We start from the raw sequence: 144179 nt of genomic DNA on the forward strand, positions 1-144179 counted from the left end.
GCTGGGATTACAGGCATGCGCCACCATGCCCAGCTGAGTATACCATGTTTAAATTCACTATGAGCTTTAAATTTGTTCTTGAAGAAATAGAAATCTTTAAAATAATGCTAAATATATGACTGTATGGTTTAAGAATCTTAAAACATTCCTTCAGTTTACCTGGGAAACAAGGTGTGTGTGTGTGTGTGTGTGTGTGTGTGTGTGTGTGTGTGTATTGCTATAAATTTCTCATTTCAATTGCTACTTCTTTGTATCCCCAGGGGAAAAAAATAGACACTATATGTTTGTTCTAGAAGTAAATAATAGTAAAAATAAAAATATTAGGAAAATTATATATATTTGTAAAACAGTGAAATTATAGGAGAAAATGATGGTGATATGGAAATATTTAACTATGTTTTGTGGCGTCCCTTAGGAAACAGAGAGTGAAATTCTGCTAAGAAAATATATGATATTTTTTAATATGTGTTATTTTAAAAAAGAACTACCCATGGAGACCAACTTCCCTTCCCTTCCTATTAGGAACTTGAATTCAATCTCTTCCTTAACAAATTCTGCTTTATAGTTGAAATCCTAGCAACATGTACATCTTTGTAATTTATGCACAATCATTTCTCTTAATCTAGTCATTTCCCTGTAGAGTACTGCCTTTGTTCACGAATTTGTTCCACAATTCTGAGGAATATAGATGCACTCATGTTTGTGTGGGGTAGAGGGCTGCAGCTGGTTCATCAACCAACGTAGAGTTCATCAATAGAAGCAACATTTTGCCCAGAGCTTCTGTTCTAGTATTTAATTATTTACAAACAGAAGCATTACTGTATTTTCCAGAGGCTTCTATTTTTCTCCCTCTCCTATTGCTTCACCATGTCCCTGGATCCCATTCCTTCTTGCTTAGCCTCAATCAAGGTGGAAGAGTGATGCGTGGTGTCAGAACCCTCCAAAGTCTTCTGTGAGCCTATGACCACTGTGAAATGCAAACAAGAGGAGGTGTCTGCTGCCATCATTCAGCGTAATTTCAGATGTTATCTTTTAAAGCAAAGATTAAAAAATATATCAAGTAAATATAACAAAGAGAGAATAGAATCAAAGGGAGAACTGACTTACCTATAAAAGATGACGTGGTTATCGACACATTAAATGGGAATTCCACCCCAGAAAAAAACAGGTGGAAGTTCCTCTACCACCTCCCCTCCTTCTTAGGACAACACCAGGCAAGGAAAAATTTGAAAAAGACAAGCCAGGAAGAGAAAGCAAAGTGAAAGAGGTCAGAGAAAAAATCAATGAATCTTATTAATTCCAAAAGATCATGCCACAAGTTCTTCCAGGAAAATCTGCCTTATTCCTAAATATTATGACTACCACTTAATTTGTCATGGAAACTTGAACTATTCTGAGGATGAAAAGATACAAATTTCATAATTGCACCAGGAAAACAGGTGTAAATAAGAACAATTTTGGCAAGCACAAATATATAATTATCCTAGTGATAGATTAATTACTTTCAAGGAGAACATTCTTCTTATTCTAATATAAAGTCTAATGTGACAGTTAACTCTAATATTCAACTTGAATAAAAAAGCCCTAGCTGATTGGTTCAGCATAATTCTGGGTGTACAGAGGATAGACTGACACAGAAGGAAGACCCACTCTTGGTTGGTGTGGGTGGCACCAACCAATCAGCCTGTGAGTTGGGTGGAATTTAAAAAGGAAAGAGGAAGGCAGTCTTACTTTTGCTTCTTTGGACGAGCTCCAGCTGCTGTCATCATCTTTGAATATCTGTCTCCAGGCTTTCAGCACAAACTCTTCAGCTTTCTAGGGTTGACTCTTCAGCCTTCCAACATACAATAAGGTAGCATAAACATTATCATTCAAAAAGGTAAAAATAGGGGAATACAAAAGAATGAGATCAAAGCAAGACCAAAATCCAGCAGAGCAAACATTAAATTCCATTCTTTTATGTCCAGCACCTGGAGCAATCTGTGGCACTCTTTGAACTCTAAAGGGCTTGGGAAGCCCTGCCTCTCTAGCATTCCCAGTGGTGGTTGCAGACTTCATGGCCTTTCCATGGCTGGCTTTGGTCATAAGAATGTCCTCAGATGTCCCACATTCCTGATTTTTCCAACATCGTGGGTCTCCACTGCACTTTGGCTTCTCCCTCACAGCTACACCCACCTCCCTCTGAGGACAAGCACACCTGGCCTCCCACACCTTCCTCTGAAATCTAGGTGGAAGCCTCCCTGACCCCACGGCTTTGCATTCTGTATACACCTAAAACCAGCATGACATGCATGATGCTAAGGTTTTGTGCCAGCTGGAGCAGTAGCTGACTTTTTTTTTTGCTGATGATTGGAGAGACCTCTGGGTGTCTGGATGAGCACGGTGAACTGAATCCTGGGGTATCAATTCTCACTGCCTAGGCTGCTGCCATTGTGGAGTATGGTGCCCTGGGAGTCTCTTCTCAAAGCAAAGTCTTTCACCTTCGCGGTATGAACTGGCAAAAGGAGGAGGAGGCTTGTTTCCTCACATTCTCTCAAGGCATTCTTTCCTATTGTTCTGTTCCAAAGCAATTGGCTTCTTTCTAGTGTTAAGCTTCTGCTTCTTCATATTTATGGCCTCAACCGGAGTTTCCTTTTGGGTCAAGCTCAAAACTTTTAAAATCATTTAGCCATGCCATCCACTTTTGATCCTTAACAAAAGTCTGACTAAAATCTCCCAATAATACCTATGCCACCACTTCAATATCAGGCTTCTCTAAAATTTCTTCTGCCAAATTAATTAGTGTTCCATCCTTAATCTCAGTCTCCTGCAAAGCTTGAGGACATGGGCAAAATGTAAACACATTTTCTGCAACAGCGTGGCACGCATGGCCTGAAATCCAACTGCCAGTGTAGTACTTCTTCCCAATAGAAACCTCTTGAGTCTGATCTTTACCAGCTGCATTTCTGTCAGCCTTCTAGTGAGTTCTGAACTGAATCTCCCATCAAGCTCAGCTTACAGCATTCTAGGACTACTCCAAACAGCATCTCCGGACCTTTCCAAACTCCTCCCTTAAGCTGGTTCCAAAGGCCTCTGATCCATGTGGTCAGGTTGTGTCACAGCAAAGACCACACTTTTCTGGGGCCCAACTCTGATACAATGCCTAACAATCAAAGCTTTTCCTGTAAGGTTATGGTGTAGGAGGCTTGCCTACGGTATGGCAGTCAGGAAGCAGCGAGTGGGATCAAGAGAGGAAGAGCGGAGATAGGCCCTTTCAAGCCACATCTCCAGTGACGAAATGCCTTCAATCAGGCTTCATTTCTCAAATCATGCTTGGCCCTAAACTCATCAGTAGACAATCACACCCCCACTATCCAATCATCTCCCAAAAGCCTTACCTGTGATCTTATGAGTTTTTGGTGTGCACCTAGATATAAATCATGACATCCAGTAAATTGTTCTTGTTTCTTTTTTGTTTACTCATTACACCCCAGGAAAATGAAATATTTTTGTCCTTGATAAGTTTTCAAACAATAAGCTTAGTTTGCAAGTTCCAGGTTTTCCTTCCTTCTTTGGGACTTGGTCTTTCAGCTGGGAGCTTGCAATCTTCACTGCTCTGAATGAATTCAGGAGCACAGTATTAAGGTGGCTCACAGCTTTTATAACCGACTAAATTTTTCTAAATGTAAGAATCTAGAAGTTGATCTTGTCTTTACACTATCAGAAAATTGGTTCTCCATTTGCCTTTTTTTTTCTTCATCATATTTCTCAATTAATTCAGACAATAAGTAGAGAAATGCAGTTCTCTAGGACTCCAAGAGCTACCAGGGTTTTTATATTTTATTACTCTAACTCTATCATTACACACATCTAGCTATTTTGATAATTTGAGAATTATTTGATATAGAGGACTATAATTTTGATTATGCCCAAAGCAGGCTGTGAAGAGTTAACCCCACAATTGACTTGTTTATTGAAGTGAGTCTGGCTGAAACCTACGTGCTGCAGTCAGAGTAACTTGCATCCAAATTCGGTTCTCACAACTAAAACCTTCAGAGTAAGACAATGTTCTAATTACCACTACATATTTTGTCTATTCTGTTCCTAATTTGAGAATGGTTTGTCTTGTCCTATCTTAGCCTTGTTTACATTCATTTCCATAGAAACAACATATTGCCTTTACCCCAATTTACCAGTAAAAAAGTCAGTGCCTAGGACTGCCCCGGGCCTTTGTTGGTTGCACTGGCATTGGTCATCCTGGCTGACCCGCTTTCTCTCTTAATTCTGTCTCTTAATTTATTCTTTTCCTCAGGTCTCTTTTGCGCACTGGGTGGGTGGGTACTGGAACCTGATTACAGGAGAGCTACTCTAACAATCTGATCTATATCTTTAGAATATGAAAATGTATGTATTAACTTCTCATTTGTAGTAGGATTCTGGCACATTGTAGACAAGTTATTAAGAAATAATTATTTAATGGGTAAACAAATATCTGATTCTTCCACACAAACCTAGGCTCTATTTGTGGTGAGTTTATGTCATAACGTATTTAAACTAAAGACTTTCATATGTGAAAAATATCTGCCATAAGGTACACAAAATATGAAATGCTTTATATATGTATAATTTAATACATATAACAAAATATGCATTATTATTCTCAATCTTGAATAGGAAAGTAGGTTTAGGGAGAAATATACCTATGCTAATGCTGATAAGTGGTGCTTGACTTTACGAATTTGGTCCAAGACTGCTTCCAAAGTCTCTGTTTTTTGTTTTTGTTTTTTTTGTTTGTTTGTTTTGTTTTTAACCATGTCATCCTGCTACAACAATGTCTTTGCTCAGGTTCAAGCTTAAAAATTTCCATTTCACTCTTGCATGCAAATCAGTCTGAGATTCCCCTTTAATTTTGAGGTGGAATTATTTTTAGCTTCATTTGTAGGGAGGGATGAGTTACAGAGGAGGCCCACCTGCCTCATTATTTTTCAAAAGAGATTATGAAATAAAGAGTATGAGTGGCAGAGGTGGCAAAGAAAAACTTCTGACATTTAAGAACATACAAAATGTCACTGCCAACTTTTCTGTTTTGAAAAGTGTAATATGAAGAGGTGATTCTGAATTATCTCAAAGGAGTAGTAGTGAATATGTTGATTGACCTAGAGGAGCCCATGCCATTGCATTTTAAAAAATCTCATGTGAAATAATTGAAAGCTTCCATACTTGGATATAGCTGTACATCATTATATCTTCACCATATATGATTTCTTTCTTATATCATAGTTGTACACTGCTCCTATTTAGCAAATTCCTAAATATAACTTTCTATGATTCATTTAACATATTTTACTTCCTGTTAAACATCATGATGCAAGAAAATAATTTTAATAGCGCCTAAAAAGATTTAGTATGTTAAAAAATAACATCAATGTTAAGTCAAAGTAATGCTAAAAATAGACAGACAATCCTACAGAAATGTAGAGACAAAAACAACACATTTTGAACAGAAAAAGGGAGAGTCATTATTGAGGAAATAGAATTTTGAAATAAATTAAAGGACATAGAAAGACTGTTATTGGCCCTAAGAAGGGCATGGTTGCATAAAACAGTATAAGAGTGGACCAGTGTGACTGGGCCAGTATTTTTCTGTAGTCTTAGAGAAGATGAAAAATGTGTAAAAGTAATTTGGATTCAAATATAGAACTTTGATGCTATACTAAAGAGCACAACAGTTTCGTGGGAACTACTCAGTAGAAGAATCAGTAGAAGGTGATGAGCATTGTAATCAATCTCTTCTTAATGTGGCTTCTCACAGTCCATAGTCTATGCCTTGGGGATTAACTTAAACTAATTCTAAGACTTTCCATATTTAATGCACTACAATAACATCATGTAGTAAGAAGTGTAAAAAGAAAAAAAAAGGTGACATGTTTTGTTTCAGTTAGTTGTTGCTGCTTACAAAATGCCTCAACATTAGCAGCTTACAAAAATGACTTTGTTTTCTTTTAGGCTCTGTGCCTGTAACTTTTTCATTCTTGTGGTTGAAGTGTGAGAACAGGGGCTAGCAAGCAGCCTCTGGATGCTGTTCTGGTGTGCTAGAACAACTGACTTTCTCACTTTTCTTGCAGCAGATCTTCTCTCTGTTTACATGGTCTCTCCATCCATATTCTCACAGATAGCTATTCTCTAGAGACCTGTGTCACTCAGTGGCTCAGTGTTTTCTGGAGAGTTCTTCCAGTTTTTCCTAAGGGATAAGCTGCATGCTGTCACCCATCAATTGCAGTGCATTATCTTAGCTAAAGCACTCAGAGGGAAAGTTCAGATTAAATACAAAAGGGACTTCCCAAGAGCATGGGCATTAGGAGAAGTGGTTCATTGGTGAAAAATTTTGGAGATTATCTATAATAAAATGGCACCATTCTAGAGAATATTTGAAATTTTGTTCCACAAAAATAATGACTAATTACTCCACAAGTAGAATTAGTCCTTGTTCTTTCTCTGCTTTGCCCACGTCCTGCCTGGTAGGAGGATATCTGCTTTCTTTTGTCCTCTGTGGTCTTGTCTCAGTGAAGGTAGAGAGATATCTTTTATTTGTTTTTATCTTTATTGTATATTAGTACATTTTAGGTATACAATACAGTTACATTCATCATTGGGATCTTGTACCCTTACCTCACTTATCTTGATTCTTATTTTCCCCATTCCCCAGCCTTCCCTTCAGCCGCTCCATCCTTCCCTGTTTACAAAAAACATTGTTTCTATGATTTTCCTTTTCACATATTTTTTCTTTTACCTTTTTACCTTTCACCTACCCCTCCCACTTCCTCTACACTTTTAGACCTTTTCTTCCTATTACACATATCAATTATACATTTTGATCCTTATTTATACTTTAATTTTTTTCATTGAGTTTATTGGTACTTTTTAAGTATACAGTATAGTTACATTTATCTTTGGGATCTTGTACCTATACATGACAGATCTGTGCTCTCATTTTTTCCCCAAGTATTTTTTTTTTGTTGTCATTGTTGTTGTTTTTTTGAGACGGGGTCTCACTATGTAGTTGAGACTGACCTGGAACTCACTATGTAGCCCAGGTTGGTCTCGAACTCACAGTGATCCTCCTGCCTCAGCCTCCTGAGTGCTGGAATTACAGGCATGCACCATTATGCCTAGCTTTCCCCAAGTATTACTTATCCATAAAGAATGCAAAACTAGAATCATTCACAGGAAAATGGAAACAATTTGAGGCCATACTCTTATCTACACTTTTAATTTTTTACATCAGAGAAATTTTTCGGTATGTACATGTGTGATTTACTAATTTCACTTAGAACTGAAAGCACATGTTTACACCACAACTTGGGCATGAATGTTCATAACAGCATAGTTCATAATAGCTAAAAAATGGATGAATGGATGAATAATATGTAACACATCCACACAATGGAATATTATACCACCATAAATGCACTGTAACTGAATCTTAAAAGCTATCATGCTAATACAAAGAAGCCAGATACCAAAGGACACATGCTATACAATTCCATACATATGAAATATCCAGGATTGAGCATCATGATTCACATCTGTAATCCCAGACTGGAGGCTTGGTGTGATTTTGAGGCCAGCCAGGACTATATAGTGAGTTCAGTTCAAGTACAGCCTAGATTATACAGCAAGACCTGGTCTCAAAAAAAAGAAAAGAAAAGAAAAAGAAAGGCAGGAAGGAAGGAAGGAAGGGAGGAAGGAAGGGAAAAAGAAGAAAAAGAAGCATCCAGGATAGGCAAATCCATAGTGATAAAAAGTAGATCCTGGATGCCAGGAGCTCAGAAGAGGGGCATCTGGAGTGACCATTAAAGGGTGTAGGGTTTTGGGTGGGAGAAATTAAAATGAAAATGGTTGTATAATTTTATAAATAAACTAAAAACCACTGGATTACAAAAAAAAAAAGAGTATGGCCTCAATATGCATCTACTTAGCTATAAATATCTCTAGTTTCTTGTTCTTCTTGGCTGAGTAATATTCCATTTAATAAAAAAAGCACACTTTTTTATCCAATTTCCAGTTGATGGGCAATTAGGCTGTTTCCAAATTTTACCTATTACAAACTGTGCAGCTGTAAATATGGGTGAGCATATATTGCTGTGGTATGATTCTTTTAATTCTTTTGGGAAGATACCGAGCAGAGGAATAGATGGGTCAAATGGAACTTCTAATCTATTGTTGTAGCTGATTGTATCACTTGGGCTAGTGTTGTGAATGATGTAATCTTTATCTTTCCTGGTATAATGAAAATGAGATTGCCCCATAGTTATTAGAGCCTCAAATCCTAAAGACCAGGTATATCTAGGAGACACCTCTGAAAAGCGATCATTCCTTAAGGTTTCTAAATAGAAGCAACAAAATTACTTACAATAGGTAATGCCTTTTAAATCTATCACATCAATTGGACAGTTCCTATTGGTACAATTTTGGAAATCTAGGGAGGACATCTTTTCAGAGCAATTAAAGGTTTTATTATTTTTTCTAGGATTTACCACAGATAGTAGTTGGCTAGTTGAATTTGTGGTCAGAGCTTGGTCTAAGAAACCAAGCCAGATATCTTACAGAGAAGTGTACACTTACACTGTATGACTCTTAGAGCTTCTATCTTTTAATATCAGGCCTCGGGCTCTACCTATTTCTCTAGTCTAAGATGATGAGGCATAACAAATCAGCCCCTACTAACAGGCTGCATCCTAAATGATGGAGCAAATTACTTCTGTTGTGCATCAGTAAAGTATTTGAAAGATGCCTGGCAGGTCAGACCCATTTCTTTGGGCATCCTTGATTCCAATTTTTATTCTATTTTATGCCTTGTGGTTTTTGCGTGCTGTAGCGCTACAATGAGACAAATGATTTGACTTTGCAGTCTGCAAAATTTATGATGATCAGATGATCAATATTCTTGGATTTCTAACTGTAGGCAAGAAGTATTTTATTAAAGTTCTATTTTTTTCTACATTAAGTCAGTAAAGCATCTTGTGTCTTTCTTATAGAACTTACTGAGTTCTGCAAGAAGTAGCTATGCATGTTGAGCATTGCATATATTTCTCTTAAAGTTATTGCTTTGCTGGGTATGTTTTGAGGTGGCATGTTAACCAGATGCTCTCCTGTCCCAAAATGAATTATTTCAATTCCTTGGTTTGTATGGGGGTGAGGGATTCCTACAAATCTATATGTTTTAAAATATCATATATATTATGTTCTTATTCATTTATCATCCACTGAGAAAGATTAAAATTAATTATTTAAGGGAGATGGAAAATCAGGAAGAACAGTCTCTTATCTCTGTTAGTAAACTTCCCTTCATGTGGAAACCTGAATTTCTCCTGCTGTGTGTTGAAGCCTGTTTCCTCTTGTCATGACCACAGGAAGGTTGCATCCTCTTTTAGTTAACTGATGTTCTTTCTACCCTTCAAATAACTGAAAATATTTTTGATCATTTTAAGCTCCTTTTTATCCAGATAAATAATAAATTCCCTAAATGTGAGAAGAATAGATATGCAAGATATCCTCTGGAGGCCCAGCAACTAACTTACTTTAGGTATCAAATTCTTCTATTTCTCCTTAACATAATTATTTCACAGCAGTAAATCTTAATAAGAAGTAGCAATTGGTACATTAGCTACATCCTAAGGACAGATATATTTCAAAATAATCCTTTATCTTTGGGTATATAACATGAGTTCTACCAAGACAGTAGTGGACATACAAAAATACCAGCATATCACTATAGAATATTATCTTCAAAGCCCAGGACAGCAATGAAAAGCAGTGAACTGTAAGAGGAAGACATATTCTGGCTTTAATTTTCTTTTGTGGCACAGGTGGATATTGGATATAATACACGCCTTCTCTAATAGTAAAAGGACAGCAGATGATTTTTAAATTTTTTATTAATGTTTTATATCTCTATTCTTTAATCCTTTATTAACAATTATATCTGTCTTCAGAAACATACCTTTTATTTAAAGTGAAATTTTTTGATCTTTTAAAAAACATTTTCTGTAAAAATTATCTGTGCTTGATAATCTTAGGCCAATCTTGTTTGGAGGATGTGTTGGTAAAGAAAGATTTTCATCCACTTCACGCCCTTTACTCAAAGGTGCCATAATCTTTTAGATCAGGAACAATATTGCTTTTCACCCTCTATATTTAGTGCAATGCTAGCACAGAAAACAAAAAGACCTTTAATATTTTCAATATAATAAATAGCAATTCAAATAAATAGTAAGCATTTACTGTTAACCTGTTATTGTTTTCTGTTCATTAAACATAAGAATGTAATCAGATTTATTTCATATTAGATAATGACTAATAGACCTTCCTGAAATTCATTTTTTTTCAAAGCCAGTTCTGTTACACAGTTCTCAGTGTTGTGGAAACAAAACACAGAAATATTAAAATGAGGAATCCAGGCAACAGAAATGCAATTTCATTATTTCCAGAAATTTTATTGGAATATACGTTTTATAAATTGATTTTATTGTCTCTGTTAAAAAATCCAAAATATTATGATTTATTTTACTAAAAAGCATTCTTACATTTTTATTTAAAATCTGTTATGTTGGGAAAAATATCACACTCTACCAGCTCATTCCTGGAAATAGTATCAACATAGCATCTACAAGTGTGAAAGTCAGAAGCAAGAAAAATATCAGTTTTATTCACTGTATCATGATAATAAACACCACACCCTCAAACATTTGGAAACTTCACTGTCTGATATCTTATTTTCACAGAGTTCTTTACTATATAAAGCTAAGCATATCACTGAGGCTATATATGAGAGTCCCCCCTTTTTTCAATATGAGAGCTCCTATGGGGAGGAGAATGAGCCCACAGTAAGGGTATGTTCAATAGGATTTCACATAATCTTATAAAATCATGTACAACAATAAACAAAACTCATATAATGTTAAGTGTTCAAACTCCGTGTGATTAAATTGGGTGAATCAAAATACCAGATGCTATTTTGGTCCTCTGTGGTGCCAAGAGTTTGTTATTGTTCCTGACACATGCAACAGCTGCAAAGATAATTTTTATGTTCGTTATATTTACTATGTTACTGGGAGAATTAGAAGCCTCTGAAGTACATCTTAAAAGATTTTATTACTCTATAAAAGACTGTGTCACTTTAAACTCCATTAGTCGGGCTCTTTGGATTAGTAATGACATTTTTAGGAAGAGGTACTAGAAGTGGAGTTTAGAATTCTCTCTTTAGACCTTCACAGGCCGTGGTATATGTTAGTTCATTTTCTGAGAAAATGGTTTATATTTAAAGGTCAAAGAAGTTACTGGACAGGAACAGAGTGAGGTGTGTTTTAATTCTTCTTTTCAGACCAACATAATTCATGTCTTCTACTTATGAGTTTCCTGTAATTTTAAATGTTAAAAACATGGTTTGAGTCAGGAGTAGATCAAGCCTCTTACTTTATAGCAATCAGCCTATCCTATCTCTGAAGTATGACAGGAGCTGGAGTTAGAGCCTAAGCACTTATATTTTCTTCCTTTAAGGACCTTAGCTGTTGGATAGTGAACAAAAATATACATGGAGTAGTTAAAAGTGAAAACAATACTTTTGACTGAAAAGAAAAATCACTACTCATATAAATTCCATACTCAAGCAAGAAGTCAGAGAAGGTCACCTGATGAAAGTCTTAAGAGATCTTAAGGTCCTAAATTATTTGAGGACATTTTCCCCACTTTGTCAAATTGTTTTTTTATAAACCCACTTTCCAAAATAGAAATGTTGCCCATAATAGAAATTCCCACTTGGGAGAGTGGAATATTTTGATAGATTACAGCTCCATTCTTGTAGTGATTCTCTTTGTATGTATCACAGTAGTTAGCATACATCTAACAATCTGATGGTCAGTTCTGAGTCAACTCTGGTAGATTATGGTCTCCAGTCATGTTAGCTTTCTGCCACTGGGACAAAATACCTGAAACAATAAATGTATAAGGAGGAAAGATTTATGTGGCTCATGCTTCCAGAGTCTTCACCCTATTGTTACTCTTACCTTTGATCCTATGATGAAGCAATAAATTGTGGTGGTAAGCTCACAATGGAGGAAACTGCTCACTTCCCAGTCTGGAAGCTTAGAGATGGAAGGGGTGAGATCCCAGCATCCTTTTCCAGGAAACATCCCCAATGGACAGATATCTGCCAACTAGGTAGTTTCTACCTCCAAAATGTTCTAGCATCTCCCAATATTGCCACAGGCTAGTTACCAATCCTTAGTAAATGAGCCTCTGGGGAACATTTAAAATGTAAACCATAATGCCAGTTATTCAACTGAACACTAATCTAATTGATGTTTTAGAGTATTTCACAGATTTGATTAATATTTATAGTAAGTTGACATTCACTAAGTCTGGACCTCATTCATCTGGATGGACCTGATGCCATAAATTGAAAATCCTTAAAACAGAACTGATGTTTTAATGAAAAGGATTAAATTCTACCTACAGCCCAAAGCTTCAGTTACTGCCTGAGTTTGAACTTGAACTTTTTCATGGTACTCCCAGTGGGTTTTAGACTTGCCTAACTAGTCATGATGTAAGAAGCTCCTTGAACTAAATCTCCTTTATTCTCTTTGTATAGCTTTATCTCACATATACATCTGCTTAACTGTCTTATCTAATTACCGATTTTCATACAAAATTTGGGTCAAGATCTTAAAGAACAATTTTCTGAGTTGGTTTGATTTTCAGGAATTGATTCTCAAAAATGATTATACTTTGTGGCACTTGTGATTCCATTTCCATTAGTGAAGTCATCTCTGGCAGTACATGGCTTAATGTGGCAATAGAGACACAAAATACCAATAGATTTTTTTTTTTCTGGTATTGAAGATTGAACCCAGGCTGTTTGAACTGAGCTATATCCTCTGATTTTTTTTTTAACAAGATCTCACTACGTCTGTAAGTTTCTCAGGTTGGATTCAAACTTGTGCCTCAGCTTCCCAGAGTGCTGGGATTGTAGGTGTGCACCACAAGCTTGGCTGGATATTCTTAATGAAATAATTATAAGAATCAAGGTTCTAGGTGACAAGGTTTCACACTATAGAAAATTTTATTTAGACTAAGTACTGTAGAAATGACTGATTGCTTCTAAATGTTTTGGAGAAAGATAAAAAAATAAAGAGCACCGGGCTTCAAATTCTTAGTACAAACTGTGAATAGATAACCTGGAAGCATTTGCACCCTATATCCTAAACAGATCTTTATTTCCTGTTGCTGCAGGGCTGAGATATCTGAAAACAAAACCTAGAGTCATGTCTTGTGAGGGGTTGAATTATAACATATGTTGAATCTTGCAAGGTATAAAAAATTGAGGACATTTATTGGAAAGGAATCAAATCAAATCCTAGTTTTATTGGAATCCTAGTTTTCATGAGAGAACCTCATGAAAAGAGACAAGTCAAAGCCCTAAATTATTCGGTCTTGTTGACAAGTAGACATGTCTCTCCTACCCTTGTCTGAGATGGCTAGCCCTTCTTAACCTGGTGGATGTCTTACAGCCTCAACTTGTAAGTTTAAGGCACTGCTAATCCTACTGCCACTTCTTTGCACAAATAACTATAACATGAATCCTAGCAGCCCGCACCCCAAAAAATGAGATATCAACTGTGCTGTACCCTAAAAGGGCCACAAGTATTTCCAATCTATAATGAGAGAAACCTGGAGAATATAAGTGGCAATAGATGTGAAGGATCTGGTTTGTTGATGGGGAGGTATAAAACTGAATAAGACTAGATTTATTGATATAGATACACTTTTCAGAGATTCTGGATCAGGGTTTCAGTTTGATGGTTAAGAGTGTATGTTAACTATTTGGTTGATTGAATTAAATATGGCTATAAAAGTATTCTCTGGTATATGCCATAACTGTCTTGGCTTACTATAAAGAAAGGTAGCCAAAGGCTTAGGGAGATTAAAATCTTAGTGTGTATTTAATCATATTAATATCTACTCACCCAAATTGAAAGTGTCCAGAATATACATTTTTATCATGATTTTGAGAAACGAATGCAGAAAGTGTAAGTATTATTGAATAATTCTATGGCCATTTTTCTCATATCAGAAATTAAAATAAATCTATTGCCAATGGAACTGACATCTCTGAATGTGATCAGTGCAGATACTTGAGCCTAAGCCATTGACTTTGAAGTGACATTAATTTGAGGACATCCAAAGAGTAACTGGAGTCCACTAGTTAAACAAGTCATAGTAAATGTATATGGAGTTTAGTTGGTTGTATGAGTCAAAACTTTCTTTTTTTTTTTTTTTTTTTTTTTTTTTTTGGTACTGGGGATTGAACTCGGGTCCTTGCACTTGCAAGGCAGGCCACTGAATCACTGAGCTAAATCCCCAGCCCCTGAGTCAAAACTTTCTAGAAAATGAAAACAATAAGTTGGATGGAAAGACAGACCACACACACACACACACAAACACACACACACACACACACACACACACACGTGTTGGAAGCTAAATACTTAAGTATTGATCACTAAGTTACTATGTGAATTGAAGTGCCCTTGCTCAAGCAAGAATTGACTGACCTATTGAGCCATAACACATAGTTTTTCGGTAAGTCTCTCTAATTTCTCATTCTTTATGGCTGAGTATAGCTAAATGGATGCACAATGAGGTGATACTCTTAAATGAAATAAATGAGTCAGACATGTATAAATATCAAATAGTTTCTCTGGTATGAGAAACTGAAAGTATAAATAAATATCAAGAGGCATAACAGATATCATGAAATAGGAAGAAAAGATCCAAAGGGGAAGGGGAAGTGAGAGGGCTTGGGGAAAAGAAAGAAGGGAATGGAATTAATATACAAAAATAAAATAAAATGAAAACGAAATCTTTGTAAATAGGAAGGATGGAGGGGTTGATGGGAGGGCAGGGAAATGGAGAAAAAATAAGAACCAAGATAGATTATGTAAAGGTACAAATTTCCAAAATGATGTATATCATTATATTGTACACCTAAAAAGTACCAATAAATAAATTAAAAAAACAGTTTTGAGCACACACAACAGTATACCATATGAAATAGAAGTAGTGTAAGGAAACTTAGGCCTGAAAACACAAATAGCCTACATAGAGAAATTATATAAAAGGACATAAATATCTGTAGCCCCTACAGCCTGCTTCATTACCTATCCTCCCTCAGCCTATACCTATGGCCATATGGGGACATAATACACAAGAGCCATATGAAAATGTAATTTGACTGCAGAACTGGGACATATCTAGAGGTGACTGGTTAACGGAAATCCTTGCAATTGGTAGAATTTTGAGCAGCCGTATTAAAATTTATTTAGATTGCAAAGAGGACTGGCTAGAGATAGAAGAATGAATCAATGGAGTCTGGCTAATGGTTTCTGAATGATCAGAAACTTGGATAATTAAGTACAGAAGATGACTCCTTCTGTGTATACCAGTGATCCTCCTTCCTGAGCTAGGCTTGCCATGATCAGTGGGCTCATGAACAAATAGTTCATGGTGTCAGGGATGAAGGTTATACTGAGCTTCAACAAAGTAGACTTTTATTTTCCAAGAAATACCTTTCCGTTACTGAGTGCCTTTCTTTCAGTAGGAGAGACATTGAATCCCCAAAACAGGGCAGTTCCTTGGATTGATTAACCAGCTATCTCATGACAAACTGAGTTTATTGGGCTGCTTCCATCATGGAAGGGGAAGTGCTCTGTACTAGTTGGTATAGGTATTTACCTTGAGGACTGATTTTATTCATCTTCAAATAATACTTCTGCCAAAGCTTCTATCTGCAGACATATAGATGTAGTAATTCTTGACAGTGTAAGAGCATTGCTACCAATAAAGAAGCTAATGTGTCTTAAAATAAATTGCAAAAATAGCCCTCATTCATAAAATTCATATGTCTTATTAGGTTTCAAAATAGCTGGCTTGACTGAATGAGGAATGGCTTTTCAAAGACACAGTTAGAGCACTAGTTAGGTAACAATGCCTTCCTTGCAGGTTTAGGGAAGTGTTTTACAAATATTCTCTTTGTGTGCATCAACCATATGCTATTACTTTTTGATAGCCAGAATTCACAGATCCAGGAACTTTAATTCATGTGGGAGTAGTATTTCTCATCACCAAAAATGATCCACTAGCAATATTTAGCTTCTTACCCTCATTATGCTTTATTCTTCTTGTGTAGATGTCTTCCAAAAAGAGTACTTCTACAAAGGACCCGGCACTTATTCCATTAAACTACAAGTTAGAGCCACCGTAGGTTACTTTGAGCATTCATTCTTTTGAGTGAAGAGATTAAGAGTATAGTTACTATAACAGCTGGGGTAATGGAACTTTATTACTAAATGAGCATTTGGCTGTTGCCATATAATGGGGTCAGAAAATATGTGTGGAAAACAAGAGATCCCTTGAAGTGCCTCCTAGTACTCTCATGTCCTGTGATCATTAAAGTCAATGGAAAACTAACTATGAAACTCAATGGTTACAAGGATGCTAATGGCACAGACCTTTCAAGAATTAATGTTTTATTAAATGAACCAGATAAATAATGATAACCAGCTATGTGACTACTTGGGCTATCATGACAATATAATTGAATGACTATAATAACATAAATTTATTTTATCACTGTTCTTATGGCTGACAGTATGAGGTTGAGGAACAGCAAGTTTGCTTTCTCTCAGTCTTCTTTCTTGACTTGCAAATAAATACTTCTGGTTGTGTTCTCACGTAGTACTTCTTTTGTGCACATCCATTCTGGTAACTCTTCTTATAAATACATGAATCCTATTAAAATTTGTGGCAAGAGGGTCAAAGAAGCATCAGAGTGCAATAGTGTGTGAATCCATCTGATCCAGAAAGCTCTCAAATTATAGAATGAATTTTCTCATTTATAAATTCAGAATTAAATATCTCCTTAATTTGTAAGTTAGGAACAAAGAATTAAACCTTTATTTACAGATATGTATGTGTATGGTCCTGATACTGTCATGCAGGGAAACACTTGTAATTAAATTAAATAATCTATTTTATGGCCCTACTTCCTTTGCTTATTCTCTACTTGCCAAACTAATGACAAGTCTATTCATGGCCAAGTTTTTCATCTCCATTTCATTTCTATTCTACCCACACTAAGAATGTATCCAAGTCTTCAATATTAACATATATATCAGTCTTAAAATGAAAATATTCTTACATTATTATATACCCAAGTAAAGAAAAAAATTCTGATTCTAATTCAACTTACCAAATATCTCATACATATGCTATTTTGTACTATCTTGACTTCATAGCAGTGATTGCTTCACCCAGGGATGGAAGGAAAGTTCTTTTATCCATAATAGATGGCATAAATCATAATTCTCTACTTCACAAGACACAAAATAAATTTTGATTTTGTGATGTGTTTTACAGTATATTATATGTTTAAAAAAACACTCAAATATCTTTTGTGATTTTATTCCTATGGAAATAAGCCACCTAGTTTAATAAAAAAATAGATTATTTTTTCATGGTGCATTGTGTCTTGGTGGCTTAACATTAATTTTTCTATGATCAAATGGAACCATTTGACCCAGACATCCCTCCACTGGGTACCTTTCCAAAAGAATTAAAAGAATAATATCACAGTGGTATATGTCCACCTACATTTATAGCTAAAACTTAGAAACAGCCCATTTGCCCATCAGTTGGAAACTGGATGAAGAAGATGTGGTTTTTCTTTAAAATGGAATACTACTCAGCCATAAAGAATGATAAATTAGATTCATTCATAGGAAAATGGATATATGTTTAGTATATACTCCTCAGTGAAATAAATAAGTCACACATGTGTAAATACTGAATAGTTTCTCTGGTGTGAAAAACTATAATACTACATGAGATCCTAATGAGATAATTGACTATGTGAAATAGGAAGAAAAGGGCTAAAGGTGTAGGGAAAGTGGGAAGGGTAGGGGAGAGTTAACAAGGGAAAAGAAAAAAAATGTAAGAAAATGAAAAAGTGGAAATAAAATATTTGTAAATGGGGAGGGGAGGAGGGGTTGAAGGAAGGCCAGAGACAAGGGGAAAAAATGAGAACCAAGACCTGTCATGTAAAGGTACAAGATCCCAATAATGAAAGTAACAGTACTGTATACCTAAAATGTACTAAACAACTGAATTAAATTTTTTTCTCTGATCCAAGCATAATTATCTGAATACCATATTTATGTGTTTCAGAGTCAGAGTATATGTTTGGAGTAAAAGAAGTACGTGAAAGAAACATACAGAAGTTTATTTAGACAAGTTTTCATGTTATTTAAGGTTGTAAAGTTCTAGTCTTCTTTTACTGACCATTTTAAATACTTTTTGTTGGCTGAATATATTTAAGATTGGAAAATATATGAAGAACTAATAAAATCTTCTTCACCTAAAATATGTTTCAATTCTGGAATCAGAAAAATAAAAAATTTTGGTAGAATATTTTTACCTAAAAGACTCCTTGAATCCTACTATTTGGAAGGTAGCCAGAAAAATACAACAAATTCCACAAAAACCATTGACTTAAAATTTATGTTCTAGGACTGTAAGTAATCATTGAAATACTTTCACTTTGGTAGTTTAAAATAATCCTAAATGACATTTTGCAGATTGCTTTTCTAAAAAAAAAAAAAAATCCTGTCATTGTTAGGAGACAAAGTAAAGAGCAGTACTTTTTTAAAGGACAAAAGTCCTCTGGAAAAATGGGCAGATTTCCTCTGAATTGAGCTAAATTATTTCTGCACCATAGAAACCACAACCCATCCTCAATGTTTATCAACAAGCAGTATTGTGAAGACCAAGGCAACTTATAAAAGATAAAATAGGTAACTTTAGGCTATAGTGATAAGCAGCATTCTAATACGATCTGAAGTATTCCTGTCAAGTGTGTGTGTGTGTGTGTGTGTGTGTGTGTGTGTGTGTGTTGTGTGTCCTGTGCAATCCGCCCTCTTGAATGTAGACTGTAACTATGTTATGGCATATGATTTTCTATCATGATAGACATGAGTGTATTAATCTGTTGGATTTGAAGCAGTAAGCTATCTTAGTGTGAAAGGGCTTCATGGAGAGACCTAAGTTTGGTCTCCAGGATCTGAGAGAGACTGACAGGCTGCACAAGAATGAGACCTCAATTCTCCAACCATAAGGAACTGAATCCTGGAATAAGCTAGGTTAGCTCTGAAGAGAGATATGAGTCCAAATTAAGGTGGCACCTTGGCTGGTACCTCCATTTTTAGCTTGGTTAGGTCTTAAGCAGTAAACCCAGTCAGTACTTGACTTGTGACCCACACAAACCATCAGATCATAAATACTTATTTTTGAAGCTGCAAAATGTGTGATAATATTTTATACATTAATAGAAAACTAATATAAGTAATTGTCATAAATTCTGCCCATAGATCCCGGGGCTTACACTATACTTCAGAAACAGTGTCTGTAGATTTTTATCAATAAAACCATTCAATAGTTTTACAAAAAAAATGTATGCCAACTTCTCTTCATGGACATTTAATAAAATAATGCTTGTTACCTTAGGGAATCTTGATGTCTATCTAGCCTCTGACTTCATGATTCTAACCTTTTTGATGAGTGTACAGAATTTGTACTTGGAGAAATTTCCATATATTTAAATTAATTTAATATTTACCAGGTCAATTTAAATAAAAGTGATATCAGAATAGAATGTGAATTTAAATGTGTCTATCTGTATTTAGAATATCTTGAACATTGCCTAATCTCATGGGATTGTTCATTATACATTAAGAGAATATATCATATTTGTTGGCGAGAAAACCCTAAAGGAGGTATTTACTGAATATAAGGTACTAAATATATATTTCTTATGTTATAATTCAATGACTAGAGAAATTATGGTGTGTAGAACTAGTTTAAAGAGTTGAAATGAACCTTTAATTACTTTACAAACACTGAAACACAATACCAGATACACACAATTATAAGGAGGAAAGTTTATTTTGGCTTACAGTTTGTAGAGTTTTCAGACTGTAATCCACTGTCTCCAATGTAGGGCAGCATAGCGGAAGGGCATGGCAGAGGAAAAACAGTTCATGAAATGGCAGAAAGGAAGCAGAGAGAGGGATCAAGGAGGAGTGAGGGAGATATATGCTTCCAGGCCATTGCCACAGTAACCCAACTCTGCCAGCCAGGCATCACCTTCCAAATCACATTTGCTATAAATCCATCAGTGGTCTAATCTACTGATAAGTATTATCCCCTCATAATCACCTCCCAAATACCCCACCTATGAGCACATAAAACTTTCAAGGGAAATCTAGATATAAACCATAACAATGTGAAATTGCTGTTTTTCAATAGAATACACTGAGTTCATTCTTAGTCTTTACGAATGCCAACACAAAAAAAATGAAGCACCATTTTGAGAGTGGCATTGGCAAGGCCATTTTCAAGGCAGAACTATATATAATCAGATCAGCATATTTTGAGATATTTTTGTGATAACCTCCCATAATGATGACAATGGAAGCTCACTGACAGTCTTTGCACATATCATTGTCAAGGTACAGGAGATTTGAAATAAATGCGTGTCTATTTTTAAATAAAACAAAAATAAAAAGTGGAAATTTTGTGAGCAAAGAAAATTTTTGCACAGATTATTACAAAAGAGAGAAGAAGCAAAAGCAATGGGGGGAAAAAGCCAGTAGGAGGCAATATCAATGTTTTGGAAAAGATAAGTCAAATTTTATATGAAATCTGTGTCTGCTAGAGACAAAAATACCAGGACACAAGAGTTGGTTTGTAAAATTGGAAGAGTTTTTTTTTCTGTTCTTCTCCTTAAAAAAATCATCATAGATGCAGATAGCTTAAATATATCTACCAGAATATTGCCACAGCCTCAAGAAGATAGGAAGAAGTTCACAAATGTAATTTATACAACCAGTCTAACTTGAGAATTGGAATAAGAAAGTGACCTTATAAATAAGAAAGAATAAGGAAAGCTTTCTGAATTTCATGACCCTCCCTTGAATAAATATTCCAAATGATGAGGATTCTGCTGGGTCTCTGACTAAGCCCAGTGTCTAGTCAGGTATTAAGGAGTTCACACTTAACACATCATCAAACTGTGCAAGAAAAAAAAGCCTGATTATTTCATTATTCTTCCAAATTACACCTTGTACCTAGTTCTTATGCTTAGAGTACTTTTGTTGACTTCTGGATTAGAAATTTCCAAGAAATAACAGCACGTATTGTGCTGATATTGATTCTCAAGATGAATTGAGAGATGATTGCAAAAGAGCAAAATTTCCAAAGAATGATTATAGAATTGATTATAGAATCAGAAATTTGTAATCTATAATCTAATATATATGATATAATATATACATATAACATTATATATAATATATATGATATGTTATATATAATATATATAATCAGATTATAGAATCTGAAAATGATCCCTTTGAAGTTGAAAGGGAAGATCCCAAAATGATGAATGTAACTGTACTGTATACCTAAATTGTACCAATAAACTCAATGAGAGAAAAAAATAAGAAAGAAAGGGGTGATCTCAAGTTAGATCATCAAAACTTATTCTTTAACAGGTTTAGTTGTAAAAGAGTAATATCTTGAGCATCGGTAAGTGTGCACAGGTCCCAGGGAGCAGCAGTGTTGATAGACCAGCGCAGCTGAAGGCAGATCCCAGCCAGGGATCTGCCCCAGGCCCAGAGGCTCTGGCAAGACCACCCAGCCTAGGCCTGCCCAGAAAAGAGCTGCAGGGGTACAAAAGCTTCAGTCAGAGGCCCACCCCATAACATTCATGAGTGTGTGAAGATTCTAGGGAGCAGTGGCATGATGCAGACAAGTGCAGCAGCAGGCAGATCCCAGCCAGAAATCTGCCCTGATCCCAAAGGCTGGGGAAAACTTGCTCAGCCAAGGCACGCCCAGGAGAGAGCTGCACAGGTGCACAAGCTTCAGTCAGAGACCCACACCATAGCTTCCATGGTTTCAACCCAGGAATTGGTGTACTGGTGATCAGGAGAGAAAAGAAGTCTTGGTGACGTGGTGAGAATTGAAGACCACTGGGTGAGCAAAAAATTATATCAATAAAGGCATAGCAGGTAGCATCTGTTGAAACAAGAAAACACAGAAACAAGTCCCAAGACCAGACTTCCAGATCACCTAAGACAACCCCAAAGAAGTGAGGTGAAACAATCTGATAACAACCACCTGGACTTGCTGAACTTTCCAGCAAAGAGGATCTGGAAAGAAATGAAATCAGAAATAATATCTCAGATAACATAAGAGATTGTGCCCATAATGCAAGACCTAAATAATAAATCTAGAGCAGACACAGATTAAAAAACAGAGGAGGTGAGGAACATAATGTAATCCCAACATAGGAAACAAATGGAATCTATAAAACAGATGCAAACAGATTTCCAGGAGATTAAAAACTCCATTGAAAGTTTACACAGTGGAATGAGCCAATGTGAGTACAGCATTTCAGACATAGAAGATGGGTTTGCAATGAGTGACCAGGAAAAAAAAATTCTCTTAAAAATAGTAAGGGACCATGAGAAATCAACCCAGCAGCTGCTAGATGATTCAAAGAAAAATAACATAAGACTGAATGGAGACACTGAAGAAACAGTTGGAGAGAGTACAGATGACATAAAAAAAAACCCAAACACTGTTCACTGAAGTAATGGCAGAAACCTTCCCAAATGGGGGGAAAAAACTGAGGTACAGATAAATGAGGCTTATAGGACTCCAACTAGCCATGATAAAAGAATATATACATAGGCATATAATAGTTCAGATTCCAAAAACCCAACAGAAGAACAGTATTCTACAAGCACTTAGAGAAAATAAACAAATCATGTACAAAGGAAAGCACATCAGAATCACAGCAGACTTCTTAACACAGTCCTGCAAGGCAAGAAGAGCATGGAATGACAATTTCAAGCCCCAAAGGAAAACAACCTCCAACCCAGATTGAAGTACCCCACAAAATTATCTTTCAAAATTGATGGAGAAATAAGATAGTTTCATGAAAAAAAGCACCTGAGGAACCTCATGAATACCAAACCAACACTCCAAAAAATTTTAAGCAATATCTTAGTAAAAAGAAAAAATGAGCATCACAATCCAAGGAAGCTCAGCAGAATGAATCCATCAGGCATGAAAATAAATTAAATACAAAAGGTGAGATTACATCAAAATTAAAAAGTCATGACAAGGATAAGTCAATACATTTCAGTTATAACCATCAATGTTAATAGTCTCAGTTCACCAATCAAAATAAATAGACTGGCAGAACGGGTCAGAAAATAAGATCCAACAATGTGCTGCATTGAAAAAGCACACTTAATTCAAAAAGAATCTCATGGACTGAAAGTTAAAGGGTGGGAAACAATATTCTATGTAACAGGAACCCCCCCAAAAAATCAGGAGTAGCTATCCTCTTTGCAGATTAAGTGGACTTCAAACCAACGCTGACTAAGAGAGACGAAGAAGGACATTACATCCTTGTAAAGGGAACAATCCGAGAGGAAGAGATGACATATAAATATATATGCACCATACACAAGTGCACCCAACTGTACAAAACAAATACTAAAAAACATGAAAAATCATATAAACACCAATACAATAGTAGTGGGAGACCTAAATACTACACTGTCACAAATACATCAACCAGACAAAAAGTAAACAATGAAATAATAGAACTCAGTCAAACTCTTGAACAAATGAACAGATGCTTACAGAGTGTTCCACCTCATAAAATAAGAATACGCATTCTTTTCAGCTGCATATGGATCATTCTTCAAAACAGAACACATACTCACACATAGAACATGTCTCAGTAAGTACAAAGGAGGTGAAGTTATCCCCTGTATATTATCAGACCATAGTGCATGAAATTGGAGAACAATAGCAAAAGAAATTGCAAGAATTTCATAAACAAAACACATGGAAATTGAACAACACACTTCTGAATAACCATGGGGTCACAGAGGAATTTAAAAAAGACAACAAACAATTCTTACAATTAATTGAAAAGGACAATACAACATATCAGAATCTATGGGACACAATGAAAGCAGTCTTATGAGGGAAATTCATAACACTGAATACTCATATTAGGAAAACAGAATAAGCTCATTTACACAACTTGATGCTAAAACTCAAGATTCTAGAAAGAATAGAACAGGTCAAACCAAAAGCTCACTCGAGGGAGGAAATTATGAAGATCAGGGCAAAAATTAAAGCTATGGAGACTAGAGAACAATATCAAGAATCAACGAAGACAAGAGTTAATTCTTTGAAAGGATAAACAAAATTGACAAAACCTTATCCACCCTTATTGAAAAAGGAAATAAAAGGCCCAAAATCACTCGATTAGGAATGAAAAGGGTGAAATTACATAGGACCCAGCAGAAATCCAGAGGATCATCAGTACCTCTTTTGAGAACCTATATGCCAGTAAGATAGAAAATACAGAAGAAATGGACTTATTCCTAGATTTGTATGAATTACCAAAGTTGAACAAAGATAACCTAAAGTTCTGAACAGCCCAATTTCAATCAATCAATGAAATTGAAAACATAACAAAAAACTTAACAACTAAGAAAAGTCTGGAATCTGATGGTTTAACTGCTGAATTTACAAGATATTTAGAGAGGAATTACTGCCACTCCTGTTTAAACTCTTCAATGAAATTGAAAGTAAAGCAATACACCCAAATTCATTCCTAGAAAGACTCAACCAAAAACAGAATTATAGGCCAATCTCACTAATGAGCATAGATGCAAAAATCCTTAATAAGATACCATAAATAGAATGCAGTGGATCATTAAGATCATACACCCTGACCAAGTGGGATTCATCCCAGGGATGCAGGGGTGGTTCAACATATGCAAATCAATAAATGTAATACACTATATTAATAGAGCCAATGACAAAAAACATATGATCATCTCAATAGAAGCAGAGAGAGTATTTGACAAAATCCAACATATGTTATATTAAATACTCCAAAAATTTGGACTACATGATCTCTACCTCAATTTGATAAAAGCCATCTATACAAAATCAACAGCCAATACCATGCTAAATGTTCAAAAACTGAAATCCTTTACACTAAAATCAGAAACAAGACAAGAATATCCACCTATCATCACTCCTGTTCAATATAGTTCTGGAAACATTAGCCACAGCAATTAGACAAGAGAAAGAAATAAAAGGAAGAAAGATAAGAAATGAAGAAGTCAATTATCATTATTTGCAGGTGACCTAATACTCTATTTAGAAGACCCCAAGAACTCCATCAAAAGTCTTCTAGACTTAATAACAAAATTCTGTAAAGTAGCTGGATACATGTTCAACACAGAAAAATAATTAGCTTTTCTGTATATGAAAAACAGACTCACCGAGAGAGAAGTGGAACAAACAATCCCTTTCACAATAGCATCCAAAAATATTAAAATATTTAGGAATAAACCTACCAAAAGAAATCAAAACCTCTACTCTGAAAAGTATAGCACTCTGAAAAAAAGAGATTGAGTAGGATATCAGAAAATGGAAAGATATTCTTTACTCCTGGGTAGGAAGAATAAACATAGTGAAAATGGCCATAATTCCAAAACTGCTATATAGATTCAATGCAATCCCAATTGAAATCTCAATAGTATATTTCACATACCTTGAGAAAACAATCCAGAGAATCATTTGGAACAAGAAGAGTCCTAGTATAGCAAAAGCAATTTTAGACAATAAAAACAAGATAGGGGGTATCACAATCCCTGACTTGAAACTATTCTACAAAGCACCTATTAAAACAACAACAACAACAACAACAGCAGCAACAACACGGCATGGTATTGGCAAAGAAACAGGCCTGAGGACCAGTGCAAAAGATTAGAGGATGCAGAAACAATTATAGACACACTCTGCAACCTCATCTTTGACTAAGGAGCTAAACACCCTCACTGGAGAAATGATAGCCTCTTTAATAAATGGAGCGGAAAAAAAATGGGTTTGAACTTGCCAAGGATTAAAAATATACCTATATCTCTCACCATGCACTAAACAAAAATTGAAGTTGATTAAAGATCTAAATATTAAAAAAGAAGCACTAAACTAGCTGGAAAAGAGGTTAGGTAGAACCCTCAAAGACATTGGTGTAGATTTTAAGAAGAAAACCTGAGTTGCCTCTGAACTAGCATAAACAATCAACAAGTGGGATCTTTTCTTATTAAAAATCTTCTGCACAGTAAGAGAAACAACCAATAGTGTGAAGAGAATGTGGGAAAAACTTTCTACCAGCTTTTCCTCAGATAAAGATCTTCTATCTAGTGTATATAAAGAATTTAAAAAATCATACCTCCCAAATTTAAAGACCCAGTCCAAAAATGGGCATCTGAAATAAACAGACATTTGTCAAAGTAGAAATAGTGAATAAACATATGAAAAATGTTCAATATCACTGGTCACTGGAGAGATGCTAATGAAAACAATGCCAAGGTTCTACCTCACCACAGAAAGAATAGCTGCTACCATGAAATCAACCAATGACAAATGCTTATGGGGCTGTGGGGAAAGAGCAACACTTCACAAATACTGGTGGGAGTGTAGAAAGGTGCAACCACTATGGAAATCAATATGGAGATACATCAAAGAACTAGGATTGGAGGTCCCATTTGTCCCTGCAATCCCCCTGCTGGATATCTTCCCAAGAGAATTAAAAGAATAATACCAGAGTGATATATGTACACCCCTGTGCATAGCAGCATAATTCATGATAGCTAAAACTTGGAAGGAAAATCATACACTGCTGAGCCACACAGGGAGCAAGTGGCTCCTCCTCCTCCACATCCAGTGCCCTGGGCCTACATCCCAGCAGACTGGTGAGAACTGCCCACCACCTGTCTGTTCAGGCACCTCTGCAACATCCCCACCTAACCCCACTCTTGGGCCTCATGGCTGTGCCGGTACCTGGATCCACACTGCAGAGACAGGTGGTCATAAAAGCTATATTACTCAGCTCCAGAAGTTACAGCAGAAGTGAACAATGGCAGTAAAGAAGCATCAGACCTCCGTAGCTAGTAGGAGGTCAGGAAGCCCAACTTGGGCCTTGCAAGTGGAATTCAACCTGAATCTCAGGAGCCTGCCATCAGCTAGCTGAGACTAATTGCCTTAGTTCTGCACATTGCCACTCACATTGTCTATTGTGACAGCAGAGATATACCCTGAAGGAGTCTCTTTAATTTTTTTCTTTCTTTTCCTGTTATTTTTATTATTATTATTATTTTTACTAGAAAGGAGAATTTTATTTGCTCAAGCTAAATCTGTAAAGGTTGAAACCCCACAAAGAATGGCTGCTATCAAGAAATCACACAATAACAAATGTTGGCAGGGTTGTGGGGAGAAAGGAACCCTTCTCCATTGTTGGTGGGAGTGCAGACTGGTGCAACCACTATGGAAATCAATATGGATACACCTCAAAGAATTAGGACTAGAGGTACTATTTTACCCAGCTATCCCTCTGCTGAGTATCTTTCCAAAAGAATTAAAAGTATTATACCATAGTGATATATGCACACCCATGTTTATAGTGGCAGTGTGTAATAGCTAAAATTTGAGACAGCTCAAATTCCCATCAGTTGGAGACTGGATAAAGGAGATGTGGTTTTTCTATAAAGTGGAGTACTTCTCAGCCATAAAGAATGAGATACTAGAGTCATTCATATTAAAATGAATGCATACTGAGGCCATACTCTTAAGTGATATAAATAAGACACGCATGTAAATACTGAATAGTTTCTCTGATGTCAAAAACTAAAAGTGTACATTGTATAACTGTATATAAATTGTATAACTGATAACATGAAATAGGAAGGAAGGGGCTAAAGGTGTAGGGGAAGTGGGAAGAGTAGGGGAAAGGAAATAAGGGACAAGAAAAATATGAGAAAAGGAAAAAATGGAAAGAAAGTCTTTGTAAATAGGGTAGGGTGAAAGGGGTGAAGGGAGGGCAGGGGTATGGGGAAAAAATGAGAACCAAGATCTGTCAGGCAAGGGTGCAAGATCCCAAGGATGAATGTAACTGTACTCTATACTTTAAAAGTACCAATAAACTCAAGAAAGTTAAAAAAAAAAAAACCTTGGAAGCAGCCCAATTGCCCATCAACTCAAAACTGGATAAAGAAAATGTGGTTTTTCTGTAGAATGGAGTACTACTCAGCCATAAAGAATGGGAAACTAGAGACATTTATAGCTAAATGGATGCACTTTGAGGCAGTACTGTTAAGTGAAATAAATAGGACATATATGTGTAAATACTGGATAGTTTCTCTACTTTGAGAAAATAAAAGTGTAAATGAGGACTAAAAGATATGATAGATCATTTGAAATAGGATAAAAAGGTGCAAAGTGGAAGGGGAAATGGGAGAGGTAGAGGGAAAGAAAGATGGGAATGGAGTTAACGTAAGAAAATGGAAATAGTCTTTTTAGGTAGGGAGAGGTGGAGGGGTTGAAGGGAGGTGAGGTGAACGGGAAAAGATTAAGAACCACTATAGATCATGTAAAGGTGAGAATTTCCAATGATAAATGCCACTACATTGTGTACCTGAAGTGTACCGATACAATTAATTAATTTTTAAAAAGTGAAATTTCTTACCATGCTAATGATCATAATACTAAAAGAAATGATTGTGAATAGATTCAATAAGTACAAAATAAAATCATTGTAATGGAAATTGAAAGGTAAAACCAGTAAAGAATTTCACAAATGCAAAAATCCATATACTAGAAAACCTATCAAAAATTAAGAAAGGCCTGGACCGGGGATTTAGCTCAGCGGTTCGGTGGCCTGCCTTGCAAGCGCAAGGAACCAAGTTCGATCCCCTTTACCAAAAAAAAAAAAAAAAAAAAAAAAAAAAAAAAAAGAAAGGCTTTCCATTGCTTTTGATTAATTTTCTGATCATCATACTAGAGTTTTTTTTTTAAGCCATACCTTTATCCCTCAGCCACGAAATAAAGCTGCTTAGTTGTAAATTTCTGACGCCAGTATCAGAGAAGATGCAAAAATCTAAAAAAGTGTAGCCCCGTGATATAAATCTACTGTATCTTTATGTGGTTCTCATTTTAGTACACTTTGCAGACTTAGCAGTGACCTGGAAGTTCCAAATAAAACAAAACATAATAACAACAACAAAACAACATGATGCTAGAAATCACCAGCTGTAGCAAGTATGACAGAATTTCTGGGAGCCTCAAGTCTTCCCATAACCTCTACCTATTGGTGTATTCAAAATCACATACTGCATTTTGGGGAGATGCGGGCTTCTCTTTTAGAAAGAGAACGATGTTGGTAAATAAACAAACAGAAAACAACATACAGCTGAATTTCCAGGCTTTTCAGGAAGTGTCTCTATGGAAAGGAATAAGTGAAAAAAATCATTGAGAGTGTAGCCTGTAATAATTTTAGTAAAGATCAGAATTCCTTAAAATGTGAAGATCCTAGTAAACCTGGCTGTATATACTAATCAAAGAAGTTGACTCCATGCCGTCATGAAAAGAATGTAACTATCCAAACCATGTTCAGCTTCAAGAAAGGAAATCCACTTCTGAAAGACACAGTCATGAGGTGATTTTTCTCTAGAATTTCAGAGTAGAAGCATAGAAATCCTATTTCCAACTGTTCTATAGCATCACAAAAATAGGAGAAACTTCAGAGAAAGAAGTCTAATTCAAGAGCCTCACATCACTAGAGAAATTGCAATGGTCTTGTCCAGGGAAGACACTCAACAAGGGTAAGTTGATTTTTTCACTTTCTGGTAGTGATCTATTAACTAGATGCTAAACACAAGTGGACTGAAGAGAAGCAGAGGTGTTTAGCTCCCTTAAAGCATGTCAGAAAGCAAAAGGGGCAGAAGATGGTGGTGCATAATGATCTAAAAATCTGGATAGGCATTCAGCGGACATGCCAAAACACATGACACTAATTAAGTCCTGCAGTATAAATGAAACAAAGGCACCATCCACTCAGGAGCAAAAGCAGTCAGATGAAGAACTACTGAGAGTCTGTGGGTAGCATTTGGGAACATGTTGGATAACATGATGAATTTGATTCTAAAGATGACAGCAGTGGGTTCAGATGAAACTTTAGATTGAGCCACAGGTGGACAAAAGTTCCTAGATTTATGATTATTCTTTGTCGCTGATGATAGATTCCAAAAGAAATTTTGATTTCTAGAATTTAATGATGAAGAACAGGAAAGGTAAATAAAAAGAAAATTGGTGAAATAGAAGAGCTTTCTTCAGGAAAAAATCCTAAATATTATGCAGAGTATTTTGTACATCAGTTATGACAAAGGATCAGTAGCTGATAAATTTAAAATATTACGCATTATGATTAAGGGTGCATGAACTTTTCACTTATGAAATGAAGTGATATGGTAAACAAAAATAAAGCAAAGAAAAACTAGATAAAACCAGGGTGCTAAGAATGTACCTGAGGTGTGTAAATCAGTGTATAACATTGCCATAGATTTGAAAGAAAGTCTATGTCCATACCAACCTGAATGCACCAAGATCTTGTCTGATCTTGGCAGTTAAGCAGGGTTGGGCCTGGTTAGTACTTGGATGGGAGATTTGAAAGAAATAGTGCAACTACAAAGGAAAATTTAAAAGGAAGAAGATACTCCCTGGATGGAGGATGAGTAGAGTGAAAACCCTAGGGAACCCACCACCCTGCAGCTCTGGTGAGTGAAGTGAAGCAGCCTATTGGGTTTGCGTACTCCTTTTTTGATTGTGACAGTAAGACGTAAGAAGAGAGACCTATATTGTTGAAACAGTGAGATTTTTCCAAAACAGCTTTTTGGAAGAGGAAATAGTTATTGAGGAAAAAGATCACAAAAAGGCCATCCCAGGAGACATTTCACTACCTGTGAAAGAGACCACAAGATTTTTCTTTTTCTCTAAGAATGATGAAAGACTTCATGGAGATTCTGACTTATCCTGGAGATCAGTAGGAAGTAATATTAGGAAGAATTCTTAGAAGGCCAGAATAAACAGCCTGCATATGGATTGTAAGAGGAAACATAAAGATGAAAAAAGAAAAATGAAATCAAAGTAATGAACATCAGATTTTGTTTTGATATTGACTATGAACAAGGCTCACTTAAAGAAATTAATGCAGAAAATAGTCTTCAATGACGAAGAAAATATTTTAGAGTGAAAGAAGATTAAAAAATCTACTTGGTGGAATAGCATTCATTTTTTCCTATGGAATTAACTTGAAGTTGTCTCTAAATACTTCAAAAATTAAATTAATTTTTTTAAAAATGAAAAAGAAGGCATTGGCAAGTTAAATGTTTCATAGAACATATACATAATACCAATGTGACAAGTATTATTTTCTTTTATTACACTACGAAATTAATCTACTGCACCCTCACTTTCCCTTCAGAAGTGAAAACAAATAGAGATGTAGTCACTGCAGTCAGACAATTGAAGATATAAATATTATTGATAATGACTGTTGGGCCATGTACATTAGAGATATTGCTAAAAATCTAGTTAATATTTGGTATGGGTCTATCCACACAGAGAGTAAGAGCCAGGTTTCTGCCCTGAAAGGTACCATCTTGTAGAAACAAAGCCATGTGTATTCTCTGCACTCTAGAGAAGTCTAGATGAGTACAAGAGTGGTGCCACATTTACTCACTGAAACATTCTGTATTCAATAAAAGTTACTGTTACAACTCTGAAGAGTTAGGGAGAGGTCAAGAAAATTACTAAGTGGAATTTCTTCATGGAAACCGGTGGACAAGAGGAAACGAAAGATATCTCTAGAACATAAAACAGAGTTCTTCAAACATATATCCTCATCTTTGTATCCCTGGCCTCTAGATATGTTCTATTGGCCAGGAGGAATTAAGGTTGTAGATGGAATTATGTTTGCGTGTCAACTGACACTTAGCTGGAAAGATTCTCTTGTTTTATTTTGGTTCTATCATCCCAGTATTCTTGAGAGAAAGAGAGAAGTAGGAGAGTTCTAGTCTGAGGAATAGAAGGTGAGAAGGCCCGGAATGTCTGTTGCTGACCTTGAGTATGGAAAGGGGATACTAACTAAGAAATGTGGGCAGCCACTAGAAGCTGAAAAGTCAAGAAAGTGAAGTTTCCTCTAGGGTCTTTATATGAGAATGCCTTAATGCTGAAGAGGATTTCTTGATTTTGGTCCAGTGAAGTCTATCTAAAGTCTCTGTCTTCCAGAACTATAATATAATAACAGGCTTTGCTTCGATCTATTTAGTAACAATTGTTTCTAACTGTTACAGCAGTGATATGAAGCTAATTTAGTATCCATTACGGTTCAGTTTAGTAACCGAAAGCACTTTCATATTTTTTAGTGGAAAGAAATTTAGTATAAGGTGTAGATGACTGCAAAATTGTTGGAAGGATAAGAAGCACAAGAGATGTCATTAAACTTGGTTTGAAATTCACATATGCCAATTCCAATCATTGTCAACAACCTGCTACTCAATATTTGTGAGGTTAGAGAGAAGACAATACTACTTGTGCGAAATTATATATATATACAAATTTGGAGTATCTCAATATTTGCAGATCATTGTCTAACATTACAATCTGAGCTTTGGTGAGGTTTAGCCTCCCTCCTTTCCTCCCTTCCTCTATCCATCTATCTATCTATCCATCCAAATTCAGTCAACACAATGTCATCAGTACAATAGACAAATACTCCGCTCTGTAGGATAATGAATTGATAAAGTGTATTACAGCCAGTATGTGCAGAGGACAAGCAGGTGAAAAGCAATATTTTCTGATCTGAAAGTAAACTGCATCTGCTCATTAAAATAGAGAATTAAAAAAATGTTTGCCCTTTGAAAACCGATTATCATTTTTCAGTAGAATGTATACAAACTGGGAGAAAGATATAAGGACAGGAACAACCACAACTGTATTTACAACCTGATGAAGTTTAAACTTGCTTATTTTCATTATCAGAGATCTATCTGCTATCTTTTTTGTTTTTTAGACAGGGTCTCACTATGTAATTGAGACTGACCTGAAACTCACTGTGTAGCCCAGGCTGGTCTTGAACTCATAGCAATCCTCTTGCCTCAGCCTCCGGAGTGCTGGGATTATAGGCATGCACTACCATGCCCAGTTTATCTCTTATCTTCTCAATAAAAATCTATCTATTTTTACTGAAATGGAGACTAGATAGAAATCAACCACTTGACATCCATTAAGACTCCTATTGGCACTAATAATTTTGGTTCTTCATGGATAAAATATTGAATTAGATTTTTTGCTTAGGTTCTGGGTCTTACTAGCAATATTGTGCTCATTGTACAAGTGAAATAAATTTCAATAGAAATTCTGTCGGATGCCAAGTATCTCTGCTCCAACTGTATAATCAAGAGTGATAGAAATAGGGCCAGGGATTTAGTTTAGTTGTTCCGCTGCCTGCCTTGCAAGCACAAGGACCCGAGTTCGAGCTCCGGCACCAAAAAAAAAAAAAAAAAGTGTCAGAAATAAAGTGAGCATGGTTTTACAGACCTGATGTAAAAGCTGAAGTCCAGACAAACTATCCCCTGCCCCATAAACACTCTTATTCTGTTTGGTGACCCTCAGTAACATAGAGCCCTCAAGTGTTATTGTTAGTTGGCAGGCACTGTGTATGTAGTCCTTGAAAGTCAAGGTTATTCTTTTTCCTTAATGTAAAATGAATGCCAGTCTTGCTAAGTAACCTTGAATCATTTTGGGGAGGCATAAAATAGGTATTTATTTAGTGTCTCCCTTTCCTAGGGTGATATAGATGGAGTTGGATGAAATTAGCACAGAAGAAAAGCATACATACTTCAACATTATTGCCTTCCTAAGGGATTGGATTTCTTCCATTATAGAAGGAATTTCAATATTTTTATTTAATTCAGAATGCCAGTGAACCCAAGTTTAACATAAACATACAATTTGTTTCTTCAAGCTGCCTGAGTCTTTTTTATTTCCTAACACTATTATAATACTGCTCCAGGTACTTGTGCAAATATCTATAAATTAATTTAATGTTTGTAATAACAACATAATTATTACCTTCATTTCCTAGATCAGCCACTTAGACAAGAGAACAGTAAGATAGAGGGGGTTAATACATATCTATTGCAGATCACCCAGAAATTCCCATTAAAATTCTAAGAGTGTCACTTTCCATCAGAGACCTGACTTCCGTATAAGTGATGCGGTAAGGCCTTGAATTCAGATTACTTTGCAATTCTGTAACTTCTTGAGTTGGTTTCTGTGTCTGACTTATCTTGATCAGTGGTGATCAGAGATAAAAGACTCTTTTAAAGAACTCAAAAACTGTTACACCTATTAGTGGGGCAAGTTTTAGAAGCAGAATAGGGGCCAGGAATTTAGCTCAGTGGTACTGTGCCTGCCTCACAAGCATAAGGTCCTGAGTTTGATCCCCAGTCCCCCCCCCCAAAAAAAAAAGAATAGAGAAAGAAGGTGGTACAGGTAGGTATTGAAGGCCTTGAACTATTTTTCTTCATGCAAACCAGGTTAATCACAATCAGCCAGCACACCACACAATCTCTGTGGCATTCCTGAATGCTATCCTGGTGTTCATTTGCAGTAGCCACTTGAACACTCAGTCCCACTCTGTGATAAGGACGTGCATGCTATGAGTGACCACACATCATGGGCCACTGCGATACACTTTCCTTTGATGATGAAGTAATCTCTACCTTCAAACCAGTTTACATGGTCAATCTTAGAAATCCATGTTAAAGGACTTTCCCTGGAACAACTTCCAGTACTTTATAATTTAGTAATTAAAATTTATCATGAGAAACAATAGCCACACTGTTTCAAGTACACAGTGACATATTGATTTTTAATTCAAGATTTAGAGATTTATTTATGTCTAAATGTAGGAATATTTTACCTAGATATTTTAACAGCATCAATTTTCAGTACGTGATTATAGATCTTCTGTTATTATCTCAGTATATGCATTATAAATTCCAACCACAGATAATTGACTCTGAATTTCCATTTTTTTTTTTTTTTGCTTACCTTGGATTTGTTTTATTTTCCTGGATATAAGATATGTGGATATGGGGAGGGAGTATACATAGTGAGTTATTTATTTTCCTCTTCCATTTGATCATGGCAGTTAAAGATGTGCCAGTTAAGGAGTCAGATATCCTTAGATTTGAATAACTGTTTTACTACATAGTAGTAATCACCTAGCTAGATGACATTACAAAAATAATTTAACCTTCCAGAGCCTTTAAAACCACTTATGGATAAGCTATTGATATTTATAAGTTTTCTAGGATGAATAAATAAGATATTTTAGTGTGGTTTGGCACAAAAAATGCTAGCAAAGAAGGTGAGGGACTATTTTTAAATTTTTTTCAGATGCATTTGAGCATACTGCTAAGTTTGTTTGGAATGTATAGTCCTTCACAGAGAAGAGGAGGATGAAGAAAGGCTCAGGAAAATGTTATCAGTGTTCCTGTTTCCCAATCCTATCTCACTATAATCATGAGAAACTTTTTCCATAGTAAAGCTTCTGGGAGGCACCACCCTCTGTGAGAAGGGGCATTTGATCATGGAGAAGAAACTGGACTGGTTTGTAAGTAATTGTAAAGGAAAAGCCTAGTCTGGTGAGTCTAAAACATAGCCTTAGCTCCTCATATCTCACAGAGACTTTTTTATGTTCCTGTGGAGCATCACAGATGCTCAGTAGAGTGATAAGTGCACTTTAGCTTGGGTTCAAGATGAGGAGGTTATCATGTACTTAAGTTTTCTGGTCAAAGGAATAAAAGTTGAAAAATTCATCATCTAGTAGCAGCTTATTTGCTAATTAGGCCTTGAAGCATCTATCTAAAAATACATTAAATAAGGGCCCAAAATATTGAGGACTGGCAGATTAAACTTTCTGCTTTGGAAAAGAGTGGAAACTCACCAGTAAGAACATCTAATCATCTTTGCCAGAACTGTCATCTGCCTGCCTTACTCTCTAGGAGAACTATTAAGATTCTCTCCTTAGGCATGAAGTGGTTATCTTGGGGTGCCTTGTATGTAGGGGAATTCATTTCAAAATTCAGAGCATTTACCCTAAATCTTAAATAAATGGAAAGAATAGTGTAAAATTAAGGTCATAAATGAGAAGTTTGAAATTGTCAAGTTTAAATTTATTTTTAAAATTATTACATAACAAGATAAAGGCTTGTGGAGACTGTAGGATCAATTGTAGAAAAGAAGCTGTTTCTCTGCACACCTTAGTTGTAGCATGCCCAAGCATGTGACTTTGATAAGATTTTTTTCATTGTTTATTGGTACTTCTTAGGAATACAGTACAGTTACATTCATCATTGGGATCTTGCAACTTTACATGATGTGTCTTGGTTCTTATTTTTCCCTATATCCCTGACCTCCCTACATCCCTTCTCCCGTTCCCTATTTACAAAGTCTTTGTTTCCATTTTTTCTTTTTCTCATATTTTTCTTGCCCTTTCTTTCCTTCCCCTCCCATCCCCATTTTCCCTACTCCTTTAGTCTTTTTCTTCCTATTTCATATTATCAATTATACAATTTGAACCTTGTTTATACTTTTAGTTATTCACACCATAGAAGCTATTTGGTATTTACATGTGTGTCCTATATATTTCATTTAAGAGTATGGCCTCAATATGAATCCATTTGGCTATAAATATCTCTGGTTTCTCATTCTTTATAGCTGAGTCATACTCCATTTTATAGAAAAAAAAACACACATTTTCTTTATCCAGTCTCCAGTTGATATGTAAGTGGGCTGTTTCCAAGTTTTAGCTATTATAAACTGTGCCACTATAAACATGGTGAGCATATATTGCTATAGTATGAAGCTTTTAATTCTTTTGGAAAGATACCCAACAGAGAGATAGCTGCAACAAATGGGACCTCTAATCCTAGATTTTTGAGGTATCTCCATATTGATTTCTACAGTGCATGCACCAGTCTGCACTCCCACCAACAATGGACAATGGTTACTTTCTCTCCACAACCCTGCCAGCATTTGTTATTGGTTAATTTTTTGATAGCAGCCATTCTTTCTGGAATGAGGTGGAATCTCAGTGTTGTTTTCATATGCATCTCTTGAATGACCACTGATGATGAACACTTTTTCATGTACTTATTTGCTACTTTTACTTTTTGTGTGAGCAATGTCTGTCCATTTCAGATGTCCATTTTGAATTGGGTCTTTATATTTGGGATTGTGATTTTTTTGAGTACTTTATATATTTTTGTTTTGTTTTGGTACTGAGGATCAAACTCAGGTCCTTGTGCTTGCCAGACAGTTGCCAGAACCACTGAGCTAAATCCCAGGCCCAAGTACTTTATATATTTTAGATAGCAGTCGTTCTTCTGAGGAACAGCTGGTAAAAACTTTTTCCCTTTTGTTAGATTGATTCCTAGATACTTCATTTTTTTGGATGCTATTGTAAAAGAAAATATATGAAAAAATGTTCCACATCACTGGTCATTCGAGAGATGCAGATGAAAACAACACTGAGATTCCACCTCACCCCACAAAGAATGGCTGCTATCAAGAAATCACACAATAACAAATGTTGGCGGGGTTGTGGGGAGAAAGGAACCCTCCTCCATTGTTGGTGGGAGTGCAGACTAGTGCAACCACTATGGAAATCAATATGGAGATACCTCAAAGAGCTTGGACTGGAGGTTCCATTTGACCCAGCCATCCCTCTGTTGGGTATCTTTCCAAGAGAACTAAAAGAATCATATCACAGAGAAGTATGTGCACCCATGTTTATAGCGGCACAGTTTGTAATAGCTAAATCTTGGAAACAACCTATTTGCCCATCCGTTGGAAACTGGATAAAGAAGTTGTGGTTTTTCTATAAAATGGAATATTACTCAGCCATAAAGAGCGAGAGAATAGATTCATTCATAGGAAAATGGATACATATTGAAGATATACTCCTAAGTGAAATAAATAAGTCCCACATGTGTAAATACCAAATAGTTTCCCTGGTGTGAATATTCTGCAACAATGCATAAGATTCTAATAAGATTACTGACATTTAGAAATGGGAGGAAAGGAGCTAAAGGTGTAGGGAAGGTGTGATATGTAGGGGAAGAACAAAAAGGGAAAAGAAAAAAATGTGAGAGAATGAAAAGATGAAAATAAAGTGTTTGTAGATGGGGAGGGGAGGAGGGGGTGAAGGGAGGGCAGAGGTAAGGGGAAAAAATGAGAATCAAGACTTGCCATGTAAAGGTACATGATCCCAACAATGAATGTAACTGTACTGTATCCCTAAATGTACCAATAAACTCAACACAAAAAAAAAACAAAAAAAAGAAAACTTTTTCCCCACATTGTAGGTGTTCTCTTAGCTCTGTTGTTAGTTTTTCTTTCAGTGCAGAAATTTTTTTTAATAAGATGAAATCCCAGTTGTTGAATCGTTGTGCTAGTTCCCATGCTACTGAGGATTTGTTCATAAAGCCTTATGCTCTGCCAAAATTTTTGCGAGTTCTACCTCATTATTCTTGCAGCAAGTTTAGTGTTTCACACTTAGATCTTTAATCCACTTAGATTTTAGTTTAGTGTGTGGTGAAATATAGGGGTCTAGTTTTAATCTTTGAGAGGTTGAAATCGGTTTTTCCAACACAATTTATTGAAGAGGCTATCTTTCCTCAACTGAGGATGATTGTCTCCTTTGTCAAACATGAAGTAGCTGAGTGTGTCTGGAATTGTTTCTCCATCTTCTTATCTCTTCCACTGCTCCTCAGATCTATTTCTTTGCCAATACCATGCATTTTGTTTGTTTGTTTGTTTTTATCACAGTGGCTTTGTAATTTAGTTTCAAGTTGGGTCTTGTGATACTCCCTGCCATATCTCTGTTGCCTAGAATGGTTTTTGCTATTCTAGGTCTCTTCTGTTTCCTAGTGAATTTTTGGATTGTTTTATCCTGTTCTGTGAAATATACTACTGGGATTTCAGTAGGGATTGCATTTAATCTTTATAGCATCTTTGGAAGTTTGACTTTTTTTCACTATTTTGATTCTTCCTACCCAGGAGCAGGGGATATCTTTCCATTTTCTTATATCATCTTTGACCTCTTTTTTAGAATGCTGTTGTTTTCAGTGTAGAAGTCTTTTGCTTCCTGTGTTAGACTGATTCCTAGATATTTCATTTTTGTGGTGCTATTGTGAAAATAATTGTTTCCCTAATTTCCCTCTCAGTGAATCTGTTATTTGTGTACAAGAAGGCTATTCATTTTTGAGTTTTGACCTTGTATCCAGCCACTCTAATGAATCCGTCAATAAGGCTAGAAGTTTTTGGCAGAGTTTTTTTTGTATTCTATGTAGAGATTATATCATTGGCAAATATAGTTTAACTACTTCTTTTCCTATTTGTATTGTTTTTATTTCTTTCTCTTGTCTAATTGCTGTGGCTAATATTTCTAGAACTATACTGAATAGGTGATAGTGGACATCCTTGTCTTGTTCCTGATGTTAGCATGAAGATTTTCAGTTTTTGACCATTTAGTGTGATGGTAGTTTTTTTTTTATAGTCTTTATCAAGTTGAGATAAAGACCATCTACTCCAATTTTCTGCAGTGTTTTTATCATGAATGGGTGTTTAATTTTTTCAAATGCTTTTCTACATTTCTTAAGATGATCATATATTTTTGTCCTTGACTCTGTTAATATAGTGTATTACATTTATTGATTTACATATGTTGAACCATCCTTACATCCCTGGAATAAATCTGTCTTGCTCAGGGTGTATGATCTTCTTGATGACCTTCTGTATTTTGTTTGCCAGTATTATAATGAGGATTTTTGCATCTTTGCTTATAGGGAGATTGGCCTGTAGTTCTCTTTCTTGGTTAGGTCTTTCCCTGGTTTTGGAATCAAAGTAACACTTGCTTCCAAGAATGAATTTCAAAGTACTGCTTCCTTTTCAATTTCATTGAAAAGTTTAAAGAATAATGGCAATAGTTTTTCTCTAAATATTTTGTAGAATTCAGCTTTGAAGCTATCAGGACGTGGTTTTTCTTGGTAACATTTTTAATTACATCTTCAATTTCACTGATTGTAATTGAGATGTTTAGAAATTCTTTATCTTCTTCACTCCACTCTGGTTATTCATAAATATCAAGAAATCTGTCCATTTCTCCTCTGTTTTCCATTTTATTAGACTACAGGTTCTCAAAATAAGTATTAACAATCCACTGGATTTCTGCTGGATCTGTTGTGATGTCACTTTTTTCATTCCTAATTACATGGATTTGAGCCTTTTCTTTATTTTTTTGATAAAGTTGGCTAAGAGCTATAGCTTTTATTTATTCTTAAAACATACTCTTCAATTTGTTGATCTTTTTGGATCATTCTCTTAGTCTCCATTGCACTGATTGATTTCTCTTCTACTCTTTATAATTTCCTCCCTTGTACAAGCTTTGGGTTTGTCTTGCTCTTCCTTTACTAGGAATTTAAGATTCAAAATTAGGTTTTTTATTTGAGCTTGGTCTATTTTCCTTGTGTATGTATGTCAAATTCTTTTGTTCTGTTTGGGAAATTTTCTGTCACTCATTTTGTGACGGTTTCTTTTTTTAATGTCATTTTTACTTTCTCCTGCTTTTTCATGGACTCCTATCTGTCTTATATTATTCTTGTTTGTGTCATCTAAGAACAGTTGGATTGGTTTCTCATGGTCCCCTACTCTTTGTAAGAGAGTTCTCTTTTCATGTTCACTGAATTTCATTCTGTCTTCTATATCTGATAGTCTCTCATCACATTGGCTCAATCTACTGTGGACACTTTCAGCAAACTTTTCTAATCTCCTGGATATCCATTTGAATCTGTTTCACGGATTTCATTTCTTTCCTATGTTGGGCATTCATTGTTTCCATTCTTTCCTGTGTTGAGCATTCGTGGCTTTTGTCATGGTCCTGAACTCTTGTATTTTTATCTTTTTCTGTTCTAGAGTTGCTAATCATGTCTTTCATTCTGCTCACTATCTCTGTAGTTATCTGGGAAATTGTTTCTATTTTGAACTTTTCTAGTCTTGTACATCTGCTTTGTTTTTTCCTGTGTTATCAGTTCAGGGTGTCCAGGTGGTTTATTGTCAGCCTTTACCAGCTCATTTCCCCCAGAATTTGCCTTTGCTGAGCTGGAAGTCTGTGTTTGTGCCTTGTTTAAATGTCTCGTTATTTCTATTTTTGTTGTTGGTACTGTCCTTGGTTAAATTACTTGCTTAATGCTTTGATCTTCCAGCTATAGTTGGTCTTAGGTTTTCAGTCTCTAATGACTCTGAGACACTCTCATTTTCATAACACCAGGAAAGACAACTGATTAGATTAACACAACACCTTACCTAAAGTGATACAATCAGTAACACAATAACAATCTTAGAAAATGACAGCTTGTGGTAGTTATCAATCTGTCACCTCTAACTGTGTGAATTAAATCAAAATTGAAGACTGGCCAAAATATGTTTATAGTGAAAAAACTCTTACATATAGCAACTTTACACTTCAGAATGGGGACTTAGAAGGTGGTGGGGAGAGAGGGATCAATAGGTAGTAGGATAGGGAAGATTAGAAAGTGAGGCCAGAGGACACAGGGAGATCATGCACATGCTAGGAAACTGTTGGATAAAAGAGGATAAGACAGAATGAAAAACAAAGAATAGAACAACCTAACAGCATTAGGGAAGCTAGAAACTGTACTCATTTTCCTTTGAACCTAATGACAATTGAGAGAAGGAAAAATAGAGAAGAAAAGAAAATGAAAGAAGAAATCTGAATTAGGGCAGGAGCAAGAACAAAAAGGGAGATGAAGAACAATGTGGGAGAGTGAGAGAGTGAGAGAAAGAAAATAGAAGAAAAGAAGCAAGACAAAGGGATAATTTGAATAGAGTACAAGAAATAAAAAATTAAAACTAAGAGGAAAAGAAAAAATAATTTAAAAAGTAAAAATGGAAGTCCTCCTTCAGGGTATGTCTCTGCTATCACAATAGCCAACATGGGCAGTAGTGTGCAGATCTAAGTCAGCTAGTCTCAGGAAGCCAGCAGCAGACCCCTGAGATTCAAGCTGATTTCTGGCTGCAAGGCCCAGGTTGAGCTCTCTGACATCCTTCAAGGATAAATTATGTGATGTTCTACTGCAGGTTCCAGCTGCCCTTCCTCTGAAGTCTAAGTTCCAATGGAATGTGGCGATCCCTGCAACTTACCAACCATGGTGGTCTTGTGTGCCTTTTTTGCAGAGATTTTCTTCACTTTTCTAGTAGGCTTCAATTTTCTTCAAGGAGACTGGGAGTGGCCCTCTTTCTGTTGTTCACTTCTGCTCTATCTCTGAAGCTCAGGACAATGGGATCTTATGACCTCCTGTGTCTCTGTGGTGTGGATCCAGGTACCTACACAACCAGGAGGTCAGAGGTGTGTGTGGGGTGCAGAGGGTGGTGCGGTGGGGCTCCAACATAGCTTCACTCCTCACTGCTTTTAGGCTTGGATTGGTGGAGGTATAGTAGCAGCCTAGCTCGATGCAGTTTTGCTCATCCTTACTAGTCCACACTTTGCTGCTGGGAGGCCCAGGGTGGTGGGGATGGGGTAACTGATAATATTTTGTCACGCATATTATTTCCCTGGAAGTCATGGAATGATTTTTTCTGTCATTTGTATTTAAATCATGTAGGGAAAGATAGTATTTCCACAAAAGAAGAGAGGATAGGCCGTATAGTACATGATTACATATGTACTTCAAAAGAGCAAAAAATATATATCTTTTGAAATTACCATAGATACAGTATTTAACCTGTGGGCTAAAAAGTCATGCCTTTACTATAAGAAATTGGCAATAATTCCCTAGAGGCATAATACTTTGCAAAATATTCTTTGAGGGTGCTAACTTTTGTAAAAGAAACTAAATTCCATTGTCTTCAATAACTTCTTATTTTGGCCCTCTGCAACCTTCAACTTTATTTTATTCATGTTTGCTCTTTTTTTTAAAAAATCTTAAAATAGGCTTTGATTAAGCCAGCTGTTCATGAAACAGAGAGGAGAAAAAAATAAGCAAGCTCAGGAAAGCACACTGTCTTGTTTAGATTTTGCATAGTTGCTATACTAATCAATATTGTAGTAATTAAAATCATCCATGATTAATGGGCTGGCATTTTTATAGGGCTTTGTTGTCTGCAAAAGCACTTCACAATCTATTCTGTCTAAACGCCCAGTAGGAGTAAGCCCCAAATCACCAAGCTACCTTTTGTCCTTAATTTCCATCTGAACTATTCTTGTCTGTTTGAATATTTTGCCTTAGGATGCAGTTGTGGTTTTCCCTTCCTTGTGCAAGGAAAAAGTCCTTTTCTCTCAAAAGCAGAGACTGGAGATGGAATTAAAAGACTGGCACGGATTTTTGTCAGCCTTTCATTGATTTCTTCTTTTCTCCATATGTGAGACCTATGGGATATCAGGACTCTGACTAATCAAATGTATAATGTTTGTGACCCTAGGCATTATCTATTTACATTATTTCTCTATGTAAGACAGAATAGCCACTGCTATTATTCTTTGCTTGGAAAAGAAACCCTTGACTGGGACTCTAAATCTTGAGTTCCAATCCTTGAATTTGATAGATGTAATCATGGGAAATTAACATTTAAACATTTTTTGTAAATAGGGAAGGATGGAGGGGGTGAAGTGAAGTCAGGGGAATGGGGAAAAAATCAGAACCAAGTTACATAATATGAAGGTACAATATCCCAAAGATGAATGTAAGGGTAATGTATACCTAAAAAGTACCAATGAACTTAATTAAAAAAACAAGCAAACAAAAATAAAATAAACAAACACAAGTCAACTTGCATTTTAGGAAGATAATTTCTTAAGGAATAGTAAGACAAGCCATTACTTACATTTACTTAAATAGGACAAAACATTTAAAATAAATATTCCTTGCATATTAGATTGAGTTTCTGATACTTCTTTTTATTGCATGAATTTCTACAGAGGTTTTATACTCACAGTTGATGATGTATTAAAATGCATAGAACCTTTTGAGTGTTTTTTAAAAAACTGACTTTCTATGCTTAATCAGAAAACACTTCAAAAAAAATCTAAATTGGTAGTCCTGGACATATTACTTCTCATCAAGTATCAATGAATAGTCAATTTGGTCAATTTTCTTTCTATTCTTTTTCAACAAATTATTTGCCTTTTTTTTTCTGTCTTCAGAATTTTAAAAAACATTCTTTACGAAGGCAGTACAAATCATTTGAAAATGATATATAGGCTGTAGAGTGTTATTGAGATGATTGTTAATTTGCTGCAGAACTTTTGTAGTTAAAGTATAATATTATGCAATGTGACCTATTTGGAATTTGAAAGAACCTATAAATCATTCATCCATCCATTCAACAATTGCCTGTAGGTTTTCTGTATTAAAATCACAGTGGCTAAACTGCTGAATTCCAGTTCCAACAACATACCACCAAAACCATCTCTTGAAGAAAAAGTGGTAAGTGAGATAATTATCTTTTTAAGTTTTTTATTAGTACATTTATGCAGTACATAATGACTATATTCCTCTTATGGAGTTGGTACATATACATAACACATCTTAATTCTTCTTTTTCTCCTTCTTCTCCTCTTGCTCCCTCTAACTCTTAGTCCCCTCCCCTTTTGCTATCTCCCTACTTCCTGTTATGTAACTGTAATTTTTCTCTTTATTTATATTTTATATTTCTCATATGAGAAAAAACATATAATATTTAAGCTTTTATATCTGATTTATTTCACTTAATGTTAGGTCTTGAGGAACAACCATTTTCCTACAAATGTCTTAAATGTATCCTTCTTTATGGCAGGATAGGACACCATTAACATCTCTAGGTAGGAAGGTCAAAGTCAAAACAGTTATAAATGTATGGAGTCCAGTTTAGGTACAACTTCGAAGGTAAGGTCTTGATTTTTATATGGTTCATGTTATAATCAAGGATCAATGCATATGGAGATATGGAAGTTGTGAGAGTTTAAGTAGTCTTGGATTTTAGGCTGGAGAATAAACACATTTTTATATTGTCTATTTAAAATTTGAGCAATTTCATATTTGTTAAAATGTTTCCTAGGAAGTTCATCATATAAACAACAACCTTATCTGTCTTTTTTGTTTTTCTGTTCAAGAATTCCCTGGACAAGATAAGATGCGTTAAAGAAGGTGCTTTAATTATAAAATCATGTCACTGTTGTCTATGAGATATATGGTTATATGTGGCAAAAAAGCCCAAATATAAAATTATTCAGAATAAATAATATTAAATATAAGAAAAAACAATTTAGACTAACAATAGTGTAAACTAAATTATAGTGTCTATGTAGAAATTTAAAGTGCTTTATCATTTTTAATAACTTCCTAATACAGCTAGAAATATAAACATTTTAACTCTATTTGGAATCATTCTCCATTTTGAATTTGATCTACATTTCAGTGCTATGTATATATACCATCACATTTAGCATAGCTTGTTGGCTACAAGTCACCTATGAATTTGAAATGTAGTAAATCAGATAGGAAATGTGACATAGAATATGAAACTCAACCTCAATGAATTTGTCTATTCCTTGAAATCTTGAAGAATAGAAATAAAAATCTATTCTCACATTAAATTATCTATCTCCCCACCCCACCTGATCTGTATGAAAACTATAGACACTGATGATTATTTTGTGCTGTAGGCCCAGTTACTATAAGTGTCTACCCCATGTAGTGGGCAATAAATGTTTGTTGAAGGAATTAGTCTCTCCTGCTGCCATATTTCACTAATTTAAATTCTATAATTGGTACCTGGAATTTCCTGAAGTTTTTCAGAGTCTCTTTTATATATTTTTGTATTATTAGAGAGCAGCAAACAGAATGATTTAAAAATCAATGTATTGTATTAGGCAGCTGTGGCTAGTTCATGGATGCGACCCGATTTAGACTCATGCCCTGGAAGGTTGGTTTTAAGAATTTTTTTATCATGTTGTGAGCCTTCAGGGTGTAGACAGGATAAGCCATAGTGACCATGTCACTCTGAAGAGAATTAACTTATCAAAACTGTTGCATTATACCTGCAGCTAACCATTCAGTTGTTCAACTAATACATTCTCTTGAATGCTTAAATAAGTTTTGATGGAATATATCTGAGGATAGGATGAAATAATATGACTAAAAATGCTTTTTGAAGTACAGGATATATATATAACATAAAAAAATATTCCTTTCTAATGTCTTCCACTTCCATGTTCCTAGAACACTGGTATTTACTAGTAAATTAAACCACTGAAATTATCATACACAGACAATACAAATTGTGTTGTATAGGGATTTAAATCAGTAAGTATAACTTGAAATCTGTTTTCTTACCTTATTCATATACAATAAAAAACAGAACCTCACAGGACAACATGATAATAGATATGAAAATTTTATAGTTAATACTGACCCAGCAATTGTATCTCAGTCTCTTACTGTGTTGCTGGGGTTCTTTTACATTAAATCAAAACAATTTTTAGTATTTGTTTTGACTGCAAATGTGTTACTAATTTTCTTTATTTTCCAGATCTATTTTTTCATAACCATCTCCAAATCCCACAACATGAACAAAAATTTAATTATTATCTAATTTTCATAATGCTTTATCATAAATTATTTATTTTACTTTTTACAATTCTGGGAATTGAACCTAGGGTCCTATCACTGAGATGCATTCCCAACCTTTTAAAAAAATTTATACAGGGTCTTGCTCATTTGATAAATTGGTCAGCTTGAGTTTCAGCTTGGAATCATCCTGTTTTACACTTTCTGAGTTCTGGGATCATAGCCATGAGACACTTCATTGGGCATCATTAGTGATTTATTAATCATCTATCATGGGTCCTTCATTGTGTCAGGAGTGTAGAACATTCTCACTTAAATCATAAACATGACCAATTTTCTTATAAAAAATTAGTAAATTGTAATACCAATAATAAATGCATTATGATATAAGTCTTTGTGCAATAGTACTCATAATTTTTGCCTGGTAGTTTGTATCATGTTGAGTTCTCACATTAAAGTCTTTGGGAATGAGAAGGTGCCATACAGTTACCTATCTATTGTTCACTTTTCATTGAATCCAGAATGTTCTTGTGACCCAAGCTAGGCCAATCATGTTTTTCTCCCTCTTCTGTTTCTGTCTCTGTCTCTGTCTCTGTCTCTCCCTCTCCCTCTGTGTGTGTGTGTCTGTGTCTTCTCTGTATGTGTGTCTGAATTCTAACCCAAGAAAATTAAACATTTAATTATGAGGAAATGAACTCAAAAGTCATGTGTGTTGAAGTATATGCTATATCAGGATAGTTTTGACTTTCTCTAGCTACTTGATCAAAGCACCTATATATTCACATTTCAATTGGACTTTATCTTAAGACCTATTTGTGCATTCAAACAGTCACAAAACTCTTTGAATTAAATTTTTGGAAATATAGAATGGACTAAAATGTTATTCCTTTGTAATTTACTAAACTAAAAGTTTTTGTTTCCCACTTTTTCCATTGATAAGAGAAATATTCTACTTTGATTCTGTTGAACACAAAGAAGTAGGTGGCTCATCCTAGAAGGCACATTTGTACATAAGTGGAGTCGATCTCCCAAGGGAAGAAGGTTTAATTTAGAGCTAAGAGCATTAAAAATTTACTGATGTAGAAAATGCTTGATTGTCAGCAAACAGTAGCAATTTTAGATTACATTGTGGGGTTTTGATAGGCTGAATAAATTCATTTTCACCTGGAAAAACAGGAAATTTGTTTTTATTTTCAAAACACTGGGGATAAAAATTGGATGACTAAATGTGCAGGTGCAATCTTTGGAACTTGAACTTTGTGGGAAGCACAGGAAAAAAACCTTCATCTCTGAAATGTTTCTGAATAACTCCTTACATAATCTTAATCTATTTCTAGTCAAAATTTATCAAAAATTTGACAGGAACCTCTGAAGTTTGTTTCTGATAACAATGGATAGAATGTGAGTTTTGGCACTTTATACCTCAAAAGAAAAAAGAGTGTATAACATTAGAAATGTGTCTCTCCAGTCAAAATGTCATGTAAACCAAAATTATGGGAGAGTCAAGAAGCAATATGCAGGCAGAAAAATCAGATTTGTAGAGAAGGATGAGTATTTTCACACTAATTCTCCTGCACTTCACTGCTTGCCCTAACCACCAGGCATTCCCCCAGATCTCATGAATTAAGGGTTCAAGTCTCCATTTCCAATGTCACTAAAGGGCTACAAATTCAGTTTCTCATGAATATCCCTGTTAGGTTTGATAATTCACTAGAATGACTCACAGGACTAAAAAAAACCCATGGAACCCCTACCTAGTACATCCTGTTCACTAACTGGGAAGTTCCTCTGAGCTCTCCTAAGGTTTTAATTTGGGAATCACTATGTAGGCAAGAAAAGTGGTTCTACACACTCACCCTCTCAGCAAATAATTCTTTTCTTGGCTTGACAATTCCATTGGTCCATATCCTCAATCACTTCTTTAGCAAAACAAGGGTATGGTAAACAGCTAAATCTGAATAACAAAGGTAGATGTCATTTGAAAAATTCCAAGGATTTAGGGATTATTGTTTGGCAACCACAGACAAACCACCAGATGAACTGTTTAGCAAACAACATGAGTGGTATATTCTCAAAAAACAAAACAAAACAGAAAACAAACAAACAAAAAATCCAGACAAATTTACAAAGAAAAGTAGAGAAGGGATAACTTCAATATTTAACCTTTGGTTTTGAATCCTTCAAGGATTTTTCATTTATATTTTTTGAAACTAGATATTGATGAGGTAAACAAAACAAAAATTCCAATTCTTAGAATGAAACTATTTCCCTTATTTGGTATTAAACTCATAAAGAAAAAAGCAACACTTGGTCAATCTTCAAATAACTTTTAGTGCTTTGATTGGTAATTAGGAGTCCCAACACTACTCTAGGTAAAGAAAAACAGCATAAATAAACACACTAAGATTCAGTAAATGCGGACTTTACAACAGATTCTAAGGTTACATTTGCAGTAATAGTCTCTTCGGAGTCCTGGAGAAATTAAGTGAATAAGAGCATAGTCTGGTTTAAGAAATTTAGGAGATTTTATGGAACTTTTTGAGATACTACGTGAACTGGGGAGAAGGGCATCTTTGGACTAACTCCAAAGTAACATAGTATGATTAAAATTTGTATAAAAGGAGGTTAAAACTTTCATCTAAGGTAAGCTTTAACAGTAGTTTCCTAAACTTACTGTATATGATATTTTAATAGCCAACATTACTTCAGAATTATAAAAATCATTTTTGGGAGTAAAACAGGTAAATTAGACATATCTTTACAGTATTTGCCTCTAAATTTTAAATGTTTGTCTCAGAATATACCCTTCTTTTGAACAGCTGTCTTCTATTTTAGCACGTAGCTCCTTCTAAAATTGTCTTGCCAATTAAATGTTACCCAGTTCTGGGTTGCTCTCCTCGCCCTCTGAAGTTAGAGTTCAGATTCTCATCTTGCAAAAAGGAATTGAACAAAATGAACAAAAAGCAATGGCCAAGTTTATTCTAGAAAGTAAGTGAAAACTGAGGGAAAAAAAACTTGCTCTGGAGGGCAAGTTTGGGCAGAGTAAAAGGGAAAAAAAGCATTATAAAAAGACATCCTGAAGAAAGCATGGCAGGCTACTATGAAGAAAGTTATAATAGGAAGCTCCTTGTGGCACCTGCATCCTTAAATATTAGCCAGATCTCAAGAAAACTTGTGAAAATGTCTACACACGGGTCCTGAGAGGTGATGATGGGATCCCACAGTTGACATCTGGTAGAGGCCGTTCTAGTGAAAACCTGCTCCAGTTCTCCTGAAAAGGCTTTGTGCAGGGCTTTGGGAACTGTTCTGTGCATGTTTCTGGGATCTTTATAATTAATGAGTCTCTTCTACTTCTCCAGCCAGCTTTGTTACATCCAATCCCCTATCTCACTATGACATCCTCTTGACACTTGAATACTTTCCTTTTCATGCCCCAATCAATATTTCTTTTAAATATGTAAGTCATATAGATCCTCCTCCACAGCAGGGAGGAAAAGTGAAGACTCTTGAAGAAAACTGACAAATCAGGTTATTCCAGTTTGCTATGTTTAAAAGACAAAGAATAATAAAATGATATAGTACTGCTATGATTTGGGAACAAATAGTATGTCAGTTTAACCATAAGTTCATAACTAAAAGAGGATCTAGAATATTCTTATGCTGTACTTCCAATTGTCTTTTTAGAATTTGCAAACATCAAGCACACAAAGTTGTACAGAATAGTGGAAAGAAGGAACTACAGGGCACAGCAAACTTTTAAGGACTTTTGTCACCATCCAGATAATTTATATAATTTACATTTGGTATGATGCATATTTTATAGTTTTTCCTCTCTGGAGTAACTAAAGAGAGTAGTAACATGTTCAATATTTCTAGGATCAAAATGGAAAGATATGTAGCAAAAACTGAATGAGGAGGCAAAGGAAAAGTTAAATGGTTCTGAAAGCATGAATAAAATTTTACAAATTTAAGCTAAGAAGATGCAGGGAAAGAAGTTCAGAGAATAAGAAAAGGAGGTAATTTTAATGGTAGGTATCTTTTTCTCAGGATAGTTGTTTGTATAATTATCACTAACAATTATTTCTCAATAAATTAACTTTCTCTGGATAATTCTGCCTGCTGAGATGCCTCTGCATCCTTATTTCACCTTAAACAAGAAAATAATATATACAATAGCTAAAAGCCTTTTTCATCATGTTCAGGTTTTAGGGCAAGTATAAAGTCTGTGAAAGGTGTTAGGTGTGGAGTATATATTCCATTACATTTTTCTTCAATCATCTGCCTAATGATAACCTTGTTTTCGTTCCAGGCCTGAACTATTTGCTCACTGTTTTCTTTCAGGAAAACTCAAGGGTGTAGAATATGAGAGTTGATCAAATTTTATTCTTTATGACATATAGGATAAACTGGATTCAAAAGAGAAAAGCCATATTATTTTTTACTCTAAGACCAGAGAGCTTTCATGGAAAACTGTATGAATGTTGAACATAAGAAGGAGGGCTAATTTAAATGCCTACAAAGTAATACGAAAAGGAAAAGCATTTCTCTGCATAAATTTATTTTGATCTTTATCATTCTTTTAATTTTGTCCATTTTGTAGTTCTGTCCTTAATATTAGAAGATCATTATGTCCTATTTGGCACTCTTTTTAAATAATATATGGAATTTTTGCAACCATGAATTATATAATTGTATAATTGTATTATAAAAGACATGAAAGTGTAACAGATCAATAAATAGGATTTCATATATAGTGGTAAAATAATATGCATATACTTATACTGCTGTGTAGCATTTTGGCAGTTTTTGTATTTTTATACTAGTTCTATACTTTTCCTAAACCTCACCAACCTCTTCAAATGTGTGTGTGTGTGTGTGTGTGTGCATGTGCGTGTGTACACAAGGGCATGGGCTAGCCAGGTTTTCTAGAAAGTCCTTGAAATTTAAGTGGAGTTTGTGAAATATTTCATTCAATTCACTTACCTAAGATTACTTTGCCTATACCTATATTCACAATAGAGTTGTACTGTACCTTGGAAATACTTTGAAAATATCAGGAAAGACTGAAAATTTGTTGGGAAAATTTTGTCCATCCTAATAGCTGTGCATGGGGGATACTGGCGTTGGTGAGTTGGCTAGGGTTGCTAATTGTCATGGTAGAGATAGAATCCCAATATGAAAATAATACTAATATTCTTCAGTTTTGAAATATCTTAAATATTCTAGGGGTGAAAGCTGTATTTATAATTATCTAATCCTAGAACCTGTTTTATTCAAAGAACATTTTTATAGACTAAACATTTAAAAATCTAATTACTAACTTTTTAAAGAGTATATTTTATTAAGTTCAATATTTCCCCAAGATTTGGCTATGTTTAGAAAATTATGTTACTTAAAGCACAACATTTGCTTTATTTGAACTCCCAATCTACTTCTGTCTTCCTACATCAGTACCTGTTACATTTATAACAGTTCAGTGAATACATGCTGATGTCTAAATATTCTGTATTTTCTAGTGGTGTTATATGTGAGGACTTATCTACTGAGGTGTGTATTATTTTATCATGATTTTCTTCCTAAATCGTTAACATTCTGCCTATTTTCCCTTTACCAAGCTATTTGCCTCATGCGCATGCAGCTATACAAGTTGAATGGCAATTGATCAAAGAAGTTTCACCCAAGAATTGCCTTTCACTAAAATGATAACTTGTCAAAATATAAAAGTCCTCAGCCAATGATGGGCTGAGACAGAAGGTCAGAAATCCAAACTCTCTTGACTTTGAGGTGTGATCAGTTCTGCAGTGTTATGGCTGATTGCATTGTCTTTTATGGTAGCCATTAGCTACATGTGGATATTTAAATTTATATTTAAATAAACTTAAAGTAAAATTTTCTGTTTTCGTATCTCATTAGCTAGTTTTCATGGCCTCACTGGTTGTGTTGGGCCGTGATTACTGCAGATGCCAGTGTAGGTGTTGCACATTTCCATCTTTATACAAATGGTCTATTAAAGAACATTGCTTCAGAGCACTGTTGTCTAACAAAAATCATATGGAAAAAAGGTAAAAAGAAACAGATAAAATGGGTTTTAGTAATATATTTTATTTATCCAGTACATGCAAAATAGTGCTTATTTATTTCCGCCCTTTTAACAGGGGTACTGGGGAACAAACTTGGGACCTTGAACTTGTGAGGGAGGTGACAGAACCATTGAGCTAAATCCCTGGCCCTTTTATTTCCTTTTTTAAAAGGAAAAGTGTTGGGGACATAATCCTGAGTACTCTTTTAATATGTATACTTTTAATGTGTAATTAGAATTAGAATGATTATTAATACACTTTATTATTTTTACTGTAACCCTTAAAATTCAAAGATGTATCTTAAAATTATGGAATACCTCAATTTGTCTAATTTATTATGTTTTGTTTTTATTAGTTCATGTTTATAATACATAATTCTTACATTTATGGTGGGAAGATTGTACATGCACATAACACAGTTAATACTTTTTTTGTTGCTTTTCCCTCCCATCCCTATATGGATCCTTCATTTCTTGATCCCCTTCCCATTTGAAAAATCTCTATATCCATTTTTTTGAGTTTCTTTCTTTTTAAAAATCCCTTTTTCCTTCCTTCACTCATTCTCTCCATGTCTTGCTCCCCTTCAATTTGAAGAAAGATCCCCCTCTTTCTATTATCTGTCCCTTATTTTGCTCTTTATCTATATCTTGGATTTCTTATATAAGAGAAATAATGCTATGTTTAAACTTGTGTGACTGATTTACCTCACTTCATATTATTGTTTTGAAGTGCATCTATTTACCTACCAATGCCTTGAGTATCCTTTGGAGTAGTACATGATGGAGTAGTACTCCGTTGTATGTGAATACATTTTCTATATGTATTCTTATATTGTAGGCTTGAAGTTGGACTCCACAGAGAAAAGCATATTCTCATTTAACTCCCGATGCTGCCCTGATCTTAATCCCTCTCTGTTTCCCCCGAAAGCACTCCCTCAATATATTTTATATGCCTAAGTCACTGTTCCCAAATTCTGCTTCTAGAACATTGGAACTAGTAGCCATTGTATTCTGTTACAGTTAATGAACTGCATTTGTTCTTATAGAGGCATTTTATATTAGCAGTAAATTGAATTTTAAGCAAGAAAAGAGGTTTTCAAAATATTTTTATTAGAAGACTAAGTCTTAAATTCTGAGAGCCACTTTAATACACACATAAATCTGACTTGATATTTTACATGTTTATTTTGGTATATTTTATCTGCAGAGCATATCAATCAGGACATTTTCAGATATTTATTAAAATATAAATATTATTACTGTATGAAGTACAAAATTGTTAGTGATAATATTTTGCAGCTTCAGAATAATTTACCCAATGACCCTGCTGATCATCATTCTGAGCAATTGAACCTCAAATTAATTCAAATGATCAAGAATTAAGATTCAGAATTCCTTTAATTCCCTCATCTAACTTGCTCTCAGAATCAAATTGTAGCAATAGTTGATGTGGTATTTTACAAGCAGCAGCACACAGTAATTGGAAATGGGATAGTTTACACTGTTGGTAATTATACCTATCACAAAAATGTCTGTGAACAGATGAGAGAAAAAAAAAAAGCCAGACAAATTGAAGTAGGTTATGGAAAAATAAAAATCTTAGCCATCCTAACAAAAAGTGAATTCACTTCTGACTTGCACCTACAGCAGCCTTAGCATAAGGTAAGATCCAGCTTTGACTCACTGAATGCTTTTATTCATGAGTGTTTTCTTATGTTCTGATGTATCAATAAGGAGGACTGTGGGTGAAGATTTTAATTTGGGAAATTTTCTGAATTCTCTTTCTCTGAAGTGTAGAAAATGAGAACCTTTGAGAAATAGGTTGATATAGGTATTAAAATAGCACAATGGAAAAAGACAATATTGTAAATCAGGCCTAACACATTCATACTATGGGCTCTTTTGAGTTGCTCAGAAGGGAAATTGCTCAGGGAAAGAGAAGGTATTACCAAATATATAGTGAGGGCATAGTTAATAATTGATGCGGACTGTATATTCTGGGGTCCCAAGCTGATGAGAGCCAGAAAGTGTCAGTTAGTACAGGATAGTGACGATCACAATGCATAATTTCCTCTATCTAATAATAAAATGAACACTTACTCAAACTGGTCTGTGATGTTTCTGAAAATATAGTACTTCTGATCTCATCTGAGCTTGCCTATGAGTGATGGCATCACAGTCAAAACTGCTGCCTGGCTACTGTATAAGTGTGATTTTAGGAGCAACCATTTGACCACTGCCAGGAGAGGCTAAGCCAATAGAGCATTTTGTAACTGATGAGATGTTCCAAATATGGTCACGAAGCGCAGTCCGACGGTCACAGCAGCATTCTAATCAGCATGACACATCTGCCACTTGGCTCGGAGAATGTATTGAGGACGTTGATGGGCATGTGCCATTCCAAAATGTGTAGATTCAACAGAGAAGGGAAAATTTTATGAGACAGAGCGTTTATTTACATTTTTCCAAAAGTTGTGTAGTATAATTCAGTTGGATAAATTCTGTTAGCAGTAAACCTACAAAAATTCACTAATGACGGCTAAGGAAATTCTATCAGTGCTTCTGTTCTTGGGCTTTCCTTTTTATCTTTAAGTTCACAGAAAAATTATTTTTATTTTGCCAATATACTCTTAGCCACATGCTGTTAATATTTGCAGTAGCTTTTTGGAAGCTATTAGCAAATCACAATTTTGCTGTTTTTCTGTATTTCTAAAGCTGATGAAGAGTGCCACTATTCAATTTTTGAAGAGTACATGTTTTATATTTGCTTTGGACTCTGTAAGCATTGATAGTTTTTCTAATGATAATTTAAAAAAATAGGGAGAGGGAAGAGCGGGTGAAGGGAGGGCAGGGACAAGGGGAAAAAATGAGAACCAAGACCTGTCATGTAAAGGTACCAGATCCCAATAATGAATGTAACTGTACTGTATACCTAAAATGTACCAATAAACTCAATGAGAGAAAAACAAATTTTAAAGTAGTATGATAAATGCCCTTTGTGTATTATCTCACTCAGTCTTCATCAAGGTCTACAAAGGAGTTGATGGGACTAAACAGGAGCCTTCTCTCTGGAGTCAGCCTGCTTAACTTCAAAACTTGTGACTCTATGCAAACTTCCGACAGACTCTTCACCGCTTTTATGCCCTCTCATCTTCAGATCACTGTTCAAATATCACTCCATGAGTAGGGACTTCTATAATTATCTTATAAAAATAGCACCCCCTTGACTCCCCTACCGCCTTCATTTCAGATATATATCCATATCCCTTGTCTGTTCCCTTCCAATACACTGAAAATTCTGTGTGGACAAGGCTTTTTTTAACAACTGCTGTATCTCCAGAACCTAAAAATTGTGTCTGGATCAAAGCAGACCAAAAGCAGTTGAAAAATAAAAAAGATAAATAAAGCAATTTTCCCAGCATTGACCAATCTTAAATAGAACTATTTCAATTATGGTAAACAATATTGCCATATATGGTAAAAATGTTGTTTCTGTTAGAAATACAGACAAATAGGATTTAAGAAAAAAGCACTGATTATAAAACCAAAAAGTTATTTTCTAAAGCATCTGAGTCACCCTGCATTACATGGAAAGTTCTTCTTCTGATTTTCATTTTCTAATCCTTCTCTGATTAGTAGAGACCTGCTGATCTCTTCTTGTTCACAGGTGCTTGAGTCAGTTTTTCTTTTCTTTCTTTTTTTTTTTCATGGCTTTCATATTTTACTTTCAGGGAATTTGTAAACATTCATTTGCTAAATAACTAATTACTTCAATAATTTCAATGAAAAAGCAGCTCTTCCCTATCTAAAATCATTCTCCCATTCTTCCAGCTGCTGGTGTTCACTTAGAAGTATTGTTATCTCCAGTGCATTTATAGAGAATATATTTATTTTTTTCTTTAGTTGTGAACCATATACAGTTCCACAATCAGCATTTCTCAGGTATATTCTCTATAGAATTTTCTGTCGGTAGTCTTATATTCTATCAGGTAAAGATTTTCAGGGTATCCTGAAGTTTTTGAAAAATAGGAGAATGAACAATAAGACAAGTTTTTGCAAGACACAGAGGCAAAGTTTGAATTTTCTTTAGGTTTATATACATATGAATAAACAAAAAAAATAGGATTATGTAAAGTGTGTATTATGGTAGTATATTGGAAGGATAGATCAATTAATTATGCCTCAGTCTGGTTTTAGCAGAATGTGTCACGGTGAGCAGAATTAAAAATTCCAGTTGTTATGGCATTTAACTTGCCTTTGAAGTTTAGATAATGGGATATATGAATAAAAGAGTGGAAGGCATAATATGTGAAGAAAGCCACAATGAGAAAAGCATTTTTATGGATTGTACATATATATATATATATTTTTTGAGACAGGGTCTCACTATGTAGATGAGACTGACCTGGAACTCACAATGCAGCCCAGGCTGGTCTCGAACTCACAGCGATCCTCCTGCCTCAGCCTCCTGAGTGCTGGGACTACAGGCATGTGCCACCACGCCCCGCATGTACATAATATTTTAAAAGTAACTTATGTAAAGTCTGGTACAGAATAATTCTTGGAATTTTATTACTGTTTTTATTTCCATTAGCATAAGAGCAGTGGATATGACAGAAGTGGATTTCTAAATGCCACCACGCCAGGCATGTACATAATATTTTAAAAGTAACTTATGTAAAGTCTGGTACAGAATAATTCTTGGAATTTTATTACTGTTTTTATTTCCATTAGCATAAGAGCAGTGGATATGACAGAAGTGGATTTCTAACTCAGCGACTGATGATCGGAAGCTCTGGTTTGACTTTGGAGCCTGTGGTTGTAAACATCATACCAGTTACATCTTTTCTTTAATGATTATTAGCATGGGTTTTCTACTCATATCTCAGTATATTTGTCAGGATTCTAATTTAAACTAGCACTGATAACTTTGGATGTAAAATGTAAGAGGGACTTTATAATGAAAAAAGGTTCAATGAGAATGATTGATCATTTCTAATAGTGAATCATTGATCATTGATCACTGATACACTGATATAGTGACAGTTTCAGACATAAGCATATTTCCCTAATCCCTAATTGTTTATTTTCACACTTAGAATAGTGGTGCTGTGAGTGATGGAACTTTTTATTCCCTTCTGTTAGAAAGAATAACTTCCTGTTTGAGGACTCTGTTAAGCAGTTCATTCCTTATTTACAGAATAGCACTTTCTATATAGCACCCTTAATATTTTATTAGCAGCTCGAAAGTATTGATTCATATTCCAGGTTGTATTTTCACAACTGTCCTTTCAGGTATTTTCAAACTTTTATTTTCTTTAATTTTTTTTAAATCAAAAGCTCTTTTTCAGTTACTTTTCCACCAACTATTTTTTTTTTTTTGATCATGGAGTAAAAGTATACCTAGAACCTTTCACTAATTTCTCCTCAATGGGTGCAACTGTGATTTGAAATTGATTGTAGATAGGAGATTTAATGTGTAATAAAGGAAGGCAAAATTGAGAAAAAGAAAGCCTTTAATGTACTTGATTAGATGGAACACAAATTTAGTTTGAACAAAAATAATTTCTGTAAAATTCTAATAGGAAATATATGAATATTCTGCAACAAACATCAGAAGATGTAAATAAATTTGGGACTTATTATAAAAAAATTCTCCATGGCTTACATTCTACTATTACTGTATTGAACGAGGCCAGCAGGATGCTAGAGAAAAACAGTATAAATCAAACAGATGGTTTCATTGTATATGAAGTAGTTAGGTTTCATCCGGAGTGCTATAAAACATAGTGCACATGATATCTCAAGAAAGATGTAATTGCCTGTAAAGGTATAATACAAGGTAGACTGACAGGATCCTAAAGTTGCCTGTGTGAACAAAGTGGGAGCATTTACAATGGTCAAGGGAGACATCTGTGCTAATACACATGACATATTTCAGTTTGATTTAGGAGCTAATTAAAATCAGTTTAGCTGCCATGTTCCACTGATCAATCTGTAACTTGTTTCTAAACATTTGACAGAAATTTTCTAATCTTGTTCTTTCTCTATCACATGAGTGATTAAAAACAGCTAATCTGGAACCTCCCACCAAAATTGTTTAAAAGTCTTTATTTATTTACATCAAAGCTTTTTAGCTGTTTTTTTTTCCTGTGTATGTGTCCATCTCACTCTATAAATCATCTTAGATCTTGTAAGTTGTTTTCTAACCTTCCCATTTTAACAAAACCGCCATCCAAAAATGCCTTATAACCATAAAACATATTTGTAGTGTTTTGTGAGCACGGAAAACCTAAACACTTCTACTTCCTATAAAACAAGTTGACAATGAAGTAAACCCCTCTGGAATAGAGTCAAGACAGTTTTTTGTCTTGTTTTTATTAAACTACTTTCCTGATGTAACTATAATTTGCATGTTAATTTACTTCCCTGTTCCTGGATTATTTCTGAAAAGTGCAATTAATGTTGGCCAATAATATTTTAGTGTTACAAATGTTTTTAGAAGTGCCCAACACTAAAAGTGTTTAATAGCTTTGGATACATTTTTCTTCCTCTGGTTTCTTTTATTCTTAGTTTTCTAGATCTACATTTCTCTTCCAAAGGTGAGGTAGAAGTTAAAAGAAAGATTTTGACTTTCATTTGGGTAGAGGAGTCTAGAGGACCAGTAACTCTGTACTGTTTAATCTTCCTGCATGAAGTAATCATCCCTGTGGAGAAATGACGCTTAGACATGTAGATGCTTTGAAGGTAAAATCCATAAATAACAAAACTTTGATAGTCAATGACCATGACTTGGGCAGATTTTGCCAAAGCTCTTAGCAGAAATTAATTTTACTCTAAATATATGAAAGCAATAAAGCATAGTTTTTTGCTGTGCCTTCTTTGGAATTAAGAAGCCCACCTTCTAGAGCAATGGAGAAGGCACTGCTGCAGTTCCTTCCTGTGAAGATATTTCATGCTTATGTCTCCTGAGGGCTGCTTACACAACAATCTCAGAATTTACTAGCAGTACCTCCTGTAGTAGTCAAATTAACACCCTCCACAGTTACATTCTTATTTCAGGAGTTTTTAAATATGTGAATTTATATGACAAAGAACAATCAAGTTTATAAATGGAATGATCATAGCCAGTTGGCTGACCTTAAATTGGAATGTAATTCTGGATTATTCTGGTGGGACAGTGTAATTAAAAAGGTTGTCAGAAATGAAAAGCAATCAGTGTAAAAGTCAGTAAGATGGGAGAATGTAAAGAATTCAGCCAAAAATTGTTAGCTTTGCTGGGGATTAATTCAGTGGTGTTGCTGCCTGCCTTGCAAGTGCAAGGGCCTGAGTTCGACCCCTAGTACAAAAAAAAAAAAAAAAAAATGTAAGCCCATCTGCAAGACCCCGTCTCAAAATAAAAAAATAACCTTATTTAAAAAAAATGCTAGATTTGAATACTGGTGAAGAGACCATGAGTCCTGAGATATAGAACGCTTCCAAAATCTAGAAAACGTAAGAAAATAAATCTTCTGAATCCTCTAGAAAGGACTAATTTGATTTATGCCTCTCCATATCCTTCTTGAATTTTTAACCTACAGAACTGTAAGATAATACTTTTGTTTTATTTTAAGCCACTAAATTTGTGACAAAGTTTACAACAGTAACAGAAAACCAACACATCCCTTTCTATCTTACTACTTGACTCATTCATTTCAGTTGAAATAACTAGGAATCCACAAGCCATGCACTTAGAGTTCAACTTCAGTATCCTTTTGAAATTTTCTTTTTCAAAATCTAATGCAACAAAAATGTTTACAAAATATAGCCAATGGGGTGTCATAAGGTTAATTTTCATTATTCCATTGTCAAATCCTAAAATGTTAATTCTCTCTATAATTATTTTGCCAAATGTGGATAATTCTTCCCAGTTTACTTTGTGTTCAGTGTTCTCTATTAGCTTACTTGACTTAAACTCCACTCCATGAAGCTTTCTGAATATTCTCTATCAGAATTATATATCTTCTAATAATTTTTTAGAGTAGTCTTATATGTAACACAGTTACATCTCCCAATATCTGGAAACATTAATACTTTCTTCAACATTATGCAGAGAGGAAGAATATATTGATAAAACAATTCTTGCTGATGCTCTATAAACTGCTAACTCCCAAATCTTACTATCCTATAATGGGCATGTTTGTCACTGATGCTAAGTGCTCATCATGAAAACTCTGCCTGTGATGGTTAAGGAAGGAATAATGAGTACAGTGAGCTACTTCTCACAGTGGCTCGTAAAAATCACTGCCCTCAAAATGAAATCTATCACATTTGTAGATATTTCATTAGCTTAAAAATGCACACAATCAAACCTATGCTCAGCTAATCAAAAAATATATTACTTCATTCAGGAGAGCAGTAAATATTTAGAAGCAGCTCAGTCTTCCCCCACGAACTAGGCCTCTCAGGAAAACGGGAGAAAGCACAAACATCTGTCAGCACATGTTAGAAGTGCAGCATGTTTGGGTAGTCCAGTGGGAAGGAGAGAGGAAACAAAAACAATGTGAATCAAAGGTACTTGTCGTGTGGTCCTGATGAATTTGTGTACTCACTGAGAGTGAGGTATAGCCTGTGCAGGCAAAGAGAGAAAGACTGAGAGAATTTGTAGCTGTTCCTATGTAGGGCATACTCATGAAAGAGAGAGAAGTGGAATTTATGAATTCATCTGAATGGATTCATCATGAATCTACAGTGAGGCTCCTTTTAAAAAACCAGCTGCAAAGAGCCACATTGTTTATCAAGACCTCCGAAATTAAATCGTTGTTTATTTGAATTTGTAATGTGCACATACCGGTCTAAAAATGGAGCTATCCGGAGTGTACTTATCTGCATTTTTTGAGATTGTTTCATTTACTTAACTATCATAAATTGTGAATCCTTGAAGAGTAAGGAAGAATTAAAAAAAGTAGAGTACAATAAGTGGACAATATAAAATAAAATAAAAGCACATAAAAATATAAACTAAATGTCAATCAAAAGAAAAACATTTGAAGTCATTAAATTTCAAAATCACATTAAGGTATTTAGAAGTACTTGCCTTGTTTGAGTATAAAACTGAAAAAATAATGCAGAAGGTAAAACATAAATCTTTATTTGTGCTTGAAAGAGGTAATGTAACATTGTAATATGGAATGTTTCCCAAAGTCCTGATCCTGGAGGCTGTGCTCTATGCCTGATTTTCAAAATCATGTTATATTAAAGATTTATCCTATCATTGTTACTTAGTGTTATACTTGGAGGAAGTAGTGATAGATTATTATTTAAACATATATGTGAGGATTTGAATGGGAAGAAATTAATTTGAATTACTTGTTGAGATAAAATATCTGAGAGTTAGAGAACTAATAGAATAATGTGACATGATGTTCAATGTATCCAAATAGCAATTTCTTTAAGGTAATTTCTCATATTTAGGAAAGACAATGAAAATTGTTTTAAGTTTGGTTTTGGATTTATTACTTGCTTACAGGATGGCATTTTGATATTAGTATTTTTTTTGCGCTTTAAAAACTTCTAAAAAAGAACATTGCATTTCAAAGAGGAAATTATTTCCTAGCTTCTCTTTCTCCTAAAATATTTTACTTTAACACAAACATTAATTTCTGTCAAAGTCACGGAGATACAAAGCAGAAAGACCTTGCTACTTTTCAATTACCTTTCATTCTAGAATAGTATTGTGAGAACACTGTTGAACTCAACAGGAATGATCTGTAGTCATGTGAAGAGTTTGCTTTTTATTCATGTTTTTGTGGGGACTCTTCATGGCTGTTTCCTCACAAGGATTCACTAAAATACCAGTGAAGTGAAATTTAGAACAAGAAAAATCCTTGGCTTACTCTCACTGGTGATGAAATAAAGAATGCAAGTGAAGGAAAAGACAATAAATATATGACACGCTAGTTGAAGTCTTTGATCTCTTTTGGTCTTTTTATTTAAACTTCAAATTTTCTCATAACAATAAGAATTTTATGTGTATGTGTGCCTATGCATGAGTGTTGGTGTGCTCCTGAAACAAATATTTTAAAGCAAATGAGTTGTGTAATTCAAGAAAAAAGAATTGCAAATAGTAATGTTGAAATTTAATAAAATCTAATCTACCAAGATTTTAATTTTTGAAAGTCATTTTGCACTCAACATCTCCCTCAACTTGATAACATTATCTGTAAAAAGAAGGTAAAATGAGGGTCTAAGAGAGTTATTACAGTAACTAATTACTTTGTCATATACCAAGTACTCAGTAATGCTAATAATTTCTGTTTCTGTTATAAAAGCATTTCAAACTTAAAGGAAATATTCAAGAATAGGAATAGTACAAAGAGGTTCCACAACCTGCTTCACAAGCTTAAGGTCCCAAGTTCGACGCTCAGTACCAAAAAAATAAAAATAATTAAATAAATAAATAAAATATGCTAGTACAAAGTGCCCTCTTTAATGCAAATTCAAATGCTGTTAATATTTACCCCGTTTCACTAAGTAGGGTAAAATATGGCCCTTTACTATATTTTAGATATTTCTGAAGTATATCATATACAAAACAGCCGTTAACTGTCATTAACTATGACTAACACTGATCCAATAGTTTAATTTTTTATCTGCAGTTCAGTGTTTTCATTTGAATAAATAAATTCTTTTATCACATTTATTTCTGCATCATTATAGGATATAAATATAGATTCTAGAACTTGATCATAGTTTCTTTTTGTCTTTTTTGACTCACATTTAAAAATATAATTATATCCACCTTAGATTTTATAAGTGCTTCCTCAATCTGTGTTTCCTTCTTGGTTCCTTATCTTCAGATCTACATCTGTATTCCTGAATAGACTATTACTTGGGTGATGTATCCTTAGAAAATCACATCTGGTGCTGCATGGTGTCCGCTTGTCCCGATCAAAATTCACTAGAAAACTACTGAAGATGAAAGGGAGGCTTTCTTTACAAAACAAAAGCAACCCTCAGTAGAAAACTAAAATGATTTCAGAAGGAAAAAAGGAAAGGAACTGTTTATGTAGAGAAATTCCCCAAACAGGTTCACTCGAGTGGGTTGGCAAATGAAGAATGCAAACAAGCATGCTGATTCCAATTACTCTGTTTTATGTAAATGTGGCTGAAACCAAGCCCACTTCAGATTGGTTGACATCTAGATATTAGTAGGTGATAATTCATTGCTGAATTCAAAGGAGCAAAATAAGACTCTTCTGGAGTGTTTATTTTGGCAGTAGAGGTAGGAACTTTCCTTGGCAAGAGTCAAAACACAGGTTGTGGTTTCTCCAGGAACAGAGTATAAGTATGACTCACAATGAACAACTGGCCATCAAGATTCATTAAATATATATAAAGTAATATAAATAAAGAAATAAATAAATATATAAATATACATATATATTTAATAATATAAAGTTTGGAGGTTTATCCTGAAGAAATAGCTATCAAGATTCATCGCATATATGATATAAATATAAATTATATAATATGAAGCTTTGGAGATTTATCTCGCAGGTATTTTCATAGAACTGGGGTTGCTGAGTCAAAAAGTAAATATGAACAAGGTCTTATGAAAGACTACCAAACCCTTCTTCTCAGAGTTGTACCAATTTATAATCCCACCAGCAGTGTCCATGATTCTTGTTTTTACCGTAATTGTACTGTTCAACTTTTGAATCTTTGTTGGGTAATTGAATCATTGACAATTTGGTGATTGATAATATAGTTTGCACAATACTTATGAAGTAAATATCATTATTTTATATTAAAGATAAGGAATAGAGCTATGAAAAGATTATATAACTTCCTAAGGTCCTATGGTGAATAATTAATGGAAATTAGTTGAACCATATTCTCCCAAATCCTTATTCCATTAAAAAAAATATGACTCGTTTTCAAAATTTCCACAGAAAAATGGTAATACAAAATTACATGGTCGTAGTTCATGTTGACTGAAAAATAAAACACTAGCTTTCAAGGAAATAACAGAAAGTTGTTCTTTATATGTCAAAATTTATAATATGGGAGTGAAGAAACAGAGTCCTAGCAAAATGATGGAATAATAAAAACAATAAAAGTAGATTGTCCATAATATAGTAAGTGTTTACCTATGATCCTTTGAAAGTAAAGAAGAAAAATTATAATGTTTTGAAATATTTATGGGCTAATAAATTACTTTTTATATTAAGGGCCACATAAAAGAATTTGTGCCCCAAATAAAAATTTTTTTAATATTTAAAAAATAGCATAAATTAATATATATTTTAGCAAAGGTAAAGAACTGTATTGATTCTTTGTCATTAAAATAAAATAGGGCTAGGAATTTAGCTCAGTGGTACCATGCCTGATTCACATGCACAAGATTCTTAGTTCTTCTGTGAAATGGATACTACTCAGTCATAAAGAATGAGAAATAATTACAGCCATTCGTAGGACAATGGATACATTTTGAGGATATACTCTTAATTGAAATAAACAAGTCACACACGTGTAAATACTGAATAGTTTCTCTGGTGTGAAAAACTACAATATAGTGCACAAGATCCTAATGAGATAATTAATAATGTGAAATAGGAAGAAAAGGGCTAAAGGTGTAGTCAAAGTGGAAAGGGTAGGGGAAAGGGAATAAGGGAAAAAGAAAAAAATATGAGAAAATGAAAAGATGGAAATAAAGTGTTTGTAAATGGGGAGGGGAGGAGGGGGTGAAGGGAGGGTGGCTAGAAGGGGGAAAAATGAGAACCAAGACCTGTCATGTAAAGGTACAAGATCCCAGTAATGAATGTAACTGTATTGTATACCTAGAATGTACCAATAAACGCAACAAAAAGAAAAAAAATTTAAAAAGAATGAGAAATTAGAGTCATTCATAGGAAAATGGATACATATTGAGGATATACTCCTAAGTGAAATAAATAAGTCACACGTGCAAATACTCAATAGTTTCTCTGGAGTGAATAAACTATAATGGTACATAAGATCCTAATGAGATAATGGAAAATGTGAAATGGGGAGACAGTGGCTAAAGGTGTAGGAATAGTGGGAAGGGTAGGGGGAAGCTAATAAGGGAAAATAAAAAAAATATGAGAAAATGAAAAAAAGGAAATGAAGGGTTTTTAAAGGGAAGAGGAAGAGGGGTGAAGGGAGGGCAGGGACAAGGGGAATAAATGAGAACCAAGACCTGTCATGTAGAGGTACAAGATCCCAATAATGAATGTAACTGTACTGTATACCTAAAATGTACCAATAAACTCAATGAGGAAAAAAAACAGATTCTCATTTCAATCTCTGGTACCAGAAAACAATCAACTAAACAATCAAATAAAAACCCACAAAAATAACAAAAACAGTTTAATTTTTCATATATTTTCTGTATTTTTTTTTAGTACTGGGTATCAAACTTCATATATTTTCATACACTTTACAAGTATATTAAATTATGAAATATCTAATATCATATTACATATATATTTAAACAAGATTTTGTTAGATTCAACAAAATTGCCTATATTATTCTTATTGCAGGAAATTAATGATCAACTTGTAATTATAGACAATTTCAAATATCTCTTCTGCATACCTGAATATTTGTAATCAAGGAAACTCAGTTTTTCTTATAAACTCTGAACAAATTCTACTACATAATATACTACTTAGTTATAATATTTTATATTGAAATCTGTAAATATTATGTTTTAAATATTTTTATAAATATTTTCTTGGCTTTCTTTTAAAATAATCCTCCTAATCAGCTTTTTAAAGGGCTAATCTATGGACTGTTTTGTTTTTACAAATTTTTCGAATATTTTTCTAAGTGCAGATACTCTAGTAATAGACATCAATTTTATTTTACTTGTCCAGAATACAATGGAATCTTTCTATAGTTGTGATATACACATTCAGTAGCAAAATTTGTTATTCATTATTTAATTTATATATTCCCTCTCTTACTTTTTTGTTTTGTTTTGTTTTTTGAGACGGGGTTTCACTATGTAGTTAAGACTGACCTGGAACTCACTATGTAGCCCAGGCTGGTTTCTAACTCACAGCGATTCTTCTACCTCAGCCTCCTGATTGCTGGGATTTCAGGCACGTGCCACCTCATCCAGCCTTCTCTTACTTTTATTGTAACAAATTTCATTGCTTTTCTGTTTCTAAACATAGTTTTCACTCATTTAGACTAAAAATTTCAGCAGTTGAAATTTTTATGACATCACATTTGTACAATATTTCAATTAAAGATTTCCCTTTGATTTTAATTAAATAAATCTGATATATTGAGGAGTTGACTCTGCCAACTCAATATCATTGCAGAACTCAGACTTCACAAAATAAAGTTTCAAGATTTTAAAAAATTACTTAATGAAGGACAGCAAACAAGTATTTTTTTAGTTTGTACTCAATTTCTCCTAAGTCACTAAAATTTGTAGGTCAGCTAATCTTTACAGTGTAAAATTGTTTATATGTTCAATTACAGAGTCTGTTTAGAGAGAATATCAGATCTTATTTGGATACAATGAGTTATATATATTTCACAACGTGTTTCAAAAAAGATGGCTACTACATAGAGATTTTAGTTTAGATAGGCCTTTCCTTTATCATTATTCTGTGTTCCACCAATATTTATATTTTCATTATAACAGACATATGCCAAACAATGACATTTTGATCAGCAACAGACCACATACATGACAATGATCCCATAAGATTATACGGCCTAGTGATGTCACGATAGTCTTTGTGTAATTACAAAATCATGGAGTGAAGTGTTTCTCATACATATTCACATGTTAATCAAATCTAGAGCAAGAGTAATGGGCATGCCTATAATCCCAGCATTCGGTGTGGTTGACACAGGCAGATCGCATTTGGAGCCTGGCCTGGCAACATAGCAAGACTTGGTCTCAAAATTTAACAACAACAACGACAACCATAATAACAACAGCAACAAGATTAAGAGAAAGAAAAAGAAAGAAAAGGCTGGTGTGTAGCTCAGTGTGAAAGTCCTGGATTCATTTCTCAGTACCACAAATTAAAAAAATAAATAACTAATGGTTTAAAATAAAATATGATCTATTTTGACAATTTTTACTAAATTTACAGCAGCACTAAATATCAGCTGTCCTAATAATCAATAAAATTAAGTTTCAAATTTTTACTTTGAGTTCATTAAGCTTTCAGTAATTAATGCAATTATTGTGCTATATACTCTTATTTCAGGCCTATGATAAAACTGAAATAAAAAAGTAGCATCGCCTATGTTGGAAATTCTGTGTAAAAAAACGCCAGCGTTTTACAGCTTCACTTTTCCAATTCTTTATAAAATAATACTTTAAATTAAAAATCAGTAAAATCAATTTCTGTCATGTAAAAAATGCTTCAGTAAATATTGTATACTTTCTTTTCTTGTCCATAACTTTGTCAGATTAGCACAATTCAGAAGGCTGTACCAGCATTAGGAATTATTGCTCTCTAGAGTACCCTCACATGTGAACCTAAGTCTTATTCCATCTGAGTAGTATGAGTCAAACATTTTAATTCTTAGTAAAGAATCTGCATTAGTAGATTGTTAACAGAAAATAAAACTATATAGATATCTAAGAAAAAATTCTCTACACTTGGATACAAAACAGAGCACATGTGACTACAGATGACAGCAAACAGAAAATATTTATAGAGAACATTTTATACCAGACAATTTATAGGTACAATTACACATTACAAATATGTCCTCAGAATTCTTGAGAATGTTGTATTTAATAGAAAAATGCAATGAATAAATTTCTGGACATTATACATATGAAGATAATTTTAATGTAAAATTTAAAACAAGAGACTGGATAAAGAAGATGCAATTTATCTATAAAATGGGGTACTACTCATCTATAAAGAATGAAAAACTAGAGATATTTATAGCTAAGTGGATGAATATTGAAGTCATACTTTTAAGTGAAATAAATAGGACACATGTAAATATGGAACAGTTTCTCTAGTATGAAAAACTAAAAGTGTAAAGAAGGTTCAAATTGTGTAATTGATAATGTGAAATAGGAAGAAAAGGGCTAAAGGAGTAGGGGAAGTGGGAAGGGTAGGAGAAAGGAAAGAAAGAAAAAGAAAAAATATGATAAAAGGAAAAAACGGAAACACAGTTTTTGTAAATAGGAAAGGTGGAGGGGGTGAAGGGAGGGCAGGGGTATGGAGAAAAAATAAAAACCAAGATACATCATGTAAGAGTACAAGATCCCAATGATATATGCAACTGTACTGTATACCCAAAAAGTACCAGTAAACTTAATGAAAAAAATTAAAGCAAGATAATTTAACTCAATTTTGAAATTTTAAAATAAGATGATTCAATTAATAGTAAGTAGAGAAAAATATTCAAGGACACACTGTGTAGCATGGTCATTAGAATATTTTGGATTTACTGGTCAACTAGTGTTATTTTTTTTTCCTTTGATAATGCTGATTACTTGATATTTGCCATTTAAACCTAACAAATCACCATAAAGTCCATCTTTATAATAGATACTATTAGTTTTGATCTGCTAATATAAATGAGTAACTAGGTAAAATGTTAACAATTATTGCATGTTAAGCAGTTTTTATGCTTTAGTGTTGACCACCTCTAAAATAAAATATTTTGGGAAGAAGTTATATTTGTAGTAATTAGACTAGATACAGATATTTTGGAATAAATGTAAGGCAACAAAATTATACTTCATCCTCTCACATGGTAGGCAAAATAATCATCTAGAAAGATAAATAACAAGTACTATGTTCATTATGTATAGGATAAAGAGTTTTGGAATCTCAAGATTCCTGCTGAGAACAATTAGAAGACACTTATTAAATGAAAAAAAAAAACATGAGATAGATTTCAGCAGAAAGCTAGGAATCATTCATAATTGGGCTCAGAATTTTTGAGACAGTTTATAATCTATATTGGCTTTTTACTTGAGAATGTTTTACACTTTTAAGTGTAACTAAACAGTTGAAAATAACCTTCATCCCAAATAGAGGTCCACTTCCTTCAGCAGAGTTCAGGCAAGTTTCTGATGTTCTGCAAGAGCAAAGTGTAAGAACTTGAGACAACCATTCTCTCATACAGGTGTTTTATTTTTTATACTCAAGCCTTCAACTGAGATCACAATCTGTATTGAAGGATACTGGAAAATACGAGAAAAACAGGATGGGCAGAACTGTTTTCTTTTATGAGAGGATGAGGTCATGGGAAAGGCACAGATCTTCTACTTAAAAATACTGAAGGGCTAGCTTTGGGGACAGAGATGAGCCAGAGGTAGATTAATCTTTAAAAACATTTCATATGAAACTTTCTTTTACTCAGGTCTTTATTGAATTAAGGTGATGATCTCTTCAGTCTGCAAGAGTTAGAAAAAAGTATATAAATCTTCTCTCGTAGCTGATAACATAATCTTATCTTTAGCTGATTTGCTCTAACACAATTTAAAATTAATTAACAAATATAAGCCGTGCCAAGAGAAAATATGATATAAGTGAAAACTAGAGAGAAGAAATTTTAAAGAGTGATGAAATTAGGTATATAGGTATCAGTATACTAAGATTAGATGTCAAGAGGATTAAGTAATTTTGATTAGTAAGTCCAAGAATATAGAAGTACAGAATATTTGAAGGTAAAAGGGTAAAGTAAAATATCAAAATACTAAAGGCAGCTGGTAATTATACTTTATTTAATTTATAAATATATTTAGTAACATACATGTTTGTATTTATACTGAATACAACTATATTTAAATTAATTCATGTATTTGAAAATAAATTTACACTTCTTCAGTTTAATTGGTCTCATTTCAAGTCTTATGAAGCAACATGTAACTCTTGGCTATGTATTTAGTTTACACATATGTAAAATATTTCCATCCTCCCAGAGCTAAAAAAAAAAAAAAAAAATCCACGTAAGTGACATATACATATATAAAATGTTATGTATATATAACATACAACAATAAATTTTAATTTATTTTAAAGTAAGCAACAAAAAAACATTTACAAAAATTGATCATATGCTAAATTATAGAAAAATCCTCAAAAAATTTGTAATTTTTTTCTCCTATGAACAATGGAATTAGAGAAGAATCAAGAACATATACATAATCAAAAAGTGCTTAACTTCTTTCAAACAATGTGATTTGATTCTTTCAGGTGATAAAATGAATAAAAATGAAAATGAGAAAACAGTTTGAAATGATAGATAATTAAAATTTCATACATCAAAACTAGGGGCAGTCTGCAACCACAGTACTTAAGAAAATGTGATATTTTAAATGTATAAGATATAAAATGAGAAAGACTGAAATCAATCATGTTAAATTTCATCTCCTAAAGATAGAAAAAAATACAGTAAATTAAAGTTTCTCAAGTATAAAATAAGAAAATTAGGAACTGAACTGAAGAAAGCAGAAAATAGAACCTAACATCAACTGAATGATTCTTTAGGAAGATTAAAAAAGTTGATTGACACCTAGTAAAGCTAAGAGAGACATAAAATAGGATGACACAAAAATTTCTACCATCAGGAATCAAAAAGGAAACATTCAACAGAAAGCACAGACATTACATACATAAGAAAATATTATGAAAAACTTTAAGCTAATGGTCTTGATGACTTTTTGAAATAGAGAAAAACTAATTGAAACATGACTTCTCAGTAGTGACGTAACAAAGAAATAATCTGAGTATTTTACATGTATTAAATATTCTAATTTTATTTTCAAACGCTTTCCCAAAAACATCTTTGATTGGAATTGGCTGAAAGGTAAACTCTTAAAAAAATTAAGGAATATAAAAATTCTCTAGAGAAAAGCAAATGACACCCCCACCTTGTTTTATGAGGCTTTCATAACCATAACAAACCTAGATAATATCATTAGTAAAGAAAATTGTATACAAATGTTTCTCTCTAACAGATGTAATAATATATAAACATGATAACTTTCACGGCTTTAATTTAAAAATGCAGTCATCATTTAACATTTGAAAATACTGTAACTGTATAACAATTATGTATACTATTTCAGACATAAACAGATTACAAATTTCATAACAATCAACCATTGTTACTGCAAAAATAGCAAATTATCAAATTAGGAACAAAAGAGGATTTCCTCAGTCTGATAATAGAGTGTATACAGTATTCCAACAGCAAATATATTTCTGGTGAATTATTGAATGATTTTACCTTAAATGTGAAAATATACTTGCCAGAGTCCTTTCTATTTAGTATTGTGCTGGAGTTTCTGGCAGATGTGGTAAATAGTTACCACAGGCTTTGCAGTCTCTTGCCAACCCACAATAGGCCTCAGCAATTTATTAATATTTTAGTTCAATTCTTTTCATCACTATCTGGTTTTGTCTGCCTCAGATAAACAACTGCTCTTATCCTGTAGGCACCTTTCTTTCACCACATTTTGGGTAATTTGGTTAGTCTTCAATTATTTAATTATTGGAATTCAAGAAAAGTTGTAAAGTTGGAATATGAATGGCTTTTTCTTACTGGAAGATTTGAAGTAACCCTCCTTGCATCTTTCTAGGTTTCCATAAAGAAACTGGGCTTAAGGGTATTTATTAAACCTGTTCGTTTTTTAAGCTCCTTGGGTTTTATTTTTTTTTTCCCATCTTTTATTGAGTTTATTGGTACTTTTTAGGGATACAGTACAGTTACATTCATTGTTGGGATCTTGTACCTCTACATGACCAGTCTTGGTTCTCATTTTTTCCCCTTGCCCCTACCCTCCCTTCATCCCATCATCCCCTTCCCATCTACAAACACTTTATTTCCATCTTTTCATTGTTTTACATTTTTTCTTTTCCCTTATTACCCTTCCCCTACCCATCCCACCTTCCCTACAACTTTAGCTCCTTTATTTCCATTTCTAAATGTCAGTAATCTTATCAGGCTCTTCTGTATCATTGCAGATGATTCACACTAGAGAAACAATTTGGTATTTACATATGTGTGCCTTATTTATTTCACTTAGGAGTATATCTTCAATATATATTCATTTTCCTACGAATTAATCTATTTTCTCATTCTTCATGACTGAGTAATATTCCATTTTATAGAAAAACCACATCTTCTTTATCCAGTTTCCAACAGATGGACAAATGGGCTGTTTCTAAGTTTTAGCTATTACAAAATGTGCCGCTATAAACATGGGTGCACATACTTCCCTGTGATATGATTATTTTAGTTCTTTTGGAAGGATAACCAGCAGAGGGATGGCTGGGTCAAATGGAACCTCCAGTCCAAGCTCATTGAGGTATCTCCATATTGATTTCCATAGTGGTTGCACCAGTCTGCATTCCCACCAACAATGGAGAAGGGTTCCTTTCTCCCCACAACCATGCCAACATTTGTTATTGTGTGATTTCTTGATAGCAGCCATTCTTTGTGGGGTGAGGTGGAATCTCAGTGTTATTTTCATTTGCATCTCTCGAATGATCAGTGATGTGGAACATTTTTTCATATATTTACTTGCTGCTTTTAATTTGTCTGAGAACTGTCTGTTCATTTTGGATGCCCATTTTTATTCAGGTCTTTATATTTGGGGGGACTGATTGTTTTGAGTTCTTTGTATATTCTTGATAATAGTCCTTTGTCTGAGGAACAGCTGGTAAATTTTTTTCCCACATTGTAGATTGTCTCTTAGTTCTGCTGATGGTTTCTTTTGAAGTACAGAAGCTTTTTAATAAGATGAGATCCCAGTTGTTGGTTCTATTTGCTAGTTCCCGTTCTACTAAGGATTTGTTCATAAAGTCTTTTCCTATGCCAATGTCTTCCAGAGTTCTGAGTAACTTACCTTCCAGCAAGTTTCATGTTTCTGTTTTAATATTTAGATCTTTAATCCACTTGGATTTAATTTAATGCCTGGTGAAAGATAAGCATCCGATTTTAATCTGTGGCAGGTTGAATTCCAGTTTTTCCAACACCATTTATTAAAGAGGTATCTTGCTTCCACTGAGGATGGTCAGCTCCTTTATCAAAGAAGAGTTAGCTGAGTACATCTGGGTTTGTTTTTGTGTCTTCCAGTCTGTTCCACTGATCCTCAGGCCTGTTTCTTTGCCAGTACCATGCTGTTTTTATCACAGTGGCTTTGTATTATAGTTTCAAATTGGGAATTGTTATACCTGGTGCCATGTGTCTGTTGCCTAAAATGGCTTTTGCTATTCTAAGTCTCTTATGGTTCCAAATGAATTTTTGGATTCTTTTTTCTAGTTCTGTGAAATTAGTGTTGGAATTTGAATTGGCATTGCATTGAATGTATATAGAAATTTTGGTAGTATGGCCATTTTCACTATGTTGATTTTTCCTACCCAGGAGCAGGGGATATCTTTCCATTTTTTTATATCCTCTTCAATTTCTTTTTTCAGAGTGCTATAGTTTTCAGTGTAGAGATCTTTTGCTTCTTTTGTTAGATTGATTCTTAGATACTTCATTTTTTTGGATGCTATTGTAAAAGGAATTTTTTCCCTTATTTCTCTCAGTGAATCTGTTATTTGTGTATAAAAAGGCTATTGATTTTTTTGGTGTTCACCTTGTATCCAGATACTCTACTGAATCTGTCAATTGTCTAGAAGTCTTTTGGTGGAGTTTTTTGGGACTTCAATGAAGAGTATCATATCATCAGCAAATAATGACAGTTTAACTTCTTCCTTTCCTATCTTTATTGCTTTAATTTCTTTCTCTTGTTTAATTGCTGTGGCCAATGTTTCCAGAACTATATTGAAGAGGAGTGGTGATAATGGGCATCCTTGTCTTGTTCCTGATTTTAACATGAAGGTTTTCAGTTTTTGGCCATTTAATATGATGTTGGGTGTTGGTTTTTCATAGATAGCCTTTATTAAGTTGAGGTATAGACCATCTGTTCCAATTTTTTGCAGGGTTTTTATCATGAATGGTTGTTGAATTTTATCAAGTGCTTTTTCTGCATCTATTGAGAGGATAATATGGTTTTTGTCCTTGACTTTTTAAATATAATGTATTACATTTATTGACTTTCATATGTTAAACCACCCTTGCATCTCTGGAATAAATACAACTTGGTCAGGATGGATGATCTCCTTGATAATCCTCTGTATTCTGTTTGCTAATATCTTATTAAGGATTTTTGCATCTATATTCATTGAGGAGATTGGTCTATAGCTCTCCTTTTTAGTTGCATCTTTCCCTGGTTTGGGAATCAAAGTGAACTTGCTTCCAGGAATGAATTTGGAAGTATAGCTTCCCTTTACATTTCATTGAAAAGTTCAAAGAGTTCAAAGAGAAATAGTTCTTCTCTAAATGTCTTGTAAAATTTAGCAGTGAATCCATCAGGGCCTGGGCTTTTCTTTGTTGGTAAGTTTTTAATTACATTTTCAATTTCACTGACTATAATTGGGTGTTTAAAATGTTTTTGTCTTCTTTGTTCAACTTTGGTAATTTGTAAGTATCTAAAAATCTGTCCATTTCTTCTGTGTTTTCCATTTTATTGGAGTACAGGTTCTCAAAGTAGGTATTCATGATCTTGTGTATTTCTTTTGGATCTGTTTGACTTTGTCTTTTTCCTTCCTGATTGCATGGATCTGAGCCTTTTCTTTCCTTTTTTTGATAAGATTAGCTAAGGGTTTGTCAATTTTATTTATTCTTTCAAAAATCCAGCTCTTTGTTTCATTTATTTTTTGTATCATTTTCTTAGTTTCCATTGTATTGAATACTGCTCAGATCTTTATAATTTCCTCTCTTGTTCGAGCCTTGGGTTTTTCTAGGAGTCTAAGTTTCATCATTAAGTTGTTAATTTGAGCCTGCTCTGTTTTCCTAGTGTGGACATTCAATGTTATGAATTTTCCACATAGAACTGCTTTCATTGTGTCCCATAGATTCCTGTATGTTGTATTGGCATTTTCATTTATTTGTAAAACCTGTCTGATTTCTTCTTTAATTTCCTCTGTAATCCATTGATTGTTGAGGAGAGTGTTGTTCAGTTTCCATGTGCTTATGAAGTTCCTACAGTTTTTTGTGCTATTGATCTCCAGCTTGATTGCACTATGATCTGATAATATACAGGGGATGACTTCAATTCTTTTGCATTTATTCAGACCTGTTCTGTGAGCCAATATGCAGTCTATCTTGGAGAATGATCCATGTGCAGCCAAAAAGAATGTGTATTCTTATTTTGCTTGGTGGAATACTCTGTAAACATCTATTAAGTCCATGTGTTCCAAATCTTGGTTCAGTTCTATTATTTCATTGTTGATTTTCTGCCTAGATGATCTGTCAATTTGTGATAGTGTGGTATTTAAATCCCCCACTAAAATTGGATTAGTGCTTATTTGGTTTTTCATGTTACTTAATATTTGTTTTATGTAGTTGGGAGCATTTATATTTGGTGCATATATGTTTATGATTGTCAACTCTTCCTCTTGAATTATTCCCTTTACAAGGATGTAGTTTCCTTCTTTGTCTCTCTTAATGAGTTTTGGTTTGAAATTTACTTTATCTGAGAATAAGATTGCTACCCCTGCTTTTTTCTCGGCTTCTGACGCATGAAGAATTTTTTTCCATCCTTTCATTTTCAGTCTGTGGGCTTCAAAAGAACAATAACATGACAATAATAAGTCATAATATATCAGTTATAACCATCAATGTTAACGGCCTCAATTCCCCAATCAAGTGAAATAGACTGGTAGAATGGATTAAGAAGCAAAATCCAACAATATGTTGTATAGTAAATGTGTTTTAAACTCATTGTCAAGTTTAATTACAAGGTACAATATTTCACTGCCCCACAAGCATTAACATGTGTGAGTCAAGGGGGAATTTTTTTAAAGTAAACCCACTAGTTTGGTAAATCTAAGATGAGACCAATCATCTTCATTTCTAATAAATAGGCTCTCAGTTAAAATACATTTGACTGCTCACAAGACAACAATTAGATTAGCTTGACTCTACTTCCTTTGTCATCAAGGAAATGCAAATTAAAACCACAGAGTGACCATACTTCAAGCCCACCAGAATGGTTGAAAATATAATGTTGCCATTATTGCATATTGGCAAAGATTTACAGGAAGAGAAATGCTCATGTATTATTGATAGGAAAGAACATCATTTGGGTGCATGTTTTGCTGGTATCCATTAAACCTAGACATATATACGCACAGTAATGCAGCAAATCTGGCATTATATACTCCAAAAACATTTGAAAAAGAAATAGTACAAGTGCTTACCAAAGTATAAACTGTGTACAAGAATTTCAGTAACTGCCCTAGTTGCATTATCTCTAAAGTAAAACAATATAAATGTCCTTCAAAATAGAAAGCACATATAAAACAGAATATTCACACAACAAAATCCTATACAAATGACATTGAATTAAGCACAACTAGCCAGAACAGTGGAAAAAAAAGCCAGCGAAATGATTATATATAAGGTTTACACTGTCAGAAATCAGGTAACTGATTTTTTTTTTTGGTACCGGGTATTGAACTCAGATCCTTGCGCTTGCAAGGCAGGCTTCTGATCTGCTAAGCTAAATCCCCAGCCTGATTTTTTCTTGAAAGAGAGGTTGTACCTACTTTCAAGCTAATCTGAGAGTTGGTTAGATTACTTTTATTTCTTTGCATGTTTTGTTTTTGAGTGTTCATCTCTCTAAATACTTAAAGTTTTGCCGATATTTGTAATTATTTTATGTATATTTACTTAACAGTCTTTCTCAAAACTTAATCAATTAATGCTAATTATGGAAAGTGTTGTAAAACACTCTGAAGTAAAGGGAATAAATCAGAAATGCACAATGACCACTTCCAGTCTTGTATTAAGAGCAATTGCATGAAGAAGGATTAGCTATTTTTCACTCTCCAGTTTTTCAAGATCTGCAAGTTGTTTGATTTACTGCCACATTCTCTCCTGAATTCATAAATCCTTTATCTTTGTGAAGTATTTTAATAGTACTAAATTCCTATTGCATTTAACACAGCTTGAAACATATTACTGCTAATAATCTTATTTTATATTTAAATTTTATAAAAAATCTATAGGAATAGAAGGGCATTCATTTTTTTCTCTCCTTCTCCTCCTTTTCCTCCTCCCCCTCCTCCTCCTGCTTCTTCTCCTTCTTCTCGTTTTCCTTTGAGAGTGAGTATTAAAGGCATACTAAAATTGTTTTCTAAATGTTAGGTCTTATATCCTCAAAGAATAACTCAGAAAATACTAGCAAATTAAGTAAACATTGCATAATTTTTGAATAATATTTATGAATTTTAAATATACTTACACAGTTAAGAGACTATGTCCCCTGTACTCTAATCTGTTCTAGAAAGACAAATAGTCTCCCTTTCCTCCCTTTTCCTGTCTCTTATTCTCCCTCTTTGTCTTCCTCTTCAATCTCCCTTTTTTCACTGAGAAAGAAGGAACCTTCAAGCCATCTCCACTGCGGCTGTGGTCCTTGTCCAGGAAACCGAGGACTTGAGACATTGATGGTAGCAAACTGTGCGCTCACAGCAGGCCTATGGGGAAACAGGATGAAGGACGCCACTGCAGGCTAGTAGACCTGAGGACAGAGTTTGTTCAGAGGTGATAACGTGGCCTCTCAGGGCCAAGTAGGGGAGAGGAACAGCTACTGATTTCCAACAGGTTACCAGAGGAGAGGAGAGCAGAGGAGGAAGACTTGCCAGTCTGCTCACTGGCCCCCGGAGGGCAGTGGGTTTGTGCGGGGTGCCCCACTCAGGACTTTCAGCACCAGCTGATTTTCAGTGTTTGCTGGACTCTCAAGTTTGCCCCTCTCCCTCTCTCCTCCACCTCTCCGTCCTCTTCCTCCTCTGCCAAGGCCAGCTTATTGAAGGCACAAGTCAGGAGACCACCCAGCAGGAGCTGTGGGCACCAGTTCCACCAAACACATGAAAGACTTTTAATACTGCGGTTGGCCCAAGCACTTGTTCATAGAAGTCCACACTGTGCTCCTTAGCCAACTGCTGACTTTGCTCTCTTCCCACTGCCCTTTCTACTCTTCATCAGCTTTACCACTTAAGGATCTTTTGGACACCTGGCATATACTCATCCATATCCCTGGGATGCTGGTAAGAGTGCTCACTTCTAAGGACCTTGCACTTGTGAGGCAGGCTGCGGAACCACCGAGCTAGATCCCTGGCCCTTTAATGTAGAATGAAATATTCAGTGCGCCATCTGTTGTACTGCTCTATCACTGTTTGATACTGTATCTTTCCTGCTCGGGTTGTCCCAATTTTGTATCTGCTCTTTGATGCCATCTACTTCTATGGTCTTCATCTTAAAGTCAGCACCCAGGGAGGAGATGTGCAAGGGGTGGAACTCTTTGTTGAGGCAGCACAGCAGGCAGGACTTGTCCACCTGAGTCCCTGATGAGCAGAAGCCAGAACAGCACATTGTACTGCTGGCCATGGCCACCTGAACTGGCCTCACCAGCTCCCCTCTGCATCGTCCTGTCCCTCTTCCTTTCTTTCTCTCTATGTCTCTCTCTAAATATATATGGAGATTTTTCTTTCAAAAACTGAGGCAATGCAATCTTTGGGTCACAGTAACATTTACAATAGAAGATTTCTTCTATGTGGAACATCCTTGCTACTTTTTTCTTGGTTTTTTTCTGCATCAAGCATAGTGTCTGAGTATCTAGTAAGTATCTGATTAATTTTTTTGAATGAAGTTGAGTAATGATTCATCTTTTGCTACAATTTGAATAATTTCATACTGCTTAGGAAGGGAGAAAATAATACATCATTAGAAAGTCAAACTTTTCAGGTAACTCAAACGTGAAATTATTAACGAGTGAAAAAAGGCTGTTGGTTGAAAGAAAAGTGAAAAATCTATTCAGTGAGAAGATATACTTCTAACTTGATATCTGCTGTATGGCTCTTGGAAAATAGCATTTCTATCATAAACACTTAAAAATTTATGATATGAAAGTCAAGAACTCAGAAAGAGGCTTATTCTGAAAATTTTAGAATCATAGAAGTGGGCAAAGTGGATTCTTTCAACCTAACTTTGTAACTATTACATAGTGCTGGATAATTTTGTAAGGAATTGTTTTCTGTCAAGAAAAAGAATTATTAAAAGAAGGGAGCCACTCAGTGGGGAGACAATTACTAGCTCCAACTAACAACTAATGTAATTAGTGTGCTTACATGTTTTATTTGGGAATATAAATTTATTAATCAAATATAAGTGATAATGTTGGCTACCTGGTGATTTGTAAATGTATACACCTTGCTGAATTGTAATTTGAAGTCCATTAGCTTGGAAATTGTCAGGAAGAAGTTTCATGATGAGTTTGCAATGATATACTCGAAGTGGAAACATCAATTGGCTAATGAATGTGTTTGAAAGGAGTGGGCTGCAACTCTGTTGAAGGTTATAGGGAAAGGGCGGAGACCTCAGCAGGGTTTCCCCCAAACCACGTTAATTCACTATTAAGGGAAAGTGGTCAGTGTCAATTAATCTTACACACCTGGGAAAGAGTGACCAACTACAGCTACCAAAAGCAAGGATCTTAAATACAAGACCAAGTGTTGCTGCATGGGTTACAAGCTGGAAGTTTCACTGCTTTAAGGATATGAATAACTTCCATGAGTTCTCTCAATTACCAGCAAGACGCTATTTTAAAAGATGCTGAACTTACTTTTCAAGAATGAATATATGAATATCAAATTTCACTAGTTTTTAAAAATTATTTTTAGAATTCTTAAAGCAAAGGCACATGATTTTCTCTTCTCTATTTAAAATAATTCCTCATGTTGAGATTTTAACTGACATCTTGTGTGCACGACTAAGTATATTTAAAATGTGTAACTAAACATTTTATTTCCATTTTTTCATTTTGTCATATTATTTTTCTTTTCCCTTGTTACCTTTACCCTACCCTTCCCACTTTCCCTACCCCTTTATCCCTTTTCTTCCTATTTCACATTATCAGTTATCTCATTAGGATCTTATGTGCTATTAATGAATGTAACTGTACTGTATACCTAAAATGTACCAATAAACTCAATTAAAAAAAGATGTGTAAGTCACAGGGAATAACAACTCCTATGTTTTGAGTCCTTACTCCGTGCCATGCTCTCCTGGTAACATATATATGTATATATTTTACTAAATCCTTTTAACAATTTATAGGTGCTATTTCCCAGGCATCCTTAAAGATGGTGTGGCCTTGTTACAAATTCTAGCCAACAGAATTTTGGATGAGAGGATATATGCTTTTTCTGGGACAAGGTATTTAAGAACTTGGTGTGGATTCCATCATTTTTGCCTTTGTCAGTTAGTATGTCAAAGAAAAGGCCCTAGAGCATGGGTCAGGGTGTCATTACAACTACAGGTTAGAAGGAACAATTTTTCAGATCTTGAGAATGAGAAATGTGGTCCACAGCTTTGAACCCCTCCCTGGGCTACTGTATTAAATCAAAATGAATGTTTTTTGAATTTGACCTCTTACTTATGCAGCTGTATTTAATAAGGCAGTTTAGATGACTAGTCAGTAGTGAAAGACATTCCTATTACTTCTTTTTCATAATTGAGAAAACTGAGGCACAGAGTTTAAGTGAATTTTTCGACTACTGATTAACCATGTGAACTTTTGAATCCATGTATTCCGAATGCCAAGACTACTTCTACTACTTTGTGGTGTTTGCTGCCACAAATCTGAGGGCTATCTGACTGAATGACGTGTGGTTAATGGCATAGGGAAGCTAACCCAGAGGGAAGATGTGGTAGTAGCTGAGCTGGCATGTTGTGTGCAAACTAGACGAGTGACCAACTGTAGCTGCCTTTTGATACTATCTTTTTTGACCTAGAGCAGCCATTGATGGATAATAAATAGGAGTCCTTAAGCAAAGAACTGCTCACTAAGGGAAAGACTTACATCTAAACCTGACAAGCAGAATTCTTTTCTCCTGTTTGCCTTTTCTTTTTGCCCCATGCACAAGGAGCTGGTTACTAAAAAGGGAATAGAGAAGTGTGAAGAAATATTTCATGCCCCTCGATTTTTGGAGCCACACATAGCCCTACCTAAATTAGAAATAGGAGAAGTTTGAGCTAAGTTTCACACAAAACATTATTAAAACCAATTTTCATGAATATTGATAAATAAACCAGAATTTAGAAATTGAATTTAGTTAATTCCAACACACAAATGTAAAAACAAAACTATGAAGTACAAAATATCATTAAGGAGTTCTATATATGTAATGTATTTTACAATAAAATTCTAAGAAACAATAGCAACCATGCCAATCAAACACATTTTTGTTAATATTCTCCTTTGGATAATCAACTGTCTTTGTTCATTACTTGGACTGTCCCTAATGTGTATGTACTGTATATGTATGTAGGTGTTCATGTCTGCATACACACTCATGCACACACACACACACACACACAGGATGATTAAATCTAGATAAATATATTACTTCACATAGATATCATTTCAAACACTCATGCACACACACACACACACACAGGATGATTAAATCTAGATAAATATATTACTTCACATAGATATCATTTCATTGGGGTAGCATATATCATCTAATCACCAATTTTCAAAAAATAGTGTATCATCTCTAACTATAGTATTGATGAACAATAGATCTCTTAACACTCTTCTTATCAAACTGTAATTACATATCCTTGGACCAACAGCTTTCTATATTTTCCTCCCTACTAACCACTGCAGTTTCTGATAACCACAATCCTATTAAAAATTCCACATCAAAGTAATATCATATGGTATTTTTCTTTCTGCTCTGGCTTATTTCCTCCAGGTTCATCCATATTGTCACAGATGTCAGGATTCCATTGACTTTTTTCAGGCTGAGTAATACTCCAATGTGTGTATGTATCACCTTTTCTTTATCTGTTGTCTGCTGATAGATTATTTTCATTTTTTAGCTAATGTGAGAAGTGCTGCAATAAATATTGCAGTGCAGATGTCACTTTGACATGCTCATCTCAATTCCTCTGTGTATATAACCAGTTGTGGGGGCACTAGACTAGATAGCAGTTCTATTTTTAATCTTTTCAGGACTTTCCAGTGTTTTTTTATGATGTCTATACTAATTTACATTCTGCCAACAGTGTAAAAGAGTGATTTTTTTCCTCCAGTCTTGCAAACACGTGTTATCTTTTGTTTTCTTGATAATAACCATTCTAACTATGGTGAAATGGTATCTCATTTGATTTTCGTTTACAATTACCTGATGATTAATGATATTGAACATTTTTTATGTACCTGTTGTCCATTTGCATGCCTTTTGTTGAGAAATGTCTACTCAGATCATTTGCTCATTTTTAATTGGTCTATTTTACTTTTTGCTATTGATTTTTCTATACTCCTTATATAGTCTTTTAATATTAAATCCTCAAATGTCTAATTTGTCAATATATATTTTTGGTTATTAAGTCATTGTAAGATGTCTAATTTGTCAATATTTTTCTCCATCCATAGGTAGCCTCTTCATTCTGTTGCTAATTTTATTGTATGTATATAATAAGCCTTTAGCTTAGTATAATTTCCTTTATCTCTATTTGTTTCTGTTGTCTATGCTTGGAGGTCTATTAAAAAAAAAACTTTGTCCCTAACTATGAAACTTTTCTTATGATTTTTTTCTAGAAATTCATTAATTAGGACTTTTACATTTGTCATTATTTTGCTTTGGTTTTTGTATGTACTGAAAGATAATGGTCTGAGGTATATTTTTCTAAACATGAACTTGCAGTTTTCTATACGCCACTTGATAAAGAGACTGTTATTTCCCTCTTCTATGATATTGACAATTTTGCAAAAAATCAGTTAGCTATCATAGAGTAGATTTATTTATGGGTTCTCTATTCTGTTCCATTTGTTGATATGTCTGTTTTTATGCCAGTACCATGATCTTTTAATTATTATAGCTTTGCAATATATTTTGAAATCACATCATATGATGCATCTAGTTTGTCTTTTTGCTCACTATTGCTTCAACTCTTCAAGGCTTTTGTGGTTGCATACAAATTTTAAGATTCTTTTTCCTGTGTAGAATGCTGTTGGCATTATGATAGGGCCTACAATGAATCTGAAGATTGCTTTGAGTAAAATGGACATTTTATAGAGATTCATATTTCTAATCATAAACATGGGATATTTTTTCAATTTATTTGTATCTTCAATTTATCTTATTATATCTGATATTTTTACTGTAGAGATTTTTCATCTCCTTATTTATATTTATTATTCAGTATTTATTTTATCCTATTGCAGCTATTGTAAAGAGAATTGTTTTCTTCATTTCTTTTTTATTTTGTGCATTGATTTTGTAACTTTCAACATTTATTCTGTTTCCTGCAAACTCCTAAATCCTGGGTCAACCAATATAGTTGATTACCCTGACTCTAGAAAAGTGATTTGTATTTTATTGTACTTTAAATTCTATGTCATCTTTCTCCATTTTGTTTGCTCTCTACTTCTTTTTTTCCCTGTTCATCACTTGTGATCCACCCAACAGACTTTAGTACAATTTCACTAAGCATGTAGCTGTTCTGTGATGTTATCCTATCCTATACTAATTTTGATTCTTTCAGTTCTTATAGGGTCCCCATTCAAAATGCTTATAGTTTGTCAATATTATTTTATGTTTTAAAATATAGCTTAAAAAGACTTCCCTATTATACTTTTATTGATCTTCTCAATCCCAGGTAGAACTGATAGTTTTGTTTTTTTACCTTATCCAGAATTTTATTTCCATAGATGTGATGTAATGTTACTTTTTTTTTTTCACTTGTTTAGATTCCCCTCATCCAGTGGCAAATTTAGATCTCTAGTCTGACTCTTGCTAATGCAATGTAATTTTAAAAAGTATTTTTTCCTGCAAAATAACTATTTTTATTTATGTAAGAACAAGCCTCTTTTTTGCTGAGATTATTTATAGTTGAAAGTTGCTTTCCTGGAATACAAATTTCATCTCTATGCTTTTAAGTGTTCTAAGTAAAGTAACTTTTGATGACACCAAATGATGTTTATGATTGCAAAGGGAGAAAAGGCCCAAATACAATACACCATATACCATACATATACATACAGATATATTAGAGTATGTGTATCTATATATTATAAAAATTTAAACAAAAATATTAATAAAGCAATACATGTACACAAATTATAAAGATACTATATATTAAAAATAACAATAATTATTGGATAGCAAAAAAGTAACTGGTTTTAATTTTTATATTTCTTATGTTTATGTTTCTAAAGTCATTTAAAATGATCATATATTTACTAACAAAAACATAAACTATATGTGTTGATATTGTCATAGTTTTCACATAATGTATTTAATGACTTTTTACTGGTCATTTGGATTTCTATTACTTCATAAAGAATCTATACAGTATTAACTTTAAATTATTTTTCAAATTTGATGATCATGCTGCTTGTTACTTCTTGGCAGCTTTCATGGAACTACAATTCACTGAATTCTTCGAAGAATTTGCTGTTACTGGAGTTTTACTTTTCCATTAACTGTTGTATCAAATAGAGATAATTTGGAAATATTCCATTTGTGAGTTAGACAATCATTTTAAACTCAAAGGATTGGGCTTGATTACCTTTCACTGAAAGTCTAAAACAGGTGGTCTTTCAAGTTCAATTAAGCTCAAACTAGGTTGCTATAACTAGTGATCCTACAACTTTTGCTTAATGCTGTGGCCCAGGTCACATCAGTAAAAGTCTCACATGCATTTAATTCCAAAGACAATATTTCATAGACAGTATTTTTGTAAGGTTTTCAATTCTACAGGACAGCATTTAGATTAATGAGAAAGAGGAATCTAATTCTAAATGAAATGGCAATGCAGTAACATACATTTTATATGATTTACTCTGAAAAATTTGAATAGTGTAAATGACGGGGGATATGGGCAGCCTAAGTATGCGATATAAATATTTGAGACCTGAAGTGCTTAGGACTTAAAAATTTTTTGAATATTTCTGCATATATAATAAGATATTTTGAAAATTGGGCCCAAATCTAAACACAAAGTTTATTTATGTCTTTTATAGAATTTAGATTTAAACTGAAAGGATATCTTGTTCTTTGCATCCAGTCACTTAAGGTTAATTGTGGATTTTCCTCTTATGCAAGCATTCAAAACATTTCAGATTTTGTAGCATTTCATATTTTGTGTATTTAATGTTAAAAACAGATAGACAGATAGACAGACACATAGATAGATATTGAATGATAGACACACCGACACAGAGAGAGGGAAGGAAGAGGGGGAGTGGAGGAAGAAAGAGGAGGGACAGGGAAATGAGGAAAGAAGAGAGAGAGAGAGAGAGAGAGAGAGAAGGGGAGAAGGAGGAGGAAGAAGAGAAGGAAATACACCAAGTTTTTTATAAACATAATCATTTTCATAAGAGGATAGTAATATTTTCATGTAGGAGGGATAGTCTTTCCAGGAAAGATTTATTCCTCTCTATTAAAAACAAAGGTCATCTCTATAATATGTGGAAGGAATTATATGTGGCTAAAATATTTATTTTTTTAATTTAAACTTGACTGTTGAAAATTAAGTGAGTTTTCTACCTACACTAGCTTTAATTTTTAACCTTGTAGAATCTATATAATAAGTCATAAAACATAGAGGAAAGCATTGTTGAAAATACACAGTGATTATATGGATATTTTTGGGCAATTTATTATCATCAACAAGAACTATTTTTCTTGTTTTCAGCAAGAATATGATGTCATAAATCAATACAACTGGATATTTTTCCATGCTTAGTAATTTGTTCCTCACAATTAAAAAAAAAACAGCCTTAATGAATTTTTCATCAAGAAGCTTACTATTCATTCTATTGTTTCCTCTTTTTCCTTTTAGCCTTTTTCTTGCTTTCTTTTGTTTACTCTCTTTCTTTCTTCCTTCTTTTTCTTTCTATTTCTCACTTTTGCTCTTTCCTTTCCTTCCTTTTTTTTCCTTCCTCCTACCTCCTTTCTCCCTCCCTCCTTTCCTTCTTTCATTCCTTCCTTCCCTTTTTCCTTCCTTACTCTCTTTTTCCTTCCCTCCTTTCTTTCTCTCTTGCTCTCTGTTCATCTTTCTTTCATTCTTTCTACTGAACCCAGGATCTCAGGCACGTTATCATGCTACGTACTCTCCAAATAAACTTTACCCCCAGCCCATCTTCTTTTTTTTTTCTTTATTTTGACAGAGTTAAGACCTGTGAAGTGTCTGAGAATTTACTATATATTGTTTCTTGGATCCTGACAGAAAAGAGAGAAAATATTTTGATCAAAGGAAGAATATTTTATTATATTCAGGACACACAGTCAACCATTTTCCTGTCTCCCAAGTCCAGGTAGATGTTGAATCACAGCTGGGATATGTCAAGGGTAGAAGTCAAACTTTTTATGATGTGCTTTGAAAATAAATGTGCTAAATACTGCCTTTGAGACAGACATTTTCATTATTATACTTCATAGGGCTAAAAATACCACTAGAAACAAGGCAGAAACTCCTGCTGTCTGCTCTGGAGGAAGATAAAACCATTGTCTTTGAAGGCTGTTCATTATACAAGTGTGGTGGTCCAGCCATCACAACACTAACCTACCTAAATTGGAGAGTGAGGATTAAGAAAGGACAGCACACTCAATAGTTTGGAGACAAGAGGTCTGATTTATTTCACAGAAACAGCTCCTTTTAAAGGCACACCAACAGGAAGCACCAAGCAACTATTTGTATGCAAACACCGGATTTTCTGACTCTAAGGAGAAGATCAGATCTTTGGCTATCTGAGTTCCTCCCATCACAACGTCAAAGAACAAACAAATTTAACAAGGTCCTTGAGCAGGGTGTGGTGGTACACATCTGTAATCCCATAAAACCAATCTGGATTACATGGTGAGCTCCAGGTCAACACCCATAATCCCATAAACCCAGCCTGGATTACACAGTGAGTTTCAGGTCAATCTCACCTGCATAGCTGAGACCCTTGTCTCAGCAAAGCCAAATAAACAGATAGAGTCATAGATCTTATCAATGCCTCAATGGTAGAAGAGATTACTTTTCCAATGTCAAATGCCAGAGTGCCATGGCCGGCTCCCACAACAAGCAACCTAGAATAGATGTTCAAGAACAAAAGCCTAGCAAAATTTTCAGAAACAGTAGAGAATTGTTTCCTAAAAGAGAGTAAAAAGAGTAGTTCTAATAAAAAAGAATATGATAATTGATTTAAAAATTTAGAGAAAATGCTATTTAAAATCTCATAAAATTTTATCTATCTGCTTTCCAAGATTGAGTGGAATTATCAATATACTGTTTCTTAAAGGAAAGATACTTCCAAAGGAAACTTTTATTATGTTTTGCTATAAGAAATAAGAGAAACATTATTTGAGTTGAATTTGGGATGACTTTCTTTTGATAATATCTCTAGTTCATGGAGGAAGAAGTAGTATTTTATACTTATAAAGTTGCTTCCTTAGTATGTTGTTTAAAATATAAAAATTATTTTTATCAAATTTGACAAACATGCATATCACATCTACATTATGTAATACCATCTATATTATGTAATATTTAAAAACAGAAAAATGACCATAGAATATTATGTCTGTATATCACTGTACCCTATGAGCCAATTTGATAATAAATCTGTTTATGCCTGCTTGCCCCCACACACAAACACAAATTAGGAGACTATACAACAATAATGTAAAAATGAATAATTCTGAGTGATTTTCTGATGAGTAACATTTATTTTATTCTATGTTTAGTTTCTATATTCTGTACAATTAGAGGGTAGAGAATAAACATAAAACAAAAGTTATTTTCAAATTAAGCTGAAGTTGACCATAGAATCTAGTACATTTTTCTCACTTTGGAGTTGAACAAAGTAACATTTTGATCAAGATGTATGGTATCTTAGAGCCACAGATAGACTGATTCCAGTTCTGTTGGCTCCCTACCCAAGGATTTTTTAAGTTAATACTCTTGTCTACCCTCCATTTTATTTACATCTTAGAGACTTTTCATGTGTTATGTGGGAATTAACTCTTTACTCATGCCTGGGAAACTCTTTAAAATTCTAGTCCTTATATGATTGATAGTAAATTTTAGGGGAGGAAGGATGCTTGGCTCTAGATTCTGCACAGAATAGCCAAGACTTCTCAGGCAGGCAGAGATCAATGCTGAAATGTTTATGAATGGAGCTTCCAAGGCACCTGAGGAGGCCATGATAGAACAAAAAGGCAAATTTAAATACTGGCTTTACAATAGATGGCAGATGAAAGTCTTAAGGTGCTGATTCAAACTGGAAAACTGGTAGACTAGAAATAATGGATTTAATTTGAAGTAACATAAAATGTAGTTTAAAAAGCAGTGGGGGGGCGTTTTAAGAAAAGTTGCCTTTAAGCACCATTAGGGAAAAGAAAACTAGCACAGAAAGAAAAAAACTGCTTCAGCTCTTGCCAAAATCAGAGATCAGAAGCATAATTTTAAGTGATTTGGGTCCATATACATCATTGAAAAGCAAACAAGACAACAAGAACATAAAACAAGAAAAAAATAGGTGGATTGAACTACAATTTAATCTCATTCAACTTTCAATATTAATTTATACATAAATGCCAAGTTAGTCCCTTGAAAATATTGCTTTTGTTTTTATAAAGTTTTAAGGCTGGGGATTTATCTCAGTGGTTCTGTTGTCTGCTTCGCAAGCATAAGGTCTTGAGTTCAATCCCCAGGACCAAGGGGGAAAAAAAAGTCTTAATATAGTATTTTAAAATATAAATGGAACATAAAGGAATAATACAACGAACATGTGCATATCCACAAGTTAAATTTAAGCACAGTATTAAATATCTAAAATTGTAAATCTTTGATCTAAACTTCTTTTTTTTTTGGTACTGAGATTGAACTCTTGTGCTTACTAGACAGGCTGTGGCCCCACTGAGCTAAATCCCTGGCTGTGATAAACTTCTATATTTAAAATACAAAATACATTATAAATTTAGATATACAAAAATTTTTATATACCCTACAAACAAGCAAAAAACTGTTGCTCTGTTCTCAGGAGGAAGATACTGTACAACCATTGGCTTTGAAAGCTACTCAGAATAAAAGCAACTTTGAATAGATATTTCAAAACAAAAGCCTCACAAAATTTTCAGAAACCATAAAAATTTTAAAATATTTGCTTCTCTGTGTTTCTGTTTGCGGTAAAGTTCAGACACCTTGACATTTCTCCTCTACATATTTCAATATGCATCCTCTGAGAATAAGCAGAGTTAAGAAAGAGTAATAGTGTTAAAAACCAAAGTCATTCTTTCTACTTCACTAGTTTTTCTTTAGTCTTTATGAATCAAAGCACACCATGTACTAGTTAGTCCACTATTAATTAAATCTTTGATTATCCCTGCTTTAGTGGTGACATAGTATAGTTTTCCATTTTCTAGTATTTCCATTCTCCAGTTTTCTGCAGATTATAAATTCTGTAAATACAGTAATAAGAATATAATGGCCCTTACCATATGTTTTGTAGACATTGCAGCAAGACTCTTTCCTTTTCATCTTATAATTATGAAAAAAAATCTCTACATTTGTGTTGGAAAATGAAGATTTACAAGTTTTCATTACAGTAAAAATTTTATCATGTTATAATTGTATTCTTTCAGCTACAGTGAGTGGGTCTTTTGAAAGTGTATTACCACACAAGTTTCCCTCAGTCTTTTTTTTTTCCGATAATTTCATGTAAAAATTTTGTCATTCTATGAGGGGTTTTAGTAGAAAATATAGAGTAATTTCACTCGTGTTAACAGAAAATGAAGGAGGGCATAGAAAAGGGGAAAATGGGGGATAAAAGAACTAGAAAATATAAGAATAGATCTGACTATTCATTTAGAAAGACAGAAATATAACAAACTCAGGTAAAATATCTGTGACAATTTTTCCAGCTTTTAAAAAATAGTAGGAAGGCAATAAGGAGGAGGAAACCTATAATTGATATTCTCCAGAGGGCAGAAGCAGGGGGCCTAGGAAGCCATCAACATTAGATGGCACATAAAGTGACTGGTTAGAAGGAAGAGAGGTGAAAATGTTTGACATATATTTGCCTTTAAAAATCTTTGTTCTAAAATGAAAAATGTTCAAATTTAACTTATTTTGTCAGAACATGATGTAAGCAGGTCATAGTAATCAATACCAAGTGATGAAACTTTGCAATATATGAAAAAATCAAGTCCAAGTGACGTAAGAATGAGAATCTGAAAATGTAGACTTAATTAGCTCTCCCAAATGTTGCAGATTTCTCAATGCCTCATGCATCTCACCATACAATTATATAGATAATTTTGATGAAATTATGCTAGAAGAGTGAGATTTCAAAATCATGGACCCAAACTTCATTTATTTGGTTTTGTTTCTGATTTCACATTTATTTCTAAATTACCTTACCTTTATTGTACTTTTCATTCCTGTTAGTCTATTTTCTCAGTTGATCACTAAGTTCCTTGAGGGCAGTAGTCAAATACTGCACATCTTAATCTTTGTATTATTCCTTGAGTGAGTATTTTTTCAATATGTGTTTTCTAAAATTTAAGAGGAAAAGTATTTTCTGAATCTTCATAAAGCTAAGAAACATTAGAAGATGAAAATTTGTTTGGATTCCTTGTGGCCTCCAACAAATTTATTTTCAAATATATTAGCCCTTTATAACCTTTTATCTCTTCGTAGCATTCAGCATGCCACAATTTATGCTCTATACTACAAGACTTTTAAACTTTGAACTATTTCCCATTGAACAATATACCACAAACTTTCTGGCTTCCAAAATATTTTCTCTAGGTTTTGGTTTAGTTAGATGTCCTCTGTACCTGATTCTTTTGAGATTCTACACTTTGGGTGTATGTTGAAAGTTTCAATATTTTGAAGTATTTGTAGAAATTTAGTCCAAAAGCTGTGAAAAGCATTTCTTTTTCTACAATGTTGTTGCAATTAGGAAAACTGTAAATTCTTTTATTACTGATAGATGGCAGCCCTGTGCTTCTGGTAAGAAAAACATATGGTCTGACTTAGAAATCAGTTTCCTTGATGCTGGACGATGATCAATGAGCAGATTACTATAATAAGAAGCCACATATCTTACTTTTTTGATAGTTCCACCATAGTTCATTTTTGAAATATATAATTTTGAAGGGAAGAGACAGTCTACACCAGTGTTCAGTTTTCACAAAAATATTCAAAACTGATAAGGATTTAAAAGAAAAGACACATGCTTCTGATCTGAATCTTTCATTTGGTATCTAAAAGTCATTCAAAAGAGTTACTCAGAACTTAAAGCTTATATAACCTGTTCAATGAGAATAATGAGAACTTTTTGCACAAAATTATTTATAGTAACAATTTAATAATTACTGGAAAGTATTTTTCTTAAACTATTTTTCCAAGGATCCTTATTTTGAAGTGATAATTCTTACCTGTCAGATGAAAAGTACTCCCAAATAGAGGATACAGAAGTAAAATGTCAATTAAGTCTTCCTGTGATTCTGAAAATGCATCTCTTCTACTCTTTAATTACCATATGTATGCAAATGTAAACGTAAAGGTTTAAATTACTTAGTAAAGTAAATTTCTAGTTTATGCATTAACATATAAAATCCTGTATACTATACTTAATTCTAATCCAATAATTACAATATTTTTTGCTATTATTATTAGCACTGAAGGACTAGAAACTTTCAATGACTGATATTGTTTCATTTCCACAATATTTCTTAGAGGTAAAGTTAGATCTCAATTTACAATTTACATATTTATCAATCTTAGTATTGATAAAAAAAAAACCTGCCCCAAATCATATAATCTATAAATGGAATAGTCAGAATTTGGATTCAAACCTTGCTTTGTGAGGAAAAATGAACTATGATGTAAAGAAAGTTAGTTTTTATTCTGAGTGATTATCACTTGATAGATTGTTTTTCCTGTCCAACTACAAGATTGTGAAGAATAGAGTAATTTAGGTAACCATTACTGTTGAAAAAAGTTGAAGTTTTTTATTGACTAATAACCAAAGTTAGTTAACAGAATAGTATTCTCATATTATGCAGAGCTGATTGTTGATGCCTGTTTATGAGGAAATTGACAAGCTATTCTTTTAGCTTTACCAAAGATAAGAGGAGTGGCTCAAAAGCATGGCAAGAAAGCTCTTCCTTTTGTGTCCTTGTCTCTTGAGTAAATGGTGAAGATTTTAGCGAGTAGGAGTGCTTTTCAGTGTGAGATTGAACACACATTCTTTGAGTTGATGTTTACCGAGATGTAAACTGGAAATCAGTAAGTGCTCTTTGAAAAGAGTCACATATTTTGGAAACACACAAGAACATACAATATAGGACATCTCCAAACACACAGACTGGTGACTGATTATTGGATAAGGAGTTATAGAAGCAGGCTAAAGTATTTAGCATTAACCAGCCAGTGAATGATATTTCAGATTTTGATTACATTTAATAGAAGATGAAGAGAAATAGATTTTTCTGTTTTGTTTCTCAAAGAAAAATGGCAAGGTTTTAATTGCAGTAACTCTGACCACTGCATGAAGATAAGGGTCACATGTGAAGCAGAAGCAGAAACATATTCAGAAGATTGTGGCAATCAATGACGTGGTTTCATCTAAGGTGATAGCACTTCAAATTTTCTTTTCTTCCTCTTCCCATTTTTAAAAAAATCTCAGGAATTAGATGAAAATGGTCATATATTTTGGGAAAAATACCTACAAAAACAGAAATATTTGACAGATATGACTAGGGAGAGGTGAAAAAATACATGATGTGCTCTTATTCCAAATTGGTGAGATATTTTACTTAAGGGATTTTGCAAATAGATACAATTTTCTCACTCTCTACCAAGAGAAGACCAGGCATTTTCATATTGTTGGCATTCCATGATTTCTGGTGTGACAGAAACCTATAGGTGTCCTAAGCAGTCTAATTATTTGTCCTTGTCTCTCTTACCTTTTCAAATACATAATCATCAACTCTCCGTTCAATGTTTATTAAAGGAACTGATGAAATCAATGCAAGGAATAGAGGATGAAGTTTCTTTTGTTGATTACACTTAAATTCCTCCCACAATTCTAGCAAATTAAAACCATGCCATTTCAAAAAACTATTTTTGTCTAGAACAGAATTTAGTTAAGGCAAATTATTTTGTTAGCAGCTTGTTTAAAGGCCTAATATCCTTCCTTAATTTCCTACTGAAATTTACTGTCTAGTCATAAATATTAGTTGATTTTGGTGTAGTACCGTCTTCGCTTAGCAATTAGAAATTACTCGTGATACATTAAATCTTCTAAAAACTCAGTGATCACAAAATCAGTTTGGTTGACACTTTAATCATTGAGTTCTTCTAAAAATATGCTGGCTTTTTAGCTACTTGCATAAAATTTGCACTTATGAAAGATATAACTTACACCATTTGACCAATTAGTAAGTATAGACTATTGCTATCCAAGTCCTCAATTATGGTGAGCCTTTTTGGTGAGCCTTGACGTAGGCACAGCCATGTTTGAACTTTGAGTCACCTCGCCGGCACGGATGTGCTGTTGCCCATAGCAACAGGCTAGTTCAACTGGTGGTCTGACCTGTTGCCTAGCAAATGTAACCCATAATACTTGTTTTGTAGAACCTTGTGACCTTTGCAGTCAGCTACACCCTGTTTACACTTTTGGTTTCGGTTTTAGCCTATATATACCCCACCCTGAAAAATAAACGGGGCCTTGCTAGGAAGAGAGCATGAGCCTGGAACGAAGTTCGTGAAACTGCTCTCCTGTTGTTCTTCCCTCGGGTTTGGGACCTGCTGGCAGGATTCTGATGTTGCGGCTCACAACACTCAATGGAATTGTAGCTATTCAGGACAGTCAGCTTTTCTGGCATTAGTATTTTTAAAGACTAAACAGAAATAAATTATGTGTTAGTTTCATTAGATCCCTAAATAAGCAAGTCAAGAAATTTTCCCATTATACCTAAATACTTACTGAAAACATTCCTATAATCAGGAAGAGTAATATGAAGGCAATGGTTTTGAATTAAAAAACCATGTTCTCTGCTGCTAAGAATGTTTGATAAATATATTAAAAACTAGGCATATATTTTCATAAGGAGAAATTAAACAATATAAAACATTTTCCAATTGGACTTTCCCCATCATTTTCCTTATTTCAGACTTGCTGCTAATTTCAAAACTATGTAGGCATTAATGATGTCAAACCAGTCTTGCAAATTAGCCCCTATTACATGATCAGAGGGAAAGAGCTGAAGAAAGTAGACAGATTATTAATATTTGAAATTTGTCTGAGGTCACCTCTGCAGGAGGTGGGAGCTCAGACATGAAGTCAGAGGTCTGGGAAATCTCACATTTAGGTGTTAATGCAGAAATTGATGGAATTAGGAATGCCACATCATCCATCACTCATTTTCTAGATATTACTGGGTCTTATAGTGAAGAAAGCAATATCTTTTATTTTTTTAACATGCCTCGTCTTTAAACAGAAGAAAATATGTCCTTGTTCTCTTCTACTCCAGGAATGAAAGAGTACCACATGGAAAAGTTGCTTAACCTTTACTGAGAGTCATTTTTCTCCTCTGCACTATTTGAATAATAACACATAATTAATTTCATTGTTCTACATATTAAACAAGTTCACATTTGTAAATTTCTCAATGCAGTTATAGTAATCTGATCTATCAGTAGTGAGGCGAAAATCTTGTTTCTTTGCTAGCTAAGAACACATGAAATCACAAAATTTGAGAAGAGAATATGGATACCTTGATGTGACTTTGTTGGTTGCAGTTTTGCCTTTGTCCATTTTTCCAAGTCAGTGGTCATCAAGCTTTGGTGTACAGTAAAATCAGTTGGGGTAGATCTTAGAAAAATAACTGATAACCGGCATTTTTTCTTGTAAATTAAAATGCAGTGTTTAAGAATCGCTATCAAACCCTTAGCAATTCCTTCTGTGCAGCATTTGAAGACTCTGAATTATAAAAAAAGGACATTTGTTGGGAAGAGATAAGCCTCAGGTTTGTAAGTGTAGATCAAACAATTAAAACTTTAGAGATTAAACATTTCAACAATAATAATATTGGCAAGTGCATGCAGTGTTTCTGTGGCTTCTATACTAAATCTAATGTAAAAATAAATCCTGGTTATATTCCTTCTTCACTCTTTCTTTTTACAAATTTTCATAAGCACACCCTACTTACTGGTCTCAAAATTTAGTCATGAGCACAGAAAATCATGAAAGTACAATATCATAAGTTATGATATATATATACTCAGATGCTGCCAGAAGACATTAATTCAGTGAAGAAATTTTTTTGGGGAAATTATGGCAAAGTTCATTCATTAGTTCAGTCAAAACATGTTCTGTTCAGCTCTGACAAAACGCAATTACAAGAGTGACCTTGGTCCTTGACATGAAATCCAAAATTTAACAGTGTTGTACAACATATTCAATAAGTTAAAAAGTAAGCTAAAGAATTTTAGGCAGAAAACATACATATGATTTAGCACAGATATGAATATGGAAAGATTTAGTGGGTATTAATATAAAATGAGGAAAGCAAATATGATATGGGAACTAGATTCTGTTGCTAGTCTACAGGTTTTGAACATCATCCTAAAGACTTGATCCTGTAAATTAACAATGTTCTTCTTCTTGTCAGAATGAGTTAGATAGACCTGATAATAGTAATGGGTTATATAGTGATTCATGTGAGAAATGATGACTATCACAGTATATTTTGGAATAATGAATATTTATTTAAATTATAATCAGAAGTTAAAATTAGGACCTGGGATTTAGCTCAGCGGTTCAGTAGCCTGCCTTACAAGAGCAAGGACCCAAGTTCAATCCCTGGTACCAAAAAAAAAAAAGAAGTTAAAATTAAAGAATTTGATAAATGCCTGAAACTGATAGATAAATGAAAGAATCTAGAATACAAAATGTGAGGTTATGTTGGGGATTTCAGAGTAATGATTGTTTTTTAAAATCATTAAATATCCCCAAATTAGCAACTGGAGTGAGCTAAAAAAAAAGAAGAGTTCAAGATGCTCATAGAAAATAAGTAAGTAGTGTTGTTAGATATTGATTATTGTATTTATAGAGAAGTCAATGTTCCATGTAAGTTGTACAAATTTCTCAAGATTTCCACAATTTTTAGATGCATAAATGCAACTTGGATTTATTGATGGATCACTCTAACCAAAGTGTTTTCTAGTTTACATCCAAACACTGATCATGTTAGTCTAACAAGTTTCACTAAGATTCATTTAAAAGTAAATGTGTTTAGAAATGGGAACAAAGGAGCTAAAGGTGTAGGGAAGGTGGGATGGGAAGGGGAAGGGTAATAAGGGAAAAGAAAAAAATGTGAGATGATGAAAAGATGAAAATAAAGTGTTTGTAGATGGGGAGGGGAGAAGGGGTGAAGGGAGGGCAGGGGTAAGGGGAAAAAATGAGAATCAAGACTTGTCATGTAGAGGTACAAGATCCCAACAATGAATGTAACTGTACTGTATCCCGAAAATGTACCAATAAACTCAATTAAAGCTGAAAAAAAAAAGTAAATGTGGATAATACTGAACTTGCAAATTGTACACGGAGATGAAAAATTTTGGAATAACCTTAAATTATGCAATGATAATTACAAATGAGCATTGATGAGGTCTTTTATTCTTTCTTCACACGGAAGTCTTGGCCATGCACCTTAGTACGTTTTTTCATTATTGACATAAATTCAATGCACTACCTTGTTGGAATAAGAGAAAGACCCTTTGAGCTGCATACTACGTTACTGTTTCTCATAAGCATAGTTGATGACTTGGTTTTCCTGTTTTACTCCTATCCCAGGGAGCAATTTGGAATGAAATATTATATCACTGTAGGATAAGCTCCAACATATGCATTGATCATGCTAGAACTATTGATTATGGAAGACTGACTAAATGAATACATTCACAGTTTACTCTGGTTACATGTTTTTAAGTTTATTTGTTAGTTTTAGTGGTACATGTTTGCACTACAAAATTATTGTATTCTTTGTGAAGAATTGTTGCATGTATGCAACATATCTTAACTCTTGTTTTCCCCTTCTCTTCCACCTTGCCCTTTTTTTCTTTTTGTCAGCATCAGATTTATTCATTTTTATGTCTTGATCAAGTTAATTATCATAAACAAAGATTAACAGCCAAAGTAACAGATATAAAACTTATAAGATACATCAAACAATTATATCAAATCGAGGTACACTATTAGATAAATTGGCCATGTAGTATTGCAATAACTTTTTATCCTATTGCCTTATTTTGCACTTTATTTATATACTGGGTTTCTCCTAAAGGAGAAAAAGGTTGGTATATAAGCTTACATGACTGATATGCTTTGTTTAACACCATAATCTCAAAAGTGCTACCATTTTCCTACAGATGACTTAAATTTATCCTTCTTTATGGCAAAGTATTAACCCACTGTGAATAAAAACTGCATTTATTAAATATTAATTGTATTAGTACATTTAAGATGTACAGTATAATGATATTCATCATTGGATATTTGTACCTTTACATAATTCATCTTAGTTCTTATTTTCCCCATTCACCTGCCCTCCTTTAAACTCTTCAAATACTTTGTCTCCTTTTAAAAATTTTCTCATATTAATGCCATTCCCCCCTTTCTTTTCCCTACCACTCCCATTTCTCCTTCCCCTTTGCCCCTTTTCATCCTATTTCACATTACCTAGTATCTCTTTTTTTTTCAGCTTTAATTGAGTTTATTGGTACATTTTAGGTATACAGTACAGTTACATTCATTGTTGGGATCTTGTACCTCTACATGACAGGTCTTGGTTCTCATTTTTTCCCCTTGTCCCTGCCCTCCCTTCACCCTCTCCTCCCCTCCCCATCTACAAACACTTTATTTCCATCTTTTCATTCTCTCACATTTTTTTTCTTTTCCCTTATTACCCTTTCCCTACCCATCCCACCTTCCCTACACCTTTATACCTAGTATATCTTTTATTCCTTATTTACACTTTCAGTTTCTCACACTCGAGAATCTATTTGGTATTTACACATATATGTCCTATTTATTTCACTTACAAGTATCACCTCAATGTGAATCCATTTTGCTATAAATGTTTCTAATTTCCCAATTTTTTGCCTGACAACACATTTTTTTTTTTTATCCGGTCTCCAGTTAATGGACAATTGGGCTGCTTGCAAATTTTAACTATTACAAATTGTGCTGCTATGAATATGGGTGCATGTATATCACTGTGATATGATGCTTTTAATTCTTTTGAAATGATACCAAGCAGAGGAATAGCTGGGTCAAATGGGACTTCCAATCTTAGTTCTTTGAGGTTTCTCCTTACTGATTTTCACAGTGGTTGCACCACTCTATTCACTCCCACCAGCAGCGGAGCTGTGTCCCTGTTTTCACACAGCCCTGCCAGTGTTTGTCATTGGTTGATTTCATGACAGCAGCCATTCTTTCTGGGGTGAAGTGGAATCTCAGCATTATTTTCATTTCCATCTCTCAAATGACCAGTGATTTTGAACATTTTTTCACATGTTTATTTACCATTTCTACTTCTTTGAGACATGTCTGTTCATTTCAGATGCCCATTTTTGGCCTAGGTCTTTAAATATGGGAGGTCTGATTTTTAAAAAAATTCTTTATATATTCTAGATAATAGACCTTTGTGTGGGGAACAGCTGGTGAATTTTTTTTTCCCACATTGTGGGTTGTCTCTTCTCACTGTTGGTGATTTCTCTTGCTTTGCAGAAGATTTTTAGTAAGAAGACATACCAAATGTTGATTGTGCTAGTTCACAGGCAACTGAGGCTCTGTTCATAAAATCTTTTCTTACACCAATGTCTTCAAGAGTTCTACCTAACCTCTCTTCCAGCTGGTTTAGTGTTTTTATTTTAGTAGTTAGATCTTTAATCCACTTTGATTTAGTTTGGTAAATGTTGAGAGATAAAGGTCTTGTTTTAATCTTGGCAAGTTGAAACCCAGTTTTTTCAGCACCATTTATTAAAGAGGCAATCTTTCTTCCAGCAAGGGTGTTTGGCTCCTTTGTCAAAGATGAGGTGGCTGAGTGTGTCTGGACTTGTTTCTACATCTTCTAATCTTTTTCACTGGTCCTCTTGTCTGTTTCTCTGCTCGTACCATGCTGGGTTTTTTGTTGTTGTTGTTTGTTTGTTTGCTTTGTTTTGTTTTGTTTTGTTTTTAAAGTCACTTTGTAGTATAGTTTCAAATTGGGGATTGTGATATCCCAAACCTTGTCTTTATTGACCACAATTGTTATTGATATTCTAGGTCTATTCTTGTTCCAAATGAATTTTTGGATTGTTTGCTCAAGATCTGTACACTATGCTGCTGGGATTTCAATTGGGATAGCATTGAATGTATATAGCAGTTTTGGATATATGCCCATTTTCACTATGTTGATTCATTCTACCCAGGAGCAAGGGATGTCTTTCCATGTTCTGATATACTCTTCAGTCTCTTTTTTCAGAGTGCTGTACTTTTCAGAGTAGATGTTTTGATTTCTTTTTTTTTTTTTTAGGTTGATTCCTAGGTATTTCAATTTTTTGGACGATATTTTTGTCCCACTTATCTCTCAGAGTCTATTTTATGTATACAGGAAAGCTATTTTTGTGTGTTGACCTTGTATCCTGCTACTTTGCTGAATTTTGTTATTAAGTCTAGAATCCTTTTGGTGGAGTTCTTAGTGTCTTCTATATAGAGTATCATGTCATCTGTAAATAACAACAATTTGACTTTTTCTTTTCCTATTTTTATTCCTTTGATTTCTTTCTTTTGTCTAATTGCTGTGGCTAATGTTTCCAAAACTATATTGAACAGGAGTGGTGATAAGTAGACATTCTTGTCTTGTTCTTGATTTCAGTTTTTGACCATTTAGCATGGTGTTGGCTGTTGGTTTTTCATAGGTGGCTATTATCAGATTAAGGTAGAGATGGCATATTCCAATTTTTTGGAGGGGTTTTTATAGTAATGTATGTTGGATTTTGTCAAATGCTCTCTCTGAATGTATTAATCATATGGTTTTTGTTCTTGGCTCTACTAACTTAGTGCATTACATTTATTGATTTGCATATGTTGATCCATCCCTGAAACCCTGGGATGAACCCTGCTTGGTCAGGGTGTATAATCTTCTTGTGATCATCTGCATTCTATTTATGAGTATCTTAATAAAGATTTTTTGCATCTATGTTCATTAGTGAGACTGGACTGTAGTTCTCTTTTTCTGCTGGGGCTTTCTCTGCTTTGTGAATCAAGGTGATGCTTGCTTTCTGAAATAAATTCAGGAGTATTACTTCCCTTTCAATTTAATAGAAGAGTTTAAACAATGCTAGAAGTATTTCCTCTATAAATATTTTGTAGAATTGATCAGTGAAGCAATCACGTCCTGGGCTTTTCTTAGTTGGTAAGTTTTTAATTACATTTTGATTTCATTGATTGATATCGGGTTGTTTAGAATTTTTAGGCCTTCTTAGTTCATCTTTGAAAATTCATATGTGTTGAGAAATCTGTCATTGTCTTCTGCATTTTTCATCCTATTGATGAATAATTTCTCAAAGTAGGTATGGATGATCATCTGGATTTCTACTAGGACCATTGTAACTTTACCCTCTTCATTCCTAATTGCATAGATTTGAGCTATTTTTTTTTATTACATTGGATAAGGGTTTGTCAGTTTTGTTTATACTTTTGAAAAACTCATGGCTTCATTGATTTTTTTTGTAGCATCTTTTAGTCTCCATTACATTGATTTCTATTGTGATCTTTATAATTACCTCTCTTGTATGAGCTCTGGGTTTGTCCTGTTCATCTTTTTTCTAAAGCTTGAGGTTTAACATCAGGTTGTATATTTGATCTCATTCTGTTTTCCTAGTATGAGTATTAAGTGCTATAAATTTGCCTGGTAAGACTGCTTTCATAGTGGTCCATAGATCCCAATATTCTGTATTGTAATTTTCATTTAATTATAGGACCTGTCTCATTTCTTCTTTAATTTCCTCTATGACCCATTGATTATTCAGAAGTGTGTTATTCAATTTCCAAGTTTTTATGAAATTCTTGTGATTTCTTTTGCTATTGATCTCCAATTTAATCATACTATCATCTGATAATATACAAGGGATAACTTCAATTCCTTTCCATTAACTTAAAACATATTCTATGTGCCAGTATGTGGTCTGTTTTGGAGGACAATCCATGTGCAGCTGAAAATAATGAGTATTCTGATTTTATGGGGTGGAACACTGTAAAGTTCACTGGTTGAAGAGATGATTGAGTTCTAGTAATTTTTTATTTTCTGTCTAGTTAATCTATTTGTCACAGTGGGTATTGAACTCACCCATTACTATTGTATTAGTGCATATTTGATTTTTCATGTTTATTAATATCTGTTCTAAATAGTTGGGCACACTAGTGTTTGGTGCATCTATATTTATGATTGTCATCTCTTCCTCTTCCTCTTGGATTGTTTCCTTTACAAGGATATAGTGTCCTTCTATGTCTCTCTTAATTAATGTTGGTTTGAAATCCACTTGATCTGGAAAGAGGATAGTTACTGCTGGTTTTTTTCCGGTTTCTGTTGCATTCAGTATTGTTTTCCACCCTTTAACTTTCAGTCTATGAGCTTCTCTTTTAATGGTGCTTTTTTTGTCAGTGCAGCATATTGTTGGATTTTGCTTTTTGACCCATTCTGTCAGTCTATTTCTTTTGATTGGTAAATTGAGACCATTGGCATTGATGGTTACAACTGATATGTCTTGACTTATCTTTTCCACAACTTTTTCTTTTTGGGTTTTTTCCCTCTTTACATTTAATTTCTTTTCATGCCTGATGGATTCATTCTGCTGGACCTCTGGGGTTATGATCCTCATTCCTTTTTACTAGGATATTGTTTAAAATTTTTTGGGATACTGGTATAGTATTCATGAAGATCCTGAGCTGCTCTTTGTCTCAAAATTGTCTTATTTCTCCATTACTTTTGAAAGATAGTTTTGCAGGGTATATCAGTCTGAGTTTGAGGCTGTTTAACTTTAGGTCTTGAAATACATTACTCCAAGCTATTCTTGCCTTGCACATTTATGTTGAGAAGTCTGCTGTGATTCTGAATGGCTTTCCTTTGTATGTGATTTGTTTCTTTAACTGCTTATTGAATTTTGTTCTTCAGTTGGGTTTCTGGACTCTTAACTATTTATATGCCTATTTGTGGATTTTGTTTGATCATGGCTAGTTGGGTCCTGTATACCTCACTTATCTGTATGTCAAGTTATGTTTCCTACTTGGGAAGTTTTTGCCATTACTTCTCTGATGAGTTTTTTATGTCATCTGCACTCTGTCTTGTTTCTTCATTGACTCTGATATTATGCTTCTTTGCACCATCTAGTCACTGGTGGATTGATTTTTCATGATATTTTACTATTTTTGAGAAAATTTTTCCTTTCCTGGTCACTAAATGCAATCCTATTTTCTATATGCGAAATTCTATCCTCACATTGGCTCATTTTGCTGAGTAAACTTTCAACGCAGTTTTTAATCTCCTAGAAATCTGTTTGCATCTGTTTTTTATTTAATTCCATTTGTTTCCTATGTTATGATTACATCATGTTCCTCAGCTCCTCTATTTATTTTATCTGTGTCTGCTCTAGATTTACTAAGTATGTCTTGCACTATAGGCACAAAGCCACCTAGGTGCCTTTTCTCTGTAGCTCACTAGTACACCAATTCCTGGGTTCAAAACGCTTGCCTTCTGAATCCCCGAGCTCACCTGTCATCTGGGTAGGCTTTTGAATATTGTTTCTTAAAATTTTAATTAATAACATTCTTAATGAAAATATAAATAGCTTGCATATATATAGTCTAAAGTAATTCATATATGAGTAGTACCGGTATGTAATACATTTGGCACATTTTTATTGTTGGTTTTATTGATCCGGTGTTCATTTATGCATGCAACACATAGCAAAATAAGAGGCAGATTTATAAAATTCTGGTATCAGTCCAGAAAGGACAACATTCTGTAGTGTTCATATTGAGAATCACAAATAAATATGTCACATATGTGTAAATACTAAATAGTTTCTCTGGTGTGAAAAACTAAAATAGTACTCAAGATCCTAATGGGATAATTAGCAATGTGAAATAGAAAGAAAATGACTAAAGGTGTAGGGACAGTGAGAAGGGTATGGGAAGGGGAATAAGGGAAAGGGGAAAATATGATAAAATGTAAAAATGGAATTAAAGTGTTTGTAGATGGGGAGGGGAGGAGGGGGTGAAGGGAGGGTGGGAACAAGGGGAAAACATGAGAACCAAGAATTGTCATGTAAAGGTACAAAATCCCAGTAATGAATGTAACTGTACTGTCTTACCTGGGATGTACCAATAAATTCAATTTAAATTTAAAAAAAGAGAGAGAATCACAAATAATTGTCAGATATCCAGAACCCAATTTTGTTCCTGCATCGAGAGTTGGAGTGGGATTTTGAGCACCATCAACTAAGGAGACTCCAGGAATTTTTAGCTTTTGTAATCTATCTTTTTCACTTGGGGACATAAGTGGGAAACCTATAACTTCTATGAACAGTGCATAATTCTGAGGAACTAGTCAAATTTACAAAAGTCATTTAAAAAGAGAAACCGATCAGGTTAGAAATAGCATCAAGCCTCCACCCAGGTGACTATTTGATTTTCTGTCAAATTTTTGTCTGTTTCTTTGTCTCCCGTCATGCTTTATTTCTCAAAAATTGTTACTTGATTAAGTTTTTTATTAATAGCATCTTGTTCTAACCATGTATAATGTAATCATTAGATTTTTTTCTCGTTATAGTTCTTATTTTAATCTTATTTATTTATTTATTTATTTTGAGGCAGGGTCTCACTATGTAGTTGAGACTGCTCTGGAACTCACTATGTAGCCCAGGCTGGTCTCAAACTCACAGCGATCCTCTTGCCTCAGCCTCCTGAGTATTGAGATTACAGGCATGCACCACCATGCCTGGCTCTCAAATTATATTTCAATAATAGATTACTAGTAATTTATAGATGTTGCTTTGAAAACTAGCCATGATTGTGCATTTTGGTCTGATATATATTTGATGAAGTAAGCCATGTTCATAATTTATTAGTTTTTAATAATTTTTCATCAGGTTTATAAGCTATACATGTTATTAATATAGGTGAATTATAATATCAAGTAAATATCAAATTTACTATTTTAAATGTATGGATAAGCTTGTTTCTTAGTATTCTGATGCATTTGAATTTTAGGTGTCATATAGTTAAAATTTAATTTTTCCTCACAGAGCTATTTTTCCTGTATGATAGAACATAAATTATAACAATTTACAGCCTGTGTACTAACTACAAAGATTAACATTTTATGCTAAATTACACTATGGTTTATCTCTAGATCGGGATGCCATGATTGATTTCTTTATGTTAAACACAAAATCAGAAAATGTAGGGCATTACAAAGTATATTATTTATAATCTAATTGAAAACTTTTTATTGATAATTTATAATTACTGCTTTGACAACCAACTGTCAATGTGCACTTTGGTTTGATATACCTTTGATTAGTAAAACATGTTTATAATTTATTATTTTTGATAATTTTTCATCAGATTTATAAGCTGTACCTACTATTTTTGAATCATACAGTTATGGTTTAGAACCAGAAGTCATATAGCAAATATAGAAAATATCATTCTTATGAAAATTTAAATCAACTGTGATATATCATACTTGCAGCAATAGCAAAATTTCTGGCATTCATATGTCATAGTTAACTACAGTTTAATATTGCACTGAATAACGGCAGACTGATATAGCAGTAGGCAAGATGTTTTACTTTTCTCTCACTGGAAGTATCAGATCATATTGTTTGTTCTTGTGGCATTTATTACTGCCATCCACTGTATTTATGTTTCCTCTAACTTTTCTACTTCTTTCTGGGCTCCCAGAGGGGTCGTGTCATTGCTTCGGTATTTTTATAGTGTGTCATATGGTTACTACTCTTTAAGTATATATTGAAAGGAGTAAAATCAATTGCTATCTTCATAAGAGACTATCCTTTTCAGTGCCACAAGAAATAGAACCCATAAACTACTTTTGGTTACAATTTCACAGCTATATTTTTCTTATGGAAAAAGTAGAACTGATTAAAAACACAGAAAAGTTAAAATCCTGGCTGTAACAATCCTTTTATATGAAATTGAAGAAATTAGATTAGCTATCAGACTTTTCATATCTCTGAAATGGGAATATTTTTAAATGAGTTACAGCTCAAAGGCTACAGTCTCATCTCCTTCTTTCTCTCAAGTCTTCACCAGTTCCACCTACCCCTCAGTGTTCTCAGAGACTGCATATGAACTCGAGTAAGTATTTACTAAGGAGATATACAGAGCCATTTAATGTCACTCATAATTTGTCCTTTACGTTAAGAAAATTGATCTAATTTTGAGTAAATGTCACAGACTAACAAACATTACAAAGATTTCCAAAGTAAAGTTTACATAATAAACTTGAGTTCAGAACCTTCTAAGGGGAAAACAACAAGCAGAAGATCAATATAGACATAGGAACCATGTAAGTCTTTGTTTTACTTTCTATAATATTTTGGAGAAAATAAAAAAGCTGTAGACATCTAAGATTTGCAGAGGTTGTCATTGTGCAAATAATCATAAAAGTGCTTGCTAGCTTTCACCTTCACTTTGTTCTAATGATGAAAATAATATTTCATAAGTTTCTTTGAAGAATTAAATGAGATTTGTACAAGGAATTTCACAAATCTCTGGTACAGAATAAATGACCGACAGTGGAAGTTTGTATAGTTACATTTCAAACAGTAATTGATAGTACAAAACCATTCTCAGTGACAGTATATTAATTTAGAATCAGTTACTAAAAAAATAGATAAGATTAGAACACTATGTACACTTTGCTTTTGCTTGGTACAAACCACTGCTTGATCATCACTGTATTTCATGATTGAACACAAAGAGGCAAAAATGGTTAAGCATCTTGCTACAATTACACAAATAATAAATAGTAGGACCAGCACTTGAATCCTGGAAGATTAACTCTGAAACTCAAACTGTTATTTTTCTGTAAAAGACCCAATGGTAAATACATTAGACTTGAACCATGTGTCTCTGCTACAACTCTACAAATCTTCAATAGTGTGAAAGCATCCATGAATATGGTATAAGCAAATAGGCATGGCTGTGTTCCAATGAAACTTTAATTGCATTGTTTTTGTGTCAGGTCTGATTTATCTCATGGGCCATAGTTTGCTACTACTACCTTAACCCAACAGTCCTTAAAGTTTTTATGTATCTTTAAACATTGTCCACAAAATGAGAGAGAATTACTAAAGATTTTGACTATCCTCATACTTCTCAGGATACCAGACTTATATCAATTGGCCCAGCTCCCTTTTTGGGTCTAGATATCTCAAGGCAAGAATTGAAAAGATCAAGTGGATCCACAAAGAAAAATCCTGAATAACGGTAATAAACAAAATGTATATCTTTAGAATACAGTAATGTCCAAGTACAAAAATTCATGCTTTTGAATGTCATCTCTTGAAGTATAAAGAATACTGATTCAATTTTATGAATATGAATATCTTTAGATTTTAAAAATTATACTATGACCTTCAACAGTCAGGTCTTACACCTGAGACTCTCACAGTACCTATTGTGTTCCACATATTTGTTTTGCGTGATAGCCAGCAATAGCTAATTTAGAAAACAGAAGAGCAAAATCCAATAGTTGTTCACCATGCTTTGGGAATTACAGCTCTTTGCTGAGATATTTAGAAAAGAGTCTACAATAAAAGAGAGGCTAATCTCAGTCATTTAAAAAGCCTAAGAGAGCTCCCATTGTCAGGGACACTAAATATAAAAAACTAAGACACATTAAAAATAATCACACAGATGGGCGTCGTGGTGCACACCTGTAATCCCAGTACTTGGGAGGCTGAGGCAATAGTTTCACTGTGAGTTCAAGAACAGCCTGGGCTACGTAGTGAGTTCCAGGTCAGTCTTAGCTACATAGTGAGACTCTGTCTTAACCACCCCCACATCAAAACAAAAATAATCACGCGGCTCTGACCATAATACTGGTGACTGTTTTCCTATGAATGCTCACTAAAATATTTATTCTGCTTTTTGTCCAATGCTATCCTTCAATTATCAATTTTTGTCTTTGAAGTTGGACAGATTTTTTTTTTTTTTGTAAATGTGAAAGCTATGCTATCAAACAAAATTTCCACTGTTTCTCCTGTGAGCAAAAAAATGTTTCTTTGGTGAAAACGTTTAAGACTTTCAACATCCATCTGTCTCCCAACCCTTCACAACCTCAGCAGGAACTATTTCCTTAGTACTTCAGCTCCTTCAACCTGTCAAAGAAATATTTACTGTGAAAATAGAGTCCTATAGGTAGATGAAATTCTAATGGCCTATTTTTAAATTTTCTAAAAGAAGGACATTTAATTACTTCTTACTTGCTTTCATCTTAAACCTATCTCCAGGGCATTTCATTGCGCTTCAGGTAGAACTTGGGTATGTCCCTTTGAGTTTAGGGGCTCAAAGCTGTGACAGACTTTGTTATATCACGTGAAGAGTGACTGAATATACCATTGGCTCCTCCAGGCCACTGCTGGAACTCCCGCTGTACTATATCCATAAGGAGGATAATGTATTCATATTCCATTACAGTGTAAAAAAATCACAAATTTGTTAATTGAAAATAGTATTAATTTATTACAAATTAGGTAAGTCAAATTAGGTAAGTCAAATTTAGGTAAGTCAAAATCCAGATATCTTCACCTGTATCTGTTTAAAACTAACAAAGCTGAAATCAAGGCACTCATCTGGATCGACGCTAGGGAAAGAATCTGCTTCCCAGCTCATTTATAATATTGACTGAACTCATCTGGTTAAAAATTTAGAACAGAGATCTCTGTTTGCTTGCTTGCTCTCAGCTCAGAGTTGTTATTTGAGCTTAGCAGTTTGAAATTCCTTTTCATGGACACTTTCTATCTCAGCAGTGGAAAATTTCCTTTTATCAACTTCTTTTTTTAAAATTTTTGTACCAGGGATTGAACTCCATACTTTGTGCTTGCAAGACTGGTGGCAGAACCACTGAGCTAAATCCCCAGACCTTTTATTGACTTCTGTTTATGCTTCAAATATCTTCAACTTTTTCTTCTATAATGGATTCTAAAAAGCTCTTTACTTTTGAAAGAGCTCATACATTTCACTTGGTATGCCCAAATAATCTCCCTTTTGCTATATATATATAGTGTGACGTACAAGCAAGTATGTTAGTTATTTCATCAAATTGTATATGGTTGCTTCTAGATTCAAAGGAGTGGTGTATACAAAGGAAAACATAACAGGTTGTTATGGTTAGAATATTGCGTAAAGTATTCAGGAAGTCATTCACAGAGGAGCAGAAGTGGGCAAATTATGGACTAGTCTACAACCAGCCAAATGCCTCTTTATAAAGTTTCTTTAGGGTATAGATATTGTCTGTGGCAACTTTCAGACTGCAATGGCAAAATCCAATAATTGCATCAGACATTATGACCCAAAATATTTTCAATTTACCCTTTATAGAAACTTTGCCAACCTGTGACCTAGACTCTTTTATGTAATTTATAGATCAATTATTTATTTCTTATGTTTTGCTTGCTAATAACATTTAATACCCAAAAACATTGCTTTGTTCAGTATCTCTAGGCATGGTCTGAATTGTTATCCTGATCTTCCCTATTATTTCATGCACTAGTGGTATTCTCTTTGTCTTGCCACATGATGCTATATGTTTCACTATGGTTGATTTAGCTCAGCTTTCTTTATAAAATCTTGTGTACCAATATAGAGACTATATTTTGGCATTTATTTTGTAGAAAATATGTTGTATTTATTTTGTAGACAATATGTTTTTGCATTTATACGAGACAGTCAACAATACATCAGGACAAATATGTCTCAAGATTTTAGTAAAATGCCTTAATATTTCTCAAAAATATTTAAACAATAACAGAAAAAGTAAGCCCTAAATATTTTACCATTATGTGGCATACCCACGCTCCACTCTTGTATCCAATAACTGAAAATATCCCAGTGATGACTCTGTTTATTTTATAATACTTGGGTCAAAAGGATATCAGAAAGTATTGTAAAGCTTGCAGCACAACCAGAAAGATAGAGGAAATATGCTACTAATACTGACAAGGTTAAGCTTAGAGAAGAAATAGTACCTCTTTGATTAACTTGGATAAATTAGTCATTCAGAAGGACTATAGGAGTGCAGCTTTTTGTCTCAGTGCCCCTGCAATGACTACTATTAAAAAGGCTTGATTTGGTCAAGTCCTCCATGTTGTGGTTAAAATAGTATCATAGATATCACATTGAATAAAAAATATGTAATTTAAGAAGTAGCCTAAAAAGTCTCATTTGAGTACACAGAAGCATCAATAGACAATTTTATAGTCTGCATATATGGTATCTTAACATAAGTGAGGATTTATTCCTAGGTGAGCTTCTGTTCTTATACACCTAGTTGTTTTCTGCAAGTTCTGCCTGTCAGAATCACAATCTTGAGCCCAAACCACCTATGCTTCTTAAAAGTGAAACAGCAGAATGTACTTCTTCAAAATTGTTTACCCTTAGGCCATATCATTTTGAAAACTGAAAATGCTTATTTAATTTTAGTGAAACATCTGCCTCACATCTTTCATCATGTTCCTATTTTTATACCCTTTTATGGCAACCAACATATAAAATATCTGCCAACTGCCACAAGTAGAACAGGCTTTCTATCCTATTAATCCTCCTGTTACAGAATGGAAGAGAAAATTTAAAATGCTTTCTCTTTTTGTACATGTGGGTTCTACTAAGAATTTTCAGAACTTTTTGAGGGCACTTTTTTCCCTCTAAAAAAATGACTTACAATCCTTGAAGTTACTGTCTTAGTATTGTTTAAGTATGTAGTGTGTTTTCCTCTTTTAAAGAGTCCATGACTTTATCATCATGTGTAATGAATTACAGCATCTTGTACTGCTTCTGTTTCTTTTCTAGGTTATAAATTCAAAATGTAAGGGAGACTAATTTATTAATTCTTATTTCTCAATCACCTACTTCAGTACCTTAAAAATGTAAAATGTAAAAATGTTGACTTTCAATAAACATAAAAATAGTGGTTATATAAATGGGTTAATTTGATCTGACCTTTGACCAAGTTCCGTAATCTCTTTCAATATGTTTTCCCCAAGTGTGAATTATTGAAAATAATTACAGAATCCTCAGGGATGAAATTATTAGTATTAAATGAATTTATTCTAACATTTAGCATAGTGCCTGATGTGGTAAATACTCTGCACATGTCATCTATTAATGGCAATATTAAATATAATTCCTAATAAAGGTAGAAAGTAAATTTCATAGTTCAGAATACCTTCCATAATCTATTCCAAAATTACTTTGTGTTTAAACTCTTAAAATTTTTCTATTGGATGTATTAATCATGTGGAGAAACATAAAACATTGCCACCTCATATGGCTTGAATATTTCTTTATGATGCATGAGTGGCAGGTAGTAGCAGTATTTTTGAATTTTAATGATATGTAGTAGAACTGCAAAGTGACAGTACTGTGCTGTAACAATGATTAAAGCTCTCTTTGTTCTATGCATGTATACTTTGTGTTTATATTCTTTACAGTTCTATTTTTAATCCACTCTTCAACCTGGCCTTACAAAATTGTAAATTCCCTCAATCTTCAATATTTCTGTCTTACATTTTCTTTTCCAAAGAGAGAATATATCATTAGATTCAATTCAATTTATATATTTAGAATTATAATAAGGCTTATATTATGAAACTGCATGAGAGGATATTTAATGTATTTGCTGATAAATACAAGAAGACAAATTTCCTGATTTGTAGACTCTCCCTGCCAAGGACAAACGTCTGCTTATGTGAGTAATGAGATTCAGAGGTCACTCAATGCATTCATATAAATAGAGATAAACAGTAGTGTCTACTTTCTAGAGTTTGCTTTCTCTTTAAAGAAATACAATAATATATTGTATTTGATGGCTGTGTTGTCATCATTTCAAATCTTTTGGAGTGAAGATAACAATTTTTATTGAAATTTTGAGCTTCTAGTAATAGATTTTTAGGTGTAGTTGTGCATAGAAATATGCATTAAGTATATGAGAGGCTCAAAAATTGTAGACAATAAAAACATAAAGTGAAGACTAGAGATTTAGCTCAGTGGTTTTGCTGCCTGCCTCGCAAACACAAGGACTTGAGTTCAATCCCAGGTACCAAAAACATAAAAAAAAATAAGATGAAATAAAAGCCTTGTCACGGTGGCCCCAACTCTTTTGTAAGTCCTTATGATATGAGAGTAAAAGATTTATTACCATTTGTGGCAGTAATTGGCCATGGATCATTGTCGATCACAATAACTCTAAAGTGAAAAATATTCTACGGTTCAAAGATTTGTTTCCCTTTCTATCTCATTTGTAATTTCCCATTTGTTGTACAGAGTTTTATTACATATTTATGAAATATACTGCCACAGATAGTTACAGTATTAAAATAGAATTGTGGGATAAAGTTTTCTTTTTAGCCTTTTAATGAGAGTTTTAAAATATTTATGAGTAATAATGCATATAATATATTATAAGTCTACACCAGCTGTTCTTCACACTTATTGCTTATAAGTGTATATTTTTTGTTTATATTCAAACTCATTATTATGTCTGGAAAAAATTAAGGTGATAATTTTGGAAGTTGTTTAGAGCAGAATGAGGTAGGCTGGGTGTGGTCTTCATGTTAATATGTAATGTTTAGTTTTCCTTAAAATTTACAATTACCACATTTTCCATTAAATGAACAAGTTTTACAAGTGCTAAATTATTTCTAGTTTGATTACTGAGTTACTTACTTATACTTTATGTATAATGGAAGGTTGAGATTGCAAAAGTGCTTTCATAGATCTCATTATAATCCTCATCATAACCTGAAAAGTAATTAGGTTAGATGTCCCTCTAGTGAGTGGCTAAGTGATAACCGTGGTTTTACTGTGCCTCTCCCCAAGTCTTCAAGTCTTTTCACTACTATTTTAATGTTTCTTAAACTCCAGCTTGAAATGCAAACTGCTATGTACTTCTGTAAAGACATTACTTTTCTGCAGTTAACTTATGTACAAAAGCGTGTTATTGAAAATATAATAATAATATAAGCACAATTAGGATAGAGGTGGTTTCTCATAAATATCAACACAAAAATAAATATGTGGACTTACTGTAAATTTGTATTTATAAGTTGAATTTATAAAGTCAAATAATTTATTATAAGGCAAAAGAGTTACATATAAATCTTATAAATATATATGTGCAGAATCGATGTTCAGAAAACTGTAACCCATTGATTAAAAAAATTCAAGATTTAAATAAAAGGAGAGATAGCCTATATTTATGTATAAGAAGACTGAATGTTATAAAGAGGTCAGATCTTTCAAATTTGATATAAATATTTAACTAGTCTCAACCAAAATTCCAAAAAGCTAGATATAGATTCTGCAAAAATAGATTCTAGAACTAAGGATCAACAGGGACAAATAAATTTCCAGATACATAATCCACCAAAGTTGAACCATGAACATACAAGGAAATGGAATAGACAAATAATGAGTAGCAAGATTAATCATTAATGAGAATTTCCCAAGAGTGAAAAGCCCAGGAATGGTTGACCTCGGTGGCAAATTGTATAAGACTTTTAAATAACTATCACCAAATCTTCTCAAACTATTCCATAAATTAAAAGGTAAATAACTTCTAAACTCATTTTTTAAAGGTCAACATTACAGCACTAGACAAGGACACAGCAACAAGAAAATCACAAAGGCAAAAACATATGAACACCTAAATAAATTCAGAGTCATGTCATATAAAAATTCTGAATGAATTTGACTCAGAGAGAGAACAGACATTAAGATGCTAGTGTTAATATATGATAAATCCTCAGCAACATAATGCTGAATTAGTAAAAGTTAAAATTATTTTCTTTCACAGCTGTGATGACAAGGCTCTTCACTTTCACCACTCTTAACATATGATTCGAATTCTTAGCCTGAGCAATTAAACAAGAAAAAATAAGAAATCCATGCAAATAGAAATGATGTCAAATTATTTCATGAATTTCAAAATGATTGTATGTATAAAAAAGCTAGAGTCCATCAATGAATTTGGTAGAGTTGCAAATACAATAACATACAAAATTAGTATTTTCATACACCAATGATGACCTTACTAAGCAATCTTAAGCAAAAAGAATAAAATCATAGGCATAACAAAACATGAACTTATGAAGTACTACTATAGGGCTATGTTAACTATATATAGTGCTGGCTTTAAAACTAACACACAGAAGAATTGAATAGTGTGGAGATTCCAGAAATGAAATGCTGAATCTGTAGTTTTCTGATTCCCAACAAAGGTGCCAAAAATTACATTGGAGAAACTACAGCCTTTCTGATAAGTGGTGCTGGGAAAACCAGATATTTACATGTAGAAGAATAGAAATTGACTCTTATCTTTCCCTACACAAAATGATCACCTCATTGTGGTTTAAAGACCACATGAAACTATGAAAATGCTAGAAGAAAATATACCCAAAACACTTCAAGACACCAACACAAGTAATGAATTTTTTGAATAATTCACCAAAACCCCAGATAAAAACAAAAACAGATGCATGAAGTTCGGTGCAATTGAGAAGCTTCTGCAGTTTCTGTATGGCATGTTGCATCTTGAATGCGATCCTGGAAATGAGAAATAACTTAGGAAAAAACTGGAAATCTAGATAAAATTATGATTTTCTCTTAATAATAAACATCAATATTTGTTCATTAATTGTGACAAGCATACTACTACAAGAGGGTAGCTGTATTTGGATATATGGGAAGATTCTTCATGGTTTTTCAATAAATGTTAACGAAATAAATGTTTTACAAAAGGATTATACTTGTATCAAAGGAAGTATAATAATTAGTACCATTTATAGATATTAGAGAACTTACTGAAGAAAATGAAACATACATATTTGGATGAGTTCAACATAAATCTCACAAACATAGCTATTACATATACTAACTACCTTAATCAACAAATTTTCAAGCAAAAAATAATTATACAATTATTATGATATACTATCCTGGTTACAAATTTTATTATCTGTTTAATTTGAACTCATTTCAGTTATTTGCTCATTTCGGTTACTATAACTATGGTTATTGTGCCTATTACTGCTGCTTATTCCTTTGGTGATAGTTAATGCTTGTGACTAATATTTGTTTTTTTGTTTTGTAATAATTTTGCAAAATATAGTATTATATACATTATTTCAAATAATTCAACTAAATATGTTTACAGTTTAGCATTATTCAACAGAGAATCAAATAGAGGAATGGTAATCTCACATATTTTGATTTACCAAAATAGTATGAGAAAAACTTTGCCAAAAAAGCATTAGAAGTGAGTGATGAGTATTTACTTGCATGGCATATTTATATTCATAGACAATTTATTTTATGTATTATTTAAGTGTCTTTTACATGTCAGGCACAACACTATCCACTAGGAAGAAGTCACTAATAAAGCAGGCCTATACATTTGCTCGTATAGAGCTTATGTATCTGTGCTGCTGAACCAAGCAAAGCTTGTATAGACCTTATGTTTTAGGCGATGGAGTTGATTAAATAATAAATACAAATAATTTTAGGATATGATAATAAGTGCTTTAGAGAATGAGAAAGTGCAGAAGTTTCATGGAATGTTGAGAATTTCCATTTTAAATAATAAAAAGAAGCATTATCAAAAAGTTGGCATTTACATAAAGAAGTATCACATAAGAAAATGAGCCTTGTGGAAAGATGGGGCCAGAGTATACAAGAAGAGGAAACAGAAAATGAAAAGGCCCTGAGGCTGGAGTATGGATGTCGTGGGGCAGAAGAGGAGGAGGAAGACTCTGGGATGGAGTAGGAGTAGGAGATGAGGTCAATGAAATCACAGTGGCAATGATATGGCAGGTGCAGTTCATGTAGAGCTTGAAGATTACTTAGAGATTTTCCATTTTTTAATTTATAAGATAAAAATACCTTCAAGTAGGCAATTTTAGGGAAGCAACTGAAGCAGCAAAGGCAGTGAGAAAGCTGTTTAATAATTGGTTCAAAAGATGATTGTAGCTTGGATAGGATATGGCAGTGGAGGAACTGGAAGGCATCTGATAAAGTATGTGTTTTGATCATAGAGTCAGTATGATATTCTAATGATTTGCATGTGGGTGTGAGAGAAGGAACAGTTTGCAAATTGTATAATTTATCTGAAAGAGTAGCTGTCATTAATTAAGGCTAAGAAGTATGTAGGTAGAAAGTTGTCATTAATTAAGGCTAAGAAGTTTGTAGGTAGAAAGAATAAGTTAGGGATGGGTCAGAGTTTAGTTTTGGACATGCTAAGTTTGTTAATCTTTTGATCTATCCCTAAGTATCTACACTGAGTAGGTAGACATATGAATCTGTATTTAGAGAAGAGGACTGAGCTAGAAATAGTGGTTTAGGAATTTTTAACTTCAGATGAAATTTTTAGTCATAAAATTGAATGGCATCCTTTCAAGAATAAGTATAGATAGAAAGGAGAATTGAGGCAAAAACTATCGCATGTTTTAGGAGGTCAGGGATGTGAGGAGGTACAGGAAGAGTAACTTTAAAAAGAGAACCCAGATGGGATAGGGAGAAAACCAAACCCAGTGTTTTACAGAGGAGGATGTGGTCAGCTCTGTCAAGTGCATGTAGATCAATCAAGAGAAAAAGTTTAATCTGAAAGTATTAAAAAGAGTAAAGATCATGATAAAAATAGCTTCATTTTGTTGTACTATCGAACAACAAAAAAATAGCCAGATATTATTCAAAGGTATTGCAACAGGGAAAAGAGACCTCAGTGTAAAATGGAGCTTAGTTCTGTACACAACATGGGCAACTCAGAAATTAGAGCCAAGGAGCAGAGTGAGGGTCAGATCATGGAAAATCACTGAGAGTAACCATCAGAGATGAAGGGGCATTTTCATCTTACCAACCCAATGAAATTCTTGCTGAAGACAGGCCAGGTGAATCAGCTCTCCTGAGAGGAAGAGAGATAGTGGTAGATGAATAACCCAATCACTTATACATAATTATTGCTAAACTGACTTGGTAGGATTCTTCCTAAAACAGAATTTTAGCAGGAAAATCACAGAGAAAACTAAAAGATTGAGAATTAAAATTTGGTTGAAAAATAATCTTTATGAATATATTACAGTTGACACAACACATATATTTTTAAATGTTTTCTTCAGTTTATTTTCACAGCAACCCTGTGAAACCTTTTAATTTTGAGCTGATGAAACTGACAAAAATTGAAATATTTTCCAAAACTGTTCTGCTCTAACAAGCCATAGTCTAAGTGTAGAGAAGTTTACAGCATACACATATGGTGAGACAACACTTTTTAGATATTTTATGACACATGGTTGGCACTCAAAAAATTCATTTTTCATTTGCTTTTGGGTAATATTATTGTAATAATACCTTTACCAAATAGTGTTGAAATAAATTATTTCATTAACATCTAGTCTTTTATAATATATTTTTATATGACAGTCAGTAGGGTTTGTGTAGGAAAAAGAAAACTAAGTTATAATCCTACTGAAGAAATCACAGTAGAGTGGGTGAGACAACCATTTGTAATACTTGATGTTAAGAACCTTAGACGGGTAATTGGAAAACCAAGAGAAAACAGCCAATTCAGTTTGAATATAGGGACTGAAGTGATACATTGTGGTAAAAAGTCATAATCACTGAAAACAGAAGGCTAAATATGCTGCTCTCCTCAGTTTGAGTATACCAGGCTGTTCAAGCCTTGAGGTAGTTATGAATGCTTACATATCCATCACTGGCTTTATCTGAGCATCAGACTCACCAAGGTCAGCACAAGAAAGAAAGCATCACACATCCAAGCAACCATCAGCATTGATGGATGACTTAATTATATTGGTCACCTGATGAACGAATACTGTAACCATTCCCAGGAGATATTTTTAGTCTTGAAGTTGACAATGCCTTAGTTAAGTAAGATATTATAACCATGGTCTGATGAGATAAAAAGGTCTCAAAAACTACAAGGCTTCAGTTCACCCTCAGCTAGATGTACAAAGTACTGGGTGCAAAAAAAAAAAGAGAGCCAGTTTAAGAGTGGATGTGACTGGTATCTGTTGGACATGGTATCGAAGAAAGACATATTTGTCATTTACTGCAGTGGACATTTTGTTAGAAAAGTTCAGCAGAGAGGACTGACTAATTGAATGCCTAGTTTGTAATATATATCCACAGACAGATCCATACACATATTATTTTAGTTAATAGATAAAAGTGAACACTGTCAGCTGGATTTACCAGACCTTATTCGAAATATGGAAATGTCAACTGGCTTTTAAAAGAGAGCATTTATATTATCTGAAAATTGATAAATGCTTGCTCAATAATTGGGAAGGTTATGTTTTTGGTATATATAGAAGATATTTTGAATTCAATTAAATGGCAACTTAAAATATTTCTATGGTTACAATCACTAGCCATATATATGGAAGGGTAATGAAAACAGATCTCTGACATTTCCAAAAAAAGTTCATATCATTCCAAACTCATTTCCCTCATGTTTTTCCTAGTTCTCATGAGTTTGAGGAGTCTCACCTCAACTGGATACTGGATGCTTGATAGTCAGTACTGAACTGAATGGGTGTTCAATGCCAAATTGAATTCACTAATTTAGCTTCTTATTGGCATTACTGGTGGTATGTAAATTTTGCATTTATTTCATCCCATTCCACCTTTAAGTGCTTTTCCTCTCCTCTCCTTTCTTTTCTATTTGTTCTTCCCGCTCCCCTTCCCCCTCCCCCTTTCCTTTTTTGTATTCATCCTAATCCTGTACATAAATTGTCAAAGATCAAATGTTAACTAAGAAAGTTATTATGTAGAATTTTACTGAAGAATTTGAGCCTCGGTTTTCCTTTTTTTATTTTTTTTTCTCTCATTAAGTTTATTGGTACATTTTAGGTATACAGTATGGTTACATTCATCATTGGAATCTTGCACCTTTATATGACAGGTCTTGGTTCTCATTTTTCCCCTTGTCCCTGCCCTCCCTTCACCCCCTCCTCCCTTCCCCATTTACAAACACTTCATTTCCATTTTTTCATTTTCTCATATTTTTCTCTTTTCCCTTATTACCTTTCCCCTACACCTCTCAGTTTCCCTAAACCTTTAGCCCCTTTCTTCCTATTTCACACTGTCAATTATCTCATTAGGATCTTATGTACTATTACAGTTTATTTAAACCAGAGAAACTATTTGGTATTTACACATGTGTGACTTATTTATTTCACTTAGGAGTATATCCTCAATATGTATCCATTTTCCTATGAATGAATCTAATTTCTCATTTTTTATGGCTGAGTAATATCCCATTTTATAGAAAAAACCACATCTTCTTTATTCAGTTTCCAACTGATGGGCAAATGGGCTGTTTCCAAGTTTTAGCTATTACAAACTGTACCACTATAAACATAGCCTCAGTTTTCTTGTTTTGTTTTCTTTTTTGATACTGGGTTTTCAAACTGAGGATCTTGCGCTTACAAGGCAGGCAACGCACTGAGCTAAATCCCTCACCCTAGCCTTGCTTTTCTTGTCTTTACAATGTGTCTAGTATTACTTCTCTCAAAGACTTCCTGAAAATATTAAATAAAATTAAATGAATATAAATTACTTAGCAGGATGCTTTGCAAATAACAAATAAGAGCTATTTTTACTATATAAAATGTTTTTAATTATTCTGTTGCATTCTTTTTTTAAATTGAGTTTATTGGTACATTTTAGATACACAGTACAGTTCTTAAATTTGTTTCCTTCATGAAGTTTTTTTCATCTCCTCAAATATACACTATACTAATACTGTCTCTGTGCTCATGTTTAAAAAAATAAATATGGTTTCAAGAACTAAGCATTTGAAAATACAAATTTTAACAAAGTAATAAATAAGGTATAAAATCTTATTTGTATATGAATAAGAAAGTCTGAAATATCAGTTCTCATATAGTATGTTTCTGCAAAATTTTCCAATTGCAATTATATAAATAAAAATGTAAGTAAAAATAATATTAGAATGAGAAATAAAAACTATATGATCATTCCAATAGATGAAGAAAAATCAACTCAAAAAATCCAAAACCTATTCAGAATAAAAATCCTGTAAAAATGAGAACCAAGACCTGTCATGTAAACGTACAAGATCCCAATAATGAAAGTAATTGTACTGCATACCAAAAAAAATACCAATAAACTCAATAAAAGGAAAAAAAATTTAAAATCCTGTAAACATTGAGTGTAGAAGGAATATTCCTTAACACAATAAAGATCACCTACGAAAAGCCTATAGACAAAAACCATATTTAATGGTGAAAAATGGCAAGCTTTTTGGGTAGAATTAAATACAACTATTCTCACTTCTAGTCAGCATTATCTGGAAGTCCTAGCCAGAATAAGTAGGCAAGGAAAAGAAAGGCACGCAAATCAGAAAGGAAGTTGAACATAGTACTACTTTTAAATATATTTATTTCTGTGGTTGTGTGTGTGTGTGTGTTTGTGTGTTTGTAAGGTACTCTGCCTGATGATACTAGTAGGTATATACAGACATTGAAAGCTTAATTCCTACTCTTCCTAGGAGCTTGTAGCCAAGCATATATTTAAAACCAGTAGACCAATAACTACAATAAAAAGTAGTGATCTGTGTTTGTCAGAAACATGGTGCATGGGAATTTAAAAGAAGAAAGAATTCTTATATGTTTGGGAGAAAGTTAGGAAAGGGTTTAAGAAGTTGAGATTTTACATTATTTCTTAGTAGAGAATAATAAGAGTGGAGAGAACTTACTTTGGAAAGAGGAACTTACTTTGGGAAAAACCTTTCAAAGGCAGGAGGGATGTTCTCCAGTAGTGGCCAGGCTGGTTTGATTAAATAGTACATAGTACATAGTCTTGGGAGAAGGAAATGGAAAGGGAACCTGGGGACAGATCTTTGATGGCATGGTCTGAGATGTTTACAGTGAGTAGAGGGACATGAACATTGCTGATAGGAGGAGGGCAGGGGATACATAGTCTAAGATTTGTTTTGTGCAAATAAAATGTGAAAACTGTGAAAGTACGTTCAGGACTGTAGGTTTATGGGTGCTACTTTCAGCCAGTCAATATTTCTTGTATGCTGAGATGCAATGCAGACTTGTCTCTGACATCTAAGTGGGTTCTGCCTTTTTTTATTTGAGTCTATGTTTGTGTGACACAGATGGAACCAGAGATAAAGAACAAAAACCTTCTTAAGGAAGCCAAGTCTAAGAATTTCTAAATAGAATATGGGTTTTACTAGTGTTATTGTATTGAAAACAAATAAAAAACAATAGCAACACATAACAAAAATGTATTACAAAAGTGTTTTAAATATGTTTTCCCTTTAAAATGAATACTAAATTTCTAGTTAATAAGTATGGGTACCTTCCTTATTTTGAATTGCTTCATGGATAGTGTTTCTCTATGCAGTCAAGTTATAACTTATTTAACCAGTTCTTTACTGCTAGTTATTTAGGTAGTTACGTTGCACTGGGTATTATAAATAATGCTTCAATGGTCATTCTATTATACACTGTTATACTCTTGCCTAATACATCCCTTAGCATGACTCTATAAATTTTTCAATCCTGAAAGTTTTCTGGGCCCTGATATATATTGCCAAATGTTCATGGAGATGTATTTTTCAAAGGACTCACACCTACTTAATATTAGTCTCTTAATCTTTATCTCATAAAGGGGATTGACATTGAATTTCATCATTGTTTTCATTTTCTTAAATATTAGTGAAATTTAATATTAGTTAATTATAATTTAATATTGGTTAATAATACATTAGCTGAGATTTATCCTTTCTTCTGCTTGAAGCTCTTAATTATATCTTAACCCTGTATTATTTTTCTATTGCTGCTCTAGCCAATTCATTTATACAGTACTTGGTGGTGAAAATACTAGCATTTATTGTTTTATAATTCCTTAGATGGAAACATACAGGTCTCATTAGGCTAATGAAGATGTTGGCAAGTCTTCCTTCTTTTATGGAGACCCTTGGGGAGAATGCTATTTTCTACTGTTTCAAACTTCTAGAGCCTGACCCCCCCACTTCTGGCCTTGTATTGCTCTCCTTCTTCATCTTGAAAACCCAGCAGGTTAAGTCTTACATGTCTGTGAAGACCCACCTTTCTGCCTCTTTTTTTTTTTCCACTTTAAAGAACCGACATGGTTAAATGGGATCTCCTACATAACTCAGAGCAATCCTCTCATCTTAAGGTCCATATGCTTATTTGTACCTACAGTGTCCTTTTGCCATGTATGATGTGCCATAAACATTTGCAAATTCCATAGATGGATATATTTATAGGGTCACTATTTTGTCTATTCCAACCCATTTTTGTTTTAATGATGGTGGCATCTAAGCTAAATATATAGTAAGTGCTTTTAAAATGAACATCTTTTTTCTCTAACACTTTACCTCTTTATTGCTGATCAAAGAACACTCCTTTATCTCATGAAAGACATCACATTATGGAGCCTAACTGTAATAATCATTTAACCACACACATTAGATTAACTTTTCAACTTTAAGTCTTGTGTCCTGTGATGTATTGGACAAGTGTCTTGGTTCACTGATCTTAAATTTCTGCAATTTTAAATTGGAGATTAAATTATCATACCTATAACATACAATTTTTATATAATTCATGCTAAAAACTTTGCTCTAAGAATTCAATAAATATTTGCTACCACTAAGAATATTATTCAACATATGAAAATATTCATGTACGTATTAAATGTTGGGTAGTAGTCTCAATAACTGAGATATCTCAGTGAAGAAAATATGGAAACATACTATCGCAGAAGCTATATTCTAGATAGGAGTGTGGAAGTTATGGTGGCACCACTAAGCTAAATCCTGGGCCCTAGACACATATTTAACATAAAAATAAGTGATAAAGTACCATGGGCTAAAATGTAACTTCCCAAAATTTTATATGAGTACTGTAAGACTTCTGACTGAGCTTAAAGTGATTCCATGCTGGCTGAGTAATGGCCCCAGAGGCCATTGTGTACCACTCCCCTTTGTAGTTGCAGCCCTGCCTATGTTTGAATCTTTGTTTAAGAATGTAGGACTGCATAACTTTGTGTCTTTACTGCATAATTTTGTGATCTTAAATTCTTAGCCTCAACTGTGAATAATGTGAGGTAATGGGCAAATGCTTAAGAGTTCTGGAAAATGAGATAAGATCTGTGCCATATACAGAGACCCAAAGTTAATTGTTTTACTGCTTGATTGTCTGAAATACCTTAGAGACCCTGTAAGCATCTTTTAATCATCAGCGTGTGATTGCTGAGTACGTGGCTGCAGACCACCAGCAGACTAGTAGCCTTTGTCCCCTGCCTCCAGGCTTTAAATGATAACCCCCTTTATCCCTCTTATAAAAGGACCTCAGCCCCTGAGGTAGTGCCTCTCTGAGCTACTCAGCTATGGGAGTGCCATCTGGCCAGACTAATGAAGTTCTGGTGTCCGGTGTGTTCATTCCTGGGTGAATCTCATGGCTGTTGAGCTCTTAGGAGCTGTAATTTTGAGCTCTTCGGAGTGGTATTGAGCGCTTAGGAGCAGTAGTAAGGCCTTAGGTGTTACAGTACTAACCTTCATCATAATTGAAAAATGGTTCTTAAAGAGGAAATCAAATTTAAAAAAATATTATTAGAATCAGCCCAAATTCAACATATTTTTCTTTTGTGTGTGTGTGTGTGTGTGTGTGTGTGTGTGTGTGTGTGTGTGTGTGTGTGTGTGTGTTACTGGGGATAGAACTTGGAACCTTGCATTTGCAAGGCAGGTGACAGCACCACTGAGCTAAATCCCCGGCCCCATATTTATCTTTATAAAAGGATTTTTGATACAAATAGCATGCCATCATTTTGATGCTTTCTTTCAAGTGGTCCTGGTCTGGCTAAGAAGGGCTAATATTATTCTATTATTTTTCTTATTCAACTGGTCATAAGTATGCATGTAAGCATTGTTTTCAACTTAAGAATTACCGTTTCTTAAAAGTTTGTAATAATTTTGAATACAAAATGATATTCTCTTTGAAACATTTTATATTGAAATGACAACATTCCCCCAAAAATCTACACCACAATTGACCAAATTTGTTTTCCTAATTTCGAATCAATCCCTGTGGAGATCCTAATGGCTGCTTGATTAATTGCAAACACTACCCTGTGTTTAAGATAAAACCTGTGGTTCTTTCTCTCAGGTTTATAAATACATTTTTGCCAGTATTGTGATGAACTGGAAAATTCCTGTGTCACATTTTCTTTTGTGGTAATTATATCAGGTGTCCATGACAAGAATTATAGTATTGTTTCCGATTTATAAATGCTTGGGTTTTGATTGCTTATAAGGTGACCATTTAAAATTTTATAATTAAAATTTATTTGTAAACAATATGATATATGTCATATTCTCTGGAGAATTGTAGAATATCATATTTACATATGTGGAGCCTGTATTATACTGATGATATTCATTATAAAGGCAACTATTCCACCTCTAAAATTGAGAAGAGTGCAATAGATGTTCTCATAAATTCCTGACGAAACCTCTATTCTTGACCAAGGTTTAGTCAGGTCTCTCTGAACTCTTTTCTAGACTAAGCCTTGACCTTGTCCTTGTCCATCCTTGACCTTGACCTATGTCCATCCTTCCCCAGCCCTCCATGGACGCCTTTGTTGAGTCCAGTTTTATGAAGAATCCAGCTCAGTCAATTGGGAGAGAATCCCCCACTCTTTGATAACTGATCAACCTGGCCTGCTTTCAGCAAGAATCTTTTAAGGGGAGGTAGGAGGAATTTCTCTACCTTTGATGTCTCTCATTATTAATTTTTCACCTAATGATCTGCTTTTCTTTACTATGTATCCTCACTTAATACTAGTTTTGTTTGGCGTTGAGCCTCAGTGGTTTACGGCAGTATTCCTAATGCAATAATCTGGGGAAAAAAGTCTTTCTGTACGGTTTTGTAAGTTATTAGAACAATTAAGTATTGTTGAAACAATCTTCAAACTTAACACATTTTACCTCGTTTCTCCTACTTACATTTTACATGAATACTTATAAATAATAAACCAGCATAAATACGTTATTATTGTTTTTTCAGGTTTCCTTTGCTTTTACCTGTTATCTTTTCTCTTACATTTTTTGTTTTGTTTTTTTGTTTTTTTTTTGGAACTGGAAATCAAACCCAGGGCCTCAAGCTTGCTGGCAGGCGCTCCTCTGCTGAGCTACATCCCCGGCCTCCTGTTGTCTTTGTTCCGAAGCTCTAAGCTTCAGGATCCCATTGGAATGCCATATTACTTTTGCATTTATGTCTCTTTGTAGAATGTTTCTTCTTATCCATTTATTAATGAATTCAATCACTTATTTTTATTTATTTATTTATTTATTGTGGTATCTGGGCTCAAACTCAGACCTTGCTCTTGCAAGGCAGGCGGCATCTCCACTGAACTAAATCCCCAGCCCTCAATCACTTATTTATTTCGGTATGGATGCATGAATGTTTATTTTATGTTGTGTGTTAAAATCTAGTAATTTATTTTGCTTTCCAAAGTATCACTAGAAGCTCTTATATCTGTGTTTCCTTTTTTATCCTTCTCCCCTCCCTCCTCACATGCCTACCTCCCACCTCTCTTTTCCTCTGTTCCTCTTTCCATTCCTCCTTCCCTTCCTCACTTCCTTAAGTTTTTTACTTTCACAATTTCTTGCTTTCTGTTTCGATGGGTTGTCCCCAGCTTACCTTATACATAATCTACCCCAGTTAGGAGCATCAACCGTTTTTGTTTCATTGACTGAAGATTGCCATTAAACATTATTCAGATTTTCTGGAACTAGGTATATTTTTAACAAATAATGAATCATTTACTTTAGGTGCTCTCAGCTGACAAAATACAGAAAAAATGTGTGTGATTGTGTGTGTGTGTGTGTGTGTGTGTGTGTGTGTGTGTGTGATGACCCTTGTATATATACACATATATAAATATTTACATTTGAGACTATCATTATTAACCAAATGTAGGTTTATATGCTTACTCCTATGGCTCTAATTCATTATCACTTGGATTTACTTTGCTGTAAATTTCCTCTCTAGTAGTAAGAAGCCAGCACTTACTGAACTGCTCAATTTCTGTATACTTACAAAAGTATCAGAAGTGGTAATCAGTGGTAGGTACCTCATGGAAAAGTTTATCAGCTAGATTATAGTGTTTATGCACAGTTGGTTTTGCCTTAATATTAAAGACTACTCACTTCCAAAATATACAGCCTTTTAAGACTGGATTATTTTACTTATCACTATTAATTTTATATTTATCCCTGCATTTTCCTGGCTTGACAACTCATTCGTTTTATTGCTGGTTATTATTCCATTACATGAATGCCCCTCATATTTTCAACCATTTATCTGTTGAAGGACAATTCAGTGACTTCCAGTTTTAGCTTCTGTGAAAACGTTATAATAAACGTCTGTGTACAGTTCTTGTATAGACACATTTACAAGCAATTTGGATAAAAACTTAGGAGAGCAATTGCTAAGTCATATGGTAAGACTGTGTTTATCTTTGTAAAAATACCTGAAAAACCATCTTCATAATGGTTATGCCATTTGCACTCCTACTAACAAGAAATGAATATTTCTGTTACTCTGTATTCTGAACAATATTTTCATGTCAGACTGTTAGAAATTAGCCATTTAAATAGATGCATATCTCAGTGTTGTTTAAATTGGCAGTTCCCTTGTGACCAGTGATGCTCACTGAGCATCTTTACATTATACTTTCGACCATCTGTTTATATTCTTTGGTGATGTGTTCAGATCATTTCACCATTTCCTGAGTGACTTTGTGTTTACACGTCTTAAGTATTTTTGTATGTTTTAGGTACAAGCATTTTATTAACTTTGTAGTTTGTAAATATTTTCCTCAGTCTTTTCATTTTCTCAATAGTGTCTTTGCTAAAGCAGATGATTTAATTTTAATAGAAGTCTAATATATTTATTTTACTTACATTGATTATGATTTTGGTATTGTATGTAAAAAGTCATCGATAAATATGTTTGATTATATTTTCACCGTTACTTTGTTTTAGAAATTTTATATAATTGATTTTTATCATTGGAGCTTGGAACAAGTTTAATTTTGTGGAAAATTTTAAGGTTTGCTTCTAGATTCTCTCTCTCTCTCTCTCTCTCTTTCTCTCTCAAAATCAAACTTGTGAACATAAAGTTTTTTACCTAATTTCTTTGCTGTCAGTTTAATGTGGATGGTACCAGTAATGATGACCCATTTTTTCCCTTTTGATATTGGTACTTTCTTCTATGTCTTTCTGTGATTAACATAGCTAAATGCTTACAATATCTATTTAAGGAATCTGCTTTTTTTTTTTTTTAAACTGGTGATTTAGCTCAGCGGTTTGATGGCCTGCCTTGCAAGTGCAAGGAACTGAGTTCAATCCCCCTGTACCAAAAAATAAATAAATAAAAAGAATCTGCTTTTGGTTTAATGTGCTTTCTCTACTACTTTCCTATTTTCAGTTTCACTGATTTATGCTTTAGTTTTTAAATATTTTATTCTATTGACCTTAATTGTAAATAATTCTTTTTGTATAGTTTCTTAAAGTTTAGATCATTTATTTTAGATTTCTGTTCTCTAAAACATGCTTTGAATGCCATGATAGTGTCTAAAGTAGTTTTGACTGAATCCTACAAATTTAAAATTACATCTTCATTTGGTTAAACACAAACATGAGTGCATATTTTCTGTTGAGAATTTTTACTCATAATTTCTAGAAATATATCACTTAATATACAAAATACTTGAGGATATCTCGCTTGTTTCTGTTATTTTTCTATTCCAATTGTTTTATGATTAGAGTGCATACTTTGCATGATTTCTTTTAAATTTGATCAGATTTGTGTTACAACACAGAATGTCTGTTTTGGTAAGTGTACTGTGTGAACTTGAGAAGAATACATATTATGCTCTTGCTGGATCCAGTATTTTTCTAAATATTAATTTGATTGAGTTGATTGATAATGCCATCCAGCCAATGATATCCTTTATGATTTTCTGTTTCCTTGAATGGTCAATAGCTAAAAGACAAGAGATGAAATTTCCAATGCTAGCAATATCTTTATCTATTTTCCCCTCACATAGTTTAGATTTATGCTAGATGTGTACAAATTCAAATTTTTTCCCTTATTTGAAGAACAAATCCATGAGTATTATCTTATACCCCTTATCCCTACTATTTTTCTTTGCTCTGAGGTTATATTTGTCTGAAAAATATAGGTATACCAACTTTATATTAGTTTTAGCATGATACATTATTGCCCATCTATTTAGTTTTTCTTAAATCTTGTTTTGTTTTATTTTAGACAGGGTCTCCTTCTGTTGTCTAGGCTGCCCTTCGACTCACAGTCTTCCTCTCTGAATCTCTTAAGTAGCTAGATTACAGATATATATCACTGCACTGGGCCTATCTTTTTAATTTTAAGCTGTTTCTTTAAAAAGCGAGTTCCTTATAGATAACATATAATGAGGTCTTATTTTGTTTACATTCTGACTTTCTGTATTTTAATTGGTGCTTTGATGTCTTTCACATTTAAAGTGATTATTTTTCAAAGTTTTTATTGATACTTATTTGCCATGCATAACAATTATACTCTTCATGGGGAGTTAGTGTGTGTACATAACACTTCTATTTTTGTCATCCCTTTGTCCTTTCCTCTCTCCCACCTTCCTCCATGTCTTGTTCCTCTTTCAATTTGCAAGATATCTATCTCCTTATTTCCTTTTATCTAAAAAGAATATTACTGGGATTTGTATATACTATAGAAGTAATGGTTTGTCTATTTGTTACCTGAATTTTTATTTATTTCTCTTCACAACATATGAAGTATATTACTTTAAAATTAGTGTTTTCTGTAGCATTTACAACATACATATTTAATTTAAGTAAATTTTCATATAGTAGTGTAGCATTTCATAGTAAGTATAGGCACATATTACAAAGCATTATCAATTATTTCCTTTTGTCCAATAGAAAATTGCTTTTATTCATTTTGTCATAGCTGAATTATAAAATCATCCAGTGCACTGATATTTTTATGGCTTTGAACAGTTCAATATTAGATAAAATAAGAATAAAAATACATAAATATTATTTTGCCTCTATTTATTTCTTCAATGACATCCTTCCTTTTTTCTGTAGGACTAATTTTCTGACCTGTAGCATTTTTCTTTTTCCTGCAAAACTATTGTTATGTCTTTTAGAAGGCGTCTCCTAGCCATGAATTCCTCATATTTGTTTATCTGGTGAAATTTACTTTCCCTTTCACTTTAGTAAGATAGTTTTATTGGACGTCGAGCTCTAGGTTTGTAGTGTTTTATTTATTTATTACTTCCAGCACTTTAATTTTTCACTCCTCTTTCTTCTTGCCTGTATGGTTTCTGACAAGAAATTCAATGTAAATTTTATCCCTGTTTATGTATGTGCATTTTTTTCTATGACTGCTTTTATAATCTCATTGGCTTTGTTTTTATGTAGTTTAAAAGATATTCATTATTAATTTGGGGTATTTTTCCTAAGTGATGTACTTTCAGCTCATAGGTTTGTGGTCTGGGAAACCTTTTCTAGAAAAATTTGCAATATTATTTCTTTAAATATTTATTTTATTCTATTTTCTCTTACCTCTTTTGATCTTTTGGTTATGCCCTTGTTATATCTTATGTAACTGTCCCAATATTCTTGGATATTCTATTACAATTTTCATGCTACAAGATATTTCTGTTGATATACCTTGGAGTTTACAGAATCTTTCCTTAAATGACTTAAATTTGCTGATAGTCTATCCTTTTATAGCCTTTATAGCCTTTTATAACATTTTCTTTTGATTTTCCCATAGGATGTCATATAGAACTCTTGGTTTGTTGTATTTTCCCATTAAATCCCATAATGTATTAATGGTTATGACTTTTAATTCCTGGCTGTTAATTAAAAATAAAACTGTGTAATAGATGAGTGTTTTGTTGCTAGTTTTGTCCTTTATGCTACTTTTGTTTTGTTTTGTCTTCTGGCCTCCTCTATTTTTTGTTGAATACCAGATATGATGTATTTTATAAGAACTATGGTGAATAAGCCATCTATGTATGGTTTTATGAACTGACTAGTGGATGGTGTGCTTAATGTTTGCTGTAGTTGTAGGTACCAAACTATTTCTTTTTGTTCCCCACAATGTCATTGAATTTCTCTGAAAACTGTTCCTAAGTGCAGTCTGACTCCTCTAAGTCTTTCTGCTATAATCTAACTTATTTGAGCTTTTTTGATATTATGATAAGGGACAATACAGAGGCTATGATCTTGTGATCAAAGCAGTCTTTCGGTTACTTGTGTCCCTAGTGTGTAACCTTCACAAGTGTCTCTGTACTTTTTTCCTTGTTCTGTTAATTTAGAAATGCCAAAGGCCCTTTGAGTTGGGCATTCCCCTTTCCCAGGTAACAAAATGGCTCTGATATTTTCCATGCTGTGTTGGCTTGGCTTTCCATGTACTGAGAACTCTGGATACTCTTAGAAAAGGTTTACTGTTTCTGTCTCCTTTACAGAAACAGAATATTTACCTAGCTACCCACCCTGAGAATCTGGTGGAATCGCTGCATATAAAACTAATGAAAACATCCTTTTCCACCACAAAAAGACTGCATCGTCTAGGACTTTCTCTTGCTACCAATCCTTATTTTACTTCTAGCTATTAATCAAAGTTGCCATTTGTGTTCCTGCTAATTTATTGTTCTAGCATCTTTTCCTCCTGGTAATCTGATCTCAACAGTGACTCTTCTGTGTTTGGTTGTCTTGGAGTGATAGTTTCCTCTGTGACTTTAATTTTTTGAGGAATCTAAGAAAATTCATCAATTTTTAATTTGTCCAGCTTTTTCTTGTAGTGTGAATGACAACTTCTAAACTATGTATATTTGAAACTGAAGCGGGTCATTGTTCTTTTTAATAGAGTCAAAAATGTGGTTTTTTGTAGCTTGCAAATATCAGTTGAACATTAAACATTAGAACCCCACAAAAACCCAAAATATTTTTATTCATAAATTTTACTGGTAACCTGAAGCAAAATTAACTTAAATGCATAATATGTTTACTATATCCCCAAAACTGTGTTAGAAATTAATGTTACTTCTTTAAATTACCTTCTCAAAGTAGATAATATGATGCTTCTTTTCCAGATATAAAAGATAATTTAAGAAGCTGAATAGCTTACTCAACAAGACAATTTGAAAGTGAATTAGAACCTTAGTTATGTTTATTCCTGACCCTCAGATTATTTCTATTGTGACATGCTGTCTACCAGTAGACACATTATGATCGTCAGGGAGTGCGGTCAGAGGTCAGAAGGTATGCCTTAGAATTGTTTACTTAGAATATCAGAGATATCTGAAAAAGATGCCTTATTATAAAATGTACCTATATGCTATTTTTACTTAAGTATGTTGAAGCAAGAATATCAGGAGATGATTCTGAAAGATAATATTACACAGAGGTCCCAATAGAAGCAAGTACACCCTGCCAATACCATGTGAGCCCTTAGGAAGGTTGCATCAATGATGGAATAAAAATAAGTCATGGGGCAGAGATGCAATTTATTGTATTTTTTGTGGGGTTGAATAGCTGAGGTTAGTTATACAACCAAGCAGGTCTAAGAATGGAGAGTCTTAATTTGGCAGATACTGAGGTTAGAGATGTGTTTAGCTCTGTGGGACCTGGTCCTAGGATAATTTAATGCAGAGGCACTGTAAGAATCTGACAAAATGAGGTGTAAGGGTAGTACGGACTCAAGATTAGGTGATTTGCATATCAAAGATGTGTTCACGAGGAAAGTAGTTTGCTATCTTAGGAACTGGCTAGTCCTGGGAGAAGTAGTCTCTCCCTGGATACACAAAACCCTGAGAAATCAAAGCATCATTAAAAAAAATTAAACACGATTAATACCTCCCACCCTAGCCACCTAGATAAATGAAAAGAAGAGTATTTCAAAATTTTACATTATCTGATCTTTCTTTAACTAGCTTATGATTTGCTTCCTCTGATTCATCCTTCTCTAATTTAGTTGAGTTTGGCTCAGAGGACTCACCCATTTCTTCCACTGACAGCCTGCACTAATATCAGTGTAACTGTGGTCCCACCAATCAATATAACATAGCTGGCTGTGGCGTGTTCAAGGATTTGGAGGCACGAAAGTAGACAATGATAAGGTGGCAGTAGTGCACAATGTGCTTTATTGGGAAGGTGCTCAGATTGGTGAAATGTCAGGGGAAGTCCTGTAGACCAGGAGACTTTCCAGATACAGTAGCATGATGGTATCATTCAGGAGACTGTGAAAGCAAGGGAACTTGTGAGGAAGAAGGTACTCAGAGAAGGGTTTATGTGTCTAGATGATGTGGCACAGCAGGAAGACGGGGAATCACTTGGTTAGAGAGATCCAAAGGGCAACAGCAGCACAGGGACTTTTGTACGCTGTGAATTTGTCTTTTCCTAGCAAGTGTCAATCATATGCAGTTTCATACATCAAGAAAACAGTCATGCTCTTAGTGGCTTAAAATATGCTTATTTGAGTTATAATCAAAGCAATTTGGAATGCAAAAATTTGGTTTTGTACCTGTGGTTTTCTCCTTCTGTGAAGAAATAAACATAGCAGCTAATGTTTAGGAGCCAGCTATGGCTCATTTATATAAAACTACCATGGCCTAGATGTGATATTCTATCAAAACTTTTTGCAATATCAAAATTCACCCACCAATTCTCTTCTAAAAAAGCTTCCCTGGGTTTGGGGTGAAGCTCTTATTATTTAATTGTCTTCCTTTGTTACAATGCTCTTTATTCTCTTACCGTAAGTATGACCACTTTGGAGTTTTTGTCTCTATGCTTAGACTTTGTTCATCTTTATTCCCTATGTCTAAATCCAAACTAGTGTCTAAGACCTTTGAACTTCCTAACTCTTGCCTTACAATTTCCTTTTCACCATCCCACCAGGAGAACTGATGAAAAACTAAGTTATACCTGTGTTGCTTTTGCCTGCCATAATCACATGCTATGGAAAAGTCTTATATTTTAGGAATCTTCAAGCATATTTCTTTCCATTAGTGTCACCTGGCAAAATATTTTTTCTTTCTTTCATTAAGTTTATTGATACATTTTAGGTATAAATTTTGATCCCATTCATCACTGGGAATTTGTACCTGCACATGATCTTGTTTTTTCCCCATTCTGCTTCTCTGCCTTCTACTCCTCCACCCCTACTATTTACAAAAACTTTGTTTCTGTTTTTTCCATCTTTTCTCATATTTTTTCTTTCCCTTCCATGTCCCCTTCCCTACTTCCCCTTCCCCTTTGAACCTTTTCTTCCTATTTCAGATTATCTATTGTACATTTTGGTCCTCATTTACACTTTCAGTTTCTCACACCAGAGAAACTATTTGTTAGTTACACATGTGTCCTATGTATTTCACATAAGAGAATGGGCTCAATGTGTGTCCATTTAGCTATAAATGTCTCTAGTTTATCATTCTTTCTGGCTGAGTAGTACTCCATTCTATTAAAAAATAAACACCACATCTTTATCCAGGTCCAGTTGATGGGCATTTGGACTGTTTCCAAGATTTAGCTATCACCAAGTATTCATCAAAATACTATACTCTGTTTTTTTCCATGATTAAATTAGGAAGTGGAGAGCTAGGGGACATGTAGGGTAATAGTCTAAGGAGCATGAAACTGAGGCACTACTTACAACATAGACATTAATTGTTTACACAAAAGAGGTAGAAGTAAAATATTATAGGATGCTACAGAAGGGATAAATTATAGATAGCTTTTAAATTTGGGTAGATTAGCAGAAATCAGTATGAGGTACCTGAATTGGGCTTCAAGATAGATTGAGTTTGGTGGTAGGGAAATTAGAAATAAAACTAGAGTAGGTAAATGGAAAATGGAAATCATAGAAAAATAGCCATATTTTTGTTTGGAGAAATATCTATTCAAAATTGAAAAAAGTTCATGAATATAGAATCTAGAGGGGTTTATTTTGCCTCTATTTATACACTTGCAGCTATTAAAGAGTATGATTAACCCCAGTGTTTTGATCACTCATTAGTATTTGTTTTGATCAATCATTAGCATTTCATTTAGTATGTAAATCAAAGTACCTAGAAGGACACTCAAAGGCCTCATCTAGAGTCTTCAAAAATTTGGGAGGCAATAAAGACATTATATAAAGTACTGTAATTCTACAGTCAGGAATTGGTAGCATTCATGATTATCCTTTTCTCTTCTTCTTCTTTCTTCTTCTTCTTCTTCCTCTTCTTCCTCCTCCTCCTCTTCCTCTTCCTCTTCTTCTTCTTCCCCTCCTCTTCTCCCATTCCTGCTCCTCCCCCTCCTCCTCCTGCTCCTCCCCCTCCTCCTCCTGTGTTTTTTTGTTTTTAGTACTGGGGGTTCATCCTTGGACTCTGTTCAGTGAGCCCAGCACTCTACCACAGAGCTATATTTAACATTCTTGTTATGTTACTTGTTCATCTATAAACTGAGTATAGGAGGTCTATCCACTATTAGAATTATTTGGGGATTGGATTAGATGGCTCAATTGTTAGTAGTTATTTCTATTACAGAGATGAGCTCACCAAATGAAAGGGAAACAGTGCAGTAAAATCTGTACCTAGTGCTTATTTGCCATCTTGTTTCAACTTTGTTGTTGTTTTTATCCACTGTTACAGAATTTTAAATCTTGAAGTTATGATAGCTGTAGATATTTACTTCATAGCTGCTTGGAGTTCTTGAATTGATTGAAATGTCAGCATTAGGAAAATGAAATTAGTCTTTTCACTCTTTAAAATTAGACAGCAATTTAAAACTCTGAGTAATAATTACATTTTAGAATTAGTTGTCTGTTACAATTGGGACTACCTATCAAATTGTTTTACAGATATGACATATATGGAAATGTCAAGTATAATTTTGGTACATGGTTGGCTTTTAGTAAATTATTCTGTATTAATTTATATCTGTTTGTGTTCATAATGCATAGAACAGCATAAACTGGCTAAAGGAGATCATGATGTATTAAGGTATGCAAGCCTTTTAATATCCTCTGGCTTGCTGTGAAGACCTCCAGACAGCAGTGTGGACAGTCATTTTCATCCCACATGTTGCTATCTATAATTCTGTTTCCAACTGAAGAAAAGTATGAGCATATATGTAAGGAGAAAGAGACTGTGAATATACCCTTACGTTACTGCTTTTGTCTTTCTGGAATCCTAACTGCTTTCACATTACAGTCATCTAAGAAATACACACACACAAACTCTGAATAGTTGAAATAGTAGGAGGAAAGATTGGCTCATCCAGTAATTTTGATATGATTTATTTAATACTTGTTTAAAATATTTATAAAGTTGTTTTATTAGGGTTCTGTAGAGGAACAGAATCAATGTCAAATAAATGTATATTTATCCAAAGGGATTTGTTAGGTAGGGTTACTGGATCAAGGCAGAAATATCCAACATGGCAATCTGTGCACAAGAGTGTCAGAGGTCCTATAGGAATTAGAGGCGGAAGGTCTGGAAATTCATTGCAGGGTTCGTAGTGCAAATCTGTGCTGGAAGACTGAAAAGACGAGATCACTGACCAAAGTTGATGGTGAAGACCGATGCCCTTTTAATAAAAGGGAAGCACTTACCTTCTTTCCTCTTTTATTCTGTCCAACTTACAAGCCTAATGTTTGGTGCCATCCGCTTTCTGGTGAGTTTTTCCCCAGCCCCCAGTTTTCTAATTTTTCTAAATTCCTTCCCTTCTTTAACATAGTCTTTTGCATTCTTACATGGTCAAATTCTCATGAATTCTTTAAAATTTAATTCTTCTCACCCAAAATACCACTGAAATGGCAGCAGAGATACAAACCCATAAAGTCGAAGAAAACTATAGAAGGGCAAAAGATTTCTAGAAACATTTCAAAGCTTGATATGGAAAGAAAAGTGGTTAACTAACTTAGAAAAGTCAAAACAATTGCAATCTATAGCACTCACTGTGATGAAGTGGAAGATGAACATAAAGAAAATGATTCACCCAGAGAAATATAAGAATTTCATTCCTTAAGGGAGTGTACTGTAGAAGATGAAGATGAAGCATGATACCATATCTGCATGAAAGAAATTCTGACATAGTGGATAACACTAGAGAGATTGATAAGAGAGATAATAAAATTGGAGCATTAATACTCATGGACCAATATGTAATTACTAATAGTTACACAATAAGACAACAGATGAAGCAAAAGGAGTAAAATTGTCAACAAATGAAGTAACATTTTCAGACTGAAGGATATGAATCTTAGGATTAGTCAGAGAATCACAAGAACCCATTTAATTTGGAAAATACATAAAATTATGTACATGTGTATTGTGATATGTGTGCTGTACATATCACATGTATATACACACACACATATACACACACACATATGTATCACACACATATTTAGCACTAAGGACCACCACTGCAGAATTTTAAACACTGAAGATAAATTGAGAATAAAACTCAAGAAAAAGCAGTCATAAAAAAGGAACCAAAATATCACAGAATTATCTACAATAACAGGAGTAAGAAAAGAATAACTTAAATTTGAAAGTCTTGATGAATTTTTTTGAAACTGTGTCTTACAGTGTACATCAGACTGCCCTTGAACTCATAGTGATCCACCTGCCTCAGCCTCCCATGTGCTGGACACCAGGTGAGATGATCAGTGATTTACCAATACTGTATCCCTTGCCTACTGAAGCTGGCAACTGAATTGGAAGTATAAAAAGAGTTTTACACATTTGAAGATTCACAATTGATCTATCCTTACATCCTTTCTTTAACAAAGTACAAGAGATGGATCCCATCAAAACTAGAGATTATACAAAAAGGAACAATAGGGTCATTAACTAATCCTATGAAAACATGTGGAGAGGATTCATCCTGTGGGTTCAGTGCTGGCCACTTGATCTCTGAGGCCTCTTAATAAATCAATAAACTCAGATTCATAAAAAGCAAATTTTAATGGCCTATTATTGTTTTTGTGGGGTGGGGGTTGAGACAGGGTCTCACTATGTAGTTGAGACTGACCTGGAACTCACTTTGTAGCCCAGGCTGGTCTGGAACTCACAGCGATTCTCCTGCCTCAGCCTCCCATGTGCTGGGATTAGAGTGTGCGCCACCACACCTGGCTTTAATGGTCTATATTTAAGCAACTAAGCAATTGCAATTAGTTTTTATTTTTTGGAATGAATATCCACCTCTTGAAGTGATTATGTCATCAATCAGTAGTCCCTAAGCACTTTATGAATAAATGATTTTCCCACATAATTTATAACACTATATTGACAGGTGCAAAAATTTTCTCTCTCTCTCTCTTTTTTTTTTTTTTTTTTTTTTTTTTTTTTTGGTAATGGGGATCGAAATTTGGTCATTGCACTTGCAAGGAGGGCAGAGCAACCAATGAGAGAAATCCCTGGTCCCACCCCAAATTATTTTTTCTTGAGAGGTCATGTTAATAAAGTAAGTAGTGGATCAAAACAGATACAAAATGAATAAATCCCATTATGGGACTTTCCAGTTATCAGATTTTCTCAATAATAAATTGATGTAATTTAATAAGAAGATGGGTGAATTCAGATTTTATCATGACAAAAAACACTGATATATTCAAAGACATAGTATGTCATCTCATAAGAACTCCATTTTATGTACAATACTTTGAGTTCTTATCAATAGTGACAACTTGTGTTCTTTTTTTGGTCAAATGTCTTATGTATTTTTTATTTTACTTCTTTCCTTCAACCTTCAAAGACATAAAAATTAATTTTATTGTAGTAAATTCTGTGATTATTATATACAGAGATTTTTTTCCACTGAATCTCCTTTTTGTTCTTTTGTATATTTAACATGATCATCTTTCTTCATTTTAATTACTTTGGATTCTCTATTTTTGATGGAATTGAAATAACAAATCAAGATCTCTGTTAGCTCTTTTTTCTATCTCTTTTGTGCACACACACACACAAACACACACACAAACCTACTTTAGATATGTTTGTTTTGCATTCAGTATCTTTTCCACATTATAAAGGCAGCCACATTAGCAATTTTTATTCATAATAATTTTACATTATGTTGGCCTTTGTTTCCATGAACAGGAGAAAAACTTCATTAGTAGACAATCTTATTAGAATTTTGTCTAAGAAAATAATGCCTTCATTTCTTGTTAGTGCTCTAATGAGATAACGAATAACCATTTAAATATTTTTCAGTCCCCACACTTAAGCAATGGAGCGCTCCAGTATAGTGCGTAGGAGGATCCTGTGCACGGAGCTTCTGGCCTCTCTACAAGGCATCTTGTAAGAACAGTAACAGGCAGCAGTAGCAGTTAAATACTATAGACATTTACTTGACGTTATACTGTCTGTTTTCACCATTTTGAAGAGGACCTTAGACCCTAATTGTTTGTTTATGTTTGTGATAAGGGCAATAAGTAAATAAATAAATATGACATTTATATCAGGCTCTGAAGCTATTAGGAGATGGTACTATTCCTGTTGGACCACTGACCAAAACCAGAGAGTGAATATATTTCCAACAATCTTTGTTGTCTGGACAAGTGTCTTTTAAGTACAGGATCAAAGGAAAAGAAGCTCTGTGCTGGTCCAGTAATGCATTCAGTGATGAGAGAGACATCTATGTGAATTTTTAATTGGTTCTCTTCAAATTAAATGCAGAGAAAGTACATATAGAAGAATCATTACTAGATAGTTTTTCTTGTCTTATCAATTGATAGATCAAACTATTCTATTGTAGAAATCATCCCTAGAAATAATTTAGTTCTATATTCTAAACTTCCATTTAATAATTTACCTCCTTGGTAATTTATTTCCTAGCAGATGTTTACTAGGGAAAACACTATTTTGATTATTTTCTAACACTGAATAATTTAGATTTATAGTTGTATAACACTTCTGTTTAGAATTATTTATATAAAGACTTTTTTCTCAATTTTTTATATATGTATAAGAAAACTTCTTCACCAAAATGATCTCCCTCACTCTCACTTTGTTTTCAAGACAAATGGCATTTTAAAAAAATCATGCTTCATATATAAAAGCAGGCAACATACAAAAATACTTTAAAAAACATTATAATCATGTAGGTAAAATGTTCAGAATTTAATAGAATATTATGAAACAAATGAGTTGTGTAAAGAATACACATTAAATAAAAACATTATAATCAAGTGTATAAAACATTTAGAATTTAATAGCATATTGAAACAGACAAGTTGTTTAAAGAGTACATGTTAACAAATCTCATCAAATTTTACAAACTAATATTAACAGAATTAGCATTTCTGAATTTCCATTTGTATAAATTTTAGTTATTTGCTTTTTTTCAGCTTTAATTGAGTTTATTGGTACATTTTAGGTATACAGTACAGTTACATTCATTGTTGGGATCTTGTACCTCTACATGACAAGTCTTGATTCTCATTTTTTCCCCTTACCTCTGCCCTTCCTTCACTCCCTCCTCCCCTCCCCATCTACAAACATTTTATTTCCATGTTTTCTTTATCTCACATTTTTTTTCCCTTGTTACCCTTCCCCTACCCATCGCACCTTCCCTACACCTTTAGCCCCTTTCTTCCTATTTCACAATGTCAGCAATCTTATTAGGATCTGATGTATTATTGCAGGTTACTCGCACCAAAGAAACTATTCGGTACACATGTGTGACTTATTTATTTCACTTAGGAGTATATCTTCAATATGTATCCATTTTCCTATGACTGAATCTATTCTCTCACTCTTTATGCCTGAGTAATATTCCATTTTATAGAAAAACTACATCTTCTTTATCCAGTTTCCAACTGATGGGCAAATGGGCTGTTTCCAAGTTTTAGCTATTACAAACTGTGCCACTATAAACATGGGTGTGCATACATCACTGTGATATGATTCTTTTAGTTCTTTTGGAAAGATACCCAGCAGAGGGATGGCTGGGTCATATGGAACCTCCAGTCCAAGATCTTTGAGGTATATCCATATTGATTTCCACAGTGGTTGCACCAGTCTGCACTCTCACCAACAATGGAGAAGGGTTCCTTTCTCCCCGAGAACCCTGCCAACATTTGTTATTGTTTGATTTCTTGATAGCAGCCATTTTTTGTGGGGTGAGGTGGAATCTCAGTGTTGTTTTCATCTGCATCTCTCGAATGACCCGTGATGTGGAGCATTTTTTCATATATTTATTTGCTGCTCTTCTTTGTCTGAGATGTATCTGTTCATTTCAGATGACCATTTTAGAATTGGGTTTTTTATTTTGGGGGGCTGATTGTTTTGAGTTCTTTATATATTCTAGATAGTAGTCCTTTGTCTAAAGAGCAGCTGGTAAAAATTATTTCCCACATTGTAAGTTGTCTCTTAGTTCTGCTGATGGTTTCTTTTGCAGTACAGAAGCTTTTTAATAAGATGAGATTCCAGTTGTTAATTCTATCTGCTAGTTCCTGTGCTACTAAGGATTTGTTCATAAAGTCTTTTCCTATGCCAATGTCTTCCAGACTTCTGCCTAACTTATCTTCCATAGAGTTTAGTGTTTCTGTTTTAATATTTAGATCTTTAATCCATTTGGATTTTAATTTAGTGTATGGTGCAATATAAGGGTCCAGTTTTAATCTGTGGCAGGTTTAAATCCAGTTTTTCCAACACCATTTATTAAAGAGTCTTTCTTTCCTCCAGTGGGGATGGTCAGCTCCTTTGTCAAAGATGAGGTAGCTGAGTACATCTGGATCTGTTTTTGTGTCTTCCAGTCTGTTCCACTGATCCTCAGGCCTGTTTCTTTGCCAGTTCCATGCGTTTTTTTTTATCACAGTGGCTTTGTAGTATAGTTTCAAATTGGGAATTGTTATACCTGTTGCCTTGTGTCTGTTGCCTAGGATGGCTTTTGCTATTCTAGGTCTCTTATGGTTCCAAATGAATTTTTGGATTTTTTTTTCTAGTTGTATGAAATATAGTGTTGGAACTTCAATTGGCATTGCATTGAATCTGTATAGCAGTTTTGATAGTATGACCATTTTCACTATGTTGATTCTTCCTACCCAGGAGCAGGGGATATCTTTCCATTTTTTTATAGCCTCTTCAATTTCTTTTTTCAGAGTGCTGTAGTTTTCAGTGTAGAGATCTTTTTTAAAATATAAAAGATTCAAGTTATTTCCTGTTTTCTGCCATGACAGCAAGTCAGATGTTACGTGCAGCATTGTATTCAAGATGGAAATGGTAGCTGTTTCATATAGATTAACAAGAGTTGAAAGTGGGTGAGTAAAGATAAAGGGTTTATCCTGGGAGGGAGGTAAATGAAAGTATTTGTGTTGCCAATGTTACTTTCTGGCACTTTGTCTTAGTCCCATCAAGAAGAACACAATACCTTCTTCAATTTCATTTTAATTTGTGTTTGAGGTAGCTTCTGGTAGTAATGAATTATCATTAAATACACCCTTATTATGGTTTGCAAATCTGTAAAAAGTTTATGCTGTAGAAAATTTGGAATGTTGACAATCTCTTAATATTCATTTAAATGGACTAATGGTACAGTCCATTTTACCATATTTTGTTTTCATGCCGATTCTAGGGAAAATATTGAAATCTACACTTGAGTACAAAGAGATGTGTCTTTTAATTCTGCTTTTTATTCCTATTTTATGTAATTACTCTGTGGTCTATTATCTAGAGATCACTGTTGGGTTTCAGCTGACAGCTTTGCCCAATTTGAATATACTCTGAGTGCAAACAACCCAGTTGAAACCTGGACTGATGAATAATGGTATGTTGGACTGAAAGTAAGAATTACAGGATAGATATTTCATTTTTTTATGTGCTATTGTGAAAGGAATTGTATCCCTAATTTCTCTCTCAATGAGTCTATTTGTGTACAAGAAGGCTATTGATTTTTGAATGTTGACCTTTTATCCAGCTACTCTGCTGAAAGTGTCAATTAAGTCTAGAAGTTTTTTGGCAGAGTTTTTTTGGGTCTTCTATGTAGAGTATCATATTGTCAGCAAATAATGACAGTTTAACTTCTTCCTTTCCTATCTTTATTGCTTTAATTTCTTTCTCATGGCTAATTGCTGTGGCTAATGTTTCCAGAACTATATTGAACAGGAGTTTTAACAGTGGAAATCCTTGTCTTGTTCTTGATTTTAGTGTGAAGGTTTTCAAGTTTTGACTCTTTAATGCGATGTTGGCTGTTAGTTTTTTTCATAGATAGCCTTTATCAAGTTGAGATAAAGACCATCTAATCCAATTTTCTACAGTGTTTTTAGTCATGAATGGGTGTTGAATTTTGTTGAATGTTTTTTCTGCTTCTACTGAGGTGATTATATAAGTATTTTTGGTCCTTGACTCTGTTAACATAGTGTTTTACATTTATTGACTTACAAATGTTGAACCATTCTTGTATCCCTGGAATAAATCCTACTTGGTAAGGGTGTGTGCTCTACTTGATGACCCTCTGTCTTCTGTTTGCCAGTATCTTATTGAGGATTTTTGCATCTATGTTCATTATGAGATTGGCCTGTAGTTTTCCTTGGTTTTGGAATCAAAATAACACTTGCTTCCAGGAATGAAATTAGAAGTATTGCTTCCCTTTCAATTTCATTGAAAAGTTTAAATAGTAGTGGCAGTAGTTCTTCTCCAAATGTCTTATAGAATTCAGCAGTGAAGCTATTAGGACCTGGGCTTATTTGTGTTGGTAAACTTTTAATTACATTTTAAATTTCAATGACTGTAATTGGGGTTTTAGAATTTTTTTATCTTCTTCATTCAACTTTGGTAATTCATAAATATCAAGAAATCTATCCATTTCTTCTGTGCTTTCCATTTTATTAGAATACAGGTTCATGAAGTAGGTATTGATGATCCTCTGGATTTCTGCTGGATCTATTGTGACTTCACCTTTTCTATTCCTAAATGCAAGGATATGATACATTTCTTTTCTCTTTTTTTGACAAGATTGGCTAAGAGTTTATTGATTTTATTTATTCTTTTGAAAAATCAACTCTTCTATTCATTGATTTTTTTTGTATTGTTCTCTTGGTTTTCATTGCATTGATTTCTGCTCTATTCTGTATAATTTCCTCCTTTGTATGAGCTTTGAGTTTTTCTTGCTCTTCTTTTTCTAGGAGCCTAAGATTCATCATTTGATTGTTTATTTGAGCTTGGTCTGTTTTCCTAGTTTGGGTTTTCACTGCCATGAATTTTCAACATAGAATTGCTTTCATTGTGTCCCATAGATTCCTATATGCTGTGTTGGCATTATCATTTATTTGTAAAAACTGACTAATTTCCTCTATGGCCCATTATTATTCAGGAGAATATTGTTCAATTTCCATGTGTTTGTGGAGTTCTTTTGGTTTCTTATGCTATTAATCTCCATCTTAATTGCACTATGGTCTGATAGTATACATGGGATAACTTTGATTCCTTTAAAGTTATTTAAACATGTTCTATGAGCTAGTATGTGGTCTATTTTGGAGAATGACCCATGCACAGCTGAAAAGAATGTGAATTTTTATCTTTTTAAAAAGCTTCAGCACTGCAAAAGAAATCACCATAAGAGCTAAGAGACAACCTACCATGTGGGAAAAAATTTTTGAATCAGGTCTTTATATTTGGGGGGCCTGATTTTTTTAGTTCTTTATATATTCTAGATAATAGTCCTTTGTGGGAGGAGAAGCTAGTAAAAATTTTCAAAAGAATTAAAAGAATAATACCACAGTGATATATGCATACCCATGTTTATAGTGGCACAGTTTCTAATGGCTAAAACTTGGAAACAGCTGAAATGCCTATCAGTTGAAGACTGGATAAAGAAGATTTGGTTTCTTTTTTCTA

General features: G+C 33.9%; 1 long non-coding RNA gene across 2 annotated transcripts; it reads right to left on the reverse strand.

Annotated features, from left to right (window-relative positions):
- Positions 1-16685: 16685 nt before the first annotated feature.
- On the reverse strand, positions 16686-53652 carry LOC104874795. 2 transcript variants are annotated; one of them, XR_783875.2, is made up of 3 exons: positions 53554-53652; positions 48584-48681; positions 16686-16827 (listed from the first exon to the last, which is right to left on the reverse strand). It is a non-coding gene; the product is annotated as an uncharacterized LOC104874795 (long non-coding RNA). The 2 variants fall into 2 exon arrangements; XR_783874.1 differs by lacking the exon at positions 16686-16827 and adding an exon at positions 42351-42507.
- Between the last annotated feature and the right edge of the window lie 90527 nt (positions 53653-144179).

Source organism: Fukomys damarensis, unplaced genomic scaffold, assembly GCF_012274545.1.
Source record: "Fukomys damarensis isolate Sample0158 unplaced genomic scaffold, DMR_v1.0_HiC HiC_scaffold_16, whole genome shotgun sequence".
NCBI classification, from domain to species: domain Eukaryota; kingdom Metazoa; phylum Chordata; class Mammalia; order Rodentia; family Bathyergidae; genus Fukomys; species Fukomys damarensis.